General features: G+C 41.5%; 2 protein-coding genes across 4 annotated transcripts; one reads left to right on the plus strand and one right to left on the minus strand.

The window, feature by feature from the left end:
* The first annotated feature begins 9,829 nt into the window (after positions 1–9,829).
* On the plus strand, positions 9,830–85,444 carry ntng2b (netrin g2b). The gene is made up of 8 exons (XM_062413207.1): positions 9,830–10,621; positions 11,808–12,575; positions 24,441–25,084; positions 55,528–55,700; positions 57,875–57,904; positions 80,301–80,468; positions 82,972–83,106; positions 84,176–85,444. The coding sequence occupies exons 2-8, from the start codon at positions 12,354–12,356 to the stop codon at positions 84,397–84,399; spliced, it is 1,596 nt and encodes a 531-aa protein (XP_062269191.1). The 5' UTR covers positions 9,830–10,621; positions 11,808–12,353; the 3' UTR covers positions 84,400–85,444.
* Positions 40,829–49,080, minus strand: LOC133975261 (uncharacterized). Of its 3 annotated transcripts, XM_062413170.1 has the most exons (8): positions 48,513–49,080; positions 48,212–48,307; positions 47,121–47,148; positions 44,443–44,507; positions 43,382–44,336; positions 42,721–42,888; positions 42,528–42,623; positions 40,829–42,326 (listed from the first exon to the last, which is right to left on the minus strand). In XM_062413170.1, the coding sequence occupies exons 5-8, from the start codon at positions 44,330–44,332 to the stop codon at positions 42,009–42,011; spliced, it is 1,533 nt and encodes a 510-aa protein (XP_062269154.1). In that variant the 5' UTR covers positions 44,333–44,336; positions 44,443–44,507; positions 47,121–47,148; positions 48,212–48,307; positions 48,513–49,080; the 3' UTR covers positions 40,829–42,008. The 3 variants fall into 3 exon arrangements, with proteins under 3 accessions (XP_062269154.1, XP_062269153.1, XP_062269155.1); XM_062413169.1 differs by having other exon boundaries at positions 48,212–49,080; XM_062413171.1 differs by lacking the exons at positions 43,382–44,336; positions 44,443–44,507; positions 47,121–47,148; positions 48,212–48,307; positions 48,513–49,080 and having other exon boundaries at positions 42,721–43,239.
* Positions 85,445–103,219: the final 17,775 nt, after the last annotated feature.

The following is a 103,219-nucleotide window of genomic DNA, read 5'->3' on the forward strand; positions in this document are numbered from 1 at the left end:
GAGAAAGGTTTAATTGGTTATAAATCTGGAGGCCTTGCTTGTTGTTCTGTCTTGATATCAGGAGTCCTATTGTTGTGGTTTCAAGCTCTGGTGAAGAACTGAAGAATCTGCGAAACATAAAATATACTTTGAAACGTAAAGCAGGACATCGTGAGACCTCTACGAGTGTCTTTCACTCTACAATGTCACCATCAGCGAAATGGATAGGCACTGTATGTAGATAGATGAATGAGCGGCGTTCACTAGCGACGTAGAGGGGTCAGCGGGGCGGAAGAACTTAAGGTGGGACGAGGGCGAGGTTGTGTGAGCAAATCAATGAGACGAAAAGCTGCTATCGATCCAGCTGGATTTATCTCCACCAATGTCAACAAGGAGCGCCAGCCTGAAGAAGAGACTGAGCCCTGTTTGCCCTCGGAGCACCGGGATAAATCTCATTCTCTCCTCTACAGCTCATTTAATGAAGGATATAATGGTGTGAGCAGGCTGAACTACTGTTAGCGGAGCGTTGTGGCAAATAGACAGTAAATCTTTCATCCTCCTCCAGACCTGGCTGTAATTTGCTGCTAAGTGAGTGAGATATAAATCTGAAATGTGGCCACGCTAGCACATGGCAAATAATTTGTTCGTCTTTGGTTGTTTGGGCTGGTAACATGTAGTGTTTCCAATAGCAGTTACCTCCATGCTGAATGGAAAAACAATATTACAGCAAAATCACTATCATGCTGATTGATGACTAAAAATAAATTAATCATAAAAAAGAAGGTCAATAAAAGTCGAAACCGTTAAATCACATACTCAACCAAGTCTTGCTTTGAGACCAAATTAAAGTCTCTACTAAGTCTGTGAGGAACTCGGCTTTAAAAGGGTCACTGCAATACTTTTATGTCAGAGTCAACTTCCTGAACTGAAGATACAATTCATCTTGAGAGAGCGCACAAATAAAATCTTCTGTGGCTCTTGAGAGGCTTTTCAGGTTTAAAAAACAATAAACCTGATAATGTTGCATCATGGGAAATCCACTGTGTATGATTCATGGCTCCTACGTCAGCACTAACAGTCAGGATACCTCTGCCTCTGCTGCGTAGGGTTTCTGAATTTTCCCCCTCCCTCTTTATTAAATTGCTGGAATACTCCTGTGGGTTAAGGTTGGAAATGGATTTGTCTTCACTGACATTTTCCTTTGGATTTAACTCAGTGTGTCGATATGGATAATATGTTAACAGTCAATAGAGAAAACCTATAGACAGATACTTTCCACCTGAAAACAAAGTGTGCGATGGGGGAAGTGTGTGTCCCAGTTCCATGTTAGATTCTATTTCTATGTTCCATCTGAGGCAGCAGTTTTACCAAGGAACACACTTTGGGTCTACTGTTGATGAACACTGTTGGATTTGGAGAAAATAGAGGAGCTGTTAACACCTGAAAAAATTTATAAATAAACTGTGGATGGTGGTAAAATAGCTCATATTGCAGGAACAAGTCAAAATAAATAACTATTAAATATTTCACACAATTAAATTAAATTCAAAGCAACACTCCTAAGCAGAAGCCTGACTGATGGGAATTGTAGCTGGTTTTGCCTAATTTCCACTAACTGCAAAACAGTTTAACCATGAATAAATATAAAGAAGTCCTCTGAAACAGGGGGTGATTCCTGAATTACTTCCTTGAATGGTGGACAGGGATAAACTGTCACATACAAACTGCTAATAAACGGTAAAATATATGACGTGAATAGTTGTTTACTTTCGAGGGCAAGAGTTGCTTATATCCAGAATATAATACAGTGTAAGACTAAACTGCGGCCCAGGTTCAACACATAACAGATAAATCACATAACTTTTACGCCACTGATGCGTCCCAAGAAATTCGCAGTCCAATTGGGGGAAGTGTAAATCATCTCATGTGACAACCACTTAGCCCAGCAGATGAACTCTCATGAGTCGAAGATTTAGAAGCCCACACATATTATTCTAATTAGAGTGCTTATTTGTAATCCCGCCAGTTCAATGTGAAAACAATATTGTTAGAATATTATTGCATCATACCATATTTGATTTGACAGTCAGTTGTTGACTACAAGCTGAATCTGATATTTCAAAATATATTTGACTAAATCATAATCAGACCTTTGCTTGAGGAAACGTTCTGGACCTGGACCTCTCTGTATTGTAATTGAACACCCCTGGTGTGGGGTTTACATTAAGCTCTAAGTCCACTTAATTCCAATCCACTGATCAAAGCACTTTGGATTCCCTTTTGACTAGTTTGAAATTTACTTAAGTCAAATTAATTGAATGATTGAATGTAAGCCATGGTGCTATTTTATGGGAGGAGAGTCTCGACTGTATGTAGTCACACACACTGTCAGTGAGTGAGTGAAGAAGTAAGTCGCCCAGCAAATGAGTATGAGTATGAGTAAGAGCACTTTAACAAGTGGTTGAATGAGTGAGAGATGGTGGAGAGTCAGTGAGTACATGACCGGATTTGAGTTTTGAAGCATACACTATCTGCTGAAGCCCCCAAAACTCTACACGGGGTAAATTTAAAACCTGCAATATGTTCCTACAAACACTCAGCTCAGACAGGATATATGAAATATCAAGAGATGTCCTCAGAGGGTCCTCGTAGACGACAGGATATCAGTACAATAACAAACAGTTAAATCCACTTTAAGAGGACTGTTCACATATGTAAACCAAACCCTCACTCCAAAAGCTATTGACTATAGTCTCACGAGAGAAGGGGGGGGGGAGAGGGTGAGTCAGTGAACGGGGGATTCTCACTCATTCACTCAACGCATGAATGAGTAAGTGAGCGATGCGAGGGTTTGAGTGGCCGCATCCGTCACGCAGATGAGATCCGCCGCCAGTCCAGAACGCTGGGGACGGCGAGCGCTGCTTCACACTCGAGAATGAGAAAGTGAATGTCTAATTGATTTATCCATTGAGTAAGAGGGTGAGTGAGAGGTTGGCTTTGTTACCGTAACCTCAGTGGTGAGAGACACTTTGCAGTGTTGACGAGTGGAGGGAGTGTGTGTCTGTGTGTGTGTTTCTGTGTGTGTGTGTGTGTGTGTGTGTGAAAGGCACCTCAAGTGTTTCGCATCGATCATTCGATCACACGGGGACGGCAAGGAGGTTCAGTCATGCAGCAGCCAACAAGGAGAAAAGAGGCCAGTAAACACCTGTGTACACACACACACACACACACACACACACACACACACACACACACACTCACCTTCCACACCCCACTCAACACTGCACATACTCATAAAATACTCTAAACAATGCCTCTTTTGTATGATCAATCCCTCACACACACACACACACGCACCCACACAAAACACACACACAGCACAGCAGATTAGTGTCTCTGCAGCTGGCCCAGAGTGGGACAGGACACCGACGGCGCCCTCCGCAGATGCTGTTAAGACTCATCCATCCTTACCAAGTGACTCAAGTGTGATGTGGAGGGATGAGCCCTCGGGTGCCTTTGCTGCTCATTACAGCCCCTTTCGGATCAACAATCACAAAAAAAAACAGAACTACAACTAAGAGGTTGGGGATATAAAGGAAAATTGTTTGTGGTGGTAATATTTTTCTTCATCGCTGGGAACAGAAACAAAAAAGAGGTATGGCAAAAGGGTTTGCGGGAAGGAGGTGAAATGTCCCTGTGCTTCAGGGTCACTCCAAGGTTATTTCTGGTTCCCTGGTGGGCGAACACCTGATGGAAGTGAAAAGAGCATCACTCCCAAGGTAGGACCACTAACTAGGAGTTGCTAGGAGACCATGATTGGTATGTGTGTGTATACGCTTATGTGTGTGTGTGTGTGTGTGTCTATTCATTGTCTGGAGGACCCATCTGGTTGTTTAAAGAACAACATGTGTTCATAGTGACAGGTGTTCTGCTGTCTGAGGCTTTATGGACCAAAAATAGACAAAAATAAAAGCAAGAAATGTTGGAAATGAAGCCAATCAAAACTTCTTCTTTAAGAATATCTTTTTGACATTAGTAACGTAAAATAATTTCAAATATTTAGGCACCCATTTGGGTATAAATGTTTGTTCATCAGATGAACTCCAATCACAAAAGAGCAGGTCAAGTCTGTCATGTACAACAGAGTATTAGGGATTTCAAGAAAACTGAATAAAGTCTTAAGTTCATGAGAAATACTCTCACAAATATGTTTCCTATTTTCTTGTGAAATAATTAGATTGGTGATCAATATTTTGGATCCAGAAGGAGAACAAGCTCTCCTTGTTTCCTATTAAGCAAATGTTTTCTCTTTTTTCTTGTAATATTAAGAAATTATTATGGAAATGTCTGAATATTTAATATCCCCGGTTGTACTCATGAAATTGGGGTATATTTGAGGAAAACAAACAAGAAAGTAATTTAAATGAGTATAACACCAATTAACACTGAATTCCTATAATATTGGCAGACTCATAATGGAAAGTTGAATAAAAGGGATCAAAGTTAAAGCAGGAGACATTTTTTTTGTCAAAACCTGGCTATGGTCAGAGAATTCAGGTGCACTATGATAAAATAAAAAAATGGCTGATCTAAGCTTGACCCGTTTCAGCAGACAACAGAGGTCTGCTCCTCATCGATTCTCTCTGAAGGTAGAGGTTCTGATTTAGTCAAGAGTTGTATGTATGTGTTGTATGAGATCAGGCTCTATCAGGATTTGTAGTCCCCACTGTTACTGTGCTCATTCTCATTCAATTGCATTTCTTCATCCAGTTACATCCAGGTAATGTGGAATGTTTTGTGCTGTGTCCCGTCACTGAATAAAATGCCAATGCTACGAGTTAACCTTTGTTCATTCATACAGAGCAGAGTTTTGCAGTGTAGGCTTCTTACCAAGACTACTGACCCTCTTTCTTTAACTTCCTTAATGTTGTAGTTACGCTCAACACATCAGCAAACCTCAAAAACACAAGCAATTAATCGGAGTTGTTGTTGTCCCAATATTGTATCTCCTTTAATGCCGTAGCACAGACGTGTAGTTGTATTTTTAAGGAATCGCATTTCAGGAACAACAAAGCTCATATATTGCAACCTCCAATCTTTTACAAACAACAGCTGTACAGGTATGACGTAGCCCCTTGAAGTAAGATCCAGTGTAACTCCGCTACCCAGTTTTCACTTTTTAAAATTGAAGTCTTACGTCAGTGATATCCCAGGAGGAAATTTATCAGACCTCATGCAACTCCCTCTGGAGCCACAAAGGGATTTTTATAAAACCTCTTTTTTCACAGACACAGCAGTGCTCCCTGAGATGTGTAAACAGATTCTGACGTGTATGTCTGGTGGAATTACCCTGTAAATATGTCCATCACAGTGGATATACATTGAGGTCCTTTGAGCTAATGTCAGCCTCTGCGTTCATTGTGTCAGTATTTGTGGAAGTCTTCTGAAAGCCTTTTGCCTTTTACAACATGGACGATATTTGCCTCATTCTTAAGAGGTACATTATCACAATCTCCTCCACCGTTGCCTTGTTTGTTGTTGTCAGAAAATCTGGACTCTGCACTGCCCTCTAGTGGATGTGGAAGCATGTGTACAGTGCAACCTTTTCGTACGTAAACACAGAATAAATGAGTCAGGTCTTTTTAGCCTGTGTGTGTGTGTGTTAGTGTGTGTTGGTGTGTTTCTGCTATTACAGCCTGGTCATGTCGTCAGAGCACGTCACCATCGATAGATGTGAATCACATCTGATCATGCACAAACTTGTCTGGGGCGTTTCCAGAGTTCCCAACTAATTTATGCGGGAGCGTGACTCCCACACAGGTTGACTTTTGCATCATCCTTTTGGCAAATAGAGAGACAGAGTGAGGAGGAGAGAGAGGAGGATGAGGCCTGTCCTGAATCTTGTCCAAACTCTGCGGGGCTGCCACGATGAAGGGTATCTTTTTTATCAAGGTCTGCCAGCGAGGCTACTCTGACAGTTCTATCCTCTGCTAAAATACAAACACAGAGAGAGTGTAGAGAGGCCGACCATAGAGGAAGATGGAATCTCAAGAGGAACAGAACAAAAAAAAATGTCTGACACTCATTTTACACAACTTTTCAGATTCAGTGAGCTCTCCCCGTGAGGTCGAGTGATTCACAGAGCAAGTTTCTATACAAACTGTTAAATACATTACACAAATTATATAATATTCACATTTAGCCAATTCAGAACAATGTGTGTGAATTTTTTCACAAGCACAATGACAAATATACACTGCTACCGAACTCAGCATGGTCAAATCACTAACACTGTAGCAGGAAATGAGTACAGCACTGGCCTGTTGTGCCACATATTGTCTATTTAGACAGGCTGTTCTATCGTTATTGATGCTCTTATTTATGGAGACATAATTGAATTCCAAAATATAATATCACTCATTCATCATGTTGAGGGTTGACATTTCCATCGAGTTATTGATGCACATTCAGGTGAATTCGGTAAAGTGTAAAATCATGTGCAAAATCATAACTGATGTCAAATTTGCGTAGTTGGCTTAAAACTATCTTGAGACACAGAGCAGTAAATGACAGAGGCTGCACGAAATTAAAACAGTCTCCCTGCCCACACGTGTAATCCTCACCCATTTCTGAAATAAATGTTTGGAGCTTAATCACACTAAGTCACGTTTTGAGCGCCGTCACATACAGTCATGACCAGCGCTGAATCGGTGAGGATTTAAATCTGCCTTTAATCGCTCGCACTGAACAAGTGAGAGGAAGACGAGGGAGCAGGAGAGTTTGATGGTGAAGGCGAAATCTGAAAATCTAATACTAAAGGTGGACTATACCCTGATGTTATTTTAGAAATGTTGCCAACCTCTGACAAAAGCAGTGTCGACTGTTTTATCTTTGCCTCAGACGCTGTGTGACACATTAGGCAGCCCCCCCCTGCTCCAGTGCAGTGTCGATTAAAGGCCTGTGTTATTCTATATCAAAGCCTGTTCTAGCAGTGAATGCTGTATTTGTGATGCTCTATTGATCCCTGAGGGGGGTATTTGTCTTTCAGTCTGGCCCCGCTCACGGTGGTGGGGAAACAAGGGGGGTCCTCTCGTCTCAGAGGCCTCTGCAGTACCACAAGGGTTAAGAAGAGTCATCTCAAAGATGCGAAACGAGAGGGAAGGCCCTGCAAGGACAAACTATCGATCCTCTCCTGGGTGCATCGCCACTGTTTCATATAGAGGTTCATAATTTCCTCTGAATCGTACATCTCTCTCTCTCGCTCTCTCTCTCTGCCCCACTTGTATTTTGGCCTCTTTGTTCTTCTGTTGCCATAAAGCCAACCGAGAGGTGTGAATTATCGGAGCCAAGATGGTTGTCATTCACCTCTGAAGTGTGAATTACAGAGTCCCCACTCAGTGTGAGCGGATTATAGACATCTGTTCACGTGTTGGTGGTACAGTGGTGTTAGTCACTTCAGTGGTTTCCAAAAATAGGTGCGTGTTTGTGTGTGTGTGTTGGGGGGTTCGGGGCTCTTGAGGACTTGGAAGCAGATCCATAGCACCATTAATTAATCTCTCACCTCATATAAGCAACCAAGAGGTGAATCGGTTCGTTGACTAATGAAAAAAATGTACAGGAAACTGATGCTTTCTTGAAGACATGTTTCAAATAAAAAGGGAAATTGTCTAAAATCACAATTCATTAAATATCTTTGGGTTTTGGGCTGTTGATCGAGACAAATGAAAGATAATTTACTTCATACACCGGGGGAGGGGAGAGTGTGTGTGTATGTGTGTTTGTGCGGGGGGGTCGCAAATCGAAATTGAACCTGCATCCGCCGCAGAGGACTCAGGCCTCAGTACATGGAGCAACTAGCTACCCCTCAACAAGAGGAACCAAACAAGGGAGTAAATTATACAGTGATTTACTAATTGAAAAAACATGTTAAACAATGGTACATTTAAGACTTAAAGTTGCGATGGAGACAGAGGTTGTGATGATTATCAGTCGATAATCGAAATAACCCACTAAATGACCACAAATTTCACTTTTGACCACTTCTCATCAGTGACGTCTCGTCAACATTAAGGCCCAAATAAGTCAAATAATCAAGGAATTAATTAGTAAAATCATGAATTAAATAGTAAATACATACAATAAACGATTTAATATTGCACTCGCAAAGTTAGGCCACTCACAAGAGACAAATAAATTGACAGCAGATTGTAAATCTGTGCCAAACTCTCTGTTTGAAAGCTTGAGGGCCTGTTTCACCACTGACTGATTGGTGGGGTCGGGTTAGGTAAGTGCGCTTAATTGCATCTAACCACACCTCAAATGTGAGGTTGTGGTGCACCGACACATTGTGGTGTGGTCTAAACTTTTAGGCTAAGGCAGCAAGATGCGACCCCGAACCACAAGAGGTCAGCAAAAACTGTTTAGACTTTTCCGTTAATGAAAATGAAGATTGCTCTGTCCACAGCAACAGGAAAATATTATGCCACACATTTAATTAAGTGGTGCTCAGTTCCTGTTGTTAAACTTAGAGTATGGGTTAAATTTATGAAGCCGCTTTTTTTTGTTAGCTGAAATCCAAACTCGTACCTGCGATATTACTCTGTTAGCCTCCTACTAGCTAATAATTGCCTTGTCATCCCAAGCCATAATTTATTGGAAACATTTTGTAACCACCTCGCCTTCAAGATGATTTATGGAAAAAATACTTAGGCAAAGGATGAAAAGATACATTTCAAAAAAAGAAATTGTTAGCATGCAACAAAAGATAAATTAATATTTGACACAAGCACATTGGATTGGAACTTATTAAACATACTTTTCATTTCATCATGTTTTTAAAGATTATATATATAAAAACAGCCTTAGTACTAGAAGATGATTTTTATTCTTTCCTTTAATGTACCTGGTGACCACTTGACAGAGCCTCCAGCCCCGGGCAGGGAAGCAGTGGATAACATGCATACTTTTGTTATGTTCTCTATTTAACCGTTCAAATTTTAGCAACAGAAACATGGTAAAACAAACTTAATATGGGGGCGTTTAACGTTAGGAGGAGCATGACCAGACTTGCAACCCTGATTTTCCCTAAGAATATTGATTTGAGCAAGTTCTCAAATATTTCACCTACGTGCAATATTTCCTGCGGTGCTGTAAACTGACCTGCTGCAGTTGATGCTGTCGCTGGTCACCTCAGGATGGAGACGGATTGTTTTCGCAAAAATTATCCTAAACATAATATTGTTTATGTTTTTTGATTGTGTTTGACATCCGATAATCATCTTGACCTCTAGTTTGAGAGCGACTGAGTTATGTGGCGACCTCTGTTTAGAGTGGTAAAGATTCAGGACTATGGAGAGCACCACTCCGCTGCAGCATTACACAGCACTGCACTGACCCTGAGTAAGTGTGAACTATAGGCTATAATTACACTGAAAGTTCAGATCCACTGATAATCCTGCACTATAATCCTACAGAAAATGACAGAGTTTGCATATTCTTAAAAGGCTGAGGAAACCATGGCGAAAAATATAAATACCCCCAACATACATGTGTTATCTAATGTTTGAGAACATGATTATATAGAAGGTGAATAAAGTAAAGTAGAATATGACATGAGAAACACACAACAAATCCAAAAACAGTATTACAGGAATGTGTGTGTTTTAATATAAACTCAGTGTCCCAGAAAACCGCGTGAACAACATGATATTTTCGATGTCATTTATTTAATTACACATCAGGACATATTAAGGTCGAGAATGTAATAACACCGGGTCCCAGTTCCTTCTTTTTTTTTTGTATCCCTTGCTGGTCCTTTAAAGCCCGAGCGGGCTGCAAAGCGGACCTGGCAGGGAACAGTTTGGAGCCGGAGCAGGGAAGTTGCACCGCCCCGGTCCAGGCAGGCCGCTAGCAGGACATGGAGCAGATGAAAGCTCAGATAGTGATTGAAAGTGATGGTAAAAGGATTTAGCCTCGGCATTAGCAGGGAGAGAGGGTGGGAGAGAGGGAGCGAGGGATAGGGAGAGAGAGAGAGAGAGAGAGAGAGAGAGAGAGAGAGAGAGAGAGAGAGCGAGAGAGAGGGGGGGAGGGAGGAGGGAGGAGGAGGAGGAGAAGAAGGGAGGGTGATATTTTCCATAAAGCTTCTTTATTCCCTCTTTCTTTCTGCCCTTGAGCATCCCGGGTAAACCCGAGCTGGTAAAGTCGGGACAGCAGGAGGAGAGAGGGGGCAGAGGAGGGCGGGCACACGCGTTTCCCTCAAAGTCAATATTTGATACTTTTCCTACTCCTGGACGCTGGATTTCACTCCTCTTCCTCGCCCGCCGCTTCAAGATCTAGGACACCGATCTGCGCAGCCATCCACGCTGCGATAGAGAGACAAAAAAAAGAACAAGAACAAGAAGAAAGAGAGAAAAGTATCCGGCACGAAAACAATCAGCGGCGAGCCTGTGCAGGGAGGAAGATAACGGGAGTAACAGTGAGGACCGCGAAGGGGGAACGAGTATTTACTGGACCAGTCGGAGAGAGGATCTTTCTGAGCAGAGAGAGGGAGAGAGCGGGAGAGAGAGAGAGAGGGAGGGAGGACGTGCACGGAGGCTCCATCGCCACACAAAGTGCTGAGCTGCCTCACGGATGCATGTGAGAAGTAAGTGCTTTATCTGATGTGATAAAAACACCGCGACTGTGTGCTGAAGCTCCCTAAAGTTACATGCACAATATCCCGAGCAGCAGCGTGATCCGGGCACTTTCCGCTGTATTTACACAGTTTCACCTTAATGTGTGAATAGATGATAGATATCCTGTGAGTGATGCTGCGCGGTGGGATGCACTATGCTGGGGGTGGGAGGGGGGGGGAGCCTGACACACCCCTACAATAATGTCAGTGCCGGGGAACAGCTTTTGGCGACTTTACTTTGACAGTCCGCGCATGCAGGGTGGATGGCGTGGGACAGGCTGCGCAAGGACCTGGCTTCAGGGAGTGACAGCCGGATTGTGATGAATGGATTCGACGCTGCACAAATATGTCACCCATATTTATTCATGTATTAATACATTCAGGTTAAATCGAGTTATAATCTCAAAGTGAATAAATCTGGCGAGGACACATTTCCGCTGCAGGTTTTTGTGCTTAAAGTTTGTTATTAAATCAATGACAGTGTTCTGGAGTGAAACCGGACAGGCTACTTTAATTGTTATTCTTGAAAGACTCATTATTTTATGCACACAATCACATTTTAAGTGATGGCTGTTAAGCGTCTCTTCGGGGTGCCCATTTCTTCCTGTGCAATCATTATAAACACATCTGGAGCCTCCATCTCCAGCAACGCCAGAGCCACAGGAGCTGTTACAACTCCTGCGCACACACACCGGCTAAAGCACGTGTTTTTACGCACAAGGTTATCCACAAGGCGCTGCGCTTTTAGTGCGTTTTTTAAAGTGCAACTCTGAACTTTAAATGTCAAAGATCACATCCCAGGTTTGATTTTGGCTTTAAATGATCGTGTCGTCTTTAAAGCGAACTGTCACATATTCCCCTTTAAGTTCCGCGTTTGGTTAATGTGATGTCAACAAGCGCTATTTAGGCAACCGCATCACAGAGAAAGAGTTAGGAAAGCTACCCACCCATGCGCATGTATATTTCAAAGAACGGCATTAAAATTGTATCTATGCAAAAAGGGGGGAAACACCAAATCAAATTAATCTCAAATTGAGATGTGAAAAATATGTATATTCTTCCCTTTACAGGATGATTAAGGATATATGATGAATGCATGATGGTTCATTACGCACCGCACTAACTCCCTGCTTCTCTCACATTTGTCCCCGTTTAGCCCCGGGACAATCAAAGGAGCTCGGCCAGACTAAAGCGTCCAATGGATATACCTGAAGGAGCAGCAGCCTCTCCCTCCTCCTGCCCGGCCGGCACCGGCACCGTTTGCCCGCAGGACACCGCTCTCTGAGCCATGGATCAGCGCTGACGTCTCCCGCAACAACTCCCTGCAACACTATGGTTAAAGCGTATGCCAAGATTAATCTCTGTAACATTATCCGCCTCTCCATCCACCGCCCATCCTCCACGGGAAGCCAGTCGTCAAATCAACAAAGTGTCCCTCTCTGGAGGCCGTCGATATTTATGAGGAGACACTGAGTGAAAGTTGCCGATACAGTGTCCTCCTGTCATTTAGGGAATTTATTAGTCTGGAGGCGAGTTGTGTCGATTTACCTGCGCCTCTCCATTCACGCTGCAGCAGTATGGTGGTATAGGGATGTCCACCGTTTCCTGATAATCACCACTCCATGCGCGTCACCTCTCCCCTGAGCTCCGTGGCCCCCTCTCCCTGCGCCGGACCCCGCTCCAAGCGACCCCCCAGCCGGCCATGCTCCTCCAGGCCGCGTTGCTGCTGCTGCTGCTGCACTGCTTGGCCTCCACTCGTGGCCAGTACGACCTGTGCAGGTCCCTGGTGAGCACGGATGAGGGCTCAGTGTGGGAGCAATACGCGTGCCAGCCGAAAGCCATGTCCATGAAAGACCACATGCGCATCAAGGTGGATCCGCCCGGAATCACGTGTGGAAACCCGCCGGAGAGGTTCTGCACTCTGGTGAGTTCATGTCGGGTCTAAAACACCATTTCGACTTTTATTATTAACTTTAAAAAATTGACAAACATGTTTACTTTGTGTAAAGAGTTGTAAACATGCTCCACACCCGCAGAGAACTTGTATTAAAATGCAGTTCAATTTGTTAAAGAGTGTAAAAAGAAGAAAAATAATCGGGTTTATTTTGGGGTTATGATCACAGCGTTTTGCAGTTAAGCTATATTGTGACAATGTAAAAAGTAATGATACACAGATAAGATGGTCTAATTAAAGCCAGAGCAGGATTCACACTATATAGCTATGGGGATCTAAAAGTGATGGAGGAAGTGTAATGACTTGGCAGGGTCCTCGCGCCCTCAGAGAGGTCTGGAGGTGTTGTTTACATTAGTATGGACTTGGCATCCACGGGATCCGGTTTGATTTGCGCTTCTGGAGGACCTCACATTTCCTCTGGTAAAATGCATATAGCGGGACCTTTCTACTTCCAAGGACGGTGAAGGGTGATCTGCAGGAAAACTCATTAAAATGTCTGCTACAGTAATATTTAACACACTTTAGCCTGCAGGCTAGTGCCCATCCCAGCTAATGTAGGTGTGATCATTTGAAAGAAGGGTTATAAAATCATTGTAATCCTAAAAAAGACTGCAATTAAGTTTCACGCTGCCTCTCCTGCGGAAAGTTTTGTGTGTGACTGACAGGAAGTTCCGTCTCCCGATAGCCGCCCTGTCGTCTCCCTGAGTTGGCCGGTACCAAAGGTGCTAGACCCGCCTCAAGAGCCCTGAGTTAACATTTGACTAAAAGTGTGTCTAGAGTGTTGAGGCCTGTCTACATCACGTTATGTAATCATGTCTGCATGGTAATTAGCTGTTTGCGCTGTGTGCCTGGAGATTTGTTACCTTCAGTCAGACTTTACAAACAGCCCTCCACCCGTGTCTCCCTCCCTTCCTCTTTACTGAGACTAATAAAAGTACTTGGGGTCATCTGACAGGAGCAGGAAAGGATATTGTGCTCCTTGGATACCTAATGGTTAATGATTTGTTTAATGTAGAGGTAGCGGAAACCACTGTCGTCTTGAGAAAGCTTCTCCGATGACTCCTCTTGAGAGGGGAGACGGATGGAGGCTAGGGAAAGAGGGAAAGGGGGGTGGGTGGGTGGGTGAGTGAAGAGAGATGCTCGCTGCCATAACGTATTGACGTCTGCCCCCTAATGGCCCCGGCCTGGAAACTTCTATAACTATGTTTCTGAGTGAGCAATGATGAAATATTGATGGGTTCCTTAATGGTGCCTTCCTCACAAGGGTTGGCCAGCGTCGCTCCATCCCATGGATCCAGGGTGTACTGCCCGGCGCATGAGAGAGAGAGAGAGAGAGAGAGAGAGAGAGAGAGAGAGAGAGAGAGAGAGAGAGAGCGGAATGGAGGGTGGGACAGGAAGGAGTCTGGTCTTAGTCAGCACTTTTCCGTCGAACGGGGTCTTTATAGAGGAAAGTTTAGGTTCTTCTCAGGTCATGTGCGGCTGCGGGGATTGAACCAGGCACCCTGCTGCACAGGGGATTTAGAAAGGGAAGAAGCTGTGAGATGAAAGTTTACTTAAGAAGCGACGGATGTCTGACTCAAAGTCCTTTATAATGAGAAAGCAGAGTAGGAGTCTCATTTAAAACTTCTTTAAGGTCCTTTCTCTACATGTCACAGTCAGTGTTTCTACATGTATCTAAGGGGAAATCTGCTGATTGGGTTCAGAAATCGAAGATCATCTACTGTGTTATCTTCCTCTGAGCGTTAATCCATGTGCGGGGAATCAAGGCCATGGCGTCTCCTCTAACTCTTTCTTTAGGACACACGAGCCGGGTGGTGGCTGAGGGTTATTGGTATACAGATCATTTATTTTCAGGCAAGCAGCACCCCCCCCCCCCCCTCCCCCCCATCTTCCTCTTGCCCCCCGGATTTGGCTGCTTTACAGAAAAGCCGGTTCCTTATCTAATTGGTGTACATTTACATTCACTCAGTCATTCAGCAATCCCACCAGTGAAGGGAAAGTCGGGGCACACCGGAAAAAAGACTGCATCACCCAGTGCGCAGAGCTGCTCATCCTTAATAAGACTTGAGACATACTGCGGAAGATGCAAAATACCCCCCCCCCTTCGCTCCCCTATGAGTGCTACAGTGCGTTCCTTAAAACTATGGAAGAATTTACTTTTAGGGGTTTTCTCCCTGTAGCTTCCCCTGCTTTACAGTCGTTTCTTTGGTCTCTTCATCTCCACATGGATGCATTTTTTTTCTCTTTCTATTTATCACTCTTGTTCGCCTGGAATGCAGCATCTTTTCTCCACAGCCAAACAGGCCGGCATGTTGGCTTCTTTCAACATGACGGGCTTCCAGCATTTCGACAAAGATGCTACTGTCACTAGTGCTGTGCATGGAGCTTCAATAGTTTCTTTGTAGTTTCTCCCTATGATAGCTGCTATGGAGCCGCAGCTTGCTGTTGAGGATGATGGAGTAAGGAGGGTTGAGGGGGGTGAGGCGGTCCGTTGCAGAGGGGGATAGCTAATGATGAAGGAGAGGTGAGGAAGATCCAAGCTTACCTAAGCAGAAAGATGAAAATCAGACCACAGTTCCACAGTGGTACACACTGTGTCGATATAAAATTGCTGCATTCCGAAAAGGCTGCGCTGTTGTTTGCTATTTCATTTTTTTTAGTTTTTGAACCGAAACCTTCAATCAACAGTCTCCCTTGGGAGCGAGAACAGAGAGCAGCCGAATGCAAATGGGTGCGAGCATGTGGTGCAGGAATGTACAGCGTGCGGTGGCATGTACGGGGACCACAAGCGTAGTGTGAAGCATGTGCACAGCGCACAGTAGTATGTCCAAGAAAGACAACTCAAACAAAACAAACACACCTTCCTGTTCCACAACACATTTTCCCGTTTTAGAAGGTAGAAATCAGCCAGCTCTAAAAATAGACATGAGAAGAGAGAGGAGCCGCGCAGCAGCGGAAGGGGAGCATGCAGGAAGGGGAGGAAGATGGCAGCTGGTAGCGTGGATCAGTGCTTCCCAGACTGGGCCTATGGCCATACCTCATACTCCCAAGCTTGCACAGTGTAGTCCTGCAACATCCAACTAGCCTGCCCTGCTCAGCAGTGGGCTGTCAAGGCCAGGAGAAAAGGGGCCACCCACACCCAGCAGTGGGTCATCCCTGATGCACCTCCCTGGGGTAAAAGAGAGCCCAGGTGGCCGGCGTCCTAATAATACACCACTGGAGGTGAATCTGGTCACAGCACGAGCAGGTCTGATGGTGTAGGGCACAATTAACGAAGGGGACGGGGAGACAGAAACAGACAGCAAGAGCAAAGAGAGTGACAGAGAGAGTGACTGGCGAACAAGGGAGGTGGGGGAGGGTGTAATGATGTAATGGCATGGCTTGCTTCCCCATTAGGACACAGTTGAAAGTGATCAGAGAGTGTTTAGATGTGTTGGCAAAACGAGAGGGTAGTTATAAGTGAGATTTATCTCCGACTCAGGTGATACTAAGAGGGATTGGCTGCCGGAGCTTAGACAGCCTGAGGTGAGCTCTTGTCTCAACAGTCAGGATCTCAGGACTGATGGCGACAACAGATCATATGTATACTGAAGCAACAGAGCCCGTATTTGTTAGTGTTCTTGGGTTTTCAACAACGTAAGAGATTGACTGGCTCCAGTACTTTGGCAACCAAAGATTCATTAACAAAATTTGCGTCCCTTTAACTACTGCTCATGACAAAATTCTGCTCAACACCTCTGTTGCAGAGTTTTGGGAAAGGAAGACAAGGTCATGTAGCCGCCTATAGCTTTCCAAAACAAAACGGAATCCATCTCAAAGAGAAACAGAAAGTAGTCCCGCGGCGCTGCCTGTAGTTTGAGATTATTTCAGTTGAAGTGTTTAGAAAGCTGAGACTCGTGCTCTGGCACAATTTCAATGCTACACTATGTCCAGAACGATGTGTCAGGGCAAGGGGCATGATTCTCTCAAAGTACTCTCCAAAATACTTTTCCGCAAAGATTTCCATGGGAATACTTTCTGTGTTTACTTTCAGTCAGACTCAAAAGCAAATGTTTGAGATGATCTCTGTTAATTTAAAGTTTGTTGGAAATAGAGGACCTGTGCTCCTGAGTCCTGCCCCCAACTGACATTCCTTCCAAAGTCTACATTACCCGAAAGAACCTCTAGAATGGGAACGGTGGGTAGAATGCATTACTTACAAGGAACATAACACACAAGTCAACATTAAACCTCTATTACACTTTTAAACACTTCAGAAACTCAATTAATGAGAAAATGCACAGATTTTACAGATTCTATTTACAGACTGCATATGACGCTGTTTGACGCTGGACTCACATGTATGTGTACCCTTGATGGTGGGTGTGCCTGAGGCTGGCAGGATCATCATGAGGACATCCTCAGGACACACAACATAGCTGGCTTTCATGCTAACATACCATACTATCTGTCAATGCAATGCTAAAGAGTAGCTCACAGGTAATAAAATCCACAACTACAAACATCAGTTTAAGCAGCAGCAGCTGTTGCCTCTTTATTAAAATGATTTGAATGGTTGATGGTTGATGATGTCACATGAGTCTGTGATGGTTATGTAAATTTATAAAAACTTAAAAGCTGTTAAATAGGAGCTCTGTAGCGCATCCTCCATCACTATAAGCTACACTTATCACTAGTATCCCAACATTGGTATTTCTGAGTGGAAGTGGTGATGGTCGAGTTACACCTTGGGTTATGTAGGCAACAATAACAAAAAAACAGGACAATCTCGCTGACTCCCTTGTGTGTAATAGGAGTGCAATGCCAAATCAGTAAATCACTCTTTAAGAAACACAGAAAGAATAAAATAATATAAAGATCTCTGACGCACGTTGCTTATCTCTCTCTTAAAGGATGAAACTCAATTTATAGTTTGTCTGTCTTTCTTTTTCTTTATCTTCTCCACCGTGATTGGTTTGGATTTAATAACAGACATCAATAAAAGATAATAGCTTTTACCTGAATTCACCCCATCAGTCCACTTTAAAGGAAACACTAACTCTGATATTCCCTATATTGTACAGCGCACTGAATCAGCATGATGCTGTCCTCCTCTCTTCCTCCAGCCTCATCATACATGATCAACGCAAACATTTACTTTTTCTTGCATGAACGCACACAAAAAACACACACACACACAGATACACACACCTAATTCACATTTACACTCGCCAACTGCTGTTTAGTACAGAGCAAGATATTTCACAGCAAGCGAAAAATTCAGTGTGTGAGGTAATTAAAATTAAAAGGGCAGCTTTATGATTTGTAATTACAAAGACACACACACACACACACATCAACACACGCCAGCTTCACCGGATAACAAGAACCTCCAGTATGATGGAAAAACAGTCCAACAAAATAAAAGATTAACGTCATAAGTGAGAAAGCAATATCCCTTCCTCTTCTCCCTCTGTGGCCTTTTTAATGGTAAGGTCATTTCATTTGATGTTTCTCCAAAACAAAATAAATTGTGTTCTCTGAGTGTGTGTCCCTACCTTTATTCCCCTTGCTAGCAATACAACTTAGAAACTTATATAAGTGGAGGAAGAAATAAAGAGGAGAGAGAGGCCAAGGCGGCGACTGTATTTTTTTGGGGGGGGGGTGGGGGGGGGGACAGGAATGGTCATAAAAGCGAGGTGGGATAGAGGAGAGGACGGGCAGAGCGGTTTTTCTCGTGCTTTATTCCTGCCTAAATGCATAACGGCAGCTTTATACTTTCACAGGCAACCAGTAATGTTTTGTTATAGCCGCTGTGTTTAAAAACAGTGCAGTGCATTACTTCGTAAGTAATGTTTGTGTGAGATACATTGTCGGGTCGGAGAGCTCACTCATTTTTAAGTCACAGCTCCACAATCAAAAGCGCCACGAAGGTAACTCAGAGATGAATCAGCGCCCGCCGCCGGAGCGCGAGGCCAACAGGAGCACTTGAGGAGTTATTAATGGGTGTTTAACATCGCATTGTTGTCCCGCGAGTGAAAACAAGGAAGTAACTCATGTGCAGGGGGCATGATGGCGGCCGTTGTCGTGGAGACAGGATCCCAGCGAGGATAATTGCCGGAGGGGCTTAGCAGTGCAGGCCACCTGCCGCAGCAGTTGGCCCAGGATCTGTGTGTGTATGGGAGAGCGAGAGTGTGTGTATCCTGGAATAGATATACTGGACTGGGGCAGAGCGGTGGCAGGAGGACAGAGCAGGATAAGGAGGACAGAGCACACAAAGGGCTTAAACATAACCTTACGCGTAAGTCTCTCATGAGGGATAAAAATCCTCCAGCCTATATAACTATACAGTACATATCACCTCTATTGTGGCTAATCCTAAAGGGCTCAGGGAGGTCAGAGCAGTATTTTATCCCGACAAAGAGACAAGAACTATAAAAAAAAAACTGTACTGATCCTTGATCCTTGTCTAGAGAAGAACGCTGTAGAAGAACGCTGTGGTCAAAATAATATAGTAAGCCGGGATGTCATAGTTTCCTCGCTCCATTTTATATATATATATTAATTTTTTTAATCTGCACTTTGGAGGGTGTCATTTTAGTGACTCTTGAAGGTGAGTCCTAAACACTGACGAAAAGGGTTTGTGTTTTGCTAAATACCTCTCTCAGTGTGGACGGCCTCAGACACACAAACACGCTTTCGGGAGCTGTGCAGACTTTCCACTGTATCTGGAGCAGTGTGACAGTGAGATCATTTTAAATAGGATTTGCAGGTTGAGGTTCATCCCAAGAACAACAGCGTACTAATCCACTCCTGTTTGTGTTTGTGTGTCTGGACGGAGGTCAGGGGATGTCATGACGTAGGGCAACAGAAGCCAGCGTGAGCTCTACTGTACTGCACAGCTTTCAAATAAACAACATCAATAATAAATAATAACCATAACAAGTAACTAATTCTAATTATCCTACGTGAATGCACTCCCTTATGAGCATTGTAGATCACAATCCTAAGTGTGTTTGTGCTGTCCGTGATCTCTATCTGAGGCAGAGCAAGGGAGATAATTGCGTTATCAGATAGAAGACAATGATGCGATGCCATTCCATAGAGGAGTGAGACAGATTATCTGCAGTCTTTGGTCTAAAGATACCGTTGTTCCACTGCTGTGTCTTCCCATGCATCGCGTCCTGCGCGACGTCTCCTGTGCCGTACAGCTTCCCTCAGCAAAGGTTCAGGGTTTGCTTATGTTCAGAGTTTTTTTCCCCCGTTGTCACCATAAATCAGATGATTTATAATCTCAGCCTTGCAGGATTGTAACTTTTGCTTTTGTTATTAGACCACTAGAGTGGGTTTGAGTGACTGCTCACTTTCCCTTGGTACAGTCCAATGACTCTATTCAAACGGCAGCGCTGTCGGCAGATGCAGCTTTTTGGCAACGGCAAAAAAGTGAGCTTCTCTGAAGAAGCGGTGACACATGATCGGAGCTCACGCCGGCGCATCGATATGATGCAGTGCTGCTTTAACGTCAGAGCTCAGTTCATGAAGAAGGAAGTCATACTCCACCCTAAATCGCTCGTGTTGAACAATCAGCCTCTGCGGGCTTGAACGGTGGCTGTGGGAAATTTGGTCTGTGTGAATTCATGTTACTTATCGGATTTCCAGTGGAAAGTATTAAAACATTCAAGGGACATTTTTTCAAACCTTTTAGTGACCCATTTCTCCATCTGTATGTGCAATATGTAACAAACGCTTATATCTCAATGCGAAATATGGCTAGATACACCATCTTCCATCCCAGTCCTCATGCATGAGCTCATTAGCAGGCATGTGTTGGTTTGCACTCATGTTGAAAAGCCCCCCCGCCTGCTGACTCCAACAACCGGTTTCCATCGAGCACAGAACTACAAACTATTTACAGCCAACTTTAAAGCCAACAGGGGGTGAGTGTTTGATTCTGGGTGGACTATCACTTAAAAGTCTTAATGATCTAATTCTGCTGAGCTGAACTAAAGCAGCTGCAACATTACAATACACTGCATTAATGTTGAGTAATGTATTTGATCTTTGTAGCATGGATCTTGGTGATACAAAGTGGGCAAGCTAAATTCTTGCATCACTCATTTCTGTGAGCATGACGTTGCAAAAAACGTTAAGTTTTTTATTACTACAATTTGGATCAATAACGTAACACTACCTATACATTAACACAAAATGTTGTTCTATTATTATTGATTATTCAATGTCTGTTAGATGTGAGCACACACTCTCCGGGGTTTTCAAATGGTCATTCGACAATATGAGAATTGGTGATGAACACATACGCCTCATTGAGAGTTTGGTAGCATGCATTACTTTTACTGCATCATAACTCTCTCAATGTGTACTGAGCAATGTTGACCTCATCTCTACAGTTGTACTAACAGTGATTTTGCTGCTGAGCCTTATTTACAAGAAACAAAACGTCTTCTCAGCTCCAATTGTATTTAATTCCTATTTGTTCAATTGCAACTCTGTCACATATGTTTTGCAGAGTAATGAGTCATTCCGTCTACTAAACAATACCACAGATGTAAAGTAAATCACTGACTAGGTTTGCATATATGCTGACTATTGACCTTATACTGGATAAGACATCATTAAGATTATGATGTTCACATGAGTTCCTAATATAATATTCCATTCCCTTTCCCATCTGTTCACATAAACATCTTTTACTACTACTTGTTTACACTCTAACCCCGGACATGCGTTGTCAAGCTGCCGTACGTCCATGTTGCAAAATGCTGTAAAACTCTAATTGGACGCTATAAGGTCATTAAAGACGTATACATGTGTACATAATGTGACTACGGTCAGAATACTCCAGGTGTCTTAATTTGATTATTGCGTATTCCAACTATGACCTTATTCAGGTTAAACTCATCAGAAATTGCACTCTACATGACAGTGTCGTATTACTACTGTCCTGATGTCAGAATATTGATATCCATACAAGTGCATCCATTGTTTGTCATTGGCCAGTCGTTCTCTGAGCATACACGTGATTAATCATGTCATTGGAGAGGTGCTCTGAAAGGAAGCATATTGTATAGCATTTATGAACATTTTATAATTAAGAAAAAGATGAACCTGCAGAAACACATATTGCAGACAAGCTACTGATCATTCCTTTGTCACATGCTGGCAGAACGTTAGAGCAAATATCTCATGTCACTGACGCAAAGATAGGAATCATTGTTTTTGCCTGAATTGCCTCATACCATCTTTGTTCCTTTGTTCAGAAATATTTAAATATCTTAAAATTCCCCAAAAATATTCTGTAGTGGCTGTTGTCAACAAAATTACCATTCCACTACCTGAGAGTATTTCAAGACCGGCTGGTCACATTCTTAAACACTGCAGTTAGAAGTAGTGTAACACAAACGGCAAAACAAATTATAAGAGGAACAAAACAAAGAAGAAAGGGGAAGAAGGAGAAGAGGAGGGAGAGGAGGTGGAGGTGCAAGAAAAAAGGCAAGATATTTATACTCTGCACTCCATCAAGAGCTTGTTAAGCAGAACGCAGTAAAAATTCAGAAAGACTATTGGATTATCAATAAATGAAATAAGAAGGATTAACATCAGCTATAAAATGTAATCAGTTATTGCAAGTGTGGAAAACAGGAGGGGAGGTTGGAAACACAATCGTGTAAAAATCCTACAGACATCAGCAGGCAATTCTCGAGCTATGTAAAATCAATGTAATGTTTTCAGAGTAGTTTGTTTTTAAATACCCAACATATCAAGAAATGACAGCGTTGTGTAATTGAAACGATGGAAATGACAGCACGGAGGGTTGTATTTTTGAGAAGTACGACAACAGTAAAATATAATGAAAGAAGCCAGTGGCTGTGAATGAGAAGGTGAATACTTGTGAAGATAATACATTATGACCCCTCTGCTAGAATGAATTACTGTGGGTAAATACTGGAGGAAATAGTAACACCCTTATCAGACTAATTAGTACATCCTGGGGTGATGATGAGCCTCCTGCATGTGGTACAATCTAAACAATGTTAGAGCTGATTAAGCACCAGGAGAGATGACTGTGGATCTCTGGGATTTCTCTGTGTAAATATTTGACTTCTGCGGTGATGTGGATGTCAGACAGCTGGCTTACAACACTAAGCTGCATCAATGTTACTGAAATGGCTGCAAAGGTCTCAACATGAAGAGCCACGGGAAACTGTGGAAATAGGATTTCTGGGATATTGGAATAAAAACATATTTCTCCTTGAAATAACTTATTCTAAATACAGCAAATTTTCACCAGCAATCATGTTTGGAAGGGAATGTAATGTGGACAGGATTTTATTCTCCAGTAGTGGATGAAGTATTCAGTCCCCTTATTTACTACAATGTAAAAATACAAATTAAAGGTTAAGGTTTTGAATTTAGAATGAGAGCAAGACTGACACATCGACGGGTCGATAAAAGTCAGCCGATATGAGCCTTTCGCATACATATCAGGATTTGTGTTAATGTTTTCCCATTTTTAATTTTTTATTATACAGACTAAACTATGCAGAAAATATGTTATGTGACATGAACAAAAAACACAGACTCTGAACATTACCTGGCTATTGAGTATGTTTCTCACCACCACACAATTGGACAAAATAGTAATATATTCAAATTATTTCTTGGAGATAAGGTTAGAGGTAAAGGACCTGACATTTTCTTTGACATGCAAAGGTGGGAATCTGAAATAACAGACCGAATATGTCTTTTTGGAAGAAAAGGACAACGTGAGGGGGGAGATCTCCGAACAGAGAGTGAGAGGCATCTCTTAGTGCAGGTGGAGCGAGGCCTCGAGCTCCCTGTGAGCCGGGAGAATAATCCCGTTGACTTCTGAGATGTGCAGAGAGGCCGTGGATTGAAAGTCTTGGCATCACTAAAAGAGAGGGATCGATTCTCTGGAGTTAAAAGTGCAGCAACACTCTGCTGTCTATGCAAAGACAGTGATGATGCATGATCCTCCTGACCTTCACACTTCCTGTTGTGTTGTTTGGCAAGTTTCCTCTTGAGCTCTCTGTCCCTCTGTGCCCTTGTCCAGGAGTTGAAGGAACTTATAATTTAGATACACAGCGTCCTTCAGGAAAACAATATGGATATTTTTTGGGGGGATAATCAGGCAGCAGAAAAGAGCGTACCTTTTGAATGAAAGGATTACATGGAGGTGAACATCCATACTAAACCTCAAATGAGATTTGTATCAGAAATTGTATTTCCTTAATTCAATGTGGGAATCAGATTGTGGTAATTTGATGCACCATCAAAACATAAACTATAGAATAAACTGGAATAATGAGAACATAAATGTGGTTTGGGATTTTGAGGCCCTGGGTCAAAATTCTGCCTGAGAAAAATGTATTATATCAGTTCATAATATTGGATCAAATAAAATTACCTTTACCTAACTAACAACAAGAAACCCCTTGGCAAGTTAATATTATGGCTTTGGAGTGCTTCTTGTTTCTGGGGCTCTGGGCTATGTTATAACGGCAGTGCCTTGGGTCGTATGTGGTGTGCTCTGTGCCAGGATGTTACCTAAAGGCAACAGGACACAAACACGATGCACAAAGTGAATGGGTACCCAGGCAAAACTTTGCCCACTGGCCTCTTAGTAGGTTAATTTGTCCCAGAGTGTGTGCCGATTAAGATAAACGCTGTATATTATATACTCTGAGTTTCATTTGGAAACCTAAAAATAGACCTTTGTTTTTTGGTCTTTTCATTATTATGTATTGGTTACCATCATTTGATTCATCCTCAAACCCTGACAAATATCTCACTGCTCTGTGTCCATGTCTCTTTTAGGAGAATCCATACCTGTGCAGTGATGAGTGTGATGCCTCCAACCCAGATTTGGCTCATCCTCCTCAGCTGATGCAGGATCGTGAACGCAACGGCTTAATCACCTACTGGCAGACAGTCACATGGAGAAGCCACCCAGAGCCCCTGCTGGCTAACATCACAATGGCCTGGAACAAAAGTCTGGAGCTCACAGACGACATACTGGTCACCTTTGAGTACGGCCGTCCTTCTATCATGATACTAGATAAGTCCATGGACCATGGGCGCTCCTGGCAGCCCTACCAGTTCTTTGCTGACGACTGCCTGGATGCCTTCGACATGCCACCCAAACAAGTGCGTGACCTCACGCCCGCCAACATCACACGGGTCATCTGTACTGAGCAGTTCTCGCGCTGGGTCGGTTCCAAGAACGACAAGAATGTCAAGTTTGAGGTGCGGGCACGCTTTGCTGTGTTTGCCGGATCTCGGCTACAAAACATGGACAGTCTGTACACTCGCATGGAGAGTATGAAGGGATTGAGGGACTTCTTCACCTTCACCAACCTTAGGTTGAGGCTTCTCAGGCCTGCCCTCGGAGGCACCTATGTCCAGAGAGACAACCTGCTCAAGTACTTCTATGCCATCTCAAACATCGAGGTACCTGCCAGGTGAGGGTCAAAGCTGACTTGACACCAGATACACATTTATAGATATCTTGATACATATTCATGCCTTTAAAAGGAAACACATTATTTTTTCGCTTTACATCTAAAGTTGTGTATGTATGTGAAAGGTCCGCAAATTAAAAAGCCCAAAGTCCACACTAGAGGGAGCTCCTCTCCCGAAAGAATACACTGCCCCTTAATCTACGGAAACTTCTCGCCGATAGTTCGGCAGGACATTAATGCATCACCATGCCCCACATTTGCATAATGCACACCTAGCAGGCAAGCCTGGCTTGCCCCCTATCAAAGTCTGCTGAAACGAGAGCAGAGGCTAACATTTCCTGCTCTGACAAAGGTTGACCAATCACAAGAGAGTTGGCCAGTCAAAGCAGACTGGACTATATCAGGAGGAAGGGGTTAAAGAAACAGGCACTAAAAACCAAGCTTAGTCAAAGGCTGAAAAGAGGAGCTGCAGCGACGGACATTATGAAGTGATGCAGTAAAGCATGTAAACCTTTTCAAGTAATAACCTAAATGAAAAGAATGAACCTGAATATATGTATAATATGTCTCCTTTAATAAATTACATAATTCAAAATGGAACAATGCTAAATAATCTACAAGAAGAGTTTTATATGAATTTTAAAAAAGTTATCCAAGTAAATATTAATACCACCTGATTTACACTTAGACGAATATTCAAGATGAGTATTGGAAAAAATACTGAAGAAATGCTGACTATACACGAGCTGTATAATTCTGTCAAATGATAATAATATATTGGTTAAATCAACCTTGGTCTACTCTTAAAAACAAGACATCACCGTTTGGTCTCTGTCAATGTGGATCATTCCATCCTGAAAAGTTTGTTTTAGTATTTTCACAGGGACTATTTCAGAATCACAAATAACATCATTTGCAAGGCTAGAAACAGCCATGGGTACGTAATAAAATATGTGCTATTTTTATCAGATTCTAGGTTTTATCTTCTTGCCTGCATATGGTTGAATTTCACTTCTGCCTTTTATTTTTCACTTAAACATGACAGATAAAGGAAAACCACCTGGTGATGAACATACCCGCTGGTCTGACATTGATTCAAACACACACACACTCGCGACTCGCCACTGTGATCTGAGGGCGTTTAAAATGACCCTCTCTCTCGCAGCATGGATCCTAGTCTGCCTTTCTCCGGCCTGTGAGGACAATGATTAATGACAGAAACATACGGCCTCGGTGGTCTTAACGTAAACCGCCATCCACACTCTTGCCAGGCGAGCAGGGAACCCTTACATGGCAACTTTGTGACAGTGAAGGATGCTCGGCCCGTCACGCGCCTGCTTAGCATCAACAAGCCATCTCTCCTACCTTTCAGAATTATTATTCCAATCAATACGGCAGGCTGACATTTGAATGGTATTTAACATTCTTGTTGGGATGGCCTGGAATAGGAGGAAGGAGGAGAAATGTGTGCATGGGTGCGTGTGTGTGTGCGTGCGTGAGAGCGAGAGAGAGAAAGAAAGGGCGGATGAGAAGGGGAAAGTGAAAATGAGCGACTGTTTGAGCGGAGCGCTCAACTGATGTGGGTGTTGTGTATGTGTGTGTGAAGTCAGGGTATGGGGGATGTTTGATGAAGTCCTGAGTGGATGCTGACACAGCACACAAACACACATACACACACACACGCACACAAGCCCTCTGGCACTGGGGAAAAGGCCTGCAGGTATTGATCACAGCTACTTTTCAGGCTGAGCACAGCATCTGAAGTACCGTTTATACAGAGATCCTGCTATATTGCCATTAAGAGGACTTGTTGTTAGTTAGTTCAGTTCACACTGACTGAACCAAACAAGTCGGCATATTGCCACCCCAGTGATTTTAGTAAGCACGCCTGCATTCCAGAATCAGAGGCGTGACTTGTAACACAACGGCGTTTGTCACGCCATGCAGGCTCTCCGTGTTACTCAGATATTAATTTGACTCTGTAACCGCATCAGATGCTGCAAAAAGTGTCCCCCATTTCAGGTTCATATCATTTATTCAGAACAAAGAGAACAAAAGTGCATTCCCGCCACATCAGAACCTCCACCAACACCAGGAAATGAGCATCCATCCCTGATTTGAAATATATTTGTGCTTATGTCTTTGTATAGTCGTCCACAATTGCTGCAAATCCATGATTTGATTAGGCGATATTAGATCAATTAGTAACGCTTTGCTTGAAAAACACTGTCTGCACCCCCTGCAGGGCTGGTGGCAGCTGGTGATAGTGTCAATATGTGCTAGATCGGGTAACAAAGGACCCATATTTAGCTCTGAGATGACTGAGGCCAGTCCATCTTCCGCCCCGGCCACCCTCACCTCCCGTAACATAATCACTAATCAATAAGTTATTCTGGGCAGCCAGCAGGAGTATTAGGTGATAGTGATGGGGGGTCCTCAACAGTACAGTACAATCAGGAGTGTCTGATGCTTACGGCTCGGAAATTGATTTTGGGGAGCGAGATTATTAGTCAATGTTCCCTGGACAAAAGGCTAAGCTATTTCATCTCATCTCATCTGGCCTTAGTAACATATTGGGATTTCCAATGCTTAAAATTTGAATAATGAATATTCCACTCTGCTGGTGCTCCAGCGGGGACCGCGCACTGAAATGGGTTTTATATGATCAAGACCGAGTGGCAGTGTACTGCAGGTCACCAAGGTAATGAGATATGCTGCTGTTATCGATGGAGAGAGGGTTGTAGTCACTTCCTGGTCATATTGTTGTCCCCAGACCTCTAGCTGTGGCTCTTCAGCTGAACCAGTTAAAACTAATTGATATAAGTTAACTATACTTACTAACCTGAGCCCAGACAGAAGAGCAAGCCCTTTGTCCCATAATCGAACGTTAGATTTAGATTTTGTGGGACTATCTCTTTAAACTGACGCTGCAGTGTCAAGAGTGACTGGCCCGGGCTCTAATAAGCTGGCGCAGGTAGCCGGGAAGCCAGGTACACCGGCCTAAATGCTGCTTTATCAATAAATACGTAACCTGATCAGGCCATTAAGCGTAAACGCAGGCAAGCTAGCTCTGACGGGAGTCAGGTTGTAAATTTAGATTTGTGGACGTGATGAAAACACTCAGCAAACTGGATCTTGAAGTTCGGGATAGAGGGCGGCCAGAGGTGGAGCAAGGATTCAGAAGTGGGAAGGTCAAAAAGGGGGAGAGGAGGCAATGTCAAATTGCAAAGAAAGAGTCAATAGAATATCATCCTATGATTCAGCATCACTCACTTTGTATTGGGAAGTTTCACCAAGGTTAACTGTAATGAGCTACAGTACCGAGTACAATACACACTCCAAGCCAAGGTGTTTGGGGTTCTAAAAAGCCTCAGGCCTTTTGCTCATTTTACAGGCGATATTCAACTCTTAGATGGGGCCATTTCCATATCACTGATGTGCCATGTGAAAGTCATCTCCAGCCATCAAAGATAAAGTAGCAAAGCCTCAACTCTATCATCATTTACATCACTGAAATCATATTCACCAGGAAGCTTCTCTCATAAGCGCAGCTCTCCAATTCTACCCCATCCATTGAACCTCTAGCTCTCCATCCCTTTTTCCTGTGTCCCCATCTGTCAGGCAACCTGCTGGACTGTGGATTGTGTCGGGCCATGGCTCGCTTGTAGTCTGCATGGATTATATGTGGGGTCACGGTGGAGGCCTTTTTAATGAAATAAGCAGCAGGTTGTACGGTGGGTCTTTATAATGGAATAAAGGAAAGGCTGTAAGCTCAGGAAGAGCCAACTAAGTGGATTAGGGCAAAGATGGAGGGGAGGAGATGGAGCTGGATGAGGAGAAGTCTGCATCGTTTTTCTCTCCTCGCTGTTAATCGCTGCAGTGTCGAGTCCTCTTTTCCCAGACTTCTTAATTTGATTTGATTGGCTGATGGGGGAAGAATGACATTTAAGAGAAGTGAAGTATGCAATATCTTATTCCCCTGTCAGTCAGCTGAGTGAGGGGTGAAAAACAAGGTCAGCACATATACAGCATTATATCACTGTTGAAAAAAAAATCTGATATACAAAGGGTAATTTTTGAAAAGTCATTTTGCATATATGTTTCTTCTTGTATGGAATAATTTAGCTAATTGTTGTTATATTTCTCGAGGGATGAAGAAAGAACAAATATAATTTAAAATCATATACAATATTGATTGTAAATAGTAACAAAACTATGGGTTTATAGTTTTGCTTGCAGGTCTGTGACATTGTGCTTAGGCATAGTCATGGTTTGACTTTGACGCTAACATCAGCATGCTAACATGCTCACAATGCCAATGCTAATATATAATAAGATTGGAACGACATTCGATTTTCAGGTATTCAGACATAAACCAAAGTATTTGACACGTTGAACTTTTTGGTCTGATGACATTTAGAGGAAAATTTATATCAGCATAGTTAAAATTCATCCTGAGGGCAACATATAAATCTAACACAAATTTCACGTTTATTCGCCCAACACTTCATTCCAAACCACAAATGTCATCGTCATGGTTCCGCTAGAGGTAAAGTCACAGGAAGGCTCAAGTCATTAGGATTCATCCTCTGGGAAAAGAGTATGTCTGTCCCAAATGTTGTGCTAAATCATCAATTACGTTAAAACAAAACAATGTAGTGATTAAATTTAGATGGCACGAAACATAATTACATCTAATAGGCCTGGGCTAGTCTATAAGCTCACGCTCCTACCAACAACTAATTATTTTCCAGTGGTGAAAATGAGTTAAGAGCAGACCTGGCAGAAAACAAGCTACATGAATGCTAATGATATTCAGAGGGTTTTTATATGGTCATGTTGTTTCATGTCAGCTTGACTCATTTATCCGTGTGTGTGTGTGTGTGTGTGTGTGTTTGTGTGTGTTTCTCTCAGTGCCATCCTGGCCCCCCGCTGACAGAGCTAATGTGCTGAGAGGTTTAAGCTCTCCGTCGTGTCACAGTCTGGAACAGAGAGACACAGAAAATTCTGCCGGTGTTTATTAACATGTTGCAGCTAGCAGAGATAGGACGGGGTCAGTTTTTATGATCTCTTCCGTGTTTCTGTTTGCGGTGATATCATGAAAGCAACACAAGCAGCAGTTATTTGTAATCCTCCATCAAATCGCAACATTACTGCAGCAAATACTATTTGAAATCAACTTTTCAAAAAAGCTGTTGATTTATTTTAAGAGAAAATGTTCGCTAAAAGCCAAGATAAATACAATTTCAAAGGAATCAATCTCTTTAGCCCATTTAGTGTATATAAAGATGGACAACCCCCTTTCCAGAAATTAAAATAGTGTTACAGACACAGCCATCAAACTCATTTGGAGTCAAAGTCTTTGCAGGATGACTTGGTTCCGTAGATACATGTGCTTGACCACGATCGGCCAATCAAGACCTTTCACCTCATTTGTATGGCATCAAATAACTAATTAAAAAAACAAACACTTGAGCAAACATCAATGTGGTAAGAAGTACCCAAAAAGAAAGAAACCATCTTTGAGAAAAATGTATTTGATGTGTTACTCGCTTTTTAAGTGTGGTCAATGTCCCTGCACTTACATGGAGGAGGCAGGATTTACGTCCTTTGTGCAGGATGTGGCCAACAAGGCACTTGTGGGGAGCAGTCATGTCGTCCATCTTCATAAACAGCCAATACTATAGCCAAAGTCTTACTTTTTCTTTATTTCAAGTGATAATATACATTTTGGACTCTAATACTTAATATACATCTGTCAACCCTGGGCATGTGGCTTCATTACATTTGAGTTTGCCCAATATTTAGAAATCTAAACAACATCTAAACCTTAAAAGTTTACAAATGGATTTTGAGAATATGACGTTGTAGTGACCTCGGAATTACGTGGTCCGTTCTGGGTGACGTCACAACAACAAATAGACTTAAGACCAATTCACAGATCTAATTGTCCTGTGATCTGATCCTCGGGCTCTCTGCGTCTTTTCACACCTAGTGTATTTCCTCAGAGATAGAATGTCCGCAGAAAGATGTAGGGTCAGTGTAGGGAGTAAATGGGGTGAAAGAATAGCTTAACGTAATGTATGGGTTATGCTTACTGAAACTTAGAAGCTAGGTAAACTGGAAGCTGGGATCTTTTAGCAAATACTTAGAGGACTCTTTAAAAATTCATTAGAATATGACAAACCCATGCCATGACTTTACCCACACCAACCAGGATAGTTGAATCCAATTTCAGCATCGCTAAATCATTAAAGGGGAGGTCCAATCACTTTACACACGGTGTCCCGGTGCTGTAACTTCCTGCCTGTATCATCGCCTGTTGGTCAGTGTTGTGGCGTCTGGTAAACTTTTAAACGATTAAGCCATTAATTAACCTGGACTTCCTGGATTGCATTTCATTGTCTCACCGTTAACCTTAAACAACACACCACCACGGTTTTCCTAAATCCTCTGTGGGTGACGTAGGTGCAAGGCTTTGACACGGACAGAAGAACCAATATCTCTGGTCCTGCTTAACCGAGTCCCACCATTAAACGTCTTTTAACAGAACATGCAAAAAGAAGAAAATCCGCGTCAACAGCTGAAACATAAAGCTAAACACTGATGGCCACACAAAATTAAACTGAAACATAATCATTCAAACTTGACAATAACAAATCTTCAATAACCCTGATCTGCCATTACAGTTGATTAATTAGACCCCGAATGGCTTACATTGGCTTAATCTAACCGTTACAAAGGTTTAGAGTTGCAACGGAAGCAGGAACGAGGATGACGGGGCAGATGGTGAAAAACCTCCGCGGCCATGAGGCTTGTCCGTCTTCTCCACTGGAGAATGAGGAAGAACAGATGCCTCTCCTCTGCTCCACTTTTTTTTTAGAGCCTTCAGTCGTTTTGTGTATTGATTATTCCTGCATGGGGTGACTTTGACTTTGGAAGCTGTCACCACTATTTTTGAATTACACCAAAGTTTTTTTTTTGTGTCCTTCGTGGAGTGAAGGTGAGATGATGGGAGGTATAAGCCTGGATCAGGGGGAGAGGGAGAGGAGGGAAAAGAGGGAGGCAGATGATGGATTAACTCCTAGTTTCATGGGACTAGCAGTGGTGTGTGATTCTGTGATGAATGATGTGAGGTGCGATGCTCTGTAAATATTATGCTCCAGTTCACGTGGCCACCGCTGCGCAGAGTAACGCGTATTCTCCATACTTTCCAGCCACGGTTGAAAACTTCCTGCAGTCTATTCTATTTCATGAGGAAACCTCTTTGCACTTGAACGCTGCCACCACCAACACCCCCCCCCCCCCCCCCCCCCATGAAGGAAATTTACAACCCATGCTTGATGTGTGATGAGAAAAAAACATAGATGCGATGGCTCCTGTGTTGTCATATGTCGCATGGGCCCTCCCACCCTGCTCAGACTCCGCCCCTCCGGGTTATCTCCCTCTGAGGCAGCCGAGGCTCAGAAACAGATCACTTTTTAAATCATTCATGAGCACTCCCCAGAAAAGAAGGGCATGCAGAAAACTGAGGGACCGCAATGAGGAATGTGTGATTGTTCCTCTCATATGCGATGATTTATGACACAATGGTTGTAACTGATTTGATAATCACAGTTTATTTCCCTTCAGAAGGGGGGAAAGTTAACGTCAGCGATTTCGCCTGTTTTCCTTTCATTCCATTTCTTTTGTTTCACACAAACGCCTTTTTTTCCCCTCCCATCCCCACCCTCTTCAATAGATTCTTCTTTTCTTCCTGCACTTTCCCACCCCTCATCTTGCTCGTTCCATAAATATCCTTTTAAATTCACAAATACAATAAAGAATTCTCCCCACTCGCGCCTGCACTGTGCCTTACCCAGCATCTGGTGAGAGGGGAATCTCTTGATACCGCAAGCGTGCTTTAAAGCTGAAAAGCATGCTGGGAATTGTAAGTGGGAGAACATGAGGTAGAGGGAGGGTGTCCTTGGAAAGATGGTTTGTTCTCAGTCAGGCACATCAATTAGCATAGCATTATTACAGGCATGGTGTGTTCAAAAGCACACCGGTGCCTTTACTGCGGCACTGTCATTACGAGCTTGTAGTTGGGCACGGATAAACAACTCATCAGGTGGAGAGAGAAAGAGAGACTGAGTCCATGTGTTTGTCGATTAGAAACACACCGTCTCACACTGTGATCAGTCATTTTTGGATGTCATAGACTTTTACTTTAACTGCAGTGTCAACCTGTAATGGGAGATCTGCAAGTTTCACATCGAGTATAACTGTCCTCATGTCCTGGTGATCACTCTTTAGTTTGGTGAAACTTTTCAATTTAACCTTCACTTGTGCTATGGAATAAGTAAGGAGCCAATCCGGAATTCCTAATCCACCTTGTGATGTGATGGGCTTTGAACTTCTTTCGCTGCCTCTTTGTTTCATTCTTGACACGACTGCAGTGTATTTCAGCCACTTTATATTAAATGATATATATGAATGTTATAAACCATTTCCTGAAGAGAAAATGGCTGAATGATGTCAGCCGTTCAATGATGTGGTTGAACGACACCTTGTACGAACCATAGACAACCATGTATTTAAAGATGGACAGCTACCCGAAGTGAACAAAGTGTCTTGATCGCCGCCTATTGGCTGTCAGCAATATGGGTGATAAGCCCCACCTCCTCCAAAAGAGAGTGACTCGCAATTGATCGGACGTCTGTATCTCGATACTGCAGCTCCATCCCCTGATTGCTAACGTGCAGACTCTGGATCCAAATGACATCGTCAGCATTTATTATATTTGTATCCAGGACCTTTTGGCTTCATATCTGGTTAGTGAGAGGACACAGAAATATGTTCTCCATCTATAAAAAAGTGTTTGGTACAAGCTACACTGTTTTTAATCACTTTCTAGATAAACGACACTCGAAACACTCTGCAGGTGAGACTGTTTAAAAATGCCATCTTTTCACAGCTGGTGTTTTACCCCATCTTCCAGTATTGCTGTTTAGATCAACGACAAACAAATTTGATTTTGATGTTGTGAAGCTCTGTAAGAACCGGTTCGACCCTTACAACAATTTGATGGTCATTTTTCTCATCATGCTGACATTTTATAGACCAAATGATTAATTGATTAATCAAAAAAATTATTGCCAGTGTGATTTTCAATCATGGGGTCAGTTTCACGCTGCATCTCAATGAGTCTTTTGGGTTAAAGTCAAACAAGGTTCACTACACTTGAAGGAGATAAAGATGTATGCATATGGTATTACATCAGTTCTTATGTATTTCAACTGGAGTGAATGAACCTGATGGATCATTAAAATATTTTCTGAATGACTTGCAGTCCTGCCCTTAGCTCTCCTTGACACAAGTTTAAAGAGGTGTTTAGAGACCTCATATTTCCTAAATCTATTCAGTTTATAAAAAGGTTGAGCTCTTTCAATAACAGCAGCTACATATTAAAGCACGGACCACACTAAGACAGATATTTTCCCTCTGTGTTTGGTCTCATCCAAACACAAACTGTGTTTTAAGAAAAAGAGATTTTGACAAAAGCCTAAAGTGCAGGAACGATGATCCCGAAGTGTATGCCCACTGCTGCTTTGTGTATTGAGCTAGCGCCAGAAACAACAATGGCCACAATGTACCAGGTTCTCTACATTTGGTCACTTCTACGTCTGATTACAAGTTTGCAGCTAAATGTATTAGTACCGCACCACATTACCAGTATTCAAGCCTCATAATACTTGGATCACAGTGTTCCTCTCTGGTATTTAATGGCTCTTTGATAGAGACTTCATCGCTACCTCTTGGCCCAGCATGCTTGTTTGAGCACTTGAAGTCGTTATTGTGTTCTCTTCTAGATGGAGGTAAGACTAAGGTCGAATGGATGGAGATTTTATCTTAAACAGATGAGAAAATAATCACTCATAAAATGATCTGCAGTTGTGGAGAAAAGGCCTAAGAGGTCTTTTCATTAATGGCAAAATAATGCTGGCTATTTGTTATACAAAAGGAACCTTATGAGTTCAGATGTGAATTTAATTTCTGGACCACTTCACCACAAATTAATTTCGATAGAGATTAGTAAGCAAAGTATCATAATTACTGAATAAGCGGTGCAGTTTCAGTTGCAGCTCAGAGCACTGGTAAACACTGTCCTTTTAGTTTTTTTAACAAAGACCCCCAAGTTTAAGTCCTTGTACTAATTGTCTTGTTAACAGTGCGGGTGTGTTTTGAGGCTCCTCGTCCTCCGTCTCCTCTCCTCCTCTGTTCCCGCATCCTCACCTCTTCCTCTCCTCTCCTCCTCTGGCCCGGGGCCGGGGTAGCTCTCTTCTCGCTATGACTAATGATGTTCTTTCAGTCTCAAGGTTTTAGCAGGATAATTATATTAACCCTTGTCCTCTGGCTGATCCCAGCTCAGCTCCTCTTCCCCAGGCATCCTCCCCTTCACGGTCTCACTGGAATTAGACGCACAAACACACACACACACACACACACACACACACAAACGTGTATACAGGAACTCACATTATAGATGTACACCAATGTGTGTTATGTAAAAGCATGGGTGTCTATGTCTGTAGGTGTGTGGGCCTGTGCATGAGCAAGTTTTGATGACTTTAGGAGACTTTGTCTGAACACGTTTATCCTTGCAATGAGAGGACATGGGCGAAGATGGGTGACAGCCCGCGGGTGCGGCTTCGCAAGTGTGTTGCCGTCTTCATTTACGATAGCATGTATTCACACATTAGAGGTTCAGGAGTGTGTTGTGTCTCTGAAGCTCATATGGCGGACATATTGTCTCGGGGAGAAGGGGTGTATTTGGTACTGCGCACAACAAAAGTTTTTCATTTTAATACACACACACACACAACCACACCCACACAACAGACATTAAGATCCCGCTATGGCCTCGGGGGGGTGTGAAGACTCTGTGGGGGGGCCTCATAGCAGGAAGAACCTCCCTCCACACCCCATGACGTTCCAGAGTTTCTGTCTATTCATCACTTTTTCATTCTTCCCTTCACCTCCCGTCTTCTTTCACATCTTAACAAAGAGGATGTATAATAAATAACCCCCCCACACACACACACACACATCTTAACTAAGAGGATGTATAATAACACCCCACCTCCTCACATCTTAACTCAGAGGACGTATAATACCCCCCCACCCCACCACACACACACACACTCAACTTGCACCCAATTTCCTCTCTCCCTAGGTGTTAGTAGGCACTGTAGTGTTCATTAAAACACATTGAGCAGCGGTAAGCACTCTGCGGGGAGGTTCCGCTCTAATATCCAGCACAGTTACACAGTGATCTCAGGACCGTCGGGGCTCTAGATGGAGAAAGGCCAGAAACTCTTTAGCAGGAAGGAGCCTTAAGTTGCCGTGACATGGCTGCATCCCTAAGAACGCCGTCAGCTGTTCTGCGTTTTCATGCTGCATCATGCTGCATGAATATTACAATGCTGGCGTGCAGAGTCTTAAATTGCCACCCGCCAGGTGTCAAATGCCGGCAAAATATGTCTTGTGTAGATGAATTAATAAGGGTCAGTCATCACAGTGGCCAGTGATGTTTGACAGTGCATCTATTTATGGGTGTTAATATTCAGCATATGTTCATATAAAAGTCAATGTTTTTTTAAGACAAATATAGGCAATTCTTTTTTGCAGTTCAAAAGGCAAATAAGCGATACAAACCTTTTATATGCAAGTACATCAATTTAATTTTGTATTGTTGCATTTGTTTGCATTGTATTTAATTTAGAAAAGAACATTTTCAGATTATCAGTGATAAATCAGAGATTTATATATTTGTATAAGCACTGACTTTTTATGTTGTAGATTCCAGCAGCTATAATTTGTAGATCCTTAAAGTGATAGATTATCAGGTGAGTTTGTGCTGAAGCAAACTATATATTTTGGGCTAAGAAGTTACAAAAAGGCAAATATAAATCTACATCCAAAATGTATTAAAATGTAATTGTCAAGTTAAGTCAAATAAAGTAACAGATCCATTAGTTTAAAATGTTATTACAGCGGTTTATATTACAGATTTTATAAATATATGAAGTTATCAGGAATGGTTCAACTTTTGTTGAAATGATCTCGAAGTAGAAATATAGAGTAAAATGGTATCACCAGTGTTGTGAGTGCAGTGTTTTTGCTGCACTGTGCGTAATTTGTTATTTATATTTTGACAATGGATGAGCCAGCTGTGTTTTTCAAGCAGTGCTAAACATGATCCTTATGCAGTATTTTGGTTAGTAAGTGTAAACAGCACAGTTTGTGTTTTAGAAAAAGAATATCCAAAAAACATTACAAAATAATCACACACAGTTTAAAAAGCTAACAATGACACAGATATGTTATTATATTATATTTCATATAAAAGGCAATGTTTTTGTAATCTTATTTTCAAACAGAAAGGCACGACAAGGTCTCTCCTGTCTATAGTGCTGTGATGCTCCCACAAGATGGAATCATCCACACGTGGTCACTGTCAGTCGACGAACAGGATTATTTAAGAGTGATTTGTTTACTATTATAAACAGTAATACAATCAGTAATTAAAGGGACAGCAAATATTAAGGAGTCACATGATCTCAGCTAAATAAATACAGAAAACCATATCCAGAAGATGATTAAAAACAAGACTCACAACTGGTGAGGTGAACGAGAAGTTATTTACGAATCGTGTCTCATTCTCATACACAGAGTATCACTGGAAACAGCCGGGGTGACAAAATCCTTTGAAAGCTGCATATTAATCACCCCTGCAGTTTGAAAGGCCAGCAAAAACTGAAAATTTCACACAGCTGGCATGTAACCCACACCTGAACTGTTCCAGTATATAGATCTCTTTCTCTCTCTCACACACACACACACAGTTTCTGCTGCACTCATGAGAACTGTCCTCTGAGGTCTGGACTGGAGAACAGGATGTGCCCAGGCTCTGTTATTTAGTTATTTAGTCCTGTGCATACAGTACATACTTCAGAGAGCAGGTAGCCCAAAGTGGGCCCGACTATGCCTTCTGCTCTTAACGCGACCCAAACCGACCAATCAGAGGGCTGCTCTTAGCTCTGAACGTCAGCTAGTCAGCACGCAATAGCCAGTGTCCTGTGTAAATAATTTACTCATTCGCTTAGTCTCACACAGACTCTCTCGCTCTCTCTCCCATTCCCTGTCTTTCTATCTCTAGATCCATCTCTCTATTTCGTGCATGATCCCAAAAGTAAAAGAAACACCATTTAACACAGAGCAAACTGTGCTAATATAATGAATCATCCCACATGCACACCAGGGAGATCACACATCCACATGCACTGCATAGTAAAAACACACGCACACACTTTCTCTCTCTCTCACACGCGCACACAACAAACACATGGTGCGGATTTCAAAGACGATCAAGGTCGTTACTGCGCTTTGAATAATTTAAGATTTCTTTTTGGTGGATATTTGTCTAAAAATTCATAGTATATATTTAGTGAGTGCATGTATTTGTGTGTGTATGTGTTTGTGCGTGTGATAGTGATTGTGTGTGCATGTACCAGTGTACGGACGACGGTTGATCTATGGGCCGTGCAGTTTTCCATTAGTGTAAAATACAGTTTGAATATCACTGTCACATTTTAATTGCATAAATTTCAATCCAGAGGTGCAGTCAAATCCAAGCAGTTAGTGTCAAGCTGTGTATGTTAAAAAGCAGTTGACAGTGAAAACCCTGGTGACTGGAGGAGCGGAGAAACCTCCTGCCCCCTTGCACTTGTCTGGGAGCCGCATGACCATCGCCATCCATTTAGCATGGCCCGGATCAATCTAATTTGTCCGTGAAAGTCCAAGCACTTAAGACCAGTGCTTCTCATGGAATTGATTCAGTCTGGGGCGACCATGCAGGGCCTGTACATGTATGTAGTTCGCTCTCACGTGCAAAAGAGGCAGAGTTACAGGTACACCGAATAAAGACTGAAAACGAAGTTCTGGCGTGTGAGAGTCCTGCAGAGAAGGCCACTCTCAGCTATGCACAGGGCTGCAGCAGAAACCACAAGGTTTCACTGTCCGCGTAGATGTTAAAAACTTTATGCTCGGCAGCATGTGCGTGCAAGAGGGAGAGACCACGCGAGCATGACACAAAAGCACTGCAGACAGTTCTACAAGGAAGCAACGGAGGAAAAACGCTATCGTAGCGATCTCTTTATGAGACGCGTCAATTATTTTGGTTCATTTATTCAATCCGTGACTAAAAACCATGATTATATCCGATCGTTGACTTATGAGATCCACTGCACGGGTAGTGTATATTAGATAAGATGGGAGAGCTCAACCACACAGTCCCTCAGGCCTGTCCTCTCCTCCTTCACATGCTCCAGTGGTGTTTCCTTCCTGATGTGGATCTTGGGAGGTGCCCGAAAAAAAAAAGGAAACCTGGGAGATTTCAAATAGTTGAGAGCATTTGCCATTAAAAACCATCGTTAATTTGAATTTGCGTGGAGTGATTAGCTAAAAAAAAACAAAAAAAACATCATCATCACTGTTATTAATGTGAGAGTGAACTATCCGGGGCATGAAAAAGATGCACAGTGTAACTCCTACTCACCACATGATTGCATGGGAGGTCAGTTATAGATTACCTGTTTAGTCTAGAGGGAGAGAGAGGGAGCGCACATGTGAGCGGAAGGATGGATGGTGGGTCGAAAAAAAAAGAGAAGGTGAGGTGGGCTCGTGAGGAGAGGAGGGGGAACGTTTGAAGAGACTCTTGCCGCTCCGCTGCTACGGGAGGCTGCACTCGAGGAAAATCGATCCTCTCCCTTCAGAGAAAGAAATTTATGAAGCTGGAACATAAACGCAGTCATGTCCAATTAGCTGCTCTGAATTTACGAGGCGAGGCGAGGAGAGGAAGTGGGAGGGGATGTGGTGATAAAGACTTCAGCCGAAGCCAATAAGGCGTGCTGCTGATCAATGATCCCCGCATCGCGCAACTCCCACTCCTCGCTTGGTCACATCGCACCGCTATGCTTCCACAGAAAATAGTTCAATCAGCGAGTTAAAGCTACATCTTCTCCTTCTCCCTCATGGAAAACAAAGAATCTATGAATATGCGAATATATTTCATTTGAAAGTTTAGAGGAAAGACGCAGGATTTCACCAACTTCATTAAAAAGTCCATTCTCAGTTTTTAATGTGCTGGAGGCTCCGAGTTTCCACATCACACTTATGTAAGTTGAGCACTTAGACTTTCAAAGTAGTTGCAACATCACAAAAACCCTGCTCATATTGAATGCGTGTTTAAATTTAGATTTAAGGTGAGCACAGGGAAATCCCCTTCAGCAGATGAATTTTAACACACCATCGAGTGTCGCACACTATACGAACAGTACACTGTAAACCCGAATAAGTAAGCAGTACTCAAAAAAATTGAGGCAATCAATTGCCACAATTTTTTTGAGTTCATAAACTCAAAAGTTTGAGTTAATGGGAGCTTGTATATTTGAAGTTGAAGGTACACATACTTTTTGATTAGTTAAACAAAATGACTGATAAAGCAAACTCAAATGTTTTCAGTAACAGTTACTCAAAAATACCCATAAGCAAACTCAAATGTTTTCAGTAACAGGTACTCAAAAATATCCATAAGCCACCTCAAATGTTCAGAAACGGTAACTCCAAAAATGTATTTACATTGCTCAATGCAATAAGTTAGCTCAACTGAATAATTTAAAGTATAGACACCAAGTATTTTTGTGTTCAATAAACTCAATGTTTATTAGTATATTTTCCAATATTTCCATTTAGTGCAAATCAAAACAATTGACTTTATGAAACTCCAAAAACTACTAGTACTACCAACTTGTACAATTTCAAACATCAAAGTTAGCCTTTTTTACCCTTCCAAAAGGTTGTCTTGCAAAGACTGCAACAAAAAGAATATTTAAAAACAAACAGACACATTTACATAAAAAACAACAATTGCAAAGGCACAATTGGGGCCATTTTTGTAAACCTTTTAGTCTACATGTAAGGCAGCAGCTACTTTTGGTTTAAATCTACCATAACTCTTATTACAACCCATTTCACAATAATGTTAAAAGGAAACATTGCCACTGCATTTCCGGTAAATATAGGCAATTTGCACAATAAATTCCTTAGTGTGTGCCATATCGCCCTAACTGCTAAATCTGTTGTTCCTGCATTAGTGATGTCACAGTGATGTTGTGGACATGAGCATAGCCTACATAGCTCTGTGAGAGGAAGACCATAACATTTCCTTTTTTCTTGATCAATATAGCAGCACTGAGGAAATTATTGCTTGAATGGACAAAATTGACCATAAATACTGCTTCAACATCTACGTAAAAATGGCAATGTTTCATTTTAAAATGTAAAATTACAAAGTCAGTGTGTAATTTGTGCAAGGTGGCTAAAAACCTAGAGTACAGCAGCAATTTGAACATCAACAGTAGAACAGTTCAATCAACACAGACAATTTACATGTTTATGTTGTGGCTCTTAACAGTGAGACTCGAGAGTCCTCTATTCTTTAAGGCACTCAATTGTCTTGGTCAATTCTTTGGAATATCTGAAATGTGAGGTACATAGATGAGGCCAAAAGTAACCAAGAAGGCATCAGCATGTTTTTCGTTCATGCTCTGCATTTTCATCACAAACTGGGACAAAAATATTTCAATATCAAAAAGAAGAGTTAACAATTAAAGTAAACACAAAAATTGCATATGCACACACTGTGCCATCTGGCTGCAAACCAGTGAGGTAGCAACAAGTGCTTGACAGCTTATAGAGCAGCAATTTTAACATTAATAGTTGAACAACAGCTAACACAGACAGTAACATATTTTTGTTATGGATTAGGCTCTTAACTGAATGAGCCAGATTATTCCATTATTGCTTTTCAGATCTTCCAGTTCTACACTTGTCCCATCAAGTCATTCTTCAGCGACTGCAGTCTGGGTGACAATTTACATTCTTCCAGACCAAGTAAAATTTTCTGAGCAAATTCGAAGGTGTTGGTCAGTCCTTTGGGATAGCTGAGATGTAGTGCATAGGTAAGGCCGAACATTACCAGAAAGGCATCAGCGAGTCTCGGGAGGGTGGCCACCACTTCACCCTCTAGGACAACTGAGATTTTCTCTGGTTGGTAGTGAACTCGACTCATTGAATTGTCGCTGAGTGTTGTAAGGAGAGCAACTGACGCATCCCCAAAACCTGGCTCATCCAAACCATCCTGAAAAAATTTGAGAGAGAGATCATATAATTACAATTGCATCCACTGAAACACCATGGGAAATAAGTGGGTGGCAAGCAAAACCCTTTGGCATGTCAATAGAAATTTTGACAAGTATTGTTTTATAAATAAATATAAACAAAAATTAAAATATGAATGTTAAATATAGAATGGGCCTGATATTTATATAATTAGACCTACCACACATGTTTGGAAAAATCCGGAGGTATCTTCACGCAGATACACAGGAAGGGCATGGAGAACAGTGGTACGCCTTGAGTGGATATCATGTAATACCTATGGAGATTAAAATTAATGTTGTGAACAAATTTTGATCATGGAACCTATTACTGGCATTACATAAAGAGTTAATTTGTGATATATATATAATTACCTGTTCATCATGGACTTTGAAAATTTCAGCCAAAGCATCTGCATTCTTTCCAGTTCTAGAAGCCTTTTGTCGGAATAAAGCCATCAAACGAGGAATGTGGCGATCAAGTTCGGCATAGAATGTGTTAGACAGGTTCTGGTTAGTTATCCGCTGGAACTCTGCAAACACCTACAATTAAGAAGAGGATAAGGGGCAGAACACACAGCACAGTAATGTTGATTAGTTGATAATAAGGTAAAACTACACATAGAATCATTGGCCACCAAATGGAAGATATTAAGATTTGCCTTCATTTGGATTGGATAGGTTAGGGCGGTTGGTAGGAATTGACACCAGACCAGTGTAGCAAGGAACGGCCTTGGGGCGAACACTATTAAGGTTAATTATTTTGAGTTTGTAGTTTGCAGTGATGTTTTCCTGGAGTGCATTATACTGAAAGATGTTTTTTATGTTTCTAATATTCTGCCCCTCATGTATTTTAATGTGTCGCCCAAATATTGGAAACACCAACAATTTAATGACATCCAGTTCAGCTCCTCTGCAAACTCAATAAATGTATTTGATTAAATAAGATTGTGCAAGTGTACCCAATAAGGTTACCAGTGAATGCAATATGACATTATTGGTAAAGCAGAACAGGTGAAAAATCAATCCATATTACCTCAGACTGCATGCGAAGAGCAGGCCACAGGTCCAAGAGCTGTTTCACTGGTGGGCAGGACATCACTATTGTCTGTCGCCGCAAGGCAAATGTGGTCTGCATCATCTTACTAATGAGAGGAAGGTTTCTCTCAGTCTTCTTTAATTCTTCAACAATAAGATCCCTCAAATGTTCGAGACTTGAGGAATCTTCTCCTTTGGGAAAGTTTGGCAGAAAGTTAACTTCTGCCCGCTTGGGCCTTTTGATGTTAGTGTGTGAAGGTTCATTGTCAGGGTTTCTTCGGCTTCTCTTTCCAGCATTTACGGTGACCTCTTTACAGCCGACCCTTCTCATCTTGGTCCTGTAGTTACCCATTTTAAACTTGATGCTGTTTTTCCAGCCATTCCATCCAGTGTCAGATCCTGCTTCCTTTAAACATGGATGTTTGGCCACAAGAGCTTCAGCTGCCTTAGCTAACTCTTTGTCACTTGGGTAAGCCTTAAAACCATATATAGTAGAAGCAAGTTGCTCAAGAATGTCATGCTTTTGGTCTCTAGCCAGCCGAAGAGGGGTTCCATTTTTCTCAAATTCCCTATTGCCTTCTGTAAGCATTACCTCAACAACAAATGAAAATGATGGAATCGGAAAAGGACCTGAAGGCCATCTGCTAAGACGTTCCGGTGTTGACACGTCTGAGAGTGTTTCAGTTGATGCAACAGAGCTGGAATCATTTGAAAGGGAAATATGAAGAACAGCTTTTTGTGGCAACTCGTTAATGTCCACTAGTGAAGTGAGTTTCCCATCAAAATCTGGATCTTCATAGTGTAAGCTAAAGTCATTGTCCAATTCTAGTTTGTGTTTCAAAATGTTGATTAGTTGGTCAACAGAGCTAGGCCGGGAGCTGAGTTTTAATTTTATAACACGGTCTGCCTCAATGACACGGAGGATCATTTCTGAAGGTTCAGCTGCCATTGCACTAAAAAAAATGAAGAAACATTGAGGGATTAAAAGATTGCACTTACAAAATACAGACCATACACTGATTGATGCACACATTTTTGTTATTATTAATAGTTACTTACCAATGAGTAGTCTCAATTCTGTCTCACTTGTAGGAACCTCTTCGGAGTCAACAGCAGCAATCCTTCTATTTGGTATGCAGAGAGTGGGACAGAATCATTGAAATCAGATTGCTGGTGGATGGACAGGCAATGTGTGGCTGAAAGCTCATAAGACCGAAGATGTTCAACATACCAGGAGTCAAAATCACAACAGAGAAAAGAAACATTCTGATTCACAAGGTAGATCTGTTCTAGTTTGCAAAATTTAGACAGTCCCCCACTAACTCCAACTGACACAAACATTCCACTGATATAGTCGATGCCATCAATTATCACCTTTGATGTATGGTAGACAGTATCATTAGCAGTAAGTCCTCTAATGTGAGCCTGAGCTACCTCTGGTAGTGCAGAAACCCAGACAGTTTCAACACTGGATGTTTGGGTTTTCGGCTTGAAAAATGAGGGTGCACCAAGATGATATGCCATCATGTGCTGGTGACTGATTGCGAGTGTTTTCAATATATTTTTGAAGTTTTGAGAGTCATGGACCACTCTTTTGAAGAAGCGATGTTTGGCCTCGAATCGCATCGTCCAAACATGTACCAGGGGTCCAAAGCACTTAACAAGGTTGGGGTAATGTTCCACATAGTGGTGTTTAGGACGCAGCCTAAAGTGAGGGAAAACCTCTTGCAGTATCTGTCTGTGATCGCTGATTTTGCACACAAAATAATCCAAGGTTTCATCAGTAAAAGATGGGCACAATGCTAGTTCCACCACTTCTTTTAATTCCATCAAAACTGCCCATACAGCATTGCCCTCTGGCACTTTACTACCTACAAGTAATGGCAGTAGTCTGAGCAGAGTGGCATTTTCATGCGCATTACCTCCGATTGTTCTCCGAGTCATGAATGTCTTAGGAATAGGCTTAGGTTTGTTTACTTTATCAGTGTGCTGATATGGAAAGGAAGATATCTTTTGGTTCAAATACTCTAAAGTGAAGTACTTCAGCCGAATCATTTCTTTAATACAAAGAGAAAGCTCAACGGGAACAATACCTTCCAGAAGATCATGAAGGATATCTGGAGGAAGACCCGTGATTTGATGGAAGTAGTTCAGGGTCTCATGCAAGACACAATCACCTTTGACACCAAATTGGCTGCTCAGAATGTCACTTTCTAGGACGTTTTGTACATGAAGGTCATGACTGGCTTTGGATCTTGGAACAAACTTTTCCACTCTCACTTCAGTTTTTTGAAACTGTTCACTTGTGGCCATACAGAATCTGCAAACATACTCTGCTTTGAATGACTCTATAAAGCCACCTAATCCATGAGCAGCCAGATTGTCAGCAGAAACACAAAAGATGGTGCCTTTCACATTTTGACCTAACGATTCAATGAACACACCATCTTGTTCAAGAATGTGAACATCTCGCACAAATGGAGCAAGTATAGCTGCATACCCATACTTCTTGAGGTCCGTTACTTTAGCAAGCACAGCCAGTTGTATAGTGTGCATTGCTGATCTGTATTTGGGCGGCAGATTGGCAATGACCCAGTATAATGCACAAATTTTGTAAATTTTTCGTGATGTGCCAAGAGGGTTAGCAATTTCAAGGTCATCAATATATAGCTGGATTGCTATGTTTAGTTCTTCTTTTGAGAGTAACATATTATCATGGAAATGAGAGCCATCACGATATGACACATAATGACCAGGCTCAGAATTAGGTTCTTGAATCTTCTTGAGAATATCTGTGTTTTTAAACAACTCCTGAATCATTTGAAGGATTGGAACATACATGATGGTATGACCAGATGCTTCTAAATGGTACTCTACCGGGATGACCATTGGATAGCTGTGCTCGACAAATGTCTTTCTTCGCTTGGAAGAGGACAGCTCTGCACCTTTGGAGGTACTACTATATACAACATTAGATTCCATGACCGCACTGACAACTTCATTGAGTGTGGAATCTGTGATATTGTGACCATGTCTCTCCAATATATCACTAACTGCCCCCTTGATCAATGGCTGGGATAAAGAGAAGATCTGATTCAGGTTGTCCACTATTTCCTGTGTGGCTGTGTTTGACACATGAAGGATAGCCTGCATCTTTAAAAATAGAGACGCTAAATTAAGTTTGAGCTGATTTTTTAGTTCAAAGCTATCATGCTGCTCTTCATCCTGTATGTCAGTGCTATTACCTGGACACTCCTCATTCAAGTCACAAGTGACCTCGGAGCTAGTGGACTGAGGATTCTGCGTATGCTCAGAGACAATGTCATTGCGAAAGTCTGATGCAAGATTTGCTCGATGCACTCTGCTTTTATGAGAGTTGAATGAAGAGTACACATTTGTGCTATAGTTACAGTCTTTGTATGGGCAGAGTACCATTTCGTGTTTTTTTAAGTGTGATCTTATGTGACTGAGGAGTACAGACTCAGAAAAAGGGTGCTGATATGTGCATAAAGGGCACCTGAATGTTACAGGTTCCTGACTCTGCCCTGCACTGGTTCTATGTTCTGGAATATGGTATCTTGACAAATGAGTTCCCAGTGCACTAAGTGTTAGAAATGTGCACATGCAATCATCATAGAGGCATGGTAGTGGGCTAACTCTTGAAAAGTGGCTATGCCTCAGTCTACAATGTTTAAATAATTGTGTCCTGGTGGTGAAATTAGCTGAACACAACTTACAGTTCCAAGTCATATTAGGAGCAGCTACCTGAAAATAGAAAATGTAATCATATTAATATATTTGTCATCTCAAGTAATAGTAAAATGCAAAGTCAATGTAGAAAGACAGGGCTGAGAGTATCAGCTCAACAGCAGCAGTGCTCTGTGTGGACATGCATAGGCAGTGTGTCCTGAACATCAAACAAGGATTTCCCCGCTCCCTGCTTTTTCAATTTACAGGAAAACAGGCACTCACAAAGTTCTATTCTTGTTATTAATAAACCAACTGCCAAATCAAGCATTTTTTGTTTTTGCAGTCACAAAATTATAAAATGAGTAGGGATGCACCGATATGGAAATTCTTGGCCGATACCGATATTTAAAATAACAATCTGGCCGATAGCCGATATTTGTTTATTTTCTTTTTGTTGTTATTCATTCACCCTTTTGTGCCAGAAAAAATATTTAATATTTAATATTTATTTAAAAAGCACTATTTAAAAAATGTTCAGCCCTTCATCACTCTTATCTTTTAATGAGCACGAATTTAATCAGATTTATGAAACAATCTTTGATTTAACTAAACTTTATTTAACAGAGACATATTATGCCCATTTTACCGCAAGTTGAAATGGTTCCTTGGGATCTTAATGAAATGACTGTAACATATTTTGGTCAAAATACCACAAGGATAATTTAAAACAGCACCTTTTTACCCTGTCTAAAACAGCCCTGTTAAAGTATCATTATAGAGACACTCTTCTCATTGATTTACGGTAGCAGTATTGCCCGTTTATTAGATTTGTTACGGCTTCTGTGTGTATGACCTATGTTGTCAATTCCCTTGTTACCTGTGCATGAGACGATGCACATGAGAAAGAGAAAGAAAGCCCCCGCACCAGCGACGCCGTGAGGCGCCACCGGATGAGGACCTCCCGGTGCCGCGCACTGAGCCTCCGGCGGCGCCGAGAGGAGGGCGACGGAGCGACTGCTCCACCAGCCGCGGCACGTGCCCAGCGGTTTTACCACAAATATGAACATCGGCCGATGTACGACCGATAAATCGGTGCACCCCTGAAAATGAGTTACATACATTTAACCCCTTAACTTACCTAGCAAAACTAGAAGAAGATATTCCAGTGGGGTAGTCTAAGATTCGGTTTTAAATTTGCCAAGGAGGATGAGGATGCTCCAACAGATTGGTTTACCTGGATGTTGAAATTAGAGTTTACATGATTAACACACTAAAAAAATAACACACTGCCATGTATCATCAAAACTGTACATCACACAAGTTCAGTAAGTTCCCGACAAGTCTTGCTAGCTTAGTAGATAGGACTACTTTTATACATATACATTGTCATATTTGTGTAATGTGTGGCTCACATTCTTAACTTCAAATTGAATACTTACAATTGTATCCTTGGGCGTTGATGACTTAGAACCAGAAGCACAAAAGACAGGTCTGCAGGTCTTCTCTGTCGTTTTCTGTCGGTACCGGTGAGGAACACTATCTCTGGGTAAAACTCGGTGCGCGCCTTCTAGAGATTAACCTCCGGTCAAAGCCCGCTCAAACGGAAGCTTAACCGTCAGAACAGGAAATGAACCTCGAACTTCAAAGTAAAATCGTGTAGGTACTACCTGTGGAGACGATTTTGTAGTTTGTTAATATTTAATAGATACATTTACACCGTTCCGTCGGACTGTTTATTTCTTAAAATTCACTTATACTTATTCTGTAAATATGAGGGCACCAACTTGTAAATCGCGTTTGACTTTTCGATCTCTTAAGTACTCTTCACAGTCGACGCCTTTCGCTATCGGGAAAACACTGTCTGCAGATGCGCCGCAGACAGGCTGTGCGTCGCGGCGGTCTCTGGCAGCAAGTCCGCTGCTGGTGGCAGATCTGCAGCAGAGCTGCTGGAATAAAAACTTAATCTTGGAAACTGTAGATTTATGAGTCTCTGCACATTTTAAATTTTAAGTAGTACTTACAGAATCTACAAAAATAGTTCATGTAAATCAAAAATTATTAGTTACACATACTCTAAAATTAGAATGTCATTTTGGTACTCAATATGTTTAAGCAAGGAGAACTTCTTAACAGATTTTAAGTTTACACTACTCAATCCAGTTGATTAATTTGAGCATTCGGGTTAACAGTGTACTTTGAAAAAGCACTTCAAGAGGGGGATGCTTTCAAAAATAAAAATAAATAGATTTTTTGCGCTGGCAGGTTGTTTCAATTGTTTGGAGTTTATCTGTCCAAACAATTGAAACAACAATTGTTGTGTTTTTTCTGTCTACATATGATCCCAGACTGACTCCAGTGGGACTCTTGTGTTTGGAGATAGTTCTTTAAGACTCTGGCTGTATGTTTGAGGGGTGAAGATGAATCTAAACATCTGAGGTGGCTAAAACTTTTGCTGAGCACTGCAGATTATTCAGAACAGTTAACAGAACAGAGTCAAACCTACATATAATATCATGAAGCAAAATATATTTTTGGGATGGACAACAAATTACAATGGATTAACCGTAACCCTCCAACTGTATCATACCTGTCTCCAACAAGTTTGGTTTCTATACAAGTAATTTAAATTTGAAAATGGCAAATCTGTTAAACCACGCAACACCAGATCCCATGCATGGCAGCAAATTCAAGTATTTTTAAAACTTCTATAATAATGATTAGGCTCCTGCAGGTTAGGTCCAGGATGGCTTTTGTTGAAATCCAATTTGTGGAAACTTCACAGGGAGGGCTCCGTATGCAAACACCCAGCTCTGGTGTCAAACTCCATGGACATTGCACACTCTACCGTCCACCTCGGCCACCTCTCTATGTTTTTCTGTAAACATCGTCCAGGCAGGAATTAAGCTGTTTGACACTCATTGGGAAAAGTAATGAGTATTACTTAAAAGTACTTTGTAGGGGGCAGGGTAGATTTGATTCATCCCCAGCGTGTGCACCTGCATATCATCAGTCAGTCCTGGTTTGGGTGTTTTCTTTCTCTCTCTGACAAAAGCGCTGATACTCATTACCCATTAGGCTCTCACTCTAACTGTGATTTGTGTTGACCGGTTGTGTTCTTTGTGGTACCAAGAGGGGAAGTCACTGTGAGGACCACATCGGTCTTCTCAGTGATGGCTGATCGAACGCAGTGTGGGAGGAGGAGGGAGATCTCTCATTCTCTCATCCCAGGCTAGAGCACGTCAGCGCAGACCCTCCTCCTGCTCCTCCTCCCGCTCCTCCTCCGAGCCGCACCGCCGTAGTCAGCGAGGCAGCCAGACTGTCAGGGCTTTGACACAGCTGCCCTACTCCCTGCTGCACTGACTGCTCAGCCCCCCCACACTCTCCATGCCCCACTATTTTCTCCTCCGCCCGGCTCCTCTCAAACACATGTCCACAAACCCAATTTGCCCGGCGCACTCCTCGGTGAGCACCGGTGCAACGGGCAGGAGCTAAAGAGGTAAAAGGGGTAAAAGCTGCACAGCTAAACAGAACGGGAAAGATGGAGAGATGGAGAGAGGAAGAGCAAAGGCAAAGGACTGGAACGGTTACACTAGATAGAATTTGGAAGCAAACAAAAAAAAATACAGGGGGAGGAGAGTGCAAAAGAGAAAATAAGAGAGAGGGAGTGATAGCTGTGTCCCCGGAGAGGCATAGAGGCATAGGCGTCGACTACCGTATAGAGACAGATAAAGCCCCATTAACTGCTGCTTCCAGCTGCTTTCTCAGGCTCTGCCACCACATGACTCCCCCTTGATGTTTGTTTATCTTTCTTCTTATTTATTCCCCTAATTGCTGCATCTCTGCTGTCTAAAACAGGCAATCCTGCGATCATTAAAGACACACGGCCGCCATGACTTCACAGAGACCGGCTGCAGGCAGAACGGACAGACCGAGACACAAAGTCGGCCGAGCCCGGACACCGAAACCGTTGTTTTATCTGCCGTTTAGATAATTGCCACGGGTCATTAGATCCAAAAGATGGAGAGAGCTTACAGACGTGTAGCTAACACATGTATGATGTTACTGTACGAGATCTAACACGTGCCAGCAGTTTTTTCAAACGCTTACTTTTACACCCAATGGATTTGTCTCATCTGTTGGGGGACACTGGAATATTTTAGTGGCAACATCTTTTTCTGTAAACGAAAATGACGTCTTGCTTCACTCGGAGGTAGTGAAGAGGTGTTCGTAGTGAAAGTTAAAAACCACATTTTCTTCAACCTTGATTAATGTTTGAGTTACTCAAACATTATCATAAAATCTTGCTATATTTACTATAAGTGGATATTTTGTCACAAGAAAAAGGAAGAATAAATAAAACACATTGTCACTGAATGTTTTGAGCACTGTTTTTCTACGAGCAGTTCTTTGAAATGTGATGCTCATTTTGAAACAATCCTACCTTCCAAGAGACAGGGATGCTTAACTAAATCATTTATGAAAAAATGTTTTCCTCCGAACAGTATTTGAGAGGAAAATGATAAACACAATAATTGAACTTTTGCAATATAGCTGGTGATAGTCAGATCTGATCAGGAATGATTCATTAATAAATGATTAGTAAGCAGAATTCATCATAAATGACAGAGATCAAAGTAAAGGTTTTGGCAGGGACCAAGGGTAAACTCTCGCCTCACAGCAAGAGGGTTCTTGGTTTGAATCCCGGTTGGACGGAGCCTTTCAGTGTGGAGTTTGCATGTTCTCCCTGTGACTGCAGGAGTTTTGGTAATAGGTTATAAGAGACTTTACATTGTCCGTAGTTGTGAACGGTTGTTCGACTCTATATATTGGAACTGGGTTGGTCGTCCATCGTCTGATATGATTGGCTCCAATTTTAACAGTCTTTTCTAGATTGACAATCTACTGTAAAGTCAATAATTGAAATAATAAGCCTTTGGTTTGTGTGGCTATGCTTTAAATTCTTGTTTACTGCCTGTAGCAGTCGACACGATGTCGCTTCCAGCAGAACTCTGGCACCTGTATCATGAAAACACACCTGCTGTTACCACAGGTGTTGCCAGTTCTGTAACCAGTGGTCAGGGTTATATCTTTAAAAAGAGTTTTCTTGTCAACACATAGTTATGCTTGCATTCAGTGTTTTTAGCGTAAACAGATTCTGTGTTTCTCTCAGGTATGACAAATGTGCTGAAGGCATGTCCTTCCTCATCAGTCATCTTCTGCTTTATTGTTGAAACACACATTGTTTACATCCATCTTAATTAGTCAGCAGTCTTAATCCTCACCGTGTTTGCTGCCACATAGCTGCCTGTCTTTGCACATTATCGCCACCTGTCTGTCAGTGGATCACTGTGAAATCATCACGGAAACATGATCCATGTCATTTTCATCCACTCATTAAAAAACGTTTTACGGTAACAGTCTGATAAACACAAGTATTGGCCCATAATTACGTCAGCTAAAAAAAAAAGAAACTTGTGTATCCCTTATTTTCTTGGACTCTCTCTCTCTCTCTCGTGCTCTTCTTTGTCTCGCCCTTCTTTGTCTCCGTCTTTGCTCACCTTCTCTCATTTCATCCCTCTCACTCTCTCCCTCTAAGTAAACAGATAGGGCTGTGATGGATCCAGCTGTCCCGCCTTAACTTCCTTCAGCTCAGAGCTGCCACTCCCCCATTGATAACTCTGCAGTGAATGCAGACATCTTGCACATTAACACATGATTGTGCCCATGTATTATTTGTGTGTGGTGGGACTGAGGAGAGGGATCGGGGAAAATCCCAGTGCAAGCTGTCACCCGAAAGAGAGAGAGAAAAAGAGGCCTAGCACTTTGAAAGTCAGTGTCACGTCAGTCATGTGGAAGGAGTGCAGGGCCAGAGAGTAGTCTTGGTCTTGGAAAAGCAGGTCAGAGGATAAAGTGTCTGCAAAGATTCGACCTGCAAGACGGTGCAACTCAAAACTAATGATTAAAGTAGCCGAGGACTTAGTTAATATTAGCTCATTGTTATTTCACTGTGGTGACCTTGGAATGCCTCTTGACATGCAGGCTTTAATGTCAGGGTATCTCAGGTAATTGACATTTCCATTTCCTCTGCTAAGCTGCAGCCATTAGGCCTGCAAGACGCGAACTGCAACGGAGTATACCTAGACAATCACTCTGCTCTTCAGTATGGATTTTAAACTACAACTTGTAGTCGCACTCAGCGGCGCTTCCACTTTTAAGACGAGACAGATACGATTTATCACTGAAGATGCAGGAGACATGAAGCAGTGATATGTTCAGCGCTGTCAGTCACTCAGCGCAGGCATTAGTCACCGGGCCTCTGCTTCCCTGATCTGTTGTCTGTCATCGGCGCGCTCAGAGAAATGCATCACAATCACACCGAGGCAGGAAACCGTGCACGCTCACACACCTGTCTCATTTCACACACACTCGCTCCCGCGAACGCGCGCAGTTTTTTTCTCCATGAAAAAGAGATGTTCAATTTCCCTCCTTGCTAAGTGGACAGCTCGTGTCCTTCAGGAAGAATGCAGGTAACAAGGCCTTGCCGGTGAATGCATTCTCCCTGGCACGTCCTGTCAGCTCGTCTGTGTGATCAGAGAGAAACGTGGGTAATTTATAGGACTGAGAGCAACAGTGTGATATCACACACAACTCACCGTGATCAACCGTCCCCATTTTTGTCCTGTAAAGATTACCGGGTGTTTCTTACTTCCAGTCGTTGTTATTCTGTATGTAAAGTAATGCTGTGAAAGTAGGGTTGCCGCTGACAGGCTGACAGCATAAACCAAAATAAAATTTTAAAAAGAAAAACTGATGAGAAAGCAGAGATTAGTCTGAGGAAGGAAGATTGAAGCAGTCATCTCTCCAGAATACATGGGCCATTCTTTGAATATTTGATGCAGACGGATGGCTGTTCACTCCAGTGGAACAAACTGGATTGGAGTCCAGTCGCTCATCTGGAAAAGGCTGTAATTTAAAGTCGTAGCTGCCGAGTGTCCTTAAGATCCTCATTTCCTTCCCGGCAGAACTCCAACCTCGGGATCAGCCCACCTGGGCCCGTGCACACAGACAGGTTTATAAATGCGAGAGAGCTAATACATAAACACACACTCAAAGGCACTTCAACTTCACAGGCAGTAATTGTAAACTAAAGTGGTAGCATTGGGTAGATAGCGAGTAAATGCGTTTACCAAGAATCACGGACCCACAATATTTTTAGAGCGTGTGTTCGTTTTCTGTTTTTAGCAAACACCCTGCATAGCGGAGAGAAAGAGGAAACAGAGATAGCAACATTTGCATGTCCCTTATTTTAAAATGAATGAAAACTAAATAAAATATTAAACCGAAAAAGATAAAAATTGACATGTTGTGTAAGGATAATAAAAGCCTGAAAATATAATGATCAATTAACCAAGCAGCAACTTATGATTTGTGTTGTTATCAATTTATTGGCTGATTACTAGCTTCTATAAATGTATAAATTTAAAATGATGGTGAAAGAAAATACTACAATTTATTCACTGACAGTCCAGTCATCACCTTTTGAAATAATCTTAAAATAGCTTTATGACATATATGATTCCTGCTAAACGACTGAACCAGTAATCAACAGCTTCGATTCTACATTTTGGTCGATCAATTCTGTTGTCTCTTTTCACATTTTGTTAAAACAGTTTGATTCATTGCTGTTACTTTACTCAGCCAGACTGTAAAGAGTCGAGCTTCCATCATCAAATGCCCCGGAATCAGATGGACTGGCAACTGAACAAACTCCACACATCAAAGTAGAAATGGACGCTGAAGCTTTGCCAGGGACTTCAGAGAGAAATACATTGGAGCCAAAGCAGACACTGTAACACTGTAAACTTAACATTGTAACTCTGATGTTTTGCTCAATATAAATGTGTTTCTAAGTGTGCTTCAACTCTCATGCATTATACAGCCACAACACTAATGCAATACAACATAAACGCAGATAAAGTACACTCACTCAGGTACAACGAAATCTACTGTCTTCTTGTTCTTTTAGTTATACAGTGTACTTTACAGTTTCCGCTCAGTGAGCTAAAAATGACCTAATGCTCGTTTTTTTGTATAACATCTATAATCTTAATATATTTTGACATCTATTACCATCATGCAATTTACTCACAAGATGTATGAGCCCTGTCTGAGTGTCAGACCTTCAATAGTCAATACTTGCAGTTGTTCTGACTCCCACCAGTCGGTTTGAAGCCTTTTGTATGAGAGGTGAAATGTCTCAAAATCCTCTAGAAAGTCTAGTTACCTCAATGAAACACCTTCTGGATGACATAGAATCTTCACTGATCTATTTGCTTTTGTCTTGTATAGCAATTGCTCCCCTAACTTGCATCTGTATGTGGTAATGGTGGGAAACACACCCACGTTTTTTGTCACCTCACATGTGTTACCTTTCTTTTCTCCTCTGTTTTAAAGGTGTAAGTGTAACCTCCATGCCTCCCTGTGCCTGCTGCAAGAAGGGAACCTCCAGTGCCAGTGTGAACACAACACCACGGGCCAGGACTGCCAGCGCTGCAGGAAGGGCTTCAAAGCCAAGTCCTGGAAGGCCGGTTCCTACCTGCCGGTGCCCAACGGAACCCCCAACACCTGTACGTACCCAGAATATGTTCATCTGCTCCTACTGTGTTCATCCAGCTCCTCAATGTGACTCACACACTTAGATAAAATACTGCTAAGTCCTTTTCGACACATTCACTATGGGCTGCTTTACCTTTAAGTACAACTTGTCTTTGTCTGAATCCACACCAAAGACATGCTCGACACATTACAGATCTCAGGATGATTCAATCTATTTGTCAAGGAAAATGGATATTTTGAAAAACACTTTCTTGTTGATAAATAGATACTAATACTACTAATAATACTACTCACATGTGTGTACGGTTGAAGCTCTAGCAAGCACCTGGGTCGCTGAGCTTATAGCACAAAGACTGGGGACAGTGGAAAAGAGCGAGCCTGCTTTAGTTGCAATACAATCTTATTTGCCGGCGAACACCTCTACTTCTCCCTTCCAAATCTCAGTTCTTCCTGAGTTTGCTGCCGCTCGTCTGGCAACTGCTTAGAGCCAAGAAATGAGAAACGATCTAGTAGATAATCCCACGTAAAACAGCAATTTGTGGCGCCTACACTTTTGTACACATGAAACTAATGCGATATAATGCGTTCATTTATGAGCTTTATAGATGCTAGTGGGCAGGTTATCTCACTGTAAGAAAATCCAATGGAAACTTTAGAGCAACAGTGTCCATTTCCCCTGGTTTGCAGTTCTTGTGCTAAGCTAATCGAAACAGCTGCAGACATGGGAGTGGTATCAATCTTTTAAACGAGTTAACGTAATCTATTGTTCATATAAAAACATGAATAAGTCCAGCCTCAAGAATGTGATAGGACATTATCAGCTGATGAAATCTGCAAATTGATACATTGGTCAGGCTTTAGTTTGGTCCATTAGTATAGTTATGCTATCACGCTATCTTGATATCCAATGATGGATAAGCAATAGCTCCAGTACCGCAGTTCTGTGCTGATTGGAAGCTATAGAGTAAAGACTGATCTAAATCATACTCAAGCCTCCTAGCATGGGCAGTAAACTGGTCTGAGGGAGACACGTGACTCTGACAAGAGAAAAACTGTGATAGCTGAGAGCAGTGGCATCATGATGAGCCAATGGGAACAATTTATTCTCACAGTGAAAATGTTATTCATTTAATTATTCACATTCTCTTTAATCTCTTATTCTACTCTAGATTTTGTAAGTCTGACGAACTGAGTCTGTCTTGTGACTACAATAAAAATTGTTTTTATTTATTTATTCTAACTCAGCGGTGACATCGTATTTTTGTCTGGGATTTCTCATCACATTGAGGTCTGTAAAATGGTCCTGGAGAGAGACAGAGAAAAAAAGACAGGAGACTTTGATCCATCTGAGTTGTCGTCACCTCGCCAGTGCAGAGAGCAGATCCCAGTTCTGTACCAGCGGGGGGTGTGCGTGGGGGGGAAATCCTCTTGGAGAGTGTAGCCAGCTACAGTAGCTAGCTATGATAAAATAATAATCTAGGGCAGCCACTCCCTAGTTTTTCTCCTTTAAAAAATAAGAAGGAGAGGCATACACGCACAGACACACACAGGCAGATATGCACAATCACGCACACCTGTACCTGCACACGTACTGCAGAGAATGGCTCTATGGTCAGCCCTTTCTTTTTCCATCGTGCTGTTGTTTCAAGCCCACTTCTAATGGCACTGACACACACCTTCAGAGCCCATCACCACCCTTTTAAAGTCCTGAATCCCATTAGTGGAATTTAAAAATTAAAATGTTTGCAACTTTCTCGGTTGAAATATCCCACAAAATGGCCATGGCTCATGAAACAGTTTGGTCTCTGCAGATTGCATTATGCATGCCGAGCTAAGCTAACTATAAATACAATCGGGGAAAAATATGCAAGACAGGCAAAAAGTTTTGATTCAGGCGCCTCGGAGTGGTAGCTGGCGCTCTCTTAAAACATACATATATGATGAGGACCTCCGAATGTGCGGGTTTGGTAAGAAGTTACAGGTTAAATAAGAGGCGGTGCACACCCAGTAATTACTCCAGCACATTGGCAGGTGGTCCACAACAAAGCCAATATTTTGCAGAACAGCTCTTAAGCTCTCTCTGCCACCTCAGTCTGATGAATGAGACAGAGTCAAGTCTTTAGGCAAATTGAATGCATAAATAAACAAGCTCTCATCTCCTCTTCCTTTTCCTATTCTCTTTCAGGTACGATTGCTGGCTCCCCCTCCGGTTCTAGTAAGTAATAATGCAAAGCGAAGCAGAAGAGGTGGTATTCCTCTCTCTCCCTCTTCCACGCTCTCTGTCTCTCTCTCTCTCTCTCTCTCCATCTTGTCTCTCTCCCCTTTGTTGCCTTTGTTTTTGAACTTTACGTTTTAACCCCTCCCGTGCCTCCTGTGCGTCTCCTAAACGCCCCCTCTCTGCTGTGATGTTCAGCTGACTCTTGTCAGTCATTTTTCTTTTCCCCATCCTCTCCTCGCAGCGCTACAGCTTGGGCCCTGTGTTCTTCATTATTAATAGGCCTCTCCGTCACCATGTCCTTTCATCACAGCACATCGCACTAACCTGCGCAGGAGGAATTCTTCCACAGTTGTGCTTTTCCTTATTGAGACTAAGGACAGTGGTGTTGATGGATTGAAAAAAAGTATGATGAGAGCCGGTTGGGTGGCGGACGGAGCGGCAAAGATGCCGAAAGAGAGAGGAATGAGAGAGAGAAGGATGTGGGCATATGTTAGTGTGGAGTAATGCAGTGTGATTCCGGGTGAGGAGCTCGGGGAGGCAGGAATAAAAGGGAATTTGATTAGGGATTCTCTCTGTGGAGAGGCTCTCAGCCTCCGAGCTGTTAGACAGAAACGATCGGCAAAGTGGCAACATCAACCCTGACAGCACTGGGCTTTTCTCCACATGGCCCACCAGTAAAAGGCTGATGCATGGACAGACTCAGCAATTGGACTGCACTGCAGAGTTCTGCTTTTAAAAGGTCTCCCTTCACAATTAAATACAATTGTGCAGTTGTCTGTAAAAGATTTGTGGGTCGGTTTATCCAAGAAGGATTTAGCTAATGGAATGATAATTCTTTAGTTGGTTGTGTTTCAGGTTACTACAGATTTAGTTTCTGTTTGTTGATACAGATTTCTACCGTTGTTGTTAAATATAAACTTCATGTTAGATATTTGCTGTCCCTGAAGATGAGGCAGAGGGTGAAGCTGAAGGTGAAACACAGGATGGGGCTGAAGGTGAACCAGAGAGCACCACCAGCATCTCAGAAGGTGAACGGCTCCAAGCTGTTTCCCATGAGCCCTTTAGAGCCCCTCAGGAAAGTAGCTTAGCAAGAGGTAGAATGCATCAAATTAGATTTGCTTCATACCCTACTGCAGTAGAATTAATTCCCAGTAGGGCTGGGCGATAAAAGGACCTCGATCACAGATAATTACTAGAACATCGATGATAAACTGATGAGTAATTTTCTATAAATGTAACTCTTCTGTATTCGGGCCAATCCTGAGTTTCCATGACATCAAGGATTTGGAAGTGGTTTAGATTTCTGTAGCTGGATAAACAGCAGAGAGACAACTGCATGATATCTTCATTTGCCAAAACAAAACCTTTTCCACTACTTAAAAAGGTAAGAACATCTTACAGAGCACAAAAAGAGACAAAGTCTGCCAGAGATCAACCAGCCAGCTCAAGAACAGGACTCTTATGGTGGATGAGCATTAATTAAAATCCCTGCAGCAGTTGACCTGTCTGCCTTTTCAGTTACTACTCCTACTACTCCAGTTTCTATACATTTTTTTTATATATTAGTGGATTGAGTTATAACCTCCTACCTAGAAATTAAAACGTCCCACAGTTTTCGTGATAAAATATGTTTAACTCCTTCCTCATTAATGATGTTTGATATATAAATGGATATAATATAATTACTAATTTAATATGTAGAACAATTTTGTAATACAATCGTTCTTGTATCACCCAGCCCTATTTGACAACTGTAGTTACTTTGTAGATAAGGATTTTAAGCACTGCAGAAATAAAAAGTATTTTTTGTCTTTTAGTAGTCTGGTCTAGTTTAATAAAATGTTTGTTTTTTCTGGTGAGGAGTTAGAGAGACAACTTATACCACTCTCACGTCCATTAAATATAAGCTTTGCCGAATACTCAGCAGCTGTTGAAAAAAGGTTAGAACAAACCAAGTGTGTTAAGCATTTTTGTTACAATTGGACAGAGAGTTGGGCCAACTTCTCATCTCTGTGCTAAGCTAAGCTAATCAGCATCTGGCTGGAGCCTTATATTTAATGGACAGACATGTGAGTGGTATAAATCCTGTCATCCAACTTTTGGCAAGAAAGCCAATAAGCATATGTCCTCATATTTCCCTCTATTCATTTAAACTTGTTTGGTCGAATAGGTTTGAAGAATCAAACTAGACTTAACTGTGTTTTTATGTGCAATGCAAGACAAAACCTTCCGTGACTGTGCGTTTGTGAAAAATATATTTTTTTAATCATTTATAATAATGTATAAAAACTCTATATCAAAAGATATAGTATCTGTATTTTTACAGAAAAAAAAGTATTATGGTGATGAATATATTGTAAATTGCAGGACTTTCCTGAAGTATTTTTGCCGTTCGGTATTTCACCCAAATAAGTAATGGAATACTTTTTTTTGACCACATCTGAACGGATGATACAGTGACTCTGAACTGGACACTTGAAAATTATAATGCGTGCCCCCGTGCTCAATGACGCTGACAACCAGTGCATTATTTGTCTTTGTATACATCATACATAATTCATCCTGCAACTTACTGGAGGTCTTCTGACGTACATGGGCTGTTTCCTTGGCCGTACATGTCTCTGGTGGTAAAGTCAGATGTGGGCTGTCCCGTTTCTGAGAGAGTGGGCATCAAACTATACAAACATTCAGACTTTATTTGTTCTGACTGACTGACTTTAATGCAGCCTGGGATGGATGTGAACAGATTCTGTCAGCTGCTTGAATGTACAGTAAAGTGGTCCTCAAACCCCAGAATGCTAAATATAAACCTGCCATCTTGGTAGGCAGCGAACTTTGTGTTCCTCCACAAAAGCACTTAAGACGTGGGAGGATTTCGGCAACGCTGTGATGTCGTCAAAAATTTTTTTTTTCCTGAAGGAAATCCATTAAGGGCGTTTGCAGAACAGCACAGCACTTTTGTCATTTGGCTGACATCAGTAGGGAAAGTCAAAGATTTGCTGATTAGCTGTGATTGAGTATGGGCTGAAAGAAGCTTTAATGCTGTATAAATATCTCTTCCTTAAGTCTGTTGTGATGAACACAAACGTTACAGAATATCACGTTTACATTTATGTTTCTTTGCATATGTAATAAGATCATTTAAATATTATATTACACCCATTATAGAGCTGAATCAATCAGATATTTTCTGTTGAGCTCTTAATCGTTTGATTTACAAAATACCACCAAATGATGAAACAGAGAAATCATGTGAGACCCATAGGTCAACATTTAAAACCAGACATTTGCACAACAAAATCTTATTTGAGTGCAGACACACAGTTCTGAGCAGGCATATAGCAGCGGCTATTTGAGCAGGGTTCTGTGGAACGTATTACACAATTTGAACAAAAAATTAAAAAATAATGCTCTCAAAATGAAAGACCAGGCTTTTAAAACCAGACATTTGCACAACAAAATCTTATTTGAGTGCAGACACACAGTACTGAGCAGGCATATAGCAGCGGCTATTTGAGCAGGGTTATGTGGAACGTATTACACAATTTGAACACAAAATCAAAAAATAATGCTCTCAAAATGAAAGACCAGGCTCTAGCATAGGAATAAGAAAGAAATGCCATAGATCATACTCATTTAGATGTATTTGTGTCTCTTTTATTTAAAATGTAAGGTATTTTGCTTGAACCTGACCCTGATTTGAGCAAACCCCTTGTTATCTGTGTACGTGCGTGTGTGTAAATTTGTGGTCGGCATATGGTGCATTTCAGTGAAACCTATAAATCATCCTCATCCCCCTCTTTTCCTCCTGGGGATCTGAGATCTTAGGTTCCATTCTCACAGAGTGGCCGCCACTACTGTTTGTACATACACACACAGTGTCCCACACACATTCTTATACTTATTGAGGACTTTCATTAGCAAAATGCTTGCCCTAGCCCCTTACCCTAACTTTAACCTACTTCTTACCCTAACCCTAAACCAAGTCTTAACCCTTAAGGCCGGCACATGCTGTGCAACTGCGTCGGCGGCTTTTCACGCAGCTGTGTCGCAGGACTCTTTGTCATTCATGCTTCCCCAAGCTTCCCCAAGCGTTGCGCCTCTTACAAAGCAATTCCCCGGCAGAACACTAGGCGGAGTAATGTTTTTTATCAAGACGACCTTAGAGACGCCTTCTTTTTTCTTCGTTTATTGTTTATTTACATAGCCACTGCGGCTCCTCGTAGCCTCTTTCTGGTGGACAAATCAGCCAGTCAGTGACGAGTTATACAAGTGATCATACTATCGGATCTCTTCTGCCAAGTGCTCTTCTATTTGGTCCATATTCGTTCTTCTAAATCTTCCGTGATTTCTGCCAGTATTGTGGGGCATGAAACCGGAAACTAGACTCCGGACGGGATGTGGTAAGCAGACCAATCACAAGCCTTGCGGGCTGCGTGAGGCTCGCGTCGTTTTGTCGTGTAGTTAGAAAAATTGGGCGACGCACGTAAGAAGAGATATATAAGCACGTAATGGTCCCGGAAGGGCTCTTGCGCTTGCGGGCCCGTGAAAACGCAGAAGCATGCGCCGGCCTTTAAACAGTCCATTGGAAAAGTGGGGACCGGTGAAAATGTCCTCACTTTCCCAAAATGTCTTCCCTCTATAAGATCTATGCTTAAAATGGTCCTCAAGTATAAGTACAAGTACACACACTCACAGATACCCTTTTTTGCATAACTGAAGGTCCTGTGACATTAGTAACGGGATGCATTATGTTCATTCAATTATTTATCTGGAATACCTGTAGTATCAGTTTTATTGCTTGACTGGATGTAGCAGTAAACGTTGTTTTAGACAAGAATTGTCTATATGGGGCTTTTGGTTTGGCATGCATGTAGACAGAACTTTTTGTGTGTGAGGAACTTTTTCCGTGAGTGCAGTGTAAACCCAGTAGACTCTAGCTAACAATTCAAACTGGGCCAAAAGCAACAGCAAATGGAGTGCCGCTCAGCAGCAATCTTCTGTCCAAACCCGAAAGAGCCCAAGAGCAAACTTACAGAGTTCGACCTGAACACAACAGGCATTCTGCATTTTGTGTAAAACACGCGCCACACGCCCCATTTTCTCCCCAATTACAGGCGCGGGCAAGGTGATTTGAACCTGATTATCATTTCAAAGTTTGTCTTTGAACCCAGCACGGCCGGATCAGGTTGCCACACTTTAATAAGAAATGCCATAGGTGTTTCTATAGCAGCAGAAAAGCGTCACAGGTTTTAAAGACGTGCTTGAGCCCTGTAATCAACTTTTATTAAATGTACTATATCCTCTTAAATGCTTTCATAGATGCGTTTGAAGTTTTAAATATCACAGCAGCACATGTAAAGAGGTTGTTGACTTCATCAGTGAACTGTGTAGAAGTGTTAAAGCAGCCTGGGATTAGATTTTTCAATTTATCATCTTCATTAGGTTGGTTATATAAAATCATAATTTTCAGCAGCTTTTCCAGGAACACAAAATGCAAATCTCAGTTTAGAGTTTGTTACTGTGTAATTTCACACTAAATATAGATTATAAGATTTTTGATTGAGGTCTGTGTCGCCCAAGCAGATGCAACTGGATAAACATTACAACATCGTTCAGGTTGGACTTCATGTCATAGCAATCGCGATGCTTTGTCATGTCCCTGGCCCAGTTAAGTCAGTGAGCATGCTCAGATGAGGATTAGCGATCTGTTGGCGAGAGAGTCTGATCCACAGTGCCTGCCGCCCATTGGTCATCTGGACAGATGGGCGTTTAGCGAGTAGGGGGAGGGGAGGTCAGAGGAACCAAATCCTAAAACCCGGTCATCTGCCTATCCAGCCACCCTTGACCCCACATCACCCCGCTTCATCTATTCATTCAAAATCAGATCCTAGAGCTGCAGAAGCGCAGAAGACACACATGGTCAAACACTCGCACACACACACACACACACACATGGAGACTGATAAGCGTATGCAAACTCACATGCACTAATGATGTTGTGCACTACATCGACCACAGTCTTATCCATGCACCACCTTCATCTCACTCCCTTCTGTGGAAATGCTTGCATTTTGATGAAGCTTGGATTTGGCCTTAGACTGAGAGAGATTGGATCATGTCTGGAAAATCATGTGACATATTAATAACATCCATGCCGTCACTCAGCCCGCCAGCATTAGGTTGATCTGGAAAACTGGTTAACCGGTCCCGAATCTCAATGCCTTCATTAGTGTGGATATAAATGAATGCCGCACACTCTGGTAATAAATGATGAGTATGCCCAGACTGACAGGTAGAATTAAATATTATTGTTATAATGTCTCTGGCTATATTATTCAAGCAAAAAAATTATCTCATGTGCAAATTAATTTTGGTGGAAGACATTTAAAATGGGTCTGAGCAGAGAGCCCGCATTAACTGACACTGTATGCCCGCTTGAGTGAGTGTTTGTGTGAGTGTGTGTGTATGTGTGTGTGTTTGTGTGTGTGTGCCTGTGTGTGTGCCAGAGAGTGTGTCATGAGACAGTGAGTCCATCTGTACAGACAGACAGGCAAAATGTTAGAGGATTACGTAATGAGCTTACACTGATGATGCATTGCGTGAGAGAGTGATGGCGCTGTTGCATGGCTGAAAATGACACTAAGACCTTGCCCTCTGCATATTTTATTATTCTACAGTCTGAGTCCAATGCTTTCAGCGGCTCTGTTAGTGGACAATCACATGTCAGATCTCTAAATCCTCACCATCATTCTGATCTAAGTGAACACTTAGACACTTAAACTAGGTAGTATGGGACAGTAATGTAATTTGTGTAATGACAGAGATCCATAGGACACTGATTGTTAGAAGTATATTAACTTTACTGCTTATATTGATGATGAGCTTTCAAAAATAATTATACTTGTGCCCCGAACCCCTGCATAGCATGAGATTAAAGTAATAATCCAACTTTTCTATGTCTGGTCAAGGCTTTCTCCATCACTGCTAAAATATATATATAACTTACAAAGCAGGTGGAAAGCCCACTGTTGTTTAGGGAGCAGAATTATTTGTTGACACTTGTTTGGATGTGGAGTGAGCTCAATGATACTCGTTCTGTCAGAAATTGTTTTTGTTGCGGCTGTGGTGTGATAATGTCGCTTGTAGCCTTGTCTTGTTTTCATCATATTTTTTAGGTAAGAATTGTGGATCTGGAAATCCTGATTGTCATTTACTGTAGACATTTCCCAGCAGTGAAATATCAACATTAACTGGACACCATACATTTATTCATGGTGCAACACATTGTGGGGTGCAGCTAAAAGGCTGACTGTGCAGCATGACAATTGTGTATTTTCTCTCATTAACTAAATGTTGAATAAAAATGTGGCCACCAAACCGTTCTAGATTTATATTAGTGAAAACACTGTATTAGTAAGGACATCAGAACAGCGTAAACAGGGAACATTTGTTTAATGTATTCATATTATGTTGTGGGTTTATTATACCACTGCACACTGTGAAATTTGTAGATGAGTAATTGTTGTGAAGGTGCAAGAAGCACATTAACATTATTTGTCTGCGTTCATCTCATCTCTCAGATTTAGACATGTAAAAATGTGCGTGCAAGTATCCATGCAAAATATTGTGAGTGTAAAACAGTAATACACAATGACAGACACTGTGTGATTCCTTGTCACCGCCATATTAACAATACTCACACCTTTAACAGTCGCCATGTTTTACAGAAGAAAGCACCCAACAATTTTTCCAGCAGTGAAAGGGTCGTGGAGCAGCTTTTTGAGTTTAGCCTATCTCAGCAGTGTGAAATCGCACTTTCATTTTGTGTTCTCACTTCTGTGTGTAGGAAAGTGCATTTTTGTGTGTGTACATTTGAATGGGGGGGAAAAAATAAGGAAACTAGGCTTTCTTTGGATAAACAATCTGAGGCAGCATCTCTTATGCTAATTTCTAAGCCCGCTCATTCCTCATTGCATTTACATTCTCTGTCCTCATACTGATGCAACAGACACCGGAGCACCGGTGGCAGAAAGCAGAGATACAGGGTGCTCAGCCCTGCTAGAGACAATGTGTTACCCACAAGCCCTTTGTCTGAGCCTTCACTGGCACCCATGGGAGAACCTGACACACTTCTTGTTGCAACAGAGATTTCTCCCTCCTTCGGCAGCCACTCCATCAGAGGAGCTCAGAGTTTTCTTGACACCAGAAGAGTTCACACCTTCAGAAACAATCCCCCAACACTCACATCTGTCTCACCCTGTCCCAAAGGAGTCTGCACATCATGCAGTTTTTTGTTAATCATCGTCATCATCCAATCACAGCAGAGCTCATCCTCCATCCCCAGACTCACACAAGTCAAGTCAAAACTGAGGGAAAACACTTGCACGGGGAGAGAGGTGGTACTGCACACCCACAGCTTTAGCAGACAGTACATAAAGAGTGGAGCCCGAAGAAAATAGAATAATCTCATTTAGAATCAGGAGATCATTTTCATTTCTGCCAGCGTGATGGTTTTTATGGTGTTGAACTCTTCTGAAATGGACAATTTTCAAGAGGTTCGAGTCGCTAACATGCCCTTGTATACAAGCTCTAATCATTTTACGCTGCCAGGCATCATATTGCATGTCAGAAACGCTTTTTCAATTGATATAGTGACTGTGCAATCTAGTTAATGTGGATGAGTGAGAGAGAGAGAGGCATTTTGAGGCTGCAGAGAGAAACCAGAGGGTGTGTGAGCACTGGCAATGGAGGGTTTGTGAACGTCTGAGTTCAGTTGACATAGTCTTTCCATCAGTCAGAGACAGTGAGGGGATTGTGTAGCAGCAGAGAGATGAAAAGATATGAAGAGGTAACACGAAAGACAGAATCAGGACTAAGCCCAAAACATTCTCCAGAATTTAACTTCTAAAACTGCGGCACATTAGAAAACTACGTTGGTCGGGGGGCAGCATTAATATATCAAGTGTCGGGATATAAATAAAATGATTGCATGTTGTTTGAGGTCATTTTCTGCTGGCAGGTTGGCACTGCGCCTAAACCAGGGAGCAGATAAAGAGCTCCATCACTGTCAAGGTTTACTAAGCCCAACAGACTCTCACACACACCCTTCCTTCAGTCAGTGTAGAGCCACGGGAACCCCGAATGCGCAGGTTTCCAGAGTCTGATGTCAGACGGTTCGGGCTGAGCTGACTGAGATTAATGCCAAGAACAGCTCGAATCACTCCTGCCCCCGAGGCAGCATGGATTACTGAGATTAAATGCATTTATGTTCACTGCTGTGCTACATCAGCCTTTGAAACAACTGTTATTCGGAATCCTGCTTTCCCACTGGAGCTTTTTCAGACAGCGTGTGTGTACACGTGTGTCGGTGTGTGTGTGTGTGCAGCCATGACAGATGTGTGAGTGTGGGTCTAGTGGGGGCGAGGGTAGACGAGAGTAGAGGTGGGTAGGGGTTACTTTGATGAGATATAATGATGGCATGATGCCAGTTGTGTGAAATGGTCCAGGGTGCTGTGAGAACAGCTGCTGGCATCCCGTCTCACTGGAGCCCCAGGGAGGGGGAGGGATGAAGGGGAGCGAGTGGGCGGGAGATAGCCTGAAGGGGGACGCTCCGCAGGGGACCAGGATGCTTGCAGGATGCCCCTCTCTGAAGATGAGCAACTGTAGAAGTACATCGCCTGTGCAAAAATACCTCAAGGGGAAACACAGATGGAAGCATGCAGCACTTCAGTCTCTAGCGATCTGGTAATCATTCGTCCCTCAATGACGTGCATGGTGTGGTCGCTTTGTGCGATTGGTTATCTGTATCTTTAGTCACCCTGCGAGGAGGCTTGTGGTATTTCGATTTGTTGCAGTAAAGGTAAAAGGTAGAGGAAGCTTAATACATAATCTAAACTAGTTTCACATCTCTGCTTCTTCCACTCGTGCACACTGTTGCTTTAAAAACGATGCAAAAGATCCTGGGAATGACATAAAGCCCTCTGGGAAAGTGGAGGATACAAAGAAAAGGGGAAAAGGCGGAGAAAAAGTTGAGCAGGAGATAATTATAAATGTAGAAAAAGCTTTTTTCTATGAGTGTATCACCAGGAGAAACAATACATTTCCACGTGAAGACATACACCCTTGAGCAGAGGTCACTGTATCATAATTCTGTATGATAAAGTCTACAGCATCCAGTAAATATTCAAATTTTGGTTAAATAGAACACCAAAAAAGTGGCAGACAGATCCCCTTTGTCAATTCCGAAAATTCCATGACATTCAGATAAAGGAAGTGCATGTCATTCCTTTCACACCCAGAGTGAAAGTGATGAAGGAGTTTCTCTTGCCTCCTTTTACTCTCACAGCTTTTTCCCAAGCCCGGGGCTGATGCCCCTGATGGAGCAATCCACATATCTGACAGAGAGAGTGAGAGAGAGAAAGTAAGAGGAAAGGAAAACAACTTCTCAGGGAAGACGGAAGGAGAGAAGAATGGCAGACGATATCAGTAATCTTTACCCACCTGCTGCAGTATCAGCCTTGACTATTAGGGGGCCTATTGTTCAGGTTGCTGAGGGAAGAGCATGTAGAATGTATCTTACGATATCTGTTCTTGTTGTGTTAATGATGACTGTGGTATGATAGCGGTCCAACACGTCTGTGGAAAATACTCCCGAGACTCATGGCCACATAAGAATAACGTCATCTTTGCAGACGGAGACAGGAGGGAGGAGAAAACTAGACAGAACGACGTGTTCCTTTCATCAAGTTCCTGTAGACCTATATACTGTAGTTTACTTATGGTGCTTGACAGCTTGAAGTGAAAACCCTAAAAAGTTTTCAGTTGAACTCTGGGACATTGTGTGTAGCTGAAAAAAAAAACATATAACACATAATTGGTCAGAAAAGAGAATTTAAAATGATCACATGAGATGTGTTCTCTTCCTCCATCAATGATGACGGTGGTGTTTCAGTCTCCCACATGTCTGAAGAGCAAGTACATGACCCACACGGCCACAAAACATCATCCTCATCTGTGTACTGGCAAATAATGAAGGAGTGGGAGGAGGTGAAAAGAAAAGCTGAACGCAAAGGTATCTCATGTGGTTGTTATCTTAATCAAATTTATCTCATTTATTTGCCTGTTACGTCAAAGACAATTATGGGTTTTTCAGTCTCCCGCAAATTTGAGGGACATGTACACGGCAACGGACCCACACACTCATCTGAGCACGGTGAGAAAAGGGCGGAGGTGAAAGAAGCTGAAAGAAAAGGTATCTCTTTAGTATGTAGTGTAGTGGTGGTTGTAGCTAACACTAGTTAATGGTAGTTTGTAGGAATATATGAAGTAGTTCAACTTGTCGACTTGAAGCAAAGAATTTGTTCCAGAAGACAAAAAACAGATTGTCGGTCCTCCATAATAACTCTTTCACACAAAATGGGTAAACTCACTCCTTTCCCATTGCCAGAAGAGGAGGTCTGCTTTCTGTCTTTTGTCCAATGTTAGTCATGTGTTAGAATATTCGCTGTCTTTCCAGTGTGGCATCTCGCATGATACCAAGAATAAAAAAAAGCAGTTGCAAGTTGATTCAAAGATGTAAAAGACAATTACATTCATGGCTTTTAATGTGCCAAAGTGTGGAAGTTCAAGCACCTTATAATGCCCTGCAGGAAAAGATGCAGCGAGAGCATCTAGACTCCCAAAGCAAGGAAGAAGAAATTACCAAGTTCATGTGGGTGTCAGTAACAGCGCATATAAGTAGCTTATTTGCTATTTAATGATATTTGTGGTGATTCAGTCTCCCATAAGTCTGATGAACATGTACATGAGACTTATGCAAAAGCTGAAAAGAAAGATATATTCTCTATATGTAGTCAAGGCAAAGTTTTACTTGATTTACATACTAGGGTGTACTGTAGTTCTCTAAATCAGTGGTTCCCAAAGTAGGTTGGGACCTCCTGGGGCAGTAACCCATGATGATATATAGAAATATAAGAAAACTTGCCACAAAAAGCCCTTTAGCTAAAAAAAAATGAACTGCAACTAAAGCAATATGGCATCAGTCTTCCCATTTCCGTTGTCCTCGCATGACCCCTAAGGTGATTATGACAGATTAGCGAGAGCATCACTTCCAGCAGGTCAATTTACAGCACCACAGGAGACATTTCGACATGTGCACGTAGGAGATATTTTTTCGCAAACCAGCTCAAATTAAAATCCTTTGTATGCGTCGACCACCTCCAGGGATAATGGGGGTCGCATGTCTCTGTCACGGTTATTTTGAGAGTGTAAAAAGCTGGGTACCCCTGCTTGGAATAAACAATAGATAAACTTCCCTGACAAGCCAAATTTGGAAACCAGGGACAGAAGAAATGCTTAAAAATATGTCTGGTGTTCTAAGTTATTAACGATTGTGGTGTGTCAGTCCCCCACATGTTTGAAGGACGCCGGCATGAGACTCATGTCCGTAAAACAACAACCTTGTCTGTGCATGGACAGAAAAGGGGGGAGGAGGGGGAGCATGCAGGCAGCAAAGCTGAAAGAAAAAGTACCCTTGTGTTCTGTAGTTGTGACTGTAGCCGACTGTAGTTAGCCTGTAGTGGACCAAGTAGCCTGGAAATGTAAAAGAGCTGATATTAATCTGAATTTTTGTTCGTTAAGTCAATGACGGTTATGGTGAGTCAGTCTCCCACAAGTCTGAGGGACATGCACACGAGACTCATGGTCACAAAACGACAACCTCATTTGATCACAGACAGGACGACCACCACAAAGAAAGAAAAGCTGAGAGGACAGGTATTCTGTTTTGTCTATAGTGGCAGTAGTGCTATTTCAGTTTTTATATCTCAGATTTTACTTTTTTATAAAAGTAAAAAATATATTCTTGAGTTTCTTAGGACTGCATAGAACTTGTACTGTATTTGATTAGCTGTTGAATCTTATGTCAAAATATATTTCATAAAATGTTTCTCTGATTCTCATATCTATGACGATTTTGATGGGTCAGACCCCCACAAATCTGAGGAACACATACATGAGGGTCATGGCCACAAAACAACCTTGTCCGTTCACGAAGAAGACAACCACCACAAAGAGAGAGAACCCGAAATGACAGGTATATAGTAGTAGTGGTGTGCTTGTAGCTTTAGGAAGAAAGGAGGTCATTGATAATGACTGAAGAGAAGGGGGGTGAAAAGATTTTAAAAATGTTAAATAAAATGAAAGTAAAAATGTATTTAACTAAGTGTTTTTGATGCTGTCAGACCCCCACAAATCTGAGGAACACATACACAAGAGTCTCGGCCGCAAACCAACCTCATCTGCTCACAGAGAGGACCCCCACCACACAGAAAGAAACACTGAAACGACAGGTATCCTGTTTTGTATGTAGAGGTAGTAGTGCTCAAGTGGTTATACATTTAGAAAATAACTTGTAAAATGTATTTCATAAAATGTCTTCATTGTTATGTCAATGATGTGTCAGACCCCCGCAAATCAGAGGGACACGAGACTCATGGGCACAAAATAACCTCATCTGATCATGGGCAGAGAAGAGAGGAGGAGGGGCATGAAGAAAGAAAAGGTAGCTGGTTTATACTGTAGTGTTGGCTGTAGCTACCTGTAGTTTACCTGTTGTTTATTAGTGGTCCACTAAAAAAAAATGGAACCAGTTGAAATGTAGTTAAAACGTTTGCATATGATTTCAATCACGGTGTTTCAGTTCCACATCAACCGGAGGAACACGGACACGAGAGTCATGGCCACAAAGTCTCATCTGAGCACGGTGAGGACGTGGTATTATAGGCATTGTAGTAGTAGTGCTCTCTTCTAGTTTGATGAAAGGAACTTGGGGAAAGGCACGGGGCAGAGAAAGAAAGAAAAGCTGAAAAGACAGTTATTGGTTTTAGAATAGAGGAGGCGATATTTTAGATTTACATAATGTAAATAACAGTAATTGTGCTGCAGTAAATAAGCAGCGGATCAACTGTTCCCACGAGGAGAAGTTAAGCAATTCAATATGTAAAATGGGCCTGAAAACAGCAAAGTGTTTATGCTCGTTATGTCAGCGACAATATTGTTGTTTCAGCAGCGCCCCACATGTTTGAAGGACACGTACATACGGCTCATGGCCACAAAACCTCATCCGAAACAGAGGACCAGAATGAAAGACGCACAGAAAGGAAAGGTATCTTTATTCCATTTTTTTTATGTGGTGGAGGAGTCGACAATAGATGTGCAGCTGATAAACTTGCAGTTTAGAGTCAAAGCAGCACAATCAAATTTACCTCAGCAGGTTTTTTTTATGTTTAAGACAATCATGGTGTGTCCGTCTCCCACAAGTCAGAGGGACATGTGCTTGAGACTCACGGCCTCAAAACTACAACCTCATCTGAGCACGGAGAGAAAAGGCACGAAGAGGCACATGAAGGTATCTCTTTCACGTGTAGCGGTAGAGCAATGTACTTATAGATTCAATATAGTGAACCTATAGTGGGGTTGTCATCTTTATAGAAATTTGAATTAATTTAAACATTCATTTAATATGTTATAGTTAACAAGAACACGTGACACACAGCCGAATCCTAGACTACCTTGTAGATTTTATGCTGTTCTTTGGATAAATAGCTACATCAACGAGTTATATTGGCACATTACAGTAAAAAAATTAGTCCCTGCACATTAAAAACATCAGACATTCATCTGGACCTGTCTCTTCATCAGAAAATGGAGACATATTGTTGATATATATTGTTCTAAGTTGCTGAGAAAAAGGTTAAATACATTTACTTCATGTTTCTGCTTGTTGAGTTCACGACAAATTTGGTGTTTCAGTTTCCCATAAGTCTGATGGACATGTACATGAGTCTCATGGCCACAAAGGTTCATCTGAGCACGGAGAGACAAGGCACGAGGAGGCACAGAAGGAAAGTAGGTGGAAATAAAAGTTTTCTCTTTTACATGTAGGGGTAGAAACATCCCTGTAGCAGAACCTGAAAATATCAGGTTTGAATTAAATTAAACATTAATTGAATATGTTAAAATCAACTAAAAACAACCCTCATAGCATAATCCTGGACTCCATTGTTGAATTGAAGCTGGTTAGATAAACTTCCACAACATGTTACATTTGGAACATAACAATGATAAATAGTTCCCTGCAGATTAAGATCCGGAAACATCAGATATTTATCTGGGTTTGTCTCTTTATCCCAAAATTGAGACATATTGTTCACATACATTTTTGGGTTGCTGAGAAAATACCCCAAAACGTTTACTTCATGTTTTTTGTAACAAAGTTCATGACAATTGGGATATTTCAGTTTCCCTAAAAGAAGGACATGTTGACATGACTGAGGGACATGGACATGAGACTCATGGCCACAAAAGTTCATCTGAGCATGGAGAGACAAGGCATGAGGAGGCTCATAAAGAAAGTAGGTGAAAGCAAAGGTATCTCTTTTACATGTAGTGGTAGAAACGTCCAGAATGAGTTTGATTTTGGCAAAAGAAAAACTGCTCCCCTGTAACTCTGTGGTGTTTCAGTCTCCCACACGTCTGAGGAACATGGACATGAGACTCATGGCCACAAAAGCTCATCTGAGCACGAGGAGGCACATACAGTAAGACAAGGTGAATGGGAGTGTATTTCTTCTAGTTGCAATGTAGTGTATCTGTAGAAATATAAGTATGCAGTAGATAAACTTTCAGTATGCGCTACAATTGGCAGGTTTTGAATAAAAATGGCTCATGACAACTTAAAACAAAGTGTACTGTGTGAATATGTGCTGGTATGTGACGGAAAACTGTGATTGTGTTAGTCCCCCACAAGTCTGAGGAGCACGTGCATGAGACGCATGGCCACAAAACAACTTCATCTGAGCACGGGGAGGAAAGAAAAGGTGAACTCAAAGTTATCTTCACAAGGACCTTGCAAATGTAGATGTTGAAGTTTGCGATGCAGTCCCAAACTTTTGCTTTTCAGCTCATAGAAAAAAATAGGCATTTAATAAAGCTCTAGTACAGTTATAGTTCAATCTTATAGAGCAGTAGTGCCGTAGCATTATCGTTTCTTTTGCTTAGGGAACAGCATACAGATTGTGTCCTCATGATAATCGTGGTGCTTCAGTCTCCCACAAGTCGGAGGGACACGCACATGTGACTAACGGGCACACAACAACATTATCCCACACTGGAGAGAAACATGAAGACACAAACGGTATCTCTTTCATGTGTAGTGACAAATGTACAACAGCAGATTGATTCTTTGAATTGTGAGTTTTATGTTGATGATCATTTCTGTGTCAGTCCCCCACAAGCCTGAGGAGCACATACTTGAGACTCATGGCCACAAAACAACAACCTCACATGTGCACGTGGAGGATCACAGAGGTATTTATACATGTGTAGTGCTTCTTGTAATTTGATGTAGTGTAGTTTACTCAGCAAGGACGGGAATATGTAGTAGATATATTTTGATTACAATTTAACCTCTACTCTGGGTCCTCGGAAACTAAAACGTGAGAGCAGGAGAAATATGTTTTTGCTCGTTATGTGAATTTTCTAGTCGCCCACAAGTTTGAGGAGAATGAACATGAGACTCATGGCCACAAAACAACATCACATGTGCATGGGGAGGAGAATGGAGAACGAAAAGCTCGAAGGAAAGGTATTTATTTTATATTTTGGGGTAGCAATCGCTCTTGTAATTTCATATCCTGTAGTTTACTATCAAGGATGGCAGTATGTGGAAGACAAACTTCAATTAAATTCCACCTCACTGGACAGAGAAGAAATTGACCCTAAAAAACTAAAGAGAGGGGAGCAGAAATTAATCCAAATGTTCGCTCTTTACATTAATGTTGTTTCAGAGGATCATGCACATGAGACTCAAGGCCACAAAACAACATCACATGTGCATGGGGAGGAGCATGGAGACAGAAATGCTGAAAGGAAAGGTATTTCATATGTAGTGGTTGCAATGTTAGAGTGATTATATATAATATAGTTTACTAGCAAGGATGTAAACATGAATACATTTCTACTACAATTTGTCCCCACTGTATTGAGAAAGAAAGGGGACCTAAAAAGATTAAACACAGGAACGGGAGAAATATGTCTCGCTCATTATATGAATTTTTCAGTCCTGCACAAGTTTGAGGATCATGCACACGAGACTCAAGGCCACAAAACAGCAGCACATGTGCAGGGGGAGGAGCATGGAGAAAGAAAAGCAGAAATCAAAGGTATCTATTTGAAATGTAGTGGTAGCAATGCTCTTGTTATTTTATAGACCATAGTTCACGAGCAATGACATAAATATGGAGTACACTGTTCTGAGAAAAAATGTGCCCCAAAAACGAAAACGTGGTATAGCAGCAGAAATATATCAACGTTTTTGCTCATAACATTAATGTTGTTTCAGAGGAACATGTGCATGAGACTCATGGACACAAACCCACATCACCTTTGCATGGGGAGGAGCATGGAGAAAGAAAAGGTATCTATTCCATATGTAGTGGTAGCAATGTCCTTGTAATTATAGTTTAGGGAAAGGTGAAAATATGTAGTAGATACATTTATACAAATTAACCTCAGACTTCAACAAGTTGAATTGAAGACTTATTAAGACACTCATTATTTAAATTTAAGACCTATGCAAAAGATGAAGGAAGACCAGAGTCTTAGACATTCTTCTCCATAATTTAAGATAAGGTGAAGTAGCCTCGAAGACATTAACCCTATGATAGGCCATGTCACCTCATAAACTACAAGCAGAGATGATAGGTATCGTATTCTTTCCAGAGTGTACTGCAATCAATTCTGATTGCCGTGTTTGCAGACTCAGTTATCGGTTCCATGTTGGTCTTGTTTGTAGTTTAATTACAGTGTATTAATGTCCATCATTAAAAAAGAACTACAACACTCACAGACATTAGAAACTATGTATATACTGCCAAACCATTTCTCTTTAACTAAAAATGTAAAGTACACGGTTAAATGAACATTAACATAATACAATGTTAAAACCTATTTATTATTAGACTTATTTAAGACCAAGCAAATAATATTTTAACATTTCTGAGACATCATTTTTTTACATATTTATATTTTAGACTGCACAAACCGTTCAGAGAGGGAAAACATGGGCGTGGCAGAAATATATCTAGATCTTTGCTCATTACATTAATGTTGTTTCAGTCTCCCACAAGTCTGAGGAGCATGTGCATGAGACTCACGGCCACAAAACGACCTCCCATGTGCACGGGGAGTAGCCCAGTGAAAAGAAAGGTATCTGTTTTGGACATAGTGGTAGTAAATATAAAAGTTCAACTCACTGTACTGAGAAATAATGAGCCTCCGTTAACTAAAACCTTGGAGCGGAAGAAATCCATCTAATAAAAAAAAGAACAAGAAGGTAGATACGTAATTAAAATAACTTGTTATTTTGATGATATTTGTGGTGTTTCAGTCTCCCACAAGTCTAAGGATCACGCACATGGTCACAAAACAACCTCATCTGAGCACAGGGAACAGAAGCCCAGAGAAAGTTTTATATGAAGTGGTGGAATCGTTTTCCTGGATTAATACATTCTTAACAATGACAGAAATGAGTATAAATTAATGTATCTGTATCTGTTCACCAATATAGTTGTTATATTTAGAATATATATTGAATAAAGTTTAGTTTTTTTTATCAGACATGAATGTAGCTTAAGCTCACACAAAATACCTCTGCCAAGAATTTTAAGTTTTCACCCGTTTGTTTGTAAATTATTTGTCAGCAAGATTAGAAAAACTACTAAAAGGATTAACAAAAAACTTGGTGATAGAACGTGGTGTGGGTGAGTGATAAAAAGACTATTACATTTTGGTGCGGATCCAGGAATGTATTTTCACCCTCTCCTAAATTGCAAGACAGGCCTTTTTTGACATTTTCCCAGATTGCTCAGGGAAGAATTTGTGGATCTTGATGACAGATATCCTGTATACCTATAGTATTGCCTATAGGTATAGTATTGCCATCTACCAGTACGTGCAATGGGAGCCAGCTTGAGTTTAACAGGGATACTGGGCCTTGTGAGACATACACGCTCTACTGAGTTCCACTCTAGTTTTATAGATATTGTTTAGATTGTTGGAAAATAGAGAGTTAAGTAGTTGAGTGGTGGTTATCATGTCATAAAATCTCTCTTGTTTTTGCCCATTATGTGAAATGATTGTGCCGTTTCAGTCTCCCACAATTTTGGGGCACATGAAACACATGGCCGCAAAACAACGACCTCATCTGAGCACGGGGAGAAAAGGGAGGAGGAGGAGCTTTCACAGAGAAAGGCTCAAAAAAGAGGTATCTCTTCTACTTGTAGTGGTAGTAACATGTATATTAAATCATAGATATAGAGCAGTAGATATGCAGGAGATACACTTTCACCACTCGTTAAACTTTTGACACTTTACAGTGAAAGATGGAAACTGGAAATAACAAAAGTCTCTAAATCTATTTCTTCAACTACATGATAACCTGTCAGTCAGCGTAAGCTACGAGGCTAAATCTTTATTTGGTTCCAAAAGTGGTGTCGTATTTTTAACTGCGACAGTGACTGACACTGAAGGGCAAGAAATAAAATGCAGAAAGAAGGATGAAGGGGGGGGAATGGGGACACCAGAAAAGAAAGATGGATTTGACATTGAAGATGCTCTTGAGATATACCTATATATATCTGCACTGTTCAGAACAGTGAGAGCATTGTTACATTTTCAGTTTAAAATATTCTTATCTGATCAGCTGTTTATTAATAGTATAAAAATATTGTACTTTATGACACTTGTGTGATAATTTTGTAAACACACTTAGATTATATCAGAAGATGTGAACTGGATCTATATTAGGAAAGGTTTTGCCCAACATTTGAATATCTTGTCAGTCGTCTTTGTAATATTTAGTTTGGTAAAACAGTCTGAGGTATAATCCTACATTGATTAAGAAGATTTTGTAGTACAGCTCATCATTTAGAAACGGGGAAGAGAGAGAGTGTGAAGACAGAGAGCGAAGGAACAATAGAAGAGGTAGAATTGAACATTTAACTGGGATTCAATAATTAAACTCATATGTTCTTGTGATTTCAATAATTTGAGCCGACTGTTGAGTCATTTTCTTGGCTGTATTTTCCTTGAATCATCAGCCTGGAATCAAATCTTATAATTTGATCATAATTTTGTATTTAGTTTTATGTATAAATTGATTTTGCGGACGGAAATTTGAGACAAATCATACACAATGTTTTCAATTGGGGTTTAAAACATTCTCTCCGCAGTAGTTGAATATTTTTCAATAGATGAAGCCTGTCCGTCTGAGTGAAGGTTTAGCGCTGTATATGACTGGCATGGTGAATGATGCACAGACGACTCTCACACAAAGATTCCTTCATCCCTCAAGGGCTTCTGAAACTCTTGATCTCAGGAGAGCCCCAGGCCAGACAGTTGTTGGGGATCATATACCATGATTTCAAAGGTAAGAGACCAACATGAGCAGCATGTGGTCTGTAGATCCAGAGGGGAGACTTGGGCTTGGTTAGATCCTCAGATCACTGGATTGTTAAGTCCTTTAGTTTGACTGGAGCGTTGTCGCACTTTTTCATGCATAAAGCCTGTGGAAAAATTCCTTTCATTGCATGTTTCATGTCTTTTTTTTTTACTTTGCTCATTTTTCTCTATGCATCTGTGACTCCCTGGTTGTGTCGGCTTAATGTGCGTGATCAAGGTGAGTATTAAGACTGGAAGTTCAAATTGAAGCATAAAACAACAGCCCACCCTGACATTTCTGTGTATTGATTTTACACAGGATGCTTGTTAGCAAACTATACCATTATTCGTTCAACCTCACAGACTCTGGTGCAGGCTGCTCTCTCTCTCTCTCTCTCTCTTCCTACCGCTTTAACTGTCTCTGACTGTTAACAATTCACAATTGATGAATACCAATAAAGCAGCATCTTGACTCGTAACATTAATTTGTGGAACAATGTCCCATTGCCTCTCTAGTCTGTGGAGTAATTTGCCATTTATATTTAATTAGGCAGTTCTTCCCCCACCGCTCGCACGGTTCCCTCAGTGCTGAGTGAGGCGTTTATGGTGCTCCTCGCGCTGGCTTCCTTAAAACCAGCTCATTAATATTTCAGCTGGCATCATCAACCAAACAATAATAAAATAATAATGTGACGGCTGATTAAACAGCTAAACTCCGACTTTTTAATGTGCATTTAAATGTGTATTTGCATAAACATGCCTGGTAAACGCCTCTTTAGAGGACAGTGATGCCTTGCAGCACACGACTGCAGCCAACTTCTAAAGCTTAATAAAACCTTAATTAGGTACCAGCCTCAGCCAAGATAATCGCAGCGAGAATGTAGAGCAACAACCCTCCACCTCTCGCTGCACCCCTCTGCACAAAGCAGATCCTCCGGTAAATGACATGAGGGGTTTCATTTCTCTCTCTGAGGAAAAATTATACAAAAGGTCTTAGTTCTTTTTTAGCTTTGCTTTCAGGGTGTGAAATTGGGAAGACGTCTTAATTTAACAAGCGTTCAAGCATGTACAGTAAAAACTTGCAATCCAATCCTCGCAGATAATTCATGAATTACAAAGAGAAAATTTAATTATGCGCTCTGATTGCGCAGCGCGTTATGAAAGAGAATTTAAGTCTTTGTAAATGCAGAACAAACAGCGAATAGAGAGGAGGGTAAGGATTTTTCGCAGGTTAATCGGGGTGAGAGAGATTTCATGGAGCCAGGTGCAGGGTGAAAAAAAAAAAAAAAATGTACTGTGCAACTGTACTGTATCACTCAACTCAAACTCCCTCAGTTAGGATTGTGTATCTAATAAGCTACTCATCTGGTATTGCAATTGCATTCCCAAACAAAATGAACATGCCTTTACTGCACCTACACACAAACAAGCATATACACACACACCAGTGCAGACGCAGACACACACACACACACATACACACACACACACACACACACACACACACACACACACACAGGATAGTGGAATTCCCATCAGTAATCAGTGCAGCACAGTGAAGCAGACTCAGCAAACCTGTGAGTGTAGTAATGGAGAGGGAGTGGTTTGTCTTTATTGAACCAATATAAAGTCAGAAAGACGAGTCATAAAACACACAGAGCCATTCATTTGTTCACTGACAGTTAAAACTAAACCTTTCAGACATACAGTATCTGTTAGTGCAGGTCATTTATCATTTCCTGCGGCCACTGAAAACTCCTATGAGAACGCAGCGGCCTCAAGGAATGCATCCCTCTACACGTTTTCTGACATTTAAACTTTGAGATTAACATAAAAAGGGAGATCTGTCCTCCCTAAAGAAAAGGGTTTGAATGTGTCTCTTTTGTTTCAGACTGTGAGTGCTACGGCCACTCCAACCGCTGCAGCTACATCGACTACCTGAACATCGTCACGTGCGTCAGCTGCAAACACAACACCAGGGGCCAGAACTGCCAACACTGCAGACTGGGATACTTCCGCAACGCCTCTGCTGAACTGGACGATGAGGGCGTCTGCATCGGTCAGTCCACAGGGAGACAGTGAGAGTGTGTCGGGGATAATGATGGGCGTGTCAGCGTATGGGCAATTTTAACCTATGGCTGTCTATGGGGAAACATATTTTTGTGTTCATTGTAAATTGTGTTGCTCAGTATTCCTGCACTTTTGTTAGTTTCAAGTCAATGCAGTGCAATCCCAACTGAGCAGCACGGGCATGTTGGGCGAGGTATTTCACTATAATTTTAAGGGCACATTATTAGATCAACCACAGAGGCAGGAAACACAACAAGCATATTTTATTCTCCTAACACAGACAGATGGTCTGTCTGCTCGGTCAGAGTTAAACAACGTAGAAGAAAGGTCCTGTATCTGACCGTTTATCTGCACCTGCTTCATGTGATGCCTTCTTCCATTGGTGATGCCTGACACCTCCACAATATTTAATGGAAATCGCTTGAGGACTTTTTACAAAGGAAATCAGAAGCCGGTACATATGCTAAAGCTAAAACACACCCATGATTAATCAACAGACTAAGTAGGCCTACGAGCATTTTGTATAACTCTTCTGGTGCAGCAACCTTTTTCTGCCATCAGCTTTTTGGGTGTCAGGGGTCACTGCCCATGTTGTCTTTGTACAAGGTCCACTACTCTGTATGTTAAAATATGTACAAGTACAATCCTGTTCATCTAACAATGATGCAAACACTGTCAAACACACTTAATGCTACAAATTACAACAAGTTAAAGTAATTATTCAATCTAATTGAGTACCGAGCAAATCAAAGACACAGAGTTCATCCTTTTTTTTAGTATGTACTGGTGATACACTGCTTACACTCCTTACCCACTACCTTATTAAGGGCATGTCCTAGTAAGAGGTCATCTGTTTGCATAGCTGTGAAGTGAAAATCTGGTGTTGATTTGGATCCATCTGTAGATGAACTGCAGGGGGTTGGAGGGTAAACTCGCCAGGCCTGGGGAGCACATAGGGCCAGGATTTGGAGTCAGCACAAATAAGGGCCCATTAGCTCTTCTGCCAGCACACTGGCAAACTGAGCATGGCACACCATCATCTCTCAATGCAAGAAACGACTCACTCTCCAACACACGCACACTGCACACACAGCATCACATCATCCACACACACTCACTTACAAACCCAGTATTCAAAATCAGAATCAGAATCAGAATTATTTTTATTGCCATGTATATTTGCACATACAGGAAATTGCCTTGGTGTGGTTGGTGCACTTTACAAACAACAAATTTAAAAAAAATCGTATTTACGCCTGTGACCCACAAACACACAGATAACCTCTGGCTGGGATTGTGTAATCTGGGTGTCTTAGTCCGTTTCAATTTAATTAATAGTTTACTAATTTTAAAAGACATAAGTTAATCTGGTCTTGGGTACAGATGAGCTATCAGCGTACATCGTGTCGAGATTTTGGTTCATCAGCAGTCATCTGACAAATGCAGTGCAGTTCTGCCATTTTTTTATCCATCTCTGACGTGCTACCAACTATCACTGATCTGGATATCAGGATGATTCTATAAATATATGTATTTGTAATGACAATAATATGCCAACATCAGAGAGACACAGAGAATTTAGTTTTTTTCTACCTAATCCAAAGAGAAGCTCGATATCATCTCGTGTTTAAGAGTTGAACACTTGAGGGTAAAATCTCTGTCAGACTGACGGGACATGAATCTCACAACACACTTAGCATTTCAGCACAACTAAACGATGATCAACATTTTATTGATGTCAGTTGTTAGGGAGGATTAAGTGCGTTTCTGAGGGCAAATGTGATTTTGTGACCTTTGATTGGGTATTTGAATCGCAAGAAAGTTCACAAAATTAAATTCAAGCATAATTTATTTTAACAAAAAGACCTTCAGCTGTTCAATTACCACAATGATCTGCCTCTGAAATATCAGACAATTATTGGAATAGATTCAAAAACGTATGAGATACTCTCTGACAAAGGAAAGTTTTCATTCTTCTATTTTGAAAACTGTGTCACCAAACTTGTTGAGACTGTTCTAAAAAGTAAAACAAGTGATAACATCCAAAATGAAATGGTTGTGAATGACAGTAGGTAATTCCGATAGCCTTACATTCATCACAAATGCTGAAAATTGTCCTATATATATATATATATATATATATATATATATATATATATATATATATATATATATATATATATATATATATATCATGCTACTGGGATTATATATATATATATATATATATATATATATATATAATCCCAGTAGCATGATGGTACATTTCTGCTATTTAAAGAAACTCCACATGGACAGTACTGTAGATCTGAAGCACCTCAATACCAAAGACAAGCATGTGGTGTGAATACAAATAGCTAACTTTGTTTAACTGTTAAGATCAGATCCCCAAAAACTCTTATGATCAAATTCCCAAAACAATACAAATTACAAGAGGTGGGAATCAGTCCAGCAGGTATCAGGTATGACTCCCTCTGTTGTTTTTCCTTCAGAGTGTAACTGCAACCAGATGGGTTCTGTCCATGACCGGTGTAACAGTACAGGCTTCTGCCAGTGTAAAGACGGCGCCGCAGGGGCCAAGTGTGACGACTGTCTGCCGGGCTTCTACTGGAAACAAGGCTGTCACTGTGAGTATGATTCAGACATTTTGTATCCAGAAACATCAGGGTTTAAGAAATGTTGTGCTTTTCCAGGTCTACCCGTGTTTCCCTAACTCCCGAGGGAATAGATCATGTAGCTCATTAGCAGCATCACCTGCTCCTTTAATGGACGACCCTGTCACGCCTTAACCCCATTACAGGGATTCGCTGTCCCCCGCCATCAACCATGAAGTCAGGGCCCTCAGTCACAAATAGATCCTCCCCTACACACACACACACAGACACACACATTCAACCTCCACAGGCATGCATTTCCAATGTGGATTTATTCATTATAATATGGGACACACTGTAGTATAGTAACACAGTATGTCTTGGGTCTGACATCTTACTCCAAGTACTCCAATTCAGCAGAGGCAATTATCTCTGGTGTAATAAGAAATGTTATCTCATGTAATTATTTCTTGTCATGAAAGCGTGATCCTCTATTTTCCATCAGAACATTTTTAGGTCAAGTATCTTGCGCAGCACAACTACCCCTGTGCTTTTCCTAATGCCTTTTATGGCATTTTAATGATGCTATTTGTTCCTCCAATCATTACTTAACGCATCACGCGTGCACTGTATTTTCTGTCGGGTCCAAGACGATGATTTTAATGTGACCCTGAGAAAGTGCAGGCTCAAGAAAAACAGGCGGCGAAAAGAGCTGCTTAAACATAAAAAGGCAGGTGTTACCTGTTGTTGTCCCCGAGGCAAAGACTGGAGTATTTATCATGCCTCTTTCCTTCCTCCTGCTTTCTTTTCCACCTTGTTCTTTCTGCCCTGGATTCTTCTCCTGCCCCTGTACCACTGCTTCCCATCATGACTTTTTCCCCAACATCCCCCCTCCCCATCCTCCCCCATCTGTCTTTCCCTTTGCCACACACTTTTCTTTCGTCTCTGTGCTCTTTACTCCCCCAATATCCTTCTACCACCTGTCACTTTGCTGCGCCCTCTTTATTCCTAACTTCTCGCTCATTCTCCTCACCTCTGCACTTCCTCTGCACTGCTCCTCCCCCCACTGCTGCTCTCTGCCTACCTTCATCTCCGCTCACAGCTAACATTTGCGATGACGAGATGCTCCTGTGCCAGAACGGAGGAACTTGCCACCAGAACCAGAAGTGCATCTGTCCTCCAGAGTTTAAGGGGCTACTGTGCCAACAGCCCCGCTGCGAGGCGGGCAAAGACTGCAACGCTGCCTCTTCGCTGCACCTCTCTACGGCCAACCTGCTGCTCTGCACTCTGCTAGCCCACCTGCTGGCCACGTTAACCCCCCACTGAGCCACGAAAGCCCCCCCCCCCCCACCTCAGGCCAAGGAGTGTGTTTATATCTGTGTGTCCGTGAGGTGAGCGGAGACCCAGAGTAGGTAGGGCCGTCTGAGTCATGGACCCGGTGAACGCACACACTGCAGCACACGCGGAAAAGCACACACTCACACAACACTTTATATCCCCAGTTACACAAACAAACACACACACACACACAAACACACCTCACATGACTGTTATGCTATGGAGTGTGTGCTCAGGTGTGAGAAGAAGGACAAACAGAAAAAAAAGGGGGAGCGACCTCAGAGAAAAAGAGATGCAGACGAAGGGGCAAAAAATCCATACCAACCACTGTTCCCTTTATTCCTGAGCTGGAGCAATGTGCATCAAACCAAAAAGCATAAACGAAACACTGAAGTCACCACTGTTTCACTACAAAGGGAATGGCTGTTGTAACCACAAGGACCTTTTTTTGTTTTATTTCTTGTTTTTTTCTTGGTTGAGTTAGGAATGTCACATGTATTAGACAGATGGCCAAAATGTGTGTGGTCAGACTCGGACGGGACACATGGACACGATGGACGGGTCGGGAGGCGGGCTGTGCATTTGATCCTGCTGCTGAGGCCTACATAGTATATTAACCAGGTTTCGTTTCTTCTCGAAAGATGAGACTTGATTTTACATTTATTCTACTTCTGCTGCATTTTTTCTTTTTTTTATTATATCGTCAGTCATTGTATCTAATGTGCCCACCAACAGTCGCTGAGATTATACATATTATATAATATCCAGGGGGTTACAAATTATTAAAAAAAAACTTTAGACACTATTATGGTTGTTATAGGAATGAGTGATTGTTGCCACACTTAGCGAGATTTTATCTTCACACAGTATTCAGGAGGCAGAATATAAGAGAATTTAACTTATCAGAAGTTTAAAAAAGAGAGAAAAGATATCAACCACGTTTCAATATTATATGACATTATTTGACTATTTTTTGTAGAAATTATTTTTGTTTGGAGTTATAAAAATAAATTATAAAAAATGGCATTTACAACTATTCCAAATGAGCATTTTATTACACTGAGTGTAAACCTTGCAGTAAATATGACTGTTATTTGCCTTCTTGCTTGTACTTTTTTCCATTCAATCAAGTGTCCATGATTACATGCTGTTAACGGTTTCTTTTTCCAGTGGGGTGAAAAAAAAGAGAAATCGAACGTGAAGTGACAAGAGCGCCATTACCTCGTGTCATGTGTTTGATCTATTTCAGTCACTTCAGACATGGTGTTGAATGCTCATTATTACAAATGGATTATTCCAACTAGAAAACCAACGGCCTGTGTGACAATCACAAAGAACTGCTTTACTGTCCAGAGAATATAAATTATTTTACTCTGACAAAAGTTGCAAGGAGCTTTTATATCTGAGAATGTCACTTGCCGATGCACCACAAGAAATTGACGAATTAGTTCTACATTTTCCACAATATAAACAGTGGAAATCCACAGATTCTCAATGGTCCCTTGAGACGACTCCAAGCGACTGATGCCGGGGCCGAATCTTCTCCAATTTAACGCTCCTCGAGATCACTCATATTTACAAGGCTGTCCCAGTGATACATTTAATTTAGCAAAAATGTCCTTTGAGTTGACTGCTGTAAAAGCATGTGATTTCACTGAGAAACCTTCCATTGCTGAGTGTGCACAGGAACACAGTGGATAGAGAAACACGAATGCTGCGGTACACCAGAATACAGTGTACATCAAAGATAAAAGGGAGACTAAGCCTCCGAGAAATGACAAGACAAGGATTCTGGTATTACTCCTCTCTATTAGCTATTCTGTGTGTAGGGCTCATCTGAATGGTGTCAAGAAGTGACACTTGGGAGGGAATAGTTTATTAATGCAGAACCCTGACAAACGATATAAGCAACACATGTCATTGTGGAGACCAGGTATGACTAATGACTTTAATATGACGTTATCACACGGGACAAACATACCCTTTGTGACCAAGGGAAAACAACATTCAGTTTAAAATGAGAGACCCATCACATGAAATAAACATACATTGAGAGAAATAGGCTAATTCATTCCTTTACATTTGTCACGCTCTTAGAATAGAAACTCGGATATTATGACACGTTTACATTTATGTTTACACTCTAAATCAAAGGGAGATTTAATATTTTCTTGATGACAGTTGGATGAAAAGATTGATACCACTTTCATGCCTGTACATATGAAAATACAACCAGGCGACATTTAGCTTGGCTTTGCATGAATACTGGGAACAGCGGGAATTGACTCGCTGGGCTCCAAGTTCAAACAGTCCTGTAATGTGGACCACCAATCAGGATCTCTAGAGCTAAACAATTAACACATAGGCTACCTCGTTTGTTCAATCCTCACGGGAAGGTGAATACCTCTAATATCGATTTGATGGAGTAAAAAAAATGGGAGCCGTCTCTTCTCATGAAATCCTAAAATGTGGAAATATTCTTTTAGAAGAAAAACAAAGGGAATAAACAACGGAAACACATTTGCAACACATATATTGCTAAAAAAGAATCACTGTAAATCAGAGCGTAGACAAGATTTAACATCAAATGTGTCGATACAACACAACAGAAACTTTCAGGGTGGACACTGAAACTCATCACTCATAACAACTTGTTTTATTAACCACCTCTCAATGATAATTGAATCAGAATTAACAGTGTTGATTTTAGTTGTTAACAACTCATTTTGTGAATCAAATACAGTTAAGAGCTAATGCTATGTACATACTAGCAGTAGCCTTTGCAGTTTGTTGTGTCCCACAGTTTCAGTGATCTGCAAAACTGGCCGCATTTCTGTATTGTTTTATTCATTTGTAAAGGGACTCCGTGAAAAACATTAAAGCTACAGGATCGTTACAAGAAGGACATCACGCAGACTGTTATATTCAAGTGTTTGTGAATTTATATCAGGAACATTTTTTCTATTCAGTTGCTTCATGGAACAAAATAATCTATGTTGACATTTGACCAAATATAAACATTCCATCACCCATTGTTAAAAAACAATGCAGCTTAGTTTTCATTGATGAAATCTGACAATTAAGACTGGAACAGCTAAATTACGCACAAATTGCGAGTTTCTGTTACTGTGTGTGTGTGTGTGCTGATGCCGATGATGAGAGAGACAGAGGGAGACAGAAAAGAGTGACAGAGCGACGGCAGGGCAAAGAGCGATGCACACAGTTCTACAGCAAAGTAACTGCACAAAAAAAAAGATAGAATTTTGAAAATATATGTTTTGTTGTGTATATTGTGCTGGAGATTTTTGGATCATTATGAAACTGATGGGACAATTGAGATGACAATGGGCTGCCAAAGTCAAGGTAAGGCGAACTCTGCAGCAGGCAGGCAGACGGGTCTCGGCTTAACACCGGTCCTGCTCTTACACAATCATCTAACTCTCTCCCAAGTAATATTACTATCAAGTTTGGTGAAAATGTGTCCATGCGTTGTTGAGTAATTTTGTACAGACGCACGATATGTAATAATAATATTGTAATATTTACTGAGATGACGTGGGTCAGAACGTCAACACGCCACTGGCCTGATCCATCACAAGACAGTCTCCAGTTTTAACATCAGTGTTTATTACACTAGTAAACAAATATTCAGATCAACCGACCTAATGAAATGAAAATGGAGCAACAAAGACCTTAAGTGCTTTGAGATGATCGTGGATATATAAAAAATGAATAAGAGTAAACTCTCAACAACACAAAAATCCCCTTTTCTCATCTATCTTCTGAAAAGCTGAATGTTGAGCTTACAAGAAGCTGTAAATCATCTTTGAATGTGTGTTTTATCTTTTTATCTCTTTGCAGAGAGTGAGTGGGCGCTTTGAGCAAATTTCAGGCACATACTGCCAGACATCCCTGCACTTTTTTGAAATAAAGAGAAGACGAGCAACACAAAGTACTGCTTATACACACTGTCACAGCCATAGCATGAACATAACACTTATCATCTGATCTCCGAATGACTTATGAAGGTGGGCTGTAGCACCTGCCAACGCTGGCGCGTGTGTCTGTGTAAAGAGATCAGGAATGTGGTAGAACAGCGGCTGAACAAGTTTGTCCTTGGCCTCCTGCATGTGAGTCAGAATTTGGTGGAAACTGTCTGTATTTGTCCCTGTCATCTTTGGACTGTTTCCCCAGCTGTGCCACTGCCTCCTGTTTGGATTATTTTGGGCTGTAGATTTCACATGGGTCCTCAAGGCTTCCTCATTTGATTGCCCCAAGATTTTCCTCTCAGACATCCTTTGTTTTGGGGATACACAAGCCAGTTACGTACACCATGTGTGCCCATGGGACTCTGCCAGTCATACTTTGCACAGCCCTACCACCTCCTGTACATGACCTGATTTCTTCTAGGGTTGTGTGCTTCTCTCGAGCTTCACTGGAACTGATCCCATAATTCATCATCTTTCGTAAAAAAGGTTTGCAGAGCTAAAAAACCTTTGTGAATCGAAGCAATGAACAAGGTTGCTGTGCCAGTGCATTGGGGTTGTACTTGGTAACTGAATTTATAATGCAAGTTTGAAAACCAATCAACAGAGCTTTCTATAGCCATGACAATTGACAATTTGCCAGGTAGTAAGTGAGAAACGTCTACTGATTAGAAAACAGACCATCAATGTCCACCACCTCTATAGGGGCGTATCACCAACTTGACAATGTGCCCTTAAAAATAACATTGAAATCCTGTCCCACAAACTTCAGACCCAAAGGGCAATCACTTTCCACTGCCTCGAAACAGCAGTGTGCCAACATCGCGCCTGAACACACCTCATTTGAAGACCTACACTACCATGGGCGCTCAGATGGGTGAAAAGCCCGTCTTATTTAAATAACATGGAGGCTGGACAACTGCGTCAGTCTGAAACTAGCAAAGTCATTTGCCTTGGGCTTGGCCCCACTTTGTGCCAAGAGTAGAAGATCATATTAGCATAATGTTGATTCAGATTTTGCAAGCAACTCTCCTTTATCAAGCTCCGTTTAGGATGATAGAACAACAAACATTTTATATTTAGTCAAACTTAATTTATCATTTTGCTAATGTAACGTTACTTTCAATTTCAGAGAAAGCACCTACCCAACCCTTCTGGGTAAAATGCGTAACAGCAGAGGATCTTTACATCAAAATATTAGGAAGTAGTCAAACAGAAAGCCCTCCTGCCCTGGATCTCATCTACAGTTAACGTCTCCTTTCTAGAATCAACATTTTGATAGCAAGTAAAAATAAACATGATTAATGACATATTAGAAATGTCATTGAGGCCCCTTTACATAGACAATCTCTATGAAAACGTCCGTAATGCACTGCTACACTATTAAAACCATCTGCAATGATGATGTCAATATTTGCACCATCTGTGCTTCTGAGTCTCTGAAATAACCTCCTGTGGCTGAGGCCCAAGGATCTTTTCCAAAGAATTGACAAGGGCTGGTTAGTGGCAATAGTGCTCTGACTACTGTGCGGTCAAAAGGCTGTGTGCCACTCCTGTGCAGCTGCTCCACTGACATGTGACTGTAGTTCAACTTCACTGCCCTTTGAGAAGTCCAAACAACCAAGGAAAGAGGAAGGACGAGCAAAACACTTGATTCTGGGCAGAGCAGAATTTTCAGCTTCAAGTCAAGCAACAAACAAAATAACTAAATACAGTCAAATAAAAAATGCTGAAGGCTTTTATCAAATCGATTATACATTTCTCCAAAAACAATCTTTAAAAAAACAGATTTGCTACTAAAGATGTAATGGCCCATCAATGGCATGATACGCACATATACACAAACACACTCACATGTTCGTTAACGCACTACATGTGTAAGCATTTCCATTTTCAGAAATGACAAATAGAAGATATCAACATGAATTCCCCTAAAATAAATCCCCTTTATCCCCCTTGTTTGTTAGCCAGGTGCAGAGACACGGAGCTGGATGAGCAGAGTCACTATGTTTGTATGAAATTATACTTTAAAACTGCACCTGTCATCGCCAGAGTGGTGTGGCAGCAGTGTGTGTCGATCCTGTGAAAATCACTGAATAAAAGTGCATTAATTAGATGCATAATTTATGCTTTAACAGGCCACAAACTAAATGTGGATGCAGTAGCCTCTGGTTGGCGTTAAAGTTGCACAGTGCAGTCGTCGTATTTCCCTTAGTCAAGTCCTCATCATGCGTGAACGCTGAAATGAGCGAACACAGATCTGATAGGAGGTAATCCCCTCAAGGACATAAACTAACATTAATTACAAATGGAAACTCAAACTATAATAGGATCAAATTAAATATACAGTGTGCTACTCTGGGCCTGGAGTCAGCAGAGAGTGTAGTCTCACTCGCTTCCCTGTTATCTGGTCAAGTTCCTATCAGTCATCTTGATGAGGTGTCTACCTGAGGCTTCTAGCCTGAGGCTGAGTTAAAAGAAATCTGTAAAGACACCCAGAAGCACTGCCAGACAGCGAGGAGTGCCGAGCACAAGCCTGCAGCACACACTCCCCTAAAGCACAAGTTTAAATCCATAAGACCCAATCTTCATCATGAATGCCAATAACTTTCAGGAGAAAAAAAATGGGATGACATTGATTTAACAACTGTATAAAAACTTTATTAGATAGAAAACAGACAAATGCTAAAACTGAGTGTCAAAACAGAAACCCCACTGACACAAATAAAGTGGAAATCAGGACAAATCAACAAAGACCCACAGAGACTACAGAGAGGACAGGGATGGTTCAGTGGATGTGGATGTCTTAACTCACACTAGGATCAGACATACTGAGAGAGATATAGAGACAGAGGGAGAGTTAACAGCTCTTTGAATTAAAGGAACTTTGTATTTAAATAATAAGTCAAAAATATATAAAAACTCATAGTCGGGTTAGCTGAGTAGAGGAAGGCAGAAATGGGTCGGCCCCCTAAGCTACAAGTTATTTCAATTAATGCCATGTAATCAGAGTACGCTGATTATGCAATCTCTGCTCCACTAACATTAATTGTCTAATAATTATATTCCACTGTGCATGTCTGCAACCACCATGAGACTCAGTCTGCAGTGCGGGTATTACATTGAATTGATAAAACTACTGAATAAGACCAAATCACATTGAATAGCTGGATATGATACTTTCGTTCATTGCACTTATTCACCATCAATACATGAATTTACTCAGTGTGTTAAAACCTTTTAGCCATATGACTTTAAAATAAGGGATACATGATACACCTGAGGGTTAAAATTGTAAAATATAGTGGGCAAATATGGATGAATGAATTGTTAACACAACAAAAACAGTTCTGACTCAGTTCTGACTGTTTGTTTAGTTTTTTAGTGAGGTGCATCACACAACTTCAAACATTCTGTAGAGGATGAACATTTCTCCTTCAAAGGTTTTTAATTTAATGTGTCGATGTTTTGAAATAGTAAATCAGATAAAATAATGTGCATTCGAAAAATAAAGGCCAGATAAAAAGCCTGAAAGCCTGATAAAAACTGACAAAAGTACATGGAATATCATGCTCGAAAAAGGAAAAGGAAAAAGGTTGAGGATCTCTTATGTACTGGTAAAACGTACGTCGCTTACATTGGCATCAATCAGACTCTGTGTGCGGCGACCACAATATATAGGGCATGCAGGGACAAGTAGCGACGGCTTGGCAGAGTGTAGTGAGGCTCTAAATGTGCCATTAGCCGTGGTTCATCTTCTACCACGGAAAACTGCTGGTCATGAAGAGCAAAACATTCATTAAAATTTGTAAATGTTTTTCCCTGTCTCGGAACCTTTTGCACCATTGTTGCAAATTACAATCCGACAGTCGCTCTCAGAAAGTGTGAAAAACCTCCACACCAGCGACGCAGTTTTCAGTTTCCATTTAAACACAACACGCTGCTCTGGACATTGACAACGTTCTTCACACAATCCAGGCTTTCATAATGACCATTTTACCTTGGATCGAGTAAAGGTGCTGTACAGGACACAATTTAATTTCATTAAATGTATTAACAGCCTCTACCCACCTTGTTTAACAACTATTCACTTGAATAACACCTGCTAAAGATGCATCGCATGAGCCTATTGTCATCAGTATTTTCCTTAAAGCAACATTTTGTGTAGAGATTCTGGTCATATAGCTAGGATTACCTCCAGAATGACAGGTTACAGTGTGCTTCACTTCGCCTTGGTTCCTTCACTATATTATGTTCAGTGTTCCATCTTGTTGTTTTATCCTGCTGGAGCCTTCAAAATGACACTTGTGTTGAAAACTTTGTTGGCCACTTGTTCAATAAACAAGTGCAGAGTGCTTACAGTACCACGGGCCATAGTTTGGCTGTCTTCCATTTCCTTGGCCTTTTTTCTCGCATTGTCCTGAACCAGCACATGCACTTCTAAAGCATCAGGGTGCCACATTTCAAACATGTTGACATATGTCTGAGCAACTGCTGCCGCTGTGCAGTTTGTGACCCTCAAAACGCCAGTGTTTCAGGCCCAAAGAAAAAATCTTTGTCGGACTCAGTGAAGCAGTGGGGCTGACACCAGAGCTCCCGTTGTCAGTTACTGAAACTTAGGGATGAGATGTCTGTCCTCTCTGCCTGTTCCTGAAGCCATACGGCTGCATGGAGAGTCAAGAGTGGATGCTTGTGGCTTAAAGCTCATGAATGCGACTTCTAACGTTTAAACATTTGTTGTTAGAAGCATCTGCAGTGATTTTCATGGAATAGGTCGTGACACGCTTTGATAATATCTCAGTCCAATTTCTCTGCATTTTATTAGTATTACTGTCACAGTCAGAGCTTGTGTGTTGAAAGGGATGTTTTTTCTGTCTGAGTTGATGTTTTGGTAAATTTTGAAATGCTTTTAAGGACGTCGGCCTGCTTTCAGGCGGGAAATTGAGGTTGTTTCAGAGTAGTGCCTTTAACATCAAATGTGTCTGGAATTTTTAGCAAAGCTTCACAGACATGAATAGGTAAGAGCTATAAAGACCCCTGTTAATTCCCAATTAACTCAAAGTAAAACGTTTCTCCACAGTAATCACACAACTTAAAATAAAGGGTTATTAGATATAATGACGTGCGTTATGATCAGATGATTGAAACTGGGTAACCACTTACATAGCTAAAGCTGATATAATTCGGACTCAGTGTTCAGAAGTTATGGCAGTAGTATGACATCCATGTACAGTATGCCTCTATGCCTTTTCAAAGAAAACACTATCCTGTTTAAACATAGGGCAAGATGGAAAATATTCCTTGTATGTTCTTCACGCACTTATTAACCACCAGCGGATGGAAAGAGACTAAAAGAATATTAAAATCAGGTAGAGATTAAAGGTTTGTGCTGGTGTCAGAAAGCATCAGTGCATGTTTCAAATAAACAACTCTCATCTGTGTCTTCAGCATAATGTGCTGAGACGGAACCCTTCAGTAAAGAGGGTGTCATGGCAGAATGAAAACAAAACTCACAAACACCTGCAGTGTCTTCTGCTCCGGCCACTAACACGAGCACAGATGAGTGTACATCAAATAAGGGGTAAAGGTCAGAGAGGAAACTCAGCAATGACACGTTCACTGTCATCCCCTCCACAACCAGTCGTGACCACAACACAGCAGCTAATGGGGGGACATTTTAAACCAGCTGGACACAAAGCAGAAGGTAAAGGAAACAGACAAAATGGCAGACGAGGGGTGTGTGATTGACCCACCTTGTTTGATGATCTCCTCTCCTCTTTCATGGAGCTGTCCACACACAGAGCAGCCTCCCACATGTTGTTGTTGTTGTTGTTGTTGTTGTTGCGATGGTCATTTTGTTTTTCCTTTGCACAAGGAACTATGGTCTTACAAAAACATGGGCAGCTTTAGCAACAAGCTAGCTGTCTTGCTAAGTGTTAGCACCCGAGACATGTTGCTGTGATCACAGATATATATATAAAGGCTAGATGTCTCGGCCAACAGAGTTGAACGTCAGCACATGGCTGCCATCTTGCCACAGGCAGCTTGCTCACCCATAACACTTTGTTGTAGCGGTACGTACTTTTTAAATAACTATAACTTGCTAAATTTTCAACTGATTTTTAAACGGTTCAGTTTGTTATATACGTCAGAGATGTAGTTTTGACACTGCATACCCATGAATAATTATTTAAATTTCCAAAAAATTGAATAATGTTCAATATAGGTACAAGATATCCCTTTACAAATATACATCAAGAATTTTTTTTATCTTTTTTTATTTAAAAAGTTATTGTACCACTAACAACACAATGTTATGGGTGGGCGAGCCGCCTGTGGCAAGATGGTTGCCATATGCGGACGTTTGACTTTGTTGGCCCGGCAACGTGGACGAGACATCTAGCCTTTATATATATATATCTATGGCTGTGATACTAACTTTACAGTTTCTTCTTCGTCCTGTGCTTCTGTCCCGTCAGTTATTTCAGATCAACAGTTGCGACTCCACAGGACTGCTGAGAGTTTCGGGGTGCAATTCCACCCTCGACCACAAGCCCTGGAGATGTTAACAGATATGAGAACCCAGAGGGGCTGCTGAATTTGCGGCTGATTTGAAGAAATTGGAGCTGATGAAGTAATGGGAACAAAAAAAACTCCAAAATTGAACAGTGACAAATAAATTAGTAATATAATTGTAATAAAGTTTATTTGAAGCTTCTTTAACTCATAAGTCAGACTCTATTAGAATTTTAGAAAATAAATGTTTTCAGTTTTTCAAAGGGAATGGGAGGACAAGATATTGGTGTACTGTAAAGACATGTACAAAAATATGATGCATTTTATATTTCCATAAGCTTAGTTTTTTCATAAAGTGTATATAAGATTGATGTCCATAAATCTTGCTATCATCCGCATTTGGACCCAGATGTGATGGACCAAACTAAAAGAAAGTCACATTTTTCGGGAAGGAATCATTTTGTCATTTAAGGTTGTTCTTGTTACACTGTTTGTCCTATTTTTTCTGGTAAGTTTTGTTTTTGTTTTGTTGTTCAATTTGTTAATTATATTTAATTTATGTTTCATAAAAACAGGGTGAAAGATCATAAGTCTGCACAGTAGGGGGTGGAGCCTCAGTCCAAAGATTGGACCAATCAGGAGTCAGTCTAAGCTGATCATGTTGCTTCACCCTGTTATTATAACAAATAAGTAATGTGATAAGAATTAAGTAAAATGACGGAGAACATTTTCATACTTTGACTTTTTAGTTTGGTCCATGTCCACTCTGCTAACATGGATTTATGAACTATACAGTAGCCCAGTCCCCAGGTGACGGTCGAGACATTTTTGCTCCTCTTTGGGGATCAGACATATTATTCAAGGGATTTCCTATATATAAGTCAGTTGTTTGTGGTTTTCATTATGAAATATGTATGTCATTCAAACATTTAACTTTAACTATGATGTGTCCACCTCTGCTTGGCCATTTCAAAAGCACAATGTAAAATGCTAAATTCTGATTGGTGCTCCACAAGGGACATGACAAGGTAAACGCTATGAATATAATATTAACAAATGTATACATACTAAATTTATATAAATATAAAATAATGTGTTGAAAGTAGGGTGCTGTTTGGCACTTCAATGGGGAAAACCTTCCAATTTCAATACAAATATCAGTGTTTGTTTGGAAGGTTGTGCATGCATACGTTTGCATATTCATCAGTGATACATCTGGTGAGTGTTTTTTGGCAATGATATGCCAAAACCACAGGTGACACAGGTGCAGGGGGTGTTCATCAGCAAGTTGGAGACTTTTATTCATGTGAAGAAAGTTTAGCCATTAAAGGACTCCAGGGCCGATGACCGTCATTCCTCACAGTCCCGGGAAACAGCAGAGTCCACAAACCTCCAGATGGCTTTGTCCAAAAAACAAATTTGGGGCATAAAGTAGTCCCTGTCACCACGAGAGACTGAAAGTGTTCAAGAAGGGAAACTGTATTCAAAAAATTCTGTCCCTCGTATGAAATTTACGTTGATACTCGGGAGCATTCAAGCAGGATTTTGAGGTAAGCTGACATTTATTTCAAGCAGCAGGGGGAAATTCACAAACCCACTTCTCTGATTTCACCCTGTCCAACGTGGACTGATTAAAATCTAGATCTGAGAGAGATGCAGCAATCGGCAATATGGAGGTCAGGAGAATTTGGAGCAAGGAATAGCTCTTTTAAAAAGAAATCAGGCATAAAAGAATACTTGGCAACCAAGTACCACGAGGGAAGGAAGCTGAGTTCACCGACAAAGAAGAGCTGTCATTTGAGAGACGCACAACTCTGCAGAGTAAACATCGTCTCCAGTAGTGACATACTTGTAGTGGAATTCACCTGAAGACTTAGAGTTTTGCTTAGAAGGCAGCACAGCTCAGGGTCTGACAAAACAATCTGACAAAAAGAACTGAAACACTGCCTTCCTCCTTTGGGGGAAAAGTAGTTCACATAGTCACTGCATATACAGTATTAATGGTGTGTGTGCGTGTGTGTGTGTGTGTGTGTGTGTGTGAGTGCGTGTGCACTTGTACTCATTTATTTATGAATACAATTTTGAACATAGACCTTACTGTATGAAGTAAGGACATTTAGGTGAAAGTTAACAATAGATTTTAAGTTTGGGATAAGAACAGGGTTAGGTCAGGATAACGATTGGTGTTACGCATTTAATTGTTATCAGACTGTAAATAAAGATGGACGACGCGTTTACACTTCCTCTCACTATCCAGAAATGAAGCCAGTCTATTCAGGAGATGAGCGCAGCCATCTTGAGCATTGGGAGCCAGAATGTCCGAAGTAGCAATCTGGGATGGAGCCTTGGAAACGAAGTCCCGCTGATACGCACGCTCGACCGATCATGAGTCATTTTTACATCCACTAACATGGAGGAGACAGGCTATATAACCTATACTGCAGCCAGCCACCAGGGGGCAATCAAGACGATATGGTCTGTCTTGTCACCCATCTTGATGCTGACTGGTGTCGTGTCTGTTCTGATAACAAGTTGGTCTCAAGCTTTTTGATTGTGTCTGTGTTCTAATTTATTTATATTTTTTTTACTCTGCAGCTTCACAGCAGATGCAAATTCTCGAAGAAGCAATTATAATTTCCCTCATCTGTAATATTTCTTTTTGTTGGGGAGGATTTTCATTTTTTCTTACAGTTTTCAAAAAGCTTTCCCCAGTTACTCTGTATAAGGTTAAGAAGTATATTTCCACTTCCTTTGAGGCCTATGCTCTTGTGTGTGTCTCTCTCCAACGCTCCTCTCACAGTTATCCCTTTCCAGCATGTTCTTCATGGATGGCGGAGCAGTGTGTCAGCTACTGTCACACGTCTGAACGTTCAAGTGAAGGCTTCAGTTGTGTATTTACTGTGTACTGATGGGATAAAAAAGGAAAGCTTTTCTTTTCTGAAATACTGAAACGATTGTTGTGTGTTTTTTTCCCCGGAAAGGTTTCTGCTTTCAAAAGCCTCATGACTTTGCCGGGACTAGAAACGGAGTTGACATTTAAATAAGAAATTAAAAGTCATAACGTGTCTTAAAAAGTTGACAGACATGAGCAGGAATATGTGACTTACAAGAATCCAGGTTTGTTGGGCACCACAAAGCACCGGATTCACTCCATATGAGCTGCTGCATCCGCCAAGGACGTCACGTTTTCATCGTTAGTTTGCAGGATTACAAAAAAACTCCTGGACGGAATACTACAAAACCCGGTTAAAGGATGAATAAGAGTTCAGGGAAGAACCAATTAAACTTTTATGTAGACTTTTCTTTTTAGAAAAGAGATTGATTTCTCAGAGATTAATTCCTGGAGCTTGATGAAAAAAGATCAGATACATTTTGGGATATTTATGTGCAGATCCAGATTCAACTCCAGGTTTTATAGGGGGACGGTTGGGCCTTGGGAGAGATATGTGCTCCACTGAATGCCATTCCAGTTGTACTTAATTCGACCCAAACTACACGTGTTTTAAGGAAATGTTTACAACACACTTTTTTGCGACTCTGTACTACAAATACCAGACAATATAAGGCCGCCATGAGGGGCCACTGGGTCCAGATATATTCATTTTTGCTGAGGGGACCTGTTTTAGGTTAGTTTGTCACAAGTCGTCACTTTTATTTACACATACAGTTATATTTTTGGTTTTTAAGGAGCTCACAGTTTTTTTTACCCCTCAACTAGCAAGACTTAAGACATCTAAAGTCTGTCAGGAGATAGAACAGCAGGGGGGGGGGGGGGGGGGCATATTTCTGATTGATTCAAGAACTTTTCAATGTTGCTAACGAGATGCCAGGCCTTGGGGAGATCCGCGATAAACCTCCTTTAGACGTGGCGTCTAACTTTAATGAGATCTGCCAAAAGCACTTTATCACAAGAAAGAGATGGAGATGGAGTCAATAAGGTCAATTTAGAAAGAGCAAGAAAAAAGTGAGACTGTTCAGAGGCTCCCTGCAGACCTGGGAACAGAAACTCAGAAACTGATGCCACGGAGTGCAATTATCTGTTGCACTCAGAGGTTGTAGGCGTCCTCACATTTCCCACAGATCTGGATATTTACACCCACTCCTCAGAAAATGGGCACAGTTCAAAAATCAAGATGATCATTTTTGATCTGAACTATTACATTATCTTACACTGTGTTTCATCCACAGCAAAAACGAAAAAAAAAAAACAGGCTTAGGTATATGGAGAAATCTGTCAGATACCCAAAGTGTGTATCAGTGATATTAGCACAGTGGAGGACCTGAAGGAGGTGTTTGTGTCAGCACGTCTGAAGTGAAAGCGCAGGGAAAAAAAACGGTGTTTCTTGTGTAACGTGTGTGTCCTGACAGCAGGCAGCCTATGGGGCGCCTAAATGTACCATCTGTGACCAGGTCTGCCGTGCATGCCATCATACCCTGTGCCTCTGCCCCCGATGATCGGGACTCGTTGGAGCAAATGACGCCTGCTTTCACAGGCGGACGGAAGCCAACAGGAAGCGGCGTCACTTGTTTTTCTTTGTCAGCTCGGTTCTGTGTAATAATAACAGGAAATAAAGACGCAGCTACTCGACCAGATCCTGTCTCTTTGTACCACACCTTGTGCAAAGCCAGATAAACAAATGTCTAGCCTAGATGGGATGATATCAGATTGCTATCGATCCTCTAGTATAACACTCTTTAATATAAAAATATAAAGGAGTATCCGTATAATATTGTCTAGTTTGTTGCCTCATTACCTTGGAATCTCATGGTCTGATAACAAATAATTTATCGCCTTTTAAATGATTAATACTTTTCCCTGCGTGCAATGCAGCCCAGTTCTAGCATAGCGGTTGTATTTGACTAAAAATAATAAAAGATTTACTGTATTCATTTTTTTGTGACATGGTAGAAAGTGTTCACCAGCTCAGCATGGGCCAGCATCACAGACGACCTCTGCCTATTCTTAGCACATCCTTTATGCCTCAGTCTGACAAAAGGTGTCATAGCACCTGCAGCAGAAAAAGCTAAACTCATCTATATATCGTCGCAGCTGTGAACCTAATGGAAGCTGCTTCATTTGTTGCTGTTGTTGTTGAATTTCTTTTTTTAATTGCCAGTGGTATTGATGCGACAGCGCCCGGAGGTTCCCAGAGGGCACAGAGCTAAAGCGCTGCCAAATGTTATTGGATCTGCAATGCAGTTTGCAAAATACGAGACCTGTATTAATACTAGCATAACTGTAATTTGTGTTATCGATGTTCTAACATTAAAAAAGCTGAAAAAAAGGGAGGTTGATATTTAATTAATGGCTGTGCGCAGGTTTCTTAGATACAGCGACTGATCTATCAGGGATCTGTCAAGCACAAGTGTAATCGATATCCTGAGGAGCAGGGCCCTGATATGGTACATGCTGGCTCATCTAAACTCAATACTCCTTCCTGGTGGATGATCTGCCCCCAGGTGTTGTTATTGGGAACTTCCAGGTTCCTGGTTTTGACTCAGAGCATTTTCACATGTTCTGTTTTTGGATCATTGACGCGTGGCGCACCTTGGTATTCTGCAGCTTTGTTTCTCAAGTGCTTTAAATTAGGGGGTTTGAACCACTTCTGAGTGAACGCCTTTTCCTCTCCTCAAACAGACACGCACACATCATACAAGCATTCATGGACATAACAGTGTAGCTGTGTGTTAATCTTTGTATTTGGGTTTTTCCTTATTTGTTTGCACTGACATTACTTGTAAAGAAACTTTGACACAGTGATCATGTTGACATATTGGCAGACGTAATCATAGACTGTATATTAAGATGAGGAGATGCCCAAAAGAGATGTCAAAGCACCTTGATCGGCCCCTGGTGGATGGATGCAGTATAGCCTTGAGGTCACAAACCTCACCTACTCCATGTTATTTGATGGGATACAGACCAAACAAAAAATAATTCTGGTAAATTCGGGTTTAATTTGATATTTGATGCTATAAAAATGGGAAGAAACATAATGATGATAATGACAGCTGAGACTGACTCACCATACCATCCCTACTTCCATTCCCTGATCACTGCCACCCACACTCTGGCTCCAAATGCACAAGATAGCAGCGTTCATGTCCGAAATATTCAGGTTTCATTTCTGGATAGTTTTATATACAGCCCTAATCACAATCGGTTATGGCAACATTTCATTGAGCTGCTCTCTGACACACCTAAATTGAACAGCGGCTGTTGTTAATGTTATTTGTTACACTTGGGTTTTCCATGCAGCTGAGAAAAAAAGCAAAATTATTTTCTTCAGCTGTTGGAAAGTTGTTTTTCATGAAGTTTGGACTATTCTTATGTTTTTCTAGTGCTTGAGAAAATCATTTCCAGTTAATACCTGCTTCATTTGGCTGCCTCCAATCGAGCTCTGTATCCAGACACAAACCAGGGAATTCAATAAACAAGTGTTGGTAGTGGGTGTTTAATGAAGACGAGACTATGAGAATTAATTGCAGCTTTGGAAAGGATTAATTGCTGGCCTGCTGTTGGTCAAACATCCTGCTCCAAAGCTACACACCCTGTGAGTTTTCACATTCTTTTTTGTGAGAGTCAGGGACGAATCGAAAATGAAGAAGAAAAAAAAAGTAAAAAGTTATTGCTGCAGTGAAGGGTGTCAGTTCTAGGCAAATATTCATGATTCTGTCAAAAAGCTCAGAAAAGCATGTGGACTAAGCTCCCTGCAGCTCTCACATGGATCACTGCTGTCCATCACCGCACACTTGGTGACACGTCCCATCAGTTAGATACAAAGCACGACAAGGAGCTCGGCGGGAAGAACTCCCTGTTGGACTCAGAAGTACTGCGTTAAATGACAGAAAAAAAACTTCATGAAAACTAACTGTGTCCCACTGCACTCACGACATCTTCACGTACCCCACAAAACATATCCTGCATCTGTATCGTCTTCAATGTAATCTCCCGACTGTAAAAGCTTCTGGGGAAGTGTCGGGTCAGGTTTCCCAGAGGTGGACCTCTGACCACAGGGAACACGCAGCAGTGGATGCCACACAGTGGTGGTGACCGAGATCCAAGGAGCCGTGTCAGTGAACTGCAGCGTTCCCTAAACAGAGAGTTTTCAGGGGAGACGACAGTCAGAGCTGCACTTCACAGATCTGGACTGTGTGGGAGAGTGGCCAGATGGCAGAACACGGCAGCCTGGAGTTTGTGCATGTGCATGATACAAAAGTCTGTGGTTTGATTAAATGAACGATGAAAACTCCAAAGATAATACGAACTGATAGCTTTTTGTATAGTGAGTGAAACATTATATTGAAGCCACAACTTAGAATGCTCACTGATAAGAATGTTAGGAACCATTCAAGTGACTCTCAAAAGGTCCCAATTCGCTGAGTTGTGAAGTCATTCCGATTTCAGCATGTTCACGTTCAAGTCAGAATGTGGGAAAAAAACATTGATGCTGTAAACAAAAAATGTGTTATATTTATGTGTTTAAAGCTTTTTAAATAACAACCTTTGCTCATAGAGTGAAAATATTGGTTATTATCATTTTGGTACAAAACACACACACACACACACACACACACAATAATAAATAATAAGCACCAACGCATGACAGCAGCAGACGAGGGTTACACCCAACACAGCATATATTATTTATGCACCTTTCAGCAGTTTCATATTGTTTTAACCTGTTCTAATTTATGGTAGTTATGTGATCAAGCAAAACACCTCTTTTCAGTGTTTGCATTGTGATAACAAAGAGCAAAGAACAGGTGTCAGGTGTGACAGGCATGTGAATAATGTAAAACGTGCACGTTCATCATGAACACATCTGTAGTGACTGAAAAGTGCAGTTAGACGCCTGCGAGTGATGCGTGAAGAGTTGCAATAAAAACCTTTAAAATGAGATCGGAAAACAGACATTGGTTCCTTTATATATCTTTTAACCATCAAATTAAGTTAACCATATCTTTGATTAGTAACTTGTCATATTCACTGATGATATCCACCCGTTACCCTCCTGTTCTGGTCCATCTTGAGCCAACCTCGTCTGTTTAAATGAGCCGTTTAATGATTTCAAATGAACAAATCATATCACAGTGATACCTGCGGGTGGGAAACACTTTTTTTCCTGCCACAAAGGTCGGGAGCCACCAGCCTAAATGATTAATCCGGCCCTACTTTCATGCTGCTATGGGATTTCTACACCGTGGAGTTGAGATTATGTGATTTGCCGCTGTCCGTCTATTCATTTGTGCGTTTCTGATCAAATTACACATTCACGCTGCCAAGAGAAAGATGATTCGATTTG

The sequence above is a fragment of the Platichthys flesus genome, chromosome 19, assembly GCF_949316205.1.
Source record: "Platichthys flesus chromosome 19, fPlaFle2.1, whole genome shotgun sequence".
NCBI lineage: Eukaryota > Metazoa > Chordata > Actinopteri > Pleuronectiformes > Pleuronectidae > Platichthys > Platichthys flesus.

Coding starts and splice junctions, on each gene's coding strand:
- ntng2b (XM_062413207.1), top strand. CDS start 12,354: ATGCTCCTCCAGGCCGCGTTGCTGCTGCTGCTGCTGCACTGCTTGGCC. Junction 12,576..24,440: donor CGGAGAGGTTCTGCACTCTG/GTGAGTTCATGT, acceptor TGTCTCTTTTAG/GAGAATCCATACCTGTGCAG. Junction 80,469..82,971: donor CGATGAGGGCGTCTGCATCG/GTCAGTCCACAG, acceptor TTTTTCCTTCAG/AGTGTAACTGCAACCAGATG.
- LOC133975261 (XM_062413170.1), bottom strand. CDS start 44,332: ATGGCAGCTGAACCTTCAGAAATGATCCTCCGTGTCATTGAGGCAGAC. Junction 42,624..42,720: donor TCAAAGTCCATGATGAACAG/GTAATTATATAT, acceptor TAATCTCCATAG/GTATTACATGATATCCACTC. Junction 42,327..42,527: donor GATTTTTCCAAACATGTGTG/GTAGGTCTAATT, acceptor AAATTTTTTCAG/GATGGTTTGGATGAGCCAGG.